The sequence below is a fragment of the Phyllobates terribilis genome, unplaced genomic scaffold, assembly GCF_046119375.1.
Source record: "Phyllobates terribilis strain yellow unplaced genomic scaffold, ASM4611937v1 Scaffold_5__5_contigs__length_657084704, whole genome shotgun sequence".
Classification (NCBI taxonomy): Eukaryota; Metazoa; Chordata; class Amphibia; order Anura; family Dendrobatidae; genus Phyllobates; species Phyllobates terribilis.
Window position 1 is genome coordinate 33,120,960 of NW_027362765.1, and position 144,179 is coordinate 33,265,138.

The following is a 144,179-nucleotide window of genomic DNA, read 5'->3' on the forward strand; positions in this document are numbered from 1 at the left end:
CCTGACAATAGATTAATGGGTACAAACACAAACTAGAAACTAAAGGTTGCTCAGGCACCTTTCTACAGGGGAGGGTGCCCTAAGTACCCGATGCTTCCCAGCTATAGACTGGGGACATTTCTGGAATGCGCGCAGTGCCACTTTAAGATGCAGGGAGCACGCGCACCCTAAGTGCGTTGCCGGCAGACCTACGCGACATGTGCAGGCCCTGGAAGCAGGAAGCAGTTGCAGGGACCGGAACAAAGTGGCAGTGAGCATGTCTGTGACCCTGCTGGGGGAGGAATAAGGATCATGCTGGGACGCTGGTATTACATTGCATATGGAAAAAAGGGAATTTCTGCACCACGGGGTATCAGATAGATTGGTTTTGAAAGCATTACGAGCTGACAACGAATTGGCATAAGTCATTCTATACTATAAGTCATACTAGTTGATCCGTTAAAACATTCTTAACTGATGTTCAGTGTTTACATCACAGATTAAGTTGTACTCATTTGGTGTGAAGTCCCAAAAGGGAGGGGGAACACAAAAAAATCAGCTTCACCATCACAGTGAATAGCAGATACTGTCAGGATTAAAAACAGCGCTATGGATATCAGCTTCATAGTTTATGAATATTTGTCCAGTTGAATCTTCTCTCCATGAAATACCCCTTATAGGGAATCTGTCATCACTTTTGAGCTATGTAACCTATTAATATGGGCATATAGGTTATAGAATGCTGAAAAAGTCCTACCTATATGCCTCATATCAGATGCCTTGTTGTTGAGAAATCCGCTTTTATCACTCTATGTAAATGGCTTATTCCAGGCTATGGGGAGGATGCTGGCTGGAAGATAACTCTGACTCCGTACTTCATTATTATGTGAATCGCCTCCCACAGCGTCACTGTGTGCCTGTGACGTTGGGTTTTCGCCCTGTAATCTCGCGCCTGCGCAGTCCCAGTGATGTCGTTTCTGTTTAGTGTTCCTCCCTTTTTTGGGCATTGGCTTCACATTCCTACTGCACAGGCACCAGAGAATCACTGGTACTTCTGTTCCACCGTTTTCTGGTGCGCAAAAACACCGATATGAGGCATACAGGTAGGACTTTATTCAGCAGTCTATAAACTGTATGTTCATATCAATAGGTTACATAGCTTAAAAGTGGTGACAGATTCCCTTTAAAGGCCTATTCCAGGGAGATAAAAGATTCAACTGGACAAACCTTCATAAACTATAGAGCTGAAATCCATAGCAGTTTCTAATCCTGACAGTATCTGCTATTCACTGTGATGGTGAAGCTGCTCTTTTGTGTTCCCCCTCCATTCTGACATGTTACATCACAGATGTGATGTATGTCCTGCTTCTGGCTTCTAGCAACAGCCAACCCCTTAACATCTCCTTCCATGTAGTCAAAGATTAGGGGGTGTGGACAGCCTCTGACCAGCTACAGTCATTCGTCTCTGCTCTGGTTGTCTCCCCTTCCCCTTCTGGAGGAATTTAACCTCTCTCATAGATGTTTTTATCAATATATTCAGGTCCAACAAACCTTTGATGCACAAAACACAATTTTATGGAGTAAGGTTATTACAATTGTATAATCATAGTCGGCAGGTTTGGTCGGAGACTCCATGTTTTTTTTTCTTAGGGAACGTAGAAGAACAGACACTGGACATACACGGTAATACTGCGGTAGGACGTTTATTGTTTCTTGTACATCACTTGATAACATTTAGATAGGTAGAACCCTCAACCATTAACAAAGTCATTACTACAGGAAAGTATGAGAAAATTATTTATTCTAAAAGAAACGCCAGAGCCAAAAATGAGAGAATCCAGGCACCGTGGCTGGATACTCCGGGCCCCCAGCGTGTTAGTACGAGATGGGGTCTTTGTCCCTGGAGCTTCTCTACTCCATATAATGAGACTCACTGATCTTGTTCTTATAAAGAGCATTTGAGAATAATAGAAACTGCCTAAATATAAGGACCTTATCTGATCTATATGTCCTTGTACAGAGATAGTGCTATCCTTCTGTATAACATATGTGATATGGCTCTAGTCCTTATATTTCTGTACAGGGGTCTCTGTAGAGATAATCATACACAAGCATTACAAATTGAGATAATGGAGATGGAGAGAGGGAGACATTTTATTTTATTTGGAATGGATCAGACTAGAAGTTCCAACAATGAAGGAATGGATCATATACAGTTATATGAAAAAGTTTGGGCACCCCTATTAATCTTAAGCTTATTGTTTTATAAAAATTGGTGTTTTTGCAACAGCTATTTCAGTTTGATATATGTAATAACTGTTGGACACAGTAATGTTTCTGCCTTGAAATAAGGTTTATTGTACTAACAGAAAATGTGCAATCTGCATTCAAACAAAATTTGACAGGTGCATAAGTATGGGCACCTCACCAGAAAAGTGACATTAATATTTAGTAGATCCTCCTTTTGCAAAAATAACAGCCTCTAGTCACGTCCTGTAGCTTTTAATGAGTTCCTGGATCCTGGATGAAGGTATTTTTGACCATTCCTCTTTACAAAACAATTCCAGTTCAGTTAAGTTTGATGGTCGCCGAGCATGGACAGCCCTCTTCAAATGATCCCACAGATGTTCAATGATATTCAGGTCTGGGGACTGGGATGGCCATTCCAGAACATTGTAATTGTTCCTCTGCATGAATGCCTGAGTAGATTTGGAGCGGTGTTTAGGATCATTGTCTTGCTGAAAGATCCATCCCCTGGGTAACTTCAACTTTATCACTGATTCTTGAACATTATTGTCAAGAATCTGCTGATACTGAGTGGAATCCATGCGTCCCTCAACTTTAACAAGATTCCCGGTGCCGGCATTGGCCACACAGCCCCAAAGCATGATGGAACCTCCACCAAATTTTACTGTGGGTAGCAAGTGTTTTTCTTGGAATGCTGTGTTTTTTTGCCGCCATGCATAACGCCTTTTTGTATGACCAAACAACTCAATCTTGGTTTCATCAGTCCACAGGACCTTCTTCTAAAAAGAAATTGACTTCTCCAAATGTGCTTTTGCATACCTCAGCCGACTCTGTTTGTGGCGTGCTTCTTTCGCATCACTCTCCCATACAGCTTCTCCTTGTGCAAAGTGCGTTGTATAGTTGACCGATGCACACTGACACCATCTGCAGCAAGTTGATGCTGCAGCTCTCTGGAGGTGGTCTGAGGATTGTCCTTGACTGATCTCACCATTCTTCTTCTCTGCCTTTCTGATGTTTTTCTTGGCCTGCCACTTCTGGTCTTAACAAGAACTGTCCCTGTGTTCTTCCATTTCCTTACTATGTTCCTCACAGTGGAAATTGACAGGTTAAATCTCTGAGACAGCTTTTTGTATCCTTCCCCTGAACAACTATGTTGAATAATCTTTGTTTTCAGATCATTTGACAGTTGTTTTGAGGAGCCCATGATGCCACTCTTCAGAGGAGATTCAAACAGGAGAACAACTTGCAAGTGGCCACTTTAAGTAGCTTTTCTCATGATTGCATATACCTGGCTATGAAGTTCAAAGCTCAATGAGGTTACAAAACCAAAAAAACTCAGTAAAAAGTAGGTAGGAGTGTTTAAAACAAGAAAATGATAAGGGTGCCCATACTTATGCACCTGTCATATTTTGTTTGAATGCAGATTGCACATTTTCTGTTAGTACAATAAACCTCATTTGAAGGCAGAAACATTACTGTGTCCAACAGTTATTACATATATCAAACTGAAATAGCTGTTGCAAAAACACCAATTTTTATAAAACATTAAGCTTAAGATTAATAGGGGTGCCCAAACTTTTTCATATAACTGTATGTAAATAGTAATTTGTAATGTGAACATATTTATTATTGTAATATAGAAAAGTTAAAGACTTTTGTTCACACACGGAAATTGTGGATTGAAAGGGACTGATGAATGGCAGATCACTGAGATTGGAAGTAAGGAAGAAGATGGAGGAGGAAATGTTGGGTATTTTTTGGGAGGTTTATGGGAGGTGTAGCAATAGTGTTGTCCATATAGCGAATATATAAATATATAACAGAAATATTCAGTGCATATGGAATATTGCATTTATTTGCTGTTTTAGATGACAGATGTATATTAGTAACTGCATATGTTTTAATTCAAATGTAAGTTCTAACTAGCTTTCTCGTTTACTTATTTGTCATTACATTGACTGTAAGGCTATATGCCCACGATGCAGAAATGCTTCGGATTTTTTCCTGAGCGTTTCTGTATCTCCCTGGCAGAAAAAAACGTATGCGGATTGTACATGTGGATTGTACATGTGGATTGTACATGCGGATTGTACATGCGTTTTTCCTGCCAGGGACATGCGGATGTGAAGCGTTCTTCACTTGAATTTCCGCATGCGGGTTGTACATGTGGATTGTACATGCGGATTGTACATGCGGATTGTACATGCGTTTTTCCTGCCAGGGACATGCGGATGTGAAGCGTTCTTCACTTGAATTTCCGCATGCGGGTTGTACATGCGGATTGTACATGCGGATTGTACATGTGTTTTCCTGCCAGGGACATTCGGATGTGAAGCGTTCTTCACATGCATTTCTGCATGCAGGTTGTCAAGCGCTTTCCAAGCGATTTTAGCATCACTTGGAAAGTGCTTGACAACTTGGTCACACTATATAAATTCATGCAACCGGCATGGATTTTATATAGTGTGACCGAAAGAATAGTAAAAAATAAATATTATACTTACCTTCTGATGGCCCCCGGTGTCCTTGTCTTGGCTTGCCGGCAGCTCGCGGTAGATTAAAGGACCTGCCGACGTCAGCGGTCGCGTGGCCCATCACATGACTAAATGACGTCACCGCAGGTTCTTTTAGTCTACCGCGAGCTGCCGGCAAGCTGAGAAAAGGACATCGGGGGCCATCAGAAGGCAAGCATAAGTTTTATTTTTTATTTTATTCTTTTTTTTACAGGTACTATGGTACCCGGGTCCGGAGGAGAGTCTCCTCTTCTCCAAACCCGGGTACCATCCGCACATTGAAACGCATGGATTCCGCATGTACAGATGCAGTGATGCGGATGTCATGTGGTCCAATGCAAGTCAATGGTGGCGAAAACGCTGCGATTCCGCAAAAATAATTGGTAGTGCTGCGGATTTTTCCGCAATGATAATCCACAGCGGAAATGTCCGCAGCATGTGCACAGCACATGCGGATTATCATTGGGGAACATGGCAGACCTTCTACCAAGGGTTTTTTAAGCGTTTCTGCAGCGGAATTGCTGCTGCGGAAACGCTTAAAAAACGCATAGTGGGCACACATCCTTATAGTTTTCTTTTAGTTTGTCAAAAATATATGGTAAACAGACCGGTAGAAGGGTGTCTATACACGAAACAGCCGTCGTCTGACCAGTTTCTCCTAGGTATGAGATTGCCTTTTTCCTTTGTGAGATATTTGATGTTTAGTAAGACTCCATTTGTTGGTAAAATATTTCCCACATTCTGAACATGAAAATGGTTTCTCCCCTGTGTGACTTCTCTGATGTGAAACAAGATATGATTTATCTGAAAAACATTTCCCACATTCTGGACATGAAAAAGGTTTCTCCCCTGTGTGAATTCTCTGATGTGTAACAAAAATTGATTTATCTGCAAAACATTTCCCACATTCTGAACATGAAAATGGCTTCTCCCCTGTGTGAGTTCTCTGATGTTTAGTAAGACGTGATTTATATGCAAAACATTTCCCACATTCTGAACATGAATATGGCTTATTCCCTGTGTGAGTTCTCTGATGTGAAACAAGATATGATTTATCTGCAAAACATTTCTCGCATTCTGAACATGAAAATGGCTTCTCCCCTGTGTGACTTCTCTGATGTCTAACATATTCTGATTTCTTTGCAAAACATTTCTCACATTCTGAACATGCAAATGGCTTCTCCCCTGTGTGAGTTCTCTGATGTGCAACAAGACGTGATTTATATGCAAAACATTTCCCACATTCTGAACATGAATATGGCTTAACCCCTGTGTGAACTCTTTTTTGTCTAACATTCTCTGATTTCTGGTTAAAATATTTCCCACACGCTGAAGAAGAAAATCTTTTCTCCTCTGTGTGAATTTTTGAATGTGTAACAAAAGACGTTTTGAGGGAACAACTTTTTTCATATTCTAAACTTGAGAATTGCTTGTTTGCTGTCAGAGCATTTTCATATTTAACACCTCTTTTGTGACTTTTATTTTTATTAATAGTTTGTGATGACTCCGAAGATAGGACCTGTTTAAACGAATCAGATGGCAGGTCTTTGCTGTGAAAGGATGATGGTATTTCTGGAATAGTGGCATAGACGTCAGTTATATCTTGATGGATATCAATGTCATCTGATTTAAAAATTGAAGATGCCACTTGTCCCTCTGATCTCCTGGTGCAGTCATCTGCTGAGAATACATTTTTACATAAATTATGATGAGCTACATTTTTTTATAATATTTCTAAAATACCCAAAGAAATTACAAGTTATGTAGCAAAATTAATTTCCTAAGCCAAATGTACCCTTCACTCCTGAGCCTTACAGTGTGCCCAAAAACAGTTAGTGTCCATATGTTTAGCATTGCAGTAATGGGAAGAACCTAATTAAACATTTAGGCTATGTGCCCACGATGCAGAAATGCTCAGGATTTTTTCCTGAGCGTTTCTGCATCTCCCTGGCAGAAAAAAACGCATGCGGATTGTACATGCGGATTGTACATGCGTTTTTCTGCCAGGGACATACGGAAATGGGGCGTTATTCACTGACATTTCCGCATGTGGATTGACAAGCGCTTTCCAAGTGATTAGCATCACTTGGAAAGTGCTTGTGACAACTAGGTCACACTATATAAATCCATGCAAACGGCATGGATTTATACAGTGTGACCCGAGAGAGTGGTTAAAAATAAAAAAATAAATGTATACTTACCCTCCGATGGCCCCCGGTGTCCCGCTCACTCCGTTCTCCCTTACCGGCAACGTTGGATTGAAAGACCTGCCGACGTCAGCGTCGCGTGACCCGTCACATGACTCTGACGTCAGAGCAGGTCCTTCAATTTACTGCAAAGTGCCGGGAAGCAAGTAGGAGCGCAGCGGGTACCATCCGCACATTAGAACGCTTGGATTACGAATCTACATATGCAGTGATGCGTAATCCATGCGGTCTAATGCAAGTCAATGGCGGCGAAGACGCAGCACTTCCGCAAAATAATTGGTAGTGCTGCGTTTTTTTCCGCAATGATAATCCGCAGCGGAAATTTCCGCAGCATGTGCACAGCACATGCGGATTATCATTGGGGAACATTGCTGCCCTTCTACCATGCGTTTTTAATGCGTTTCCGCAGCTGCAAAAACGCTGTGGAAACGCATTAAAAACGCATCGTGGGCATACAGCCTTACAGTGTGTATGTCTCCAGAAGCACAAGCTGGCACCACTTATTGGGTACTAAAATGGTATATTTGCAATTTTCATTCTCCAACATCTACTGTGTGCTAGTTTCCTGAGAATGCCTCTGGAGTCAAAATAGTCACTACTCCTAAAGAGGAGTTCACTGAAGGAAATTGAGTCAATTTTATGAGGTTTTCTACTGTTTTTCTGCCATTCTGTCACCTTAGGTGATCTGAAAATGGTGCCCGCAACTATTACAGTAATATCTGCATTCCCAGAACCAAATGGCGTTCCTTTCCTTCTGAGCCCTGCCATGTGCCCAAACAGTATGATGATATCTGATTTAGGAGAAGCTGCAAAATATATTGCGGTGTCCAATTTTTCTATTTTCCCTTGAAGAAAGAAAAAAATTGAGACTATATCAACATTTATTGTGATACACCTAAAGGGTTAAATTTCCTGAATGTGGTTTTTGAAACTATGAGGACTGCAATTTTCTAAAATATAGGCCCTCCCAGTGACTCCAAAAGAGATTTGTTCCCCAAAATATAGGTTTTGTAAATTTCCTTGAACATATGATAACTGGTTGTTTAAGTCTTTGAAAGTCCCCCAAAAAATAATAGGATGTTTAACCCCTTTACCCCCGAAAGCTGTTTGCACGTTAATGATCAGGCCAATTTCTACAATTCTGACCACTGTCACTTTATGAGGTAATAAATCTGGAACGTTTCAACGGATCCCCGATTCTGAGATTGTTTTTTCGTGACATATTGTACTTCATGATAGTGGTAAAATTTCTTCGATATCACTTGCGTTTGTGAAAAAAATCTGAAATTTGGTGAAAATTTTGAAAATTTCTCAATTTTTAAACTTTGAATTTTTATGCCCTTAAATCAGAGAGATATGTCACACAAAATAGTTAATAAATAACATTTCCCACATGTCTACTTTACATCAGCACAAGTTTGGAACCAAATTTTTTTTTTGTTAGGAAGTTATAAGGGTTAAAAGTTGACCAGCGATTTCTCATTTTTCCAACAAAATTTATAAAACCATTTTTTTTTTAGGGACCACATCACATTTGAAGTCACTTTGAGGGGTCTATATGACAGAAAATACCCCAAAATGACACCATTTTAAAAACTGCACCCCTCGAGGTGCTCAAAACCACATTCAATAAGTTTATTAATCCTTCAGGTGCTTCACAGAAATTTTTGGAATGTGGAAGAAAACAATGAACATTTAACTTTTTTTTCACAAAAATGTTACTTTAGACCCAAATTTTTTTATTTTCCCAAAGGTAAAAGAAAAAAATGGACCACAAAATTTGTTGTGCAATTTCTCCTGAGCACGCGGATACCCCCTATGTTTGGGAAAACCACTGTTTTCCTCAAAAGGGAAGGAGCGCCATTTGACTTTTTGAACTTAAAACTTGCTTGAACAATTAGCGTACGCCATGTTGCGTTTGGTGAGCCCGTGATGTGCCTAAACAGTGGAAACCCCCCACAAGTGATCCCATTTTGGAAACTACACCCCTCAAGGAACTTATCTAGATGTGTGGTGAACACCTTGAACCCCCAGGGGCTTCGCAGAAGTTTATAACATTGAGCCATAAAAATACAATTTTCACATTTTTCCCACAAAAATGTTTTTTGGACCCAAATTATGCATTTTCATAAGGGTATCAGGAGAAATTGGACCACAAACTCCTTTGAGAAATCCGGTGGCACCAGCACTGGCTGTTTACACAGAGATAGCTTCAGCTCCTGGAAGGCCGTCTCAGCTTCTGGAGACCACTTAGCCATAGCCGACTTTGTTCCTTTAAGGAGGTCTGTCAAAGGGGTGGCTATCATGGCAAAGTTAGGGATAAACCGGTGGTAATAGCCCACGATGCCCAGGTACTGGAAGCATCAGTCTGGCATTGAGAAGGCAGTCTTTTCCTTTGCGTCTTGGGACATGGGAATTTAGCAATATCCTTTCATGAGGTCGAGATTGGTAATGTACCTGGCAGGCCCCAACCTTTCAATCAGTTCATCTACCCTGGGTATTGGGTAGGTGTCGAACTTCGAGACGTCATTGAGCTTCCTATAGTCATTGCAAAACCGCCATTATCCATCTGGTTTCGGCACTAAGACTATGGGACTGGACCAACCACTCTTGGACTCTTTAATGACTCCCAGACTCTGCATCCGCTTCACCTCTTTCGAGATCACCTCTCGGCGGGCTTCGGGAATCCGATACGGCTTCAAGTTTACTCGGACATGAGGCTCCGTAAGAACCTCATGCTCTATGATCAGAGTACACCCCGGTAGTTTTGAGAACAGGTCTCTGTTCCGATGTAGCAACTCTCGGCACTGTTGCTTTTGGGCATGTGACAGCGACTCTGCCACCTTGACCTCTTCAACGTCGGCTTCTGCCTTCACCACCACACACGGAGCTTCCACGGCCTCCCTATCTCGCCATGGCTTAATCAGGTTGATGTGGTACACTTGGTAGGGCTTCCTTCTCCCTGGTTGGTGGATTTTATAGTTGACATCTCCAACCTTTTCAACTACTTCATAGGGGCCCTGCCACTTGGCCAGGAATACTGCGATACTCGGTGCATACCCGAGCACCCTATGCAAACTCAAATAGCGAGCACTTGCGCTCAACACTAGTCGCAATGTCGTCATCATTTTTTTTTCTTTACTTTTGAAAAAATCCCAACCCCAACACAAGCTTAACACAAACCAAAACACAACACAACACAACCCTATCCCTAACACAACCCTAATCCTAATACTAACCCAACCTTAACCTTAACACAAGCCCAACCCTATCGCAAGGGATCCATTCACTATAAAGAGGTAGCAGAGTTACTCTGGACTTCGTCTGGCCTCTGTTTATTGGCGTCCTTTTTTTCAGAGGTTCACAAAACTGTGGCCGACAGCACTTTTATGCACGCCTAATAATAAGACGGACACAGTGGGATCACAGGCCAGAATGTATTCACGGTGCATCCATCTGCCTCATTACAGGGAATCTTCCACCGGGGGTTCCGTCTGAATCATGTATTTCAGATATTTACACATAAACCCCAGTGTAAGCGCTCAGCGCACAGTGCAGGATAAGTGTGAGCCAAGCCATACTACGATCTTTGGTTGGCAGAATAAACAAATCAGCAGCAGGTGAAGAATTGGTTTTATTTATTTTTTACGCCATTCCTCATGCGATATAAGTGATTAGACAACTTTATTCTTCGGGTTGGTGCGATTACAGCAATACCAGATTTATATCGGGTTTTTATGTTTGGCTGCAGTCACACACTAAAAGACGCTTTTTTTTTTTTTTTTTTTGCAAAGACTACTTTTTGCATCGCCATATTTTGAGAGCTATAATTTTTCCATGTTTTGGCCGACAGAGTCATGGTAGGCCTTGTTTTTTGCGGGACAAGATGACGTTTTCAGCGGTACCATTTTTGTTTACATTTGTATTTTTGATCGCATTTTATTCCACTTTGTGTTCGGTGGTATGATGATAAAGCACCATTTTTTGCTACATTTTTTTTCATTTCACTAAAGGGGTTAACTAGTGGGACAGTTTTATAGGTCAGGTTGTTCCGGATGCGGCGATACCAAACGTGTTCTTTTATTGTTTGTTTTGTGTTTTTTTTTCATAATAGTATTTATTTATGGGTACAATATTATTTTTATTTTTTTGGGATTACTTTTTCTTTCTTTTTTTTATGTTTTTACAATTTTTTTTTTACTTTCTTTCACTTTTTTACTTTGTCCCACTATGGGACTTTCATTTTTTGCAGACTGATCGCTTGTATAGCATAGGGATGCAGGAGCATCCCTATGCTATGCGGGCTGTCGGCACTGCACTGACAGAAGTTAAAATTACCACTGACGAAAAGTACAATGTGTCACGGAAAAAAACCAACAATCTCAAAACACTTGGATCAGGTTAAGCATTTAAACGTTATTACTGCATAAAATGACTCGTGTCAGATTAGAAAAATGGGGCTTGGTTGAATGAGAGGAACTTGTGCAGTAACTATTGTAGACAAAAACTGTGACATCTCTGGGTAATTATAGTATGTGACCTGGTAGCTCTCAGCCATCCAAACTGTCATATTTTCTGTCAGATGAGTTTCTTTAAGAAATATTAGACATTTAGAGAGAACTTTTAAACACAGTGCATTAAACCAGAATTACACTCATTTATGATGGACCATTGGAGCTCCTAGAAGTCCTGACTAAAAAGGTAGAAAAAGTATTAGGGCTCCCCATTTCAGAAGAGATTATACAGTAATTTTCATTCCTTAAGTTTGAACACATCATGAAATTCATGATAAGGAGTCATTAGAGTCATCAACCACGCACAGCTTAGAGAAACACATGGCTCAAGTATAAAGTTTTTTCATGTAGATTATCGTGAACTTCTTTGAAGGTAGATAGATCTTTTCTCACAGAAACTGAAAAGTCAGGATAAAGGGAAACTCTGCTGTTATTGAACATAAATTCACATTTGGCCAAGATTAAAAATGATTAAATTTAATTTACTCTACTAATAAGGGGGAAATTTATTTTCTGGCCTCGTAGATTCGACAATGGATGACTCAAGTACAAGTACTTATATAAATGCTCAAATGGGGTGCAGGAGAATGCAGTGGTCTAGCGGCAGAATAGGGACCTTTAATTGTGACATGACTGGAGAAGACAACCAATAAAGCAGTGTCAGCCAGTGACTGAAAATAATCTGTGACCTCTCTGTATTTAGTGGTTACTCACCTAAGTAGTCGTATGCAGGAATCTCTTCTTTACACCACACGTCACCCCTCACATATGCCCCTGTAGTATTAATATGGGTCAGATCTTTACCCTGAAACAAATATTGTAAAAGTCACAGACAGATGGAGAATTCACATAAATAATCGGCTCTAATCCTGTCATTTCCACTGTTTTCATTACACAAGTATAAAACATATAATACTGGTGGATAAAACAAGACTGAACACAAGACCTTCACAGCCGTCTACACATCATAGCGGAGATCTCATGACATCTTCTCTCCATCTACCTGACGATCCTGAGGAATATTGAGATTTTCTTGTTTACAGTCCTGTGGAAGAAGATGACGGGGACATCTCTCTGGTGTTGTCCTCTTACTGGACAGAACTGGAGGAAACACATACATGGACTGAATTCATTCTTTACATACAGATAATTATAGGCCATGTGTATTTAGTCCTGTCCATTACCTGGTGATGTGAGGGGCTGGGGAACCTCCATCATTATGTCCTTGTAGAGATCTTTGTGTCCTTCTAAATACTCCCACTCCTCCATGGAGAAATAGACTGTGACGTCCTGACACCTTATAGAAACCTGACACATGCAATGGTACAGTCATCCCCTTAATCCCTTCATAGCGTTACTGTATAATGTCCCAGCAGTGTCACCTCTCCAGTCAGCAGCTCAACCATCTTGTAGGTGAGATCTAGGATCTTCTGGTCAATGATGTCCTCATGTATCAGGGTGTGAGGTGGACGCCCCGTGATTGGGTTCAGGGTTCTTCCCCATCTCTCAGACACAGTGGCCCGACAGCGCTCACTAGAGGTCTTCTTCACTAGTGTGTAATCCTGGTTATGGAGAGACACATTAATAAATCTCACTACAGATATTTCCAGAGTCCTCACCTCTCCAGTTCTATAGATCTGTTATTCCCATAGATAAGAATGATGTAATGTGACGTCATCAGAATCTCTCACCTCTCCAGTAAGCCGGAAGAGGATCTCTAGGGTGAGGTGTAATATCCTCTCTGTCATCCTGTCCCTCTCCATCATTGATGAGTAAATCAGAAAAAAGATCTCCACTGAGAGGATCCGATATTGTAGGAATCTGAATGAGGAGAAGATTAGCCGATGTAACATCATCAAGAGTCCCGTGTAATAATACAATTACTGAGGATAATAAGGGGAAACATTTCAGGAGATAGAACGTGTAGATGTTGTATTTTCTCTTGTCTCACATGGACTGGAAAATAAGTTGAATTGCTGAGTAAGACATCTCCTCCATGCTCCCAATCATAGCTATTTTGGCCGTGACTTCGATGACTGATTGGCTGTAGGAATCGCAAGTTTTTTGGGACTGAGCAGGAATTAGAGACTGACATGGGACCCAAGCAGCGGTGGTATTTTTTATTATTTTACAACATTCTGCTTAAGTGAACTCTTAAGGTTCCCTTTCACATTAGACTAAAGTCAGCTGGAACTACAGATGATATCAGGTGAGATAAGAATCATTATCATAAGCATTTCAATTTCAGAAGCTGATCCTTTTGTTCTCCCTGAAGATAAGCCTGCGAACAACTCTCAGAGATCACAGGAAAGCCCAGCGAGTAGAACAGTAGTGTAGTTGGGGGAGTCAGAAGAGAAAGAAAAGGCTGGAACAATTGGCCCAAGCCAATAGGGCGGGAGCCGGCATGACGGGGGTGCGTCACAGGTGGGGACAGGAATAGAGAAGGTGGAGGTGGAAGCAGTTGGGGACAGATTATAAGGCTGAAAAGGGGAGTGGCCTGGCCTTTCTCTTCTCTCTTCTGGACACGACACAAGTCTTACCTGGACCATGTCAGCGGAGCAGATGCTTGAGGCCTTGCGGATTGCGACTGCGGAAGACCCTTCAGGATGGCTGGTGGAGCAAGTAGCCCAAATCGTCAGCAAGGGTCCTGCATCCACGGCGATCCAGGCTAATGGTGAGGTTGTCCCCTCACTGGGCACCGAAGCCCAGTCGTTGGCGAAGGAGTCCTTCCATAGACTCCTGGTACATCCCCCTAACCCCCTTGTACGCCCCTCCATCCAAAACCCTTCCTCAGAGTCCCTAGAATCAGCTGCAGGGCCCCCCTCTAAACTTAAAAAAACGTGCCTGGGGACGCGCTGTTAGGAAACAGTCAGCGCGGCCCAGAGCTGCAGCTAGGAGCAGGCATATGCCTGCGGAGGGGCCGAAGCCATCTTCGCGGCGCGGCGATCCAGGCCAGGCACCCTCTCATGCCCGGCCGTGAATGGAGCAGGGCAGGTGGCGCGGCGGTAGAAGTGGTACTGCAGAATCCTCGGTCACATGACTGCGAGGACCTGCAGTCACGTGACCGAGAGGAGGGGCCCACACCAGATGTAGGCCCCAATGCGGGCCTTTGCAGCGTCGTGAGTGGCGCTGCGCCGGCGATCAACGGCGCGGCTGCTGTGGCAGGGCACCCTCTCATGTACGGCCGTGAATGGAGAAGGCGGGTGGCGCGGCGGTAGAAGCGGCGCTGCAGCATCTTTTGCCACATGACCGTGAGGACCTAAGGTCACGTGACCGAGGGGAGGGCCCTACACCGGAAGTAGGCCCCAACGCGGGCTTTCATAGCGACGGGAGGTGCGCCGCAGTCAGCGACGCGGCAGTTAAGGCCGGGCACCCTCTCATGCCCAGCCGTGAATGCGGCAGCTGCGACGACGGCGCAGGGGAAGGGGCTGCACAGCGGTACCAGTGGTCACGTGACCGCGGGGAGGGGCCTGAACCGGAAGTAGCACCCAATGCGGGCTATTACAGCGGCAGAATCGCGGCAATGGAGACCCTATCATGCCCGGCCGTGAATGGGGCAGCCACGGCGGGCCAGGCGGCGCGGCAGAAGAGACTGCACTGTGACACCGCAGGAAAGGGCCTGCGACACAAGGAGGCCCCAATGTGGGGCAGTACAGCAGTGAGAGCTTCGGAGCGGCGGCCGGTACCATGCCCGGCCCAGAGAGACGAGGAGTCAATGCAGTCATTTTCCCCCATAGCCTCTATTGCACACCGGGCTCCGTAACAGCTGCCCCCATCCCTCCGCCCCCGCAAACCCCAGTCCATTTCCAACAGGTACCCTACTCCCACCACCCCATATATTGGGCACACGACCCAGTGGGTCCACCCGCTAGCCACAGGCTGGCCTTTGCCCCGTCAATATCCCCCCTCCCAGTTACCCTCGCCCTGCCCCCCCTGGGCCCCGCCCTTCAACGTGGGCACCCGGGAGTTGAGTATCCCCCCTCCCCAATTGGCAGAGGTGACAGATGCTGTCATCGCGTCGGAGATGCCAAGACGGACATCGCCATATGTCCAGGAAGGACTACAAGGGACTGGAAGGTCGGCCGGTGAGGCGGGACCGCTCACGCGGTCCGGTGAATTGGCATCCGTGTTGTGTCCGTGTTCATCCACACTAATGTTGCAGGACTTCAGACACAGCCTGAGAACAGAAGAGTTAGATCAGGCAGCAAAGGGAGGGGGTGACATGGAGGGAACAAGCAGGCAGAACATGCTAACTGTACTAAAAAATGTGGTAGCCTCCCTAGAGACGCAAAACCACGGCAGGCGCCAATGTCAGCATGGGTCACATCGGGAAGCGAGGTTAGGATGGGCGAGGGCGTAGCGCTGGAAGTAAGAGATTTGCAGCCGATGGCTGTGGCAGACCAGAACAGAAAAGAAAAGAAAAAAGGTATAGGATTCACCTGGACTATAGGGCGCGGGGCGAGGTTTACGTCTGCTACGAGGGTCCCCTGGGGGCGCACTTTAAAAAGGAGGTAAAAGGAGCAAATTTGGAGGGATGAGTACGTGGAGATATTCTCCTTACTGCCGTTGGATATAATTAAATTAAATAAGAATAAGAACAACGATAATAAAAAAGAGGACGAAAAGAAAAGGAGATGGCGATTAATCCCGCAAACTGGCACAAGCGTTCTACCTCCTAGCAAGTGTCAAAGGCGAGAGGGAACCAGAAAATTGCTCGGCCCTATTTGGCTACATAGACGCCATTGGGGAGGTGTACAGGGTGTAACAAACAATTGGCGAACAATTTTGTCAAAGAAAAGCTGTTCGACCAGCAATAAGATGGGACCAGAAAGAAATAGGTCTCTGGTTGAGGGTAATGGCCCCGGCTAGGTTTGGACACCCCTTTCCAGGCGGGGCCAGGTCATCCGGCCATTACGGAGCTAAGGGAAAAGATAAGGGACAGGGGGGCACACAAGCGGACAGAGGTCAGGAGTATTCTGGCAGTTTAATGAGAGCCAGTGCAAATACGGAGCTGAATGCAAATACAGGCACGCCAGCTCCATCTGTAACAGAACATCACATGGGGCGGACAAGAACTATAAAAAAGGAAGAGGGGGAGCCACTCACAGGAATTTCCAAAGGAGTGACACCAGTGAAGCTAGCAAAAATGCTTCCTTTCCTAAATAGGTTCCCAAACAAGGAAATAGCGCGGCTGCTGGCGGTAGGCTTTGAGGTGGGTTTCAAAATTCCCTCCATCGCGGTCAAGGTCCCCATCACCAATAAAAATCTAAAATCGGCCCATCAGTACCCGGCAGTAGTTTCTGATATGTTAAAAAAGGAGGTGGCCTTGGGCAGAATGGCAGGACCATTCAAGGAGTTACCATTAAAAAATATGGTGGTGTCCCCACTCGAAGTTGTTCCAAAGAAGGAACCCAAAAATTTAGGCTAATCCATCATCTTTCGTACCCGAGAGGTGGTTCAGTGTAAGACGGCATACCCTCCAAACTAAGCTCAGTGGTCTACACCTCCTTTGGCGAAGCGGTCAGGTGGGTCCAAAAGTTAGAAAAGGGTGCGCTAATGGCCAAGACAGACATTGAGGGGGCGTTCAGATTACTACCTGTACACCCGGACAGTGTCTGGCTGCTGGGGTGTTTTTGGGAGGGGGCATACTATATAGATCGCTGCTTGCCCATGGGTTGTTCTATTTCCTGCTCCCTATTCGAAGCTTTCAGCCACTTCCTTGAATGGGTTGTAAAAGACGTGTCTGGGGGGGCACCACTTATACATTATCTCGATGATTTCCTGTGCCTCGGCCGAAAAGACTCGCCACGATTTAAATCCACACTGAACATTATGCAGTGGGTTGCGGATTTATTCGGGGTTCCCTTAGCGTCCGGAAAAACGGAAGGCCCATCCACACAAATGCGCTTCCTGGGTATTGTCATAGACTCCAAAAAGTGGGTACTGCGGTTACCAGAAGATAAAGTGGTAGGAAGAGCTAGACGACTTAAAAAGATGACTTTGAGGGAAACACAATCACTATTAGGCAAACTAAATTTTATCATGCAGGGTGATGCCCATGGGAAACATCTTCTCCCGAAGGTTGGCAGGGGCAACGGCAGTTGTACGGGCCCCACATCACTACATCAGGCTGACAAAAGACCATAGGGAGGACTTTGCTGTTTGGGCCACATTCCTAGCACAATACAACGGATGCTCGTTAGTAATGGAGGAAGCGACGGACAATGTCGATTTAGAACTGTTCACGGACGCGGCAGGTAACACAGGGTTCAGCGCTTACTTCAGAGGCCAATGGTGTGCAGGGGAGTGGCCCAATGAATGGAAGGAGATAGGACTAGTAAAAAACATAGCGCTGCTCTAAATCTTCCCAATCATCATAGCAGTAACATTGTGGGGCCACCAGCTGAGCAACAAAATGATTCATTCCGCAGCGACAACATGGGAGTAGTAATGGCAGTTAATAACCTGTCGGCATCCTCATCACCAGTGGTCAGGGTCTTAAGCCAATTAGTTTTGGAGTGCTTATTGATAAACACCTTTATAACGGCCTCTCACATACCACTACCATATGCACTCTCTCATTTTCAGTGGGATAGTTTTCTGTCCGTGGCCCCGCAAGAGGAGGAGAATGGGCTCGAGTGCCCTCCACACTTATGGAAATTGGCATTCACGCAGCACAACCATTAATTAAGTCATTCCTAGCCCTTAACATGTGGAAAGCATACCAGGCAGCCTGGGGGCTGTGGGAGGACCGTAAGAGGGGAATAAGTCTTGCTTTATCTGAAGACGATCAGGTAGGTTTGCTACTCATATGGTTAAGCGAAGGAGCTCGGGAAGGGTGGTCACCCACCAAGGTAAGTCGGGTAATCGTGGTCATGGGATTTGGTTTCAGGTCCCGGGGAGTTAGAGACTTAATGAAGAACCCATTAGTAAAACAGGCAGTAAGAGGGTTTCGTCGTGGTCGGGCGCAGAAAGATGGTCTGTGCCCGGTGTCATTCAAACTGCTCGAACGGTTGGGTAAAGAACTACTAGAGATCTGCAGCTCAGAGTATGAGCTAACACTCTTCCGTCTAGCTTTCTCCTGGGCCTTTTTCGGAGCTCTATGAATTAGCAAGCTTGTAGCCCCATCCAGAAAAGAAAGTGGGGGAATATTAGCGAAGGATGTGTTAGCAACAAAAGAGGGAGTGGAATTTTGGTTAAGGCATTCTAAGATGGACCAGCTTGGGAAAGGAAAGAAAGTGTGGTTGGGAGCAGTGCAGGGATCAGAAATGTGCCCTGTGAAAACCTTTGAGTGTTTCAAGAAGCTTGGGGGGGATCCGAGTGGCCCCAACTTATGTCACAAAGAAAGCACATTTCTATCGAGATACCAATTCACCAGCATTTTTAGGAAATGCCAAAAGAGAGTGGGGCTGGATCTTCTCAGTTTTGCCCCCACTCCTTCAGGATAGGGGCCGCCACAGAGGCGGCGGCGTGCTGGCTAAGCATGGAGGCCGTCAAACGCATAGGGAGGTGGGAACCAAAACGTTTTTTATCATACGTGCGTCCCCAGGCAACAGTTCACTTGCAATAAATGTGTGTGTGTAGTGTGTTCGTGTCAAATAGCAATATTGTCTTCCGCTTAGGTTTCCCGGGCTTGTACGGATACTGGCCCATTCCCTCATCAACCGGGGGCAACACAAGCAGACGTGAGGCGATTCAGGAACGAACTCGGCATCCCAAGGGACACAGCCACTATCAAGTGACACAGCCATTATACACCGGTTGGGGTCTAGAGGGTTGAAGGGGGAGGCAGGACATTGTAGGTAGTAACAACAAAAGTCGTACGCGTAGGCCGCACCCCCCCATAAATATACTGGAGCCGCGTGAGGGGGGGGTCTCGAGTACTTAAGGTGTCAAGTACTCTTGTGGTTGCGAGTTTAGGGTCCTTGAAGTTGGTTTCTAAATTGGTATGGGAGTGTCCACAGGACATAGATCCCTCGGTTATACATGTGGCTTGGGGGTCTGATGATTGGTGGGACTTCGACAAATGGAGGTCGAGTCCCGGATGTGGCGGTTCGAGACCGCTTGGACCATTCCCCCACTGGGCGGGGGAGAGTCCTTGGTGCTCCTGGGCTGGTGATCGGCGGCTGGGAGCAAATGGAATTGTGTCATTGGGATCACCAGACCACTTTTTAGCTTCAAGGACCATAACGCGTCTTTATGTCTAGGATACACAACGCTTCTTAATCATGCAGTTAATAAAGGCCACTGCGGTCTATTGCACCCAAGCCATGATGTCTGTCGTTTTTTGGGGGGTTAAAAGGGGGAATATGACTGACATACTTCAGATTGACGATACCAATGTCAAGTTGTCAGCATGATCATTTTGCCAACAGTTATCTCATGTGTTGGGCCGTTAGTATTACACTGACCGGCAGGGATAATACACCACAGTAGTACAGTGCATCACCTGAGCAATCAGAGGTTTGCATGTTATCTGATCGCAATAACGAAGGTTGTTAAAAAAAGGTTTTAAGTGAAAAAAAAGATCACAGTTTTAGCAAGAGAAAGAACATTCCCCATTATTGATGAAAACAGAGAAGACATCTTCCATATATTTCAGGTAACTGAAAAAAAAAGCATCTCTTATTTTATTTGAGACAGAAAGAAAAACAGAGAGTGAGACCCTCATATCTATGGCACCTACCTTTAATAGCTCAAATTTATGTCACAAAACAGAGATATGAATTTACTCAGGGTAAAATTAATATTATGTAGCATAGAAGTTCCTTTTACAATATAACCTTTATTAATACTTAATTAAAACGTAAATTTCCAAAAAACAGTATTAAGGAAGGTGGGCTAACGTCTGCTAGCCCCCTACAAACTCCAATATTCAGAGTATGACACAGACCCCAAATTATCAGGGTCCATTAAATATTAATAAAAAAATACATATAACAGAAATCCATAACCTTTCACCATTAGATCAGATAAAAATCAAAGTGCTAAAGTGCATAGTACCACACCATTCCAAGAAGAAAAAAAGACGTGTAGATCTCACCCGTTATGGCTATAAGGGAGTCGAACGTCCAAGGGTACCAGTATGTAGAAATCGACAGGATACACTCCTTGCTATCCTGTCGTGCCCCAAGCAAGGACTCCCACCCTAATAAGGGCAGTACCCAAGTGTGGTTCTGCCCTCAGCTTTCATCCCTCCCGATGCGTTTCTTTCTCCGTGAGGAGAAGTCATCAGGGGAATGTACTGTATTCACTGGGAAAAGCCATGCAGTGGAGCACTATTGACATGAGACCAAGTTGCTCGATATTATTACAATTCAGCAAAAAGTGTCCCAGTGCTTAAATATAGGGGTAATCACCCCTAACTCAATTGGAGTTACCTTATCTTATAGTCATCTGTGTACACTGTGCCGGTAGACATAAATATAATGTACCTCTTTTATGCCGTCCCCAGCGCTTGCTTCTAAAGTCATTTAGCAGGGCGATCACCCAAATGAGGTGACCGCACTCAGCCCATAGCAAAAGCCATGTTATTTCCGGTAGCAATATTCCGGCGTGCAGCAATCACCTCGGCAACCTAAGGTCCTCAATAGGACCTCACTCACTGCTATGGGATCACGTGCATCCAGCGTCCGATGATTACCACGGTAACCCGCGATCATCCTAACCCCGGAAGGTTCTGTACAGGACCTCACTCGTCAGCTTACGATCCCACGCATCTGGCATCTCTTAATAACCTTGGTAACCAGTGTTACCGCTCACTGCTCCGCAGTCTCTCATATTTTTTAAAGGTACTATTCCTTTCAATTATATTACTGCGAGTACATATACATTAGCTCTCTCGGTAGTTAACAAGACAACTCAATAGAGATTTTTTTTGTGCCCATGATTATTTCCATTATATATCTATACAAATATTTCTGCCGTACAACACCCATTATGAAAAATATTCACTACCTCATATATAGAGTGCGGACAGTCCTTAGCTGTCGTTTGATGTATCCCCGCCCACTCTATATATCAACCAAAGGGGGAACTCTCTCAATAGAGCCTTCATTAACCAACTGGTCCTTTAGGCCACCAAACTTAGATTCATACCCTCAATGGCAAGTATAACAGTATAAATAAATGGACTTCAAAGTTTTTATATATATCATTCTTCTCGTCATATACCCTTTAGATACATTTACAGTGTGGAGTATTTAACAGAGTCCCTAATAAGTGGATCAGTGGACTAAAGACCATTTATGTGGTTGCACAGAAGGTCCTGATAGAATTCCTTAACTTTTTATACACAGGTTACATTTTATTTAGCCAGGTTTATGGACCATTCATGCAGCAATTGGACTTACACTGAAGATATTAAAATATTCAAAAACAAGCCTTATTAAATGAAGCATCCAAAATGTAGTTGCTCATTAAGCCCCTTAGGGGCTGTAGTTTGCAAGCGGAAAATCCATCTTGCTTCCTTATGTAACAGGGACTTGTTGATATCACCTCCTCTGCTATCTGGTTTAACACAGTCAATACCCGTAAATTCAATGACCCCTGGGTCCCCTCCATGCATTAAATTTATATGCCTCGCCAGAGGCGTATCCCTGTCATTAGAGATGTCATTCAGGTGCTCGCTATCCTTCTTCTCATCTCCCTAATTGTTTTGCCAATATACTCTTTTTGACAGATACAGGTGGCTTTATATATCACATGTTTGGTCCTACAGGTAATGAAATTCCTAATCTGAAAGGATTCCCCTGCGACGCTACTGGTAAAAGACTTTGTTATTTTCACATTTGGACAGGCTACACACCCACTACATCTAAAGCATCTGGTTGGTCTATCTGGTAGCCACGTCCTGCTTTCAATGGGCATAGTAAAGTGACTTTTCATGACCCTTTCCCCTATGGACTTACTCTTTCTGCATGTGATCTGGGATCTTTTTCCAACAATCGCCTTAAATCACTATCCATTTCTAGAATTCCCCAATATCTCTCTAAGATTTTCTTCACCTGTGTGGCTCCGTTATCAAAGGTTCCTATTATTCTGATTTGTTCATTCCTAACCATTTTTTTCCCCCAGATATAAGTAGGTTTCTCCTATCCTGTCCAAGGGTGAATTGGTAAGCTCTCCTAAGGACCCAATCCGGGTACCCCCTCTCGTGGAACCTATTTCGCAAGTCCTTTGCCAGCTGTATAAACTCTAGCTCTGATGAGCAGTTTCGCCCAATCTCAAGTACTGGCCCTTTGGGATCCCCTTCAGTGGGAATGCATGGTGGCTCTCCCACCGAAGAAGGGAATTCGTGGCCGTGGGCTTACCGTAGATCATTGTGCCAAGAATTATATCTGACTGCTTACTTATCAACACATCCAAAAATGGTAACCGATCCCAGTCCATCTCCCATGTAAACCTGAGGCCTAGAGGATTAACTTTAAGCACTCCAACAAATTCTATAAATGTCTCCCGCGATCCTTTCCAAAATACCAGTCCACCATCGATGTATCTTGTCCACATTTCAATGAGGTTAGTATAGTTAGAATGCTCATCGATGAATACCCTGGTATCCTCCTACCAGCCCAGGAACAGATTTGCATATGTAGGCACACAGGAATTACCCAAGGCCATGCCCCTGAGCTCGTGGAAGATTTTATTATCAAAGAGAAAGACATTATTAGTTAAGGTAAAGTCCAATAGCTCCAGTATAAAGCGATTATGTGATTGAAATTGTACACCTCTGGATTCCAGAAAGTACTCAACTACCTCGATGCCACTGGAATGTGGTATCGAGAAGTACAACGCCTGTACATCTATACTCCAATTTCCTCAATAGGTCCATGGTATCTCGTGAATGAGGGTAGAGCCTCCACAAAGGCCCTCAATAACTTATTGAGGTATATTCCGAGATTCTGATTCAAACTATCGATCCCAGCCATTATCAGTCTCCCCTTAATCTCATCTAAACCTTTATGAACCTTTGGCAACGCATAAAACGTTGCCATTCTTGGGTGCAATGGCATTAAAAATTCTAATTCATTTTTCCCAATTAGCCTATCTTCCTTTGCTTTCATAAGTATTCCATAAGTTTTTTTTAGACATGGTGGGAGTGGGATTGGTAGGCAAAATTATGTACCCCTCTTTGGCCAACAACAATTTGTTACACATATTTTTGTAATCAAGGGCATTCATCGCTACAACGTTACCGTCCTTGTCCGATTTTTTTATTACTACTGTTTCATCATTTTCCATGGCTTTTAATGCCTGTATTTCTCCCCTGGACAAATTCATTCTTAAAGCTTCTGGGTTCACCTCTGTCAATTCCTGATTTACCATATTCACAAAAACATTGATTGCATAAATATCACCCTAGCTTGGAGGCATTTTAACGCTTTTATTTTTAAGGGAAGTAAAAGTTCCAGTGCCATTTGTGCCTGTAGGATCCTCCTCCAATTCCCTAACATCAGAGAGCAGATCAGCCGGTATGTTAAGGTTTATACATACCCTTTTATCTTGTTGTACAAAAAACTAACGCCATCTCAACTTTCTGGCAAATAGACTTACATCTTTAACCCAGTTGAAATGGTCAAAGTTGCTGGTGGGTACATACGACTAACCTTTACTTAGTATACACATTTCTGTAGAGGTAAGAGGTCTCCTAGACAGATGAATCACTTGGGCTTTATTCAGTATTTCACCCCTTCAGTATTTCGGCTCTTGAAGGGGTAATTTCTGTCTAAAAAATTGGTGTTTGCCGAAGAACCACCGAATCTATCACCCCTATATATACCCCTTCCTATTTGTTTACCTCTGTAAAGGCCCCGTCACACTAAGCGATATCGCTAGCGAGATCGCTGCTGTGTCACGGTTTTGGTGACTCACCAGCGACCTCACCAGCGATGTCGCTATGTGTGACACTTTGCAACGATCAGGCCCCTGCTGTGAGGTCGCTGATCGTTGCAAAGTGTCCTGGACCATTTTTTGGTCGTTGGCCTCCCGCTGGCCAGCACACATCGCTGTGTGTGACCAGCGGGACCAACGATCTGGCTGGTAACCATGGTAAACATCGGGTTACTAGGGGCACGCACGCACTTAGTAACCCGCTGTTTACCATAGATACCACTCTGCTACTGTGAGCGGAGGCTCCAGCGCACGGTAGCAGAGTGGTATCCATGGTAAACAGCGGGTTACTAGGGGCACACGCGCACTTAGTAACCCGATGTTTACCATAGTTACCAGCCTGCTCCTGCTTGCAGCAGGCTGGTAACGGGAGCAGGACATCGTGGAACGATTCTTTCCACGATATCGTTGCTCCCCTGATCGCTGGTGAGCCTGCCTGTTTGACAGCTCACCAGCGATGTATTAGCGATGCAGCAACGATCCCTGACAGGTCGTATCGTTGTCGGGATCGCTGCTGCATCGCTTAGTGTGACGGGGCCTTTAGTCTTACTAACCAGCTCGCTATCTGAATGTTCCGTCTCCGTAGACGACAGGTTTGCATGTTATCTGATCGCAATAATGAGAGTTGTTGAAAAAAGTTGAAAAAAGCTTTTAAGTGAAAACATAGATAAGGCATCTACCATATATTTCAGGTAACTGAAAAAAAAAAGAATCTATTATTTTATTTCAGGCAGAAAGAAAGAGAGAGATCCTCATACACCTATAGCACCTGCCAACCATACCAGATCCATGATTTCCAGCCTTGGGAAACTGATCCAGGAGGTCGCTGGTATGTGCCGGGTTCATATGTATTTGCATCAAGAATGGGGACAGATGAGTATTTATTAGCCAATGGAGTGGCTAGGGAAGCGATCTCTCCGTCCATTAAATCATCTTTCAGCCCCCGCCTCACAAGGCCCATCAGCTCCCGCAACCAACCGTGAACTCTTCCTCCATCGGATGATATACACAACACCTAGCCTTCTCTCGACTTCAGAACTCTCAACCGTGCCATGCTGTCCTCAACTTCCAGCAGACTAATGGCACAGTCTCTCTCACCACTCTGCATCCTACGTCACTGTTCCACCTTTCACTAGGTGGGGTTCTCTTTGGCTCACCATCCCGTTTCTCTATTTCCTCAGCCTGTTTTCTTGAGTCTCAAATTCCTGGGCGGGCCCTTTCCTTCCACTTCGTCTTACTGCAGCGGCCACTCCTCGCTGTAGACTGCCACTTCCAGTTCCGACACTCCCTCAGGTAGGCATAACCTCTGGAGGGCTGAACACCTCTTTGCGCCTTTTTGTTCCATCTACATCCACGATGGGTGGGACCTTCTGTCACGATCCTGTTGTCAGATTACGTGGGCCAGGGGCTCCTTCCCTGTCACTAGCGCTAAAATTATACAATAAATGGCTGAGTAACATCAGGCTGTATAAGGATTGGCACATTTGCAAAAGATCTTTTCAAAGCCTCCCGGACCGGTCTAGACCAATTGGAAAAGTCCGTCCCTTTCCTGGTCATATCCGACAGAGGTATGGCCACTACCGAAAAGTTTTTGATGAACTTTCGGTAGCAGTTAGCAAAAGCCAAGAACCTTCGTAAGGTTTTTAGGTCCTCAGGACGATCCCAATCCAGTAGCGCCCAGACTTTTGCCGGATCCATGCGAAAACTGGTGGACAATAAAAAATAACCCAGAAAAGGGATCTCCTGAACCGAAAACATGAATTTCTTTGGTTCGACAAGTAATTTATGGTCTCTGAATATCATGCCTGACATGTACCTATTGTGACTCGAGATCAGGCGAATAAATCAAAATGTCATCAAGGTAGATCACAACAAACCTACCTGCCAGGTGACTAAAACTGTCATTAACAAAGTGTTGAAAGATGTGTCCCTCAGGTGTATTGAAGGCTGTCTTCCACTCATTCCCCTCTTTGATGTGAATGAGATTATAAGCCCCCCTAACATCCAGTTTAGAAAACCATTTGGCTCCCTGTTTGAAGCTGACGTAGCATACACTCGGCCAGGGAGACGTGGTTGGGGTCATTATATATGTGACTCAGCACCAGAAAAAATTCCTCAACCGTCTGTAGCGACTGAGAGTCAGCTGGAAGAGAAAATGCCCAGGCTTGAGGGTCACCCTGAATGAGCAAAATTATGATCCCCACTCATTGCTCCTCAGTTCCAGAGAAGTGAGGATGCAACTTAAAGTAAAGTTTACAGGCCTCCCTGAAAGCAACAAACTTGTCACGCCCACCTAAAGAACCTGTCAGGCAAAGCGACCTTGGGCTCCACCAGGGGTTGTTTTGGAGTTGCAGTACCCAAACCAGGTGTGTTCGGGTGCTGAAAAACAACAGAGCGAAGATATACCATCTCTAGACTGAGCTGCTGCAGTTGCATAGCCAGAGCAGTGATAAGATGAATGATGGATCAAAAAAATTAGTATAGGCCAGTGTTACTGTCATGATTCTGTTGTCAGATTACCTGGGGCCAGCAGTTCCGCTGTCTGTCTCTGGAGGTGAATGACCTCCGCTGTGAGGTTCAGCAGCGGTTACAGGCCGCCAATGTGGGGGTCTCTGCAGGTAGGCCTGTCCAGCCTGAACCCAAGGTTGCCCTCCCGGACAGGTTTTCAGGAGGTAGGGACAATTTTTTTGTGTTTAAGGAGGCATGCAAATTCTACTTCAAACTTCGTCCCTACTCCTCCGGTAATGAGGAGCAACAGGTTGGTATTGTCATCTCTCTACTGCAGGGCGATCCTCAGTCATGGGCATTTTCGTTACCGCAGGACTCAGTTTGTCTCCAGTCTGTGGAGGTTTTTTTTTTGGAGCTCTTGCCCTCATCTATGATGACCGTGAGCGAGTCGCCTTGGCTGAATCTAAGCTATGTTGCCTTCAGCAGGGGATTCGGTCAGTGGAAACATACAGTTCAGAATTCCGTAGATGGGCAACGGATTCCAAATGGAATGATTCAGCCCTTAAAAGTCAATTTTGTGAGGGGCTTACTGAAAGGTTGAAAGATGCCTTGGCTGTATATGATGATATATACGTCTGGATAGGCGCCTTCGGGATAGACGGGTGCAACCTTCTTCTCCGGGGCCTTCTTGTTGGGGTTGTGTACCTTTGCCAAGGGAGCGGTCTGGGGGTGAACCAGTACTGGGGGAGGTGGAGGAACCTATGCAGTTAAGGCGTGTCTCTACATCATACATTTCCTCGGAGATATGCAAGAAAAAAGGAGTATGTTTTTTTGTGGGAAAAAGGGACACTTTGTTGGGACCGGTCCTTCAATTCCTAAACAAAAAGAGACTCGATTAATTCTTGGTAGTCTGGACTTGGATAAACAAGGGGTGCATTTGTGGCCAAACTGCAGTTCCCGCTTTGTCCTGACAGCAAAGGTGGTGCTAGAGAGCAAAACCGAAAAAATTTCTGTGTTTGTTGACAGTGCAGCCGGGGTCAGCATGGTTGATGCTGAGTTTGTGAAAACTCATGGTCTCACTTGCTGTGCTTTAGCTGAACTTATTCCCATCTTTGCCATTGACTCTGCGCCACTTGCACAGAAAGCATTTACTCAGATTGTACATAATGTAAAACTGAGGGTGGGGTCAGTTCATTGTGAAATCATCTCTTGCTATGTTTTGGAGAATCTCCCTACTTTGATTGTTTTAGGTATCCCCTGGCTTGTTAAACATAATCCGTTGGTGGATTGGCAAGCCGGGAAGATTACTGAATGGGGAGATTACTGCCATGATAACTGTCTGAATGTTTCTATTGCTGCTGTCTCTACGGGGATACTGCCTGCTTTTCTGTCTGGTTTTTAGGACGTTTTTTCTGAAAAGGGGTGTCAGGATTTGCCTCCTCATCGTGCTTATGACTGTCCTATTAACCTGACCCCCGGAGCAAAACTACCAAAGTCCAAGCTATATAATTTTTCTGGCCCTGACAGACAAGCCATGAAGGTTTTCATTGCGGAAAGTCTGGAGAAGGGACATATCAGACCCTTATCTTCACCCGTGGCGGCAGGGTTCTTCTTTGTGAAGAAAAAAGATGGCAGTCTATGTCCCTGTTTAGATTTCCGGGAATTAAATCAAATTACCATCTGTGATCCATACCCTCTTCCTCTGATTCCTAGTTTGTTCAGCCAGGTTGTGAGAGCTAAGGTATTCTCCAAGTCGGATTTAAGGGGAGCCTACAATCTAGTTAGAATTAGAGAGGGGGACGAATGGAAGACAGCGTTCAATACCCCGGAAGGTCAATTCGAGAGTCTGGTTATGCCTTAAGGGGGTAGTTATTTCGGCTCTTCTTCCTGAACTGAAGGGTGAGGTGCTGGAGGCTCAGGGGGACGCCCCTGCCTCCTGCCCTTCAGGAAAGTTATTTGTACCACCTGATCTGCACCGTAAAGTAATCAAGGAACATCATAACTCTGTGCTTGCTGGGCATCCAGGTGGTAAGGCAACCGTGGACCTCCTCTCTCGTCGTTTTTGGTGGCCGGGGTTGCATCGGGATGTAATTGAACATGTAGCTGCTTGTAGTATTTGCGCGCGTTCTAAGGTTTCAAACACCCGTCCGTCTGGTACTCTTCTTCCGCTACCTATCCCTAGCACACACTTGTCCATGGATTTTATTACTGACCTACCGGTTTCTGCAGGCAAAACGGTGGTTTTGGTAGTAGTAGAGTACAGTAAAATATACTGTGTGCAGAATTATTAGGCAAGTTGTATTTTAGAAGATTATTTTTATTATTGATCAATAACTATGTTCTCAATCAACCGAAAAGACTCATAAATATCCAAGCTTAATATTTTTGGAAGTTGGGGTGGGGTTTTTTAGATTTGGCTATCTTAGGAGGATATCTGTTTGTGCAGGTAACTATTACTGTGCAGAATTATTAGGCAACTTAATAAAAACCAAATATAATCCCATCTCACTTGTTTATTTTCACCAGGTAAACCAATATCAGTGCACAAAATTTTAGAAATAAACATTTCTGACATGCAAAAACAAAAAAAGTTAGTCATCAATATAGCCACCTTTCTTTATGATGACACTCAACAGCCTTCCATCCATAGATTCTATCAGTTGCTTGATCTGTTTTCGATCAACATTGTGTGCAGCAGTCACCACAGCCTCCCAGACACTGTTCCGAGAGGTGTACTGTTTTCCCTCCCTGTAGATCTCACATTTTATGATGGACCACAGGTTCTCTATGGGGTTCAGATCAGGTGAACAAGGGTGCCATGTCATTATTTTTTCTTGTTTTAGACCTTTACTGGCCAGCCACGCTGTGGAGTAGTTGGATGCATGTGATGGAGCATTGTCCTGCATGAAAATCATGTTATTCTTGAACGATACAGACTTCTTCCTGTACCACTGCTTGAAGAAGTTGTATTCCAGAAACTGGCAGTAGGTCTGGGAGTTGAGCTTCACTCCATCATCAACCCAAAAAGGTCCCACAAGTTCATCTTTGATGATACCAGCCCATACCAGTACCCCACCTCCACCTTGCTGGCATCTGAGTCGGAGTGGAGCGCTCTGCCCTTTATTGATCCAGCCTCTAGCCCATCCATCTGGCCCATCAAGAGTCACGCTCATTTCAACAGTCCATAAAACCTTTGAAAAATCAGTCTTAAGATATTTCTTGACCCATTCTTAACATTTTATCTTATGTTTCTTGTTCAAAGGTGGTCGTTTTTCTACCTTCCTTACCTTGGCCATGTCCCTGAGTATCACACACCTTGTGCTTTTTGATACTCCAGTAACGTTGCAGCTCTGAAATAAGGCAAAACTGGTGGCGAATGGCATCTAGGCAGCTTTATGCTTGATTTTCCTCAATTCATGGGCAGTTATTTTGCGCATTTTTTGGCCAACACGCTTCTTGTGACCCTGTTGGCTATTTGCCATGAAACGCTTGATTGTTCGGTGATCATGCTTCAAAAGTTTGGAAATTTCAAGACTGCTGCATCCCTCTGCAAGACATCTCACAATTTTGGACTTTTCAGAGCCCGTCAAATCTCTCTTCTGACCCATTTTCCAAAGGAAAGGAAGTTGCCTAATAATTAAGCACACCTTATATAGGGTGTTAATGTCATTAGTCAACACCCCTCCTCATTACAGAGATGCACATCACCAGATTTACTTAATTGGTAGTTGGCTCTCAAGCCTATGCAGCTTGGAGTAGGACAACATGTATAAAAAGTATCAAAGTGATCAAAATACGCATTTGCCTAATTATTCTGCACACAGTGTAGTTCACTTCGTCGCTTTACCTGCACTTCCCAATGCTAAGACACTTTCTCAGGTGTTCATAAATGAGATTGTGAAGCTTCACGAGGTTCCCTCCGATGTGGTGTCTGATTGGGGGACCCAGTTTGTTTCCAAGTTCTGGAAGGCATTCTGTTCTTGACTGGGGGTGCAGCTGTCCTTTTCCTCTGCCTTCCACCCTCAGTCAAATGGTCAGACCGAGCGGGTCAATCAGAACTTGGAGACATACCTCAGGTGTTTCGTCTCCGAAAATCAGGAGGATTAGGCATCCTACTTACCGCGGGCAGAATTTGCCATCAATAATCATCATCAAGAATCCATTGGCAGGTCACCGTTTTTCGGTGCATATGGTTATCATCCACAGTTTAGTACTTTCATTGGGGGAGGAGCTTCAGGAGTTCCTAAAGAGGAATGGTTTGCTTTGTCGCTCCCTCAGTGTGGCAGGGTGTTCTGGGTAATTTGAAGACCATGGGTGACAGGTATAAACGTATAGCTGACAGAAAACGCTTGCCAGGTCCGGACATGAATGTGAATGACTTTGTGTGGTTGTCTACCAAGAATATAAGATTGAAAGATCCTTCTTGAAAGTTGGGACCTAGGTTTATTGGTCCCTACAAATTTACCGCCGTCATTAACCCAGAGGCGTTTCGTCTTGAACTTCCTCGGGCCCTTAAGGTTCACAATGTGTCCCACAGGTCCTTACTCAAAAGGTACGTAGAACCTCTTGAGCCCTCACCTCTACCACCGCCCCCAGTAATGGTTGATGGTAATTTGGAGTTCAAAATTTCGAGGATAGTAGATTCTTGTCTCCAATGTCGTTCTCAGCAATACTTAGTGCACTGGAAAGGCTATGGTCCGGAGGAGAGGACGTGGGTTTCAGCATCAGAGGTGAACGCTCCCAGATTGGTTCGCTCTTTTCACATCTCTTTTCCTGAGAAACCCAGTCCTGAGTGTCCGTAGGCCACTCGTAGAGGGGGGGTACTGTCACGGGTGTGTCAGAGGTGACAGACAGTCGCCCTGCAATGGTTTGCAGGAGGTCTCCCCTTTGGCAATGCAGACAGCTGCCTAGATAGGAGGCTGTGTTTAGGACCCAGCGACTACCTCCCTTTAGTCTGGGTGTATATATACCTGGTGTGTCTAGGTGGGTGTCGCCGGTTATACTCATTTCTACTTGGAACTTGGCTGAAGCAGGATCACGTCCTCTCTGAAATCTTGAGGCCGTGTGCCCTGTTGGAGTTCTTCTAAAGCTGAGTTGTTGTTCCCCTGTGTTGTCTTCCCCATTAGTATTTAGAGTGCTAACGGAGGTTGACTAGTGCTATTCTCCTTCCTCCCCCAGCTATAGCCTTATGCCAGGGATAGTAGGGCGAGGCACGTGATCGGCGACAGCTGCGGAGGCTGTATAGGGACGTTAGGGGGAGACAGGGTGACGCTAGTCCAGATTAGGAGGTCACCTCTTCCCCCTTTCCCCTCTGTGTTGCACTCACACCTGGCGTGACTCTCTGTTGCACTCACACCTGGTGTGACACAAGTCCCCTTACTGTCTTTCTCCACCTGGCGGCAGCGTTATAACTGGTAACTTGTGGCACATTAGGAGAGAGGCAGCGGGACCCGGCAGCAACATCACTCAACGTCACTCCAGCCAAGGCAGGGACCCCCATTGCCTGGAATGGCTCCATATGTTGCTGCACCACTCCGCTCACCCTAAAGGCCCACTGACCCCAGCAGTGGCGCTTCAGGGCACTGCATCAGCCGAGGCAGGGAACCCCCGCGGCCTGTATCGGTCTGGAATTCTTGACGTTTTCTTTCTTCAGGTACACCGACTGCAGGTTCCCCGTCAAAGACAGGAAACCAACTGTTGCGGGAGAGACGTGCCACCCTTTTTATCTGTAAGTTTCCTGCCCTTGAAGGGCGGATCCCCTCTCTCTGTGGTGCTGTCATGGGGGAAGGAAAAAAACTCTTGTTAAAAAGTGTGTGGATCTTATAGTTCGGAGTCAGTTTCCTGTGATGGAGAAGAACGCTGATACCGCATCCTCCCCGATCACAGAGAGAGCTACTGTCTCTCCTCCTGCTGTGCACTAATCTATATGATCGGTGCAAAGCAGGAGAGGAAGCTTACCGACGGGAATGGAGGCTGCAAGAGTTGAGCAGCTGAAGGACCTTCCGCACAAGTAATTCCAGGACCTTTCAGGTCATGTGACTGATCACATGACTTGAAAGGTGCATGACCTAATCAAGTGGAAGGTCCTGCAAATGCTCAGCTGCATACAGGTCCCGATCAGGAACTGCAGGATGTGGTAATTTATAGTGTGTGTGTATATTGCTATATGTGCATGCAGCAGAACTATGTATGTAGCAGAGCTGTGTGTGTGCCGTTGTGTGCATGGAGCAGAGCTGTGTGTGTGCCGTTGTGTGCATGGAGCAGAGCTGTGTGTGTGTGCCGTTGTGTGCATGGAGCAGAGCTGTGTGTCGTTATGTGCATGTAGCAGAGCTGTTTGACGTTATGTGCATGTAGCAGAGCTGTTTGTATGTGTGTATATGTGCATGTAGCAGAGCTGTTTGTGTGTGTATGACACTGCAGAGAGACACTAACAATAGATTTAATACCTTCCTATTCTACCCTAGTACATTAAAATTAGGGAAAATGACTCCTCCACTTTACCCCACCAGGGAAGTTTTAATTAATAGGGGAAAAAAAGTTTTTTCCTATTTTCTGTTATCTAAACCTGGGGTGCGTCTTATGGTAATACGGTACATCCTTTTTGGACATCAAAGTTTTTTTTTTCCTGTAATCGGTGCAAAACATGTCGGATACTATCGTCTAAAAAGAAAAAAGACAATGGAAATGAACAATTAATTATTAATGACTGTATTACATGCCGAACTAAAGGAATCATTTACTGCATTGAGTGCCCATGTCACAAAAAATATATTGGTCACACAAAGAGAACGCTGACAAAAAGAATAAGTGATCATGCACACAATATATTAAAAAAATTTCCAGGACACAGTCTTTCTAAGCATTATGCAACTAAACATGGGGGCTCTTTATATGGCACAACAATGTAGGGAATACAGACAGTTCAAAAGGACTGGCATGGAGGTGATTTTATTAAGAAAATGTCATAGGTGGAAAGCGAATGGATCTTTCAATTGAACATCTTAAAACCTAGTGGGTTGAATAATGAAACAGAAATGTTGGAATTCCGCTAAATAGGAGTAAGATCAAAGCTTGGTAATATAACTAATGACGCAATTTACTAACTATAAAAGACTGCTCTGCTCACTAAGGATCATCCCTGAGGAAGAAAGCAGTTTCTTGCTTTCGAAACACATCGGCATTGATCCTATAGTTTTCACTTATCATTGTGACGTCACAAACAAGGCTGCGAGAGTTCACCAAGCATCCGGGAATCATCCCAGAATCCAGACGCAGATCCTTGCTTGACCTGACCTCAGACGCGTGCCGCTGGCCGGGGCGCCATCTGAATCACAGTCAGGGAGACGCACCGCATCTATTATAGCAACAAGCCAACACCTAGCGGGAAAATTGACCGCTAGATCCATAGTACATGGAAACCAGGGAGAGGAGAAAGGAGACACACTCCTCTCGGGGTCCTAACATATTAGACACATTCTGCCTATATACTAAAGAAAGACATCTTGCACTGATGCATATATAAAGCCAAAAATACGGGGATGGATTATACCTCTCTTCTGCGTAGTACTACCTGCCAATGTGACCTGGTAATATAGTTAGGGAATGAAAACTCTTTCGTATGAGTAATATATGAAAGTCATTTATCCATTAAATATTGAATCTATAAAATGACTCCTGACATGATTGCTAAGTGGCGATACAGAACTACACCGCAATTTTATTCCTCTAATCCTTATGTGCCACTAACTTCCAGCGCTAATTAGCTATATTTTACCCTTAGTCTTATTTTGCAGCAACATGTGGAAGTTGCCATTCCAATAAGCAGCGGAGGATTGTTTAGCATAAAAACGATTATAATAACGATTATTAAAACCGAGCGCAGTGCTACTTTTCTCTGTTACCATCTTTTCAGTTGGCCATTAAAGGTGTCAACTACTGAGGACTCTCAATTATGATTAGGTTTTATTATATCTGAGGCAAAAAAAGATGTGGCGGCCTCTGTTCCCATCAACACATCCCAATATATCCCCATGACAGCCGGGGCCAAACACTGGAGTCCTAGAACGATGTCAACAAAAATATAAAAGAAAAAAAAATCATAAGCTAAAATACAACTAAATTGTCTAAAAAGATAAGACGTTCTACTTGTGGAATAATCTGTCCCCAGAATGTCTCCATTACAATGTACAGCTCCTACCGCAGAGAACAGCCCCTCATAAATCTATAGCACCGGCCCGGATCCACATCTCCAGACTGGGGAACTGATCCAGGAGGTCGGTGCTGTGTCCCAGGGTCATCTGTGTCTGCACCAGGAATGGGGGAAGTGAGGGTTTATATATTAGGAGGTGTGTGGTGTCATATTGTGGGGGGCAACTTGTAGAATCATAATGTGTGTGGGGGGGATGGCGGTACTGGGGGAACATTATACTGTGTGTGATGGGATAGCGGTACTGTGGGAACATTATACTGTGTGTGGGAAGATGGCGGTACTGTGGGAACATTATACTGTGTGTGGGGGATGGTGGTACTGTGGGAACATTATACTGTGTGGGGGAGATGGCGGTACTGTGGGAACATTATACTATGTGTGATGGGATAGCGGTACTGTGGGAACATTATACTGTGTGTGGGAAGATGGCGGTACTGTGGGAACATTATACTGTGTGTAGGGGGGTGGCGGTACTGTGGGAACATTATACTGTGTGTGGGGGGGATGGTGGTACAGTGGGGACATTATACGGTGTGTTGGGGGCTGGTGGTACTGTGGGAACATTATACTGTGTGGGGTGATGGCGGTACTGTGGGAACATTATACTGTGGGTGGGGGGTGGCGGTACTGTGGGAACATTATACTGTGTGTGTGGGCTGGCGGTACTGTGGGAACATTATACTGTGTGGGAGGGATGGCGGTACTGTGGGAACATTATACTGTGGGTGGGGGGTGGCGGTACTGTGGGAACATTATACTGTGTGTGTGGGCTGGCGGTACTGTGGGAACATTATACTGTGTGGGGTGATGGCGGGACTGTGGGAACATTATTCTATGTGTGAGGGTCAAGAAAGGGGCACTGTACTATGAGAGCAATTTGGGTTTCCTTACTTCATGTTTTCCATAGTTGGGTCCAGGGGCAGACATACCGCTGGTGCAGCTGCTCAGGGGCCCAATCAGCTGCTGAACTGCTAAAATTCATCACAGATCCAGAGGCAGCATCAACTCTATGTGGAGAGGAAGGGGGCCATATATGAGTAATTTGCAGACAGAGGTGGGTGGGTCTCTTTGCTGCACTCAACAAAAGACGCTGGAGTGGGCCCCTTCCTCTTCTCTTGCTGATGCTGTTGCTAGATCTGTGATGCTGGAGATACTAACAAGACTGTAGAAAAAAGTAACTCAAACTGAACCTCACAGTCACATAATGTGTGTGACCTCTCTCCTCATCTGCACAGGCCGAAGGGTGGAGTAAGGGTCTGTGTGCCATGGATACAAGTCTTTACAGCATGCAGTCTCCTTGATCTGCATCAGGTGGGTGAGAGGAGGGTTGCTAGGGAGGGAGGGATAATAGTGCTTAGTGGCTCAGTGTGTGCATTGTCCATAGCCAATATAAGGAGTCTGGCAAGGACCCCTTATACAGTTACAGACCCTGCACAACTGACACTGGGGTCTCTTCCCCTGTCAGCAAATCACAGACTCTGCTTAATGAGCACATGTATGGTGGGCTGTCAGGGGATGAATGAAAAGTGTGTCCTGTAAGGGCAGCACGGTGGCTCAGTGGTTAGCACTGTTGCTTTGCAGCGCTGGGTCCTGGGTTCAAATCCCACCAAGGACAACATTTACAAGGAGTTTGTATGTTCTCCCTGTGTTTGCGTGGGTTTCCTCCAGGTTCTCTGGGCGTGTTAAGCCACGTGCATTTGGTCAGTATTTGTTCCACTCTTGCTTTTGGCTTACAATCAGAGGAAAATTATAATAGAAACACGTCACCACTTCTGTATTTATCACCCACTCCTGGTTTTGGTTTACAAATACTGATGGAAAATACTGACCAAATACTGAATGTGTGAATGTGGCCTTAAGCAGGGTGTTAACTTCGGGATAAACACATGGTGGCGGTCACAAAAAACAGATCTTATATTGCGACCATTACATAAATAAAAGGTATAACTGTTACAGGTATCAATGGGTAAACAGAAAAAAAAATAGTGATGCGAATCCTTGTGTATATTATACAAATTCTCTTCTTCATGTGTGTAATTTTTAAATGGGTATGTGCATATTTTATTATATTGTGCTTAACCACTTTACAGCCTGTGGCGTATTAGTACGCACCAGGCAGTCGCCCCCTGTTCAGCACGGGCTCCGGCGGTGAGCCCACAATGAACCGGGCACATATCAGCTGACATGTGCCCGCAACAGCCGCGGGTGGAATCGCGATCCACCCGTGGCTGTTAACATGTTAAATGCCGCTGTCAATCTCTGACAGCGGCATTTAATATCACCGCGCCGGAAGCGCATCACTTACCCCACCCATCGGTGACCCCGTCACGTGATCGCGGGTCACCGATCGGTGGGCATGACAACCCTGGGTCTGCAGCATACCCCAGTAGTTGTCATTTGCTGATCGCTATGAGGTCGGCAGTTATAGCACAGGAGCATTTCTGGTACATAGAGGTGATCTGCTCATCACCTCTATGTAGCAGAGGCGATCAGACAAGTGCTGCTTCTAGTCTCCTATGGAGACTATAGAAGCAAGCAAAAAGTGAAAAAAAAATGTTTTTAAAAATATTAAAAAAAAATAAAATATAAAAGTTTAAATCACCCCCCTTTCGCCCCATTCAAAATAAGAAAAAACAAAAAAAACACATACACATATTTGGTATCGCCATGTTCAGAATCGCCCGATCTATCAATATAAAAAAATAATTAATCCGATCGGTAAACAGCGTAACGAGAAAAAAATTCTAAACGCCAGAATTACGTTTTTGGTCGCCGCAACATTGCAATAAAATGCAATAACGGGCGATCAAAACATCGCATCTACCCCAAAATGATATAAATAAAAACGTCAGCTCAGCGCGCAAAAAACAAGCCCTCACCTGGCCCCAGATCCCGAAAAATGGAGACGCTACAGGTCTCGGAAAATGCTGCCATTTGTTTTCCTTTTTTTTTTTTAAGCAAAATTTAGAATTTTTTTTCACCACTTAAATAAAAAAGAACCTATACATGTTTGGTATCTACGAACTCGTAATGACCTGAAGAATAAGAATGGCAGGTCAGTTTTAGCATTCAGTGAACGTGGTAAAAAAAAAAAATAAAAAAAAAATCATCATCTGTGGTATTGAACTTTTTTTGCAATTTCACCGCACTTGGAATTTTTTTCCCGTTTTCCCGTACACGATATGGTAAAACGAGTAATGTTGTTCAAAAGTACAACTCGTCCCGCAAAAAATAAGCCCTCACACGGCCATATTGACCAAAAAATAAAAACACTATGGCTCTGGGAACAAGGGGAGCAAAAAACGAAAATGCAAAAAGGAAAATCCCAGGGTTGCGAAGGGGTGAATAAGAATATACATGTAAATGTGCATGTATTTATGTGGGTGGGGCTTGATGGAGGGCCCAGACACAAGTCCTGCACAGGGGCCCTCCACTGTCAGTATCCGCCCCTGCTTGAGTCGTATGTATCAGAGGAAAAGGAACAAAAAGTTATGATTCTTAGAAAGTGGCAACAAAAGTCTCAGCACTGAGGGGGTTAATGCCCCCCTGCGCCCAGTTATGGGGAATCTCCACATACCTCCACCTGCAGAGCCGCCACCACCTATATGGCTGTTCTGTGCGCACAGGACCTGTGATGAGGTCACAGGAGGGGAGGAGTCAGGGGTCACATGATCAGGGGCCTCAGTGGATGCAGGACTCTGCTGTGCTGGTTGTCATGGTGCTGGATGAGGTGAAGATTACAGGTGCTTCTCACAAAATTAGAATATCAACAACAAGTTAATTTATTTCAGTTCTATAATACAAAAAGTGAAACTCCTATATTATATAGAGTCATTACAAACAGAGTGATCTATTTCAAGTGTTTATTTCTGTTAATGTTGATGAAAACAAAAACTGCACCTCCTAAACGACAAAAACACATTTTTATAGTTTGGCATAAAGTTTATTATCCCTTAATATCTGGAGCACCTGCTTAACATGCCCCCGGTGTGTCTCAAAATCAGGTGAGTAAACCAAAATATCATCCAGATAGACCACCACAAACCTCCCCACCAAATGATAGAAAATATAATTTAGGAAACGCTGGAATACCGCAGGTGCATTAGTCAAACCGAAAGGTATAACCAGACTCTCGAAATGACCTTCCGGGGTATTGAATGCTGTTTTCTATTCGTCCTTTCTCTGATTCTAACCAGATTGTAGGCTCCACTTAAATCCAACTTGGAGAACACCTTAGCTCCCACAACCTGGCAGAACAAATCTGGATTCAGAGGAAGAGGGTATGGATCTCCGATGGTAATTTTGATTTAATTCCCGGAAATTTTAACAGGGACGTAGGACGCCATCTTTTTTCCTCACGAAGAACCCTGCCGCCACGGGCAAAGATGAGGGCCTGATATGTCCCTTCTCCAGACTTTCCGCAATGAAATCCTTCATGGTTTGTCTCTCAGGGCTAGAAAGATTATTCAGTCTGGACTTTGGTAGTTTAGCTCTGGGGGTCAGGTTAATAGGACAGTCATATGCACAATGAGGAGGCAAATCCTGACACCCCCTCTCAGAAAAAATGTTCTCAAAGCCAGACAGAAAAGCAGGTAATATTTCCGTAGAGACTGTAGCAAGTGAAATATCTAAACAGTTCTCATGGAAGTAATCTCCCTATTCAATGATCTCCCTGGCTTGCCAATCCACCAACGGATTATGTTTCACCAACCAGGGAAGACCCAAAACAATTGGGGTAGGAAGACTGTCCAGGACATATCAAGGGATTATCTCACAATGAATCGACCCCACCCTCAGTTTTACATTATGATCAATCTGAGTTAGTGCTTTCTGTGCAAGTGGTGCTGAGTCAATGGCGAAGATGGAAATAGGATTAGCTAAAGTACAGCAAGCAAGACCATGAGTTTTCACAAAATTAGCATCAACCATGCTGACTCTGGCTCCACCGTCAACAAACACAGAAATTTTCTTGGTTTTGCTCTCTAGCCCCCCCCCCCCTCTCTGCTGTCAGGACAAACCGGGAACTGCAGGTTGGCGATAAATGCACCCCTTGCTTATCCAATTCCAGACTACCAAGGGTTAATTGAGTTTCCTTTTGCTTAGGAATCAAAGGACAGGCCCCAATAAAATGTCCCTTTTTCACACAAAAAAAACATAAGCCTTTTTTTTTGCGAATCTCCAGGGAAATGTATGATGCAGAGGCACCCCATAACTGCATGGGTTCTTCCACATCCCTCAGTACTGGTTCACAGGGGTTACTTCAGGTTGTACGCTTGTCGGAAGAGGTAGGTCTTCAGGATCTTTTTGAAGGTTTCCGTGGTAGGCAAGAGTCTGATATGTTGAGGTAGAGCGTTCCAAAGTAGGGGGATGCGTAGGAGAAATCTTGTATGCGATTGTGGGAAGAGGAGATAAGAGGGGAGTAGACAAGGACATCTTGTGAGGATCGGAGGTTGCGTGCAGGTAAATACCGGGAGACTAGGTCACAGATGTATGAAGGAGACAGGTTGTGGATGGTTTTGTATGCCATGGTTAGGGCTTTGAACTGGAGTCTCTGGGTAATGGGGAGCCAGTGAAGTGATTGACAGAGAGGAGAGGCCGGGGAATAGTAGGGGGACAGGTGGATTAGTTGGGCAGCAGAGTTTAGGATAGATTGGAGGGATGTGAGAGTGTTAGAAGGTAGGCCACAAAGCAGGATGTTGCAGTAGCCGAGGCGGGAGATGATGAGTGCATGGACTAGAGTTTTTCCAGACCCTTGGTAACATAGTAACGTAGGTTGAATAAAGACCTGGGTCCATCAAATTCAACCTTCCTCCCCCCAATTGTACTCCCTACACTAACACTACACTAACTTACTAATAACTGGGACTAGGCCTTACAAATGTAATATTATTATTATTACCATTGTTATTATTGCTGCACTATTAGAATTAAAAATTTACCCGTTTATAATCTAATTTTTTTAGTTAGTTTTATCTTTGGTATTACTCTTGTGATTCTAATAATGATTACTAAAATCCTAATGCCTAAATCTGTTGATCCAGAAGAAGGCAAAAACCCCAGGACACCTTTAGCCAATTTGTGTCACAGGGGAAAAATTCCTTCTTGAGCCCGAGAAAAGGCGATCAATCCTAGAACCCTGGATCAAACCTAATTAAATTACTAGATATGTAATTACTATTACCGTACTAAATGTACTAGTACAATTGTAACATTTTGTCTAATTTAACTGTAACCCACAATGTTGTGTACCAAGAAAATCATCCAGCCCTATTTTGAAAGCTGTTATAGTGTCTGCCGTCACTATTTCTTGTGGTGGGGCATTCCACAGTCCGACTGCTCTGACTGTAAAGAACCCTTTCCTGTTTAGGTGCCGGAATCGCCTTTCTTCCACCTGTAACGAGTGCCCCTGGTCCTTAGTATGGTCTTTGGAAGGAATAAGTCATGTGCTAGTGCTTTGGACTGACCATACCTATATTTATGCATGTAAATGAGATCCCCTCTGAGGCGTTGTTTTTCTGAGCTAAACAAGCTCAACTTTTTCAACCTCTCAAGATCACAAAGAGCGCTTGCCACTCGCAACGCGTTGAAAGATGCCTGCATTCTCTTTTTTGTTAGCACACAATTTTAATCTTTGCTTCATGTACCTTGGAAAATAAAATGCACTTTTTTGGACTTTATCTGTGAGCTGGATTTTTCTGCTTTCTCGCTTAGTTACTATGTTCAGGGGAATTCCCAGTAGATAGTTGAAAATACGTGACAAGGATAAGTGGAGCTGCCATCTTGTGGGTAGTCTGGAATGTCCTGAACAAAAGAGGAGGCGCTGGAAGGGAATTCAGCAGCATCTGCTTGTGAGAACACCCCATTGACACCAGAGAAATGGCATATTGGAGCTGAGCTTACTCACGACCGGAACCTGTCCAAGTTTGAGTAGATTCCTGTCAGAAACACTGTCCAGAGACGATAAAGGACGGTACCTACAGTGAAGAAGTGTTTTACATCACTGAGAAATTAAGCTACAAGCATCAATGGTACCGCTCACCTGTTGAAGGGACCCCACAGTGAGTAACTGTTCACTCATAACATAACATTTTGGCGACAAAATATTCAAGGCTAAGATATAGCCTGTAGTTAGCTCCATTTTGTCCACGATCTCTTTACCTCTCATCATCTCTCCTTCCCGGCCATCACGGAGACATGGCTGACACCCTCTGACACTGCCTTCCCTGCTGCGCTGTGTTATGGCGGCTTCCACTTCACCCACACTCCTCGCCCTGGTAACAGAAATGGTGGAGGAGTGGGTCTTCTCTCTAACAACTGCACTGTTAGCCCTACTCCTTCTCTTCCCTCCCTTATTCTCCCTTCTTTTGAAGTCTACTCTGTCCGCATTTACTCTCCCTCCAACCTCTAAATGGCTGTCATATACAGACCTCCGGGCCCGATCACTGCCTTTATTGACCAATTCTCCTCCTAGCTTCTTTACTTTCTCTCTGCTGACATTCCCACAATAATCATGGACGATTTCAACATCCCCACTGGCACTCGCCAGTCAGCAGCATCCAAACTCTTGTCGCTTACTTCATCCTTTGGACTTACTCAGTGGTCCTCCTCTGCCACCCACACAGACGGACACACACTAGACCTTATCTTCACCCGACTCTGCTCCCTATGTAACCTCACAACCTCCCCCCTACCCCTATCTGACCACCATCTACTCACATTCTCATCCCTGTCCTCCTCACCTGTCACCCATGTCTGGCAACTAGCACACCCCCACAGAAACCTTGCACATCTAGACACTCACACACTCTCTGACTCTGTTCTACCTCTGACATCCATATCCTCACTCCATGACACAGACAGCGCCACCGCTTTCTACAATGCCACTCTCACATCAGCCATTGACTCGGTCGCCCCTTGTGTGCATGACAGAACGCGACGAGTCAACAGGCAACCCTGGCACAACAACCTCACTAAACAGCTTCGACAAGCGTTCAGGGTTGCGGAGCGGCGTTGGAAGAAAACACATACTCAAGATGACGTCACTGCATTGAAACAAGCAACACTCACATTCAAATCAGCACTCACCTCTGCTAAATAGGCCTACTTCATAACCCTCATATCCTCCCCATCCTACAACCCCAAACAGCTATTCAACACTTTTAACTCTGTCCTCCGCCCTCCACTGCCCCATCCCACTCCCATCATCTCTGCTGAGGAGTTTGCCACACACTTCAAAAACAAGATTGACCAAACACGGCAAGTCTTTACTGTTCGACCACCACAACCCCTTTGTCTTCCACACCATTTCCCTACCCCCATAACCTCCCTTCCCAACATCACGGAAAGAGACCTTACTCGTCTCCTCTCCAAATCACACGTCACCACATGTGCTCTCAGCCCCATCTCACCTCCTCCCCAACCTCACCCCCACACTCATCTTATCCCTAACCCATCTCTTCAACCTATCACTATCTTCTGGTAATTTCCCCGCTGCCTTCAAACATGCCACAATCACGCCCATCCTCAAAAAAAAAAACCATCTCTCGACCCAACCGCCTTGTTCAGCTATCGCCCCATATCGCTGCTCCCATTTGCCTCCAAACTCCTTGAGCAACACGTTCACGCTGAACTTTCCTCCCACTTTTCATCTAACTCACAGCAAAACCTTCCAAATGCAAGCACAACACCTCACATCAACTCCAGGCCTTTTATCTGCTTAATTGAGAATGACATAACGAAGGGACCACCCCACAACAGAGCTACTGCAACCCCTCAACCTACTGTCTCCTCCCCCATTCGTGTACAATGTAAGCCCGCAAGGGCACGGCCCTCTTCCCGCTGTACCGTTCTATCATTGTTAGTTTGTTTACTGTAAGTGATATCTGTATTTGGTATGTGACCCCTTATGTACAGCGCCATGGAATCAATGGCACTATATAAATGAATAATAATAATAATAGTTAGTTGCATTAACTGCTTCACACAATGTTTGTTGCTAATACCAGTGTCCAGAACTTTCGGATTCACTGCCGCAGTTTATGCTGGTTTAATAACTAAGAAAATCCCAATCCACTTTGAGGTGCCGACACGGCACACAACAGACTCCGGACCATACTGAAACTCCATTTTGTTACAGGAGAGAGCTTCTGCACAGCATTTTAGTACTGGACAATTATTCAACTGCGTACTACTATATTTACGGCTAAACTGCCGTCAGTATAGTTTGTTTTGGGTATTTTCAATACAGTTGAGGCTAGACTGTTCCTCTGTAAACACTACGGGAAGGGAAAGGGAAATTTGGTTGGGGGAACAGACAAAATATTTGTAAGATTGTAAAACCTCAGTGTTGTACCGCAGGCTAGCCTGTACGTTACATGCATATAATTAAACCAATTGTTAGGGTGTAAAACGGTAATAGGCGGCCACTTTAGACAGGTACGCCAGCAGGCAAATCTTTAGAAAAAAAAAATAGTAAATACAGATTGCTTAGGTGCCATGCTGTATAGCACAGAGGTTCCATCTATTGACTAATGTTTTGTATAATATTTAAATGTTTTGTATTGTCTGGATGAAAATATACGCTTAAATAAGTAAAATAGTTCTTTTGGAATCAAACTGTGTAAGAGTTGGTTTTCTCGCCCGTGGCTCTGCCATGTCCTGAAAAACACTCCCGGTACGCGACTTACAACTCATCCTAAAATCTTGTTTGCTTTTGCGGCTTCTGCTTGACATTGAGTACTGCTGCTCAGCTTACTTGTAACCACAATACCCAAGTCCTTCTCCTGTTCTGTAGTCCCGAGTATACTCCCATTTAATGTATACGCAGCAATAGGATTACTCCGTCCTAGGTGCATTACTCTACATTTATCTACCTTAAACCTCACCTGCCAAGTGTTTGCCCATTCAGTCATCTTATACAGATCGTTCTGCAATATCGTAATGTCAAGATCAGATTTTAATATCCTACATAGTTTGGTGTAGTCAGCAAAGACTGACACTTTACTCTCAATCCCATCCACAAGGTCATTATAAAAGAGGTTAAAAACAATAAGGCCTAGCACAGATCCCTGAGGCACCCCACTGCTGACTATATCCCATTTAGAGAACGTACCATTTATGATGACTCTTTGTTTCCTATCATTTAGCCAATTCCTTACCCATCTGCATATAGTTCCCCCAAGTCCTTGCTTCTGTAGCTTCTGTATAAGGCTATTATGTGGTACAGTATCAAATGCCTTTGCAAAGTCCAGATAAATCACATCAGCCGCATTACCAACATCCAGATTTGCACTTACCTCCTCATAGAAACCAAACATGTTAGTTAGACTCGACCTATTTTTCATGAATCCTGATTATCATTTGTTATATTATTCTCTGCGATATAACTCTTCAGATCATGTCTTATGATGCCCTCAAAAACTTTGCACGCTACTGATGTCAGACTTACTGGACGGTAGTTCCCTGGATCCACCTTCTTACCTTTCTTAAATATCGGTACCACATCGGCCATCCTCCAATCCTGTGGCAATAGCCTTTACAAGAGAGTCTAAGAATATCAGATACAGCGGTCTGTCAATTACGGAGCTCAATTCCCTCAGTATCCGTGGATGAATGCCATCTGGGCCCAGGGATTTGTCAATGTTTAATTTGCTTAGACGCAGGCGTACTTCTTTTTGTGTTAAACTAGCTTTAACAGGTGGTGAACTTTGATTTTTGCCCTGTTGAAAGATCCCTGGAACAGACAGTTTGTTACTGAACATGGATGAAAAGTGCCATCTCAGCCTTTTCTTTGTCCTCTATAGTTATCTTGTTATTATCATCTTTTAAGGGGCCGATACCATCAGTATTTTTCTTTTTGGCATTGATGCATTTATAAAAATGTTGGGATTTTTTTTAATGTCGCTGGCGATTTGTTGCTCTGTCGATAACTTTGCTAGCTTGATTTATTTTTTACATTTCATATTTAGGTCTTTATACTCCTGCAATGCTATTTCTGTATTCTCGGCCTTCAAGATTTTGAATGCTCTTTGTTTTTGTCTTATTAAACTTTTTACTGTCTTATTTATCCATAATGGTTTCTTTTTATTCCTGGACATTTTATTACCAGAGGGTATACATTTTTTACAGGATTCTAATGATATTTCCTTAAACATGCCCCATTTATGTTCGGTGTCCCCAGTTACCATGACATGGTCCCAGTCTACACGATTAAGCTTTTCCCTTAATTTGCTGAAATCCGCTTTCCTAAAGTTACAGGTTTTTGAATTTCCTTTTTGAAATGTTTTATTGAATATTACATTGAAACATCATATTATGGTCACTGCGTCCCAAAAGCTCCCAGACCTGTAGATCTGAAATTGTATCTGTTCTATTTGACAGAACCAGATCCAGCAGATTCAGGGCCGGTTTTAGGTTTTCGTGGGCCCTGGACGAAAGAGTCTCAGTGGGCCCCTTTAACACATACCACGATTCATGATGCAAAGATAAGGTAGAGGAATATAGATATAGTACAATGCCAAAGATTTCACTTACTTCTTAAATTAAATGAGTGATATCTATTGTAAATTCTACAATATCTCAGAAACCGGCGAATCATCGTAGCGCACAGTACAGACCGGATAGTATAGCCCTCCATACAGTATTATGGGCGCCACAAAGTCCTCCATACAGTCTTATGTGCCCCATATAATGCTCCATACAGAATAATGGACCCCATATAATGCTCCACATAGAATGGACCCCATATAATGCTCCACACAGAATAATGGACCCCATATAATGCTCCACACAGAATAATGGACCCCATATAATGCTCCATACAGAATAATGGACCCCATATAATGCTCCATACAGAATAATGGATCCCATATAATGTTCCATACAGAATAATGGACCTCACATAATGCTCCATACAGGATACTGGCCCCATATAATTCTCCATGCAGGCTGGCCCACATATAATGCTCCATACAGGATACTGGCCCACATATAATGCTCCATACAGGATACTGGCCCCCAAATAATTCTCCATGCAGAATGGGCCCCATGTAATTCTCCATGCAGGCTGGACCTCATATAATGCTCCATACAAAATACTGGCCCACATATAATGCTCCATACAGGATACTGGCCCACATATAATGCTCCATACAGGATACTGGCCCCATAAAATGCTCCATATAGAATAACGGCCCCCATATAATGCTCAATACAGACTACCGGCCACCATGTAATGCTCCATGCAGGCTGGGCCCCATGTAATGCTCCATACAGGATACTGGCCCACATATAATGCTCCATACAGGATACTGGCCCACATATAATGCTCCATACAGGATACTGGCCCCCAAATAATTCTCCATGCAGAATGGGCCCCATGTAATTCTCCATGCAGGCTGGACCTCATATAATGCTCCATACAAAATACTGCCCCACATATAATGCTCCATACAGGATACTGGCCCACATATAATGCTCCATACAGGATACTGGCCCCATAAAATGCTCCATATAGAATAACGGCCCCCATATAATGCTCAATACAGACTACCGGCCACCATGTAATGCTCCATGCAGGCTGGGCCCCATGTAATGCTCCATGTCTCCATACATTAAAAAAAAATCAAATACCCACCTCTCCTCGCTGCTCTGGACTCCTCAGCATTGCCACCTTCCCGCTCTCTGCGCTGTGACTGCTCAGCAGAGGGCGCCCTGGAAAGACATCATCACGCCCTCTGAGACGTCAGAGTCAGGAGACGCAGAAGATACAGGACCTGCGGGGGAACAGGGAGAGGTAAGTATTCTGCCGGGGCCCTGAGCAAGTTGGGTGGGCAGTCGCGGGTGCTGGCATTGGACTCCTCTGCTCACTGGCCCCATAGGGCGTTGGGATGCCTGATGGCGAATGGGCCCCCCCAACTGCTCAGGGCCCCGGCACTTGCCCAGTTGTGCCGGGTGCTGACGCCAGACCTGAGCAGATTACCTCCCCTGGTTGGTTCATCTACCAGCTGAGAGAGGTAATTGTCCTGAACTGTGAATAAGAACTTTCAGCTTATAGCACAACTGGAAGATTCTCTGTCCCATTGTATATCTGGATAGTTAAAATCCCCCATTATAAGGACCCTATTATTATTTGCTGCATTTTTAATTTGTTGTAGCATTTCATCCTCTACCACTTCAGCTATATTAGGAGGCTTGTAACAAACTCCAATTAAAAGCTTTCCATTATTGCCATCCCCATGTACATTTACCGAAACTGACTCTACATTGTCGCTGCTTCTCCCAATGTCGTCATTGAGCACAGGTTTCAAGTTGAATCTCATGAAGATACACACCCCTCCACCTTTGTCTTTCCTGTCCTTTCTAAATGTAGTATATCCCTCCATGTTTGTCACTCAGTCATGGCTTTCATCCAGCCAGGTTTCCATAATACCCACCACATCGTATTCTGCGACCAACTTAAGAGTATCCAGTTCATTCATTTTATTTGTGAGACTTCTTACATTTGCTAGCAGACATTTAATACTATTAGCACATTTGTTACTCCTACTCAGCTCCCTACTTTCTTTGCATATCTCAGCCCCCCCGATCCTCATTAACCCCTTCTGTCTCACTCTGTCTACTCCTATCTATCCCCTTATTAGCATGACTACCCTCCCTCCCCCCAGATCCTAGTGTAAAAGCTCCATGATTAAGGAACGTACGGATCAGGGAAACATTTTTGAGTTGGAGTCAGTAGTAAGTGGAATGGGCTTGGATATGTGGTTTGAAGGAGAGATCAGAGTCCAGGGTTACCCTGAGTCAGCGAGCTTGCGGGACTGGGGAGAGTGAGCAGCCATTTACTTTAAAGGACAAGTTCGTTGGGGGGGGTTGAGTGAGATGGGGGAAAGATGATGAATTTGGTTTTGTCCATGTTAAGTTTTAGAAATCTAGCAGAGAGGAAGGATGAAATAGAGAACAGACATTGTTTGATTCTGGTTAGTAATGAGGTGATATCGGGTCCAGAGAGGTAGATCTGTGTCTCATCAGCATAGAGGTGTTAGTGAAAGATGTGAGACTCTATGAGCTGTCCAAGGCCGAAGTTGTAAATGGAGAAGAGCAGGGGCCCTAGAACTGAACCTTGGGGGTCACCGACAGATAGGGAGCGAGATGAGGAGGTGGTGTTTGAGTGGGAGATGCTGAATGTCTGGTTTGTTAGGTATGAAGAGATCCAAAATAGGGCCAAGTCTGTGATGCCAAGAGATGACAGAATCTGTAGTAAGAGGGAATGGTCCACTGTGTCAAAAGCAGAGGACAGGTCCAGGAGGAGGAGGACAGAGTAGTGTCGCTTGTCTTTCGTGGTTAGTAAGTCATTGGTGACTTTAGTCAGGGTAGTTTCAGTGGAGTTATGCGGTCAGAAGCCAGATTGGAAAAAGTCGAAGAGGAAGCAGGAGGACAGTTCAAGATGGACGTGTTGTTCCAGTAGTTTTGAGGCATAGGGGAGAAGTGAAATGGCACGACAGCTAGACACAGTGGATGGGTCAAGAGAGGGCTTTTTGAGGATGGGTGTGATCGAGGCATGTTCGAAACAAGAGGGGAAAACACCAGTTGATAGTGACAGGTAGAAGAGATCGGTTAGGCATGGGATGAAGATTGTGGTGACGGGTTTGGGATGAGGTGGGACAGGATCGGGTCGTGTACACAGGTGGTGAGATGTGATCAAGAGTAGAGAGGAAAGTTGATCTTCTGTAATGGTGGAGAAACTGGTTCTGGAGAAGGAGGGCTGAGTACTTCTGAGGAGGGTCTGTGGGGACTGTAGGTCAAAGGTTTCTCTGATGTTTTTGATCTTCTGCTTGAAGAATGAGGCAAAGTCTTCAGCTGAGATGAGTGGAGAGGGAGGATGTGCTGGGGGACGGAGAAGAGAATTGAAAGTGTTGAATAGCTGTTTAGGGTTGTGAGATAGGGAAGATATGAGATGAGAAGTATGTTTGTGACTCGCCCAGGGGGATGGGGACGATGATAAGGCAGCTCGATGGTATAGCTCCCCACAGGTGGAGCTAGGCCTCAGGGCAGCGTACGGAGAGAGGGGATGCAGGACAGGCGAGACCCAGCCGGGTCAGAGCAAGAACGGGGACGGACACGGTAGACACTTCAGTACATTTTACTGGTGGTAGTTCAGGCACATCACGGAGCACTGTAGGGTGAAGGGTGCATATCAGGATCCTCCCCAATGAGCGAGTGTAGGGCCTCCTGGTTCTTGCCTCTGCGTAGTAAGTTTCTGACCTGCCTGAAGCTAGGCCTAACTTTATCTCTGTCCTGCACCGACTGACATTTTGGTAGGGCCTTCTCTTGGAATGCACGCTCCCAGCTTACGGGGCCTATGTGTCTCCTGGCTCTGTTACGTATAAGCTCTCTGGTGAACCTGGGACCTGTAGTTCTCCAGGGATTCCGGTTATGCCTTACTGGGTCATAGAGATCCTGGTAAGCTCGGACCCGGTGTCCGGTATATGTTTCGGGGTGAGCTGGGTAAGCTCCTCTGCCCCCACTGCTACTCACTTTCCACTCGCCTTCGGCCACGCTCGGGCCCTCACTAGGCTACTCACACTAGCGGCAGCTTTCCGCGCTTCACCGATCTTATGGCGCCGGCACACCTTGAGCTCTAACTGAGCTACAACTGAGTCTGGACTAGGCTCCACTGCAGGCTGACCTCTCTGTAGACTCCAGACTAGACTGAGCTCGACTCTGTATTCAGGTCTGTACTTGCTGACCTTTCCAGAGGAACTGAATTCACTCTCTGCCTGGCTCCACCTTCCCTCTTTACTTTATATCCCTAACGGGCTCCCTCTAGTGGTCTGAGGGGGAAGGTGAAGGTGTGTGTGTGCTGTGGGGGCCTCTTGTGGAGGAATCCGTTAATGCACCCCTCTAGGATCTGTGGTACCAAGCGCAGCTGGGCGCCACATTTGTTTTTCTGAAGTGAGTGTGGACTTGAAAGTAGTGAGGGACTGTTTGAATGCGATGAAGTGCTCGTTGGAGTGGGATCTTTTCCATCTCCGCTTAGCAACTCTGGAAGCCTGCCTCAGGGAGAGTAGATGCACACAGAGTGCACCTCAAAATAAGGGAGAGTAATGGAGGGTGGCATTAGAATTGGGGTAAAGGAACAGTTATCTGACAGGAGAAAACCAACTCCTCCATCATACTTGCTGCTGGGGCAGGGGGTGTGAGAAATATAGAATCCACCATAACAAAGTGCAGCTGAAGAGGCTGTGTCAGAGGGGTGAGCCAAGTTTCGGTGATGCCGAGGAAGGCAAGTTTGTTAGTAATGAAAAGATCATGGATGTAGGAAAGTTTCTTGCAGACAGATCGAGCATTCCTTAGAGCTCCTGTTAGAGGGACCGGGGAAGCAAGGGCTGGGCAGATGGCTATAAGGTTAGAGAGGTTGCGGAAATGTGTGATAGATTGTGGATGAGGGGTAGAAGTGACTGTGGGGATGTGGTGAGGAAGTCCAGAATTTGGGGAGAAATCGCCAGCAGTGAGGAGGAGCAGAGAAAGTGTTAGTAGGTGAGAGCAGGAGCAGGGCATAAGGTGTCTGTCTGTGTTTGGAGACAAAGGATTGTATGTTGAGGAACAGTTCTGAAAAGGAAGTGAGATGGATGGGGAGGATGTAGTGAGAGATGACCAGTTCCTTAATAGTTGTAGGAATAAGGGGGGGGTTAGTAGGAAGTGAAGGACTAGGAGTGTGAGAGTGAAAAACTGAAACATTGTTTACAGTGGCTAGGTATCCAGTTACCTTTAGTTCCCTTCTGGTTAAATTCTGGTATAATTCATAGCTGTACAGTTAAATGTTGCACTTGTATGGTGCACCAGACTGACGTCTTGCAGATGTATTGTTGACAATATATTTACTAACAAATGCATTCAGGTGTGAAGCAGAGGGGAGTGGTCTGTGCTTATCTTTATCAGATAACTAAAACTGAGCCAGATTCAGGATATTCAAAGACGGAGTAAACAAGGAGGTCATAAAGAAAAGTTGGAAGGTTGGGGTAGAGCACTGATTAGCCGAAAAATATACCAAGTGAATGCAAGCAGCAGAGGTAGAGAACATCGCAGGATGGGAAAGCTGAGTGACGTACCAAGTGGTCAAAATTACTGTTATTGTGAACAGTTAAGCAAGTTGAAGATGAAATGATCTCTAAAAGGCCTAAAGTTAAAGATGACACATTTCCTTTGTAATTTAGGCTAAAATATATATTTTTTAATCTTTTACATTTTTAAAAAATTACAAAAAAGAAAAATGTGCTGATGCAAAAGTTTGAGCACTCTTGGAGATTTGTGTGCTCAGATAACTTTGATCATGGTTTCAGATCTTAGACTGTTAGGGTTATGGTTTGTTCACCATCACCGTTCGGAAAAGCCAGGTTCACCAATTCAATTCTAAATTTTTCGGACTATAAGAGATACCCCAGGTTTATACAGCAGAAAATAGGATACTATTTAAATTTTCCCTGGTGTAAAGTGGAGGAGTGAATATCACTAATTGTAATGCACTAAATCTATTGTCAGTGTTTCTTGGCATCAAGTGTTATATTTACATATAGCATCACAGCAGGGACATGAACACTCAACATGGCACATAAATACACACAACTCTGCTACATCTACACAAATTACATACAGTGGGTACGGAAAGTATTCAGACCCCTTTAAATTTTTCACTCTTTGTTTCATTGCAGCCATTCTAAAAAGATCATTTTTTTCTCATTAAAGTACACTCTGCACCCCATCTTGACTGAAAAAAAAAACAGAAATGTAGAAATTTTTGCAAATTTATTAAAAAAGAAAAACTGAAATATCACATGGTCATAAGTATTCAGACCCTTTGCTCAGACACTCATATTTAAGTCACATGCTGTCCATTTCCTTGTGATCCTCCTTGAGATGGTTCGACTCCTTCATTGGAGTCCAGCTGTGTTTAATTAAACTGATAGGACTTGATTAGGAAAGGCACACACCTGTCTATATAAGACCTCACAGCTCACAGTGCATGTCAGACCAAATGAGAATCATGAGCTCAAAGGAACTGCCCAAGGAGCTCAGAGACAGAATTGTGGCAAGGCACAGATATGGCCAAGGTTACAAAGGAATTTCTGCATTACTCAAGGTTCCTAAGAGCACAGTGGCCTCCATAATCCTTAAATGGAACAAGTTTGGAACCACCATAAGTCTTCCCAGACCTGGCCGTCCAGCCAAACTAAGCAATCGGGAGAAGAGCCTTGGTGAAAGAGGTAAAGAAGAACCCCATGATCACTGTGGCTGAGCTCCAGAGATGCAGTAAGGAGATGGGAGGAAGTTCCATAAAGACAACTATCACTGCATCCCTCCACCAGTCAGGCCTTCATGGCAGAGTGGCCCGACGGAAGCCTCTCCTCAGTGCAAGACATAGGAAAGCCCGCATAGAGTTTGCGCAAAAACACATGAAGGACTCCCAGGCTATGAGAAATAAGATTCTCTGGTCTGATGAGACGAAGATAGAACTTTTTGGTGATAATTCTAAGCGGTATGTGTGGAGAAAACCAGGGACTGCTCGTCACCTGCCCAATACAATCCCAACAGTGAAACATGGTGGTGGCAGCATCATGCTATGGGGACAGGACAACTGATTGCAATTGAAGGAAACATGAATGCGGCCAAGTACAGAGATATCCTGGATGAAAACCTCTTCCAGAGTGCTCTGGACCTCAGACTTGGCTGATGGTTCACCTTCCAACAAGACAATGACCCTGCACACAGCTAAAATAACAAAGGAGTGGCTTCAGAACAACTCTGTGACCATTCTTGACTGGCCCAGCCAGAGCCCTGACCTAAACCCATTTCAGCATCTCTGGAGATACCTGAAAATGGCCGTCCACCAACGTTCACCATCCAACCTGACTGAACTGGAGAGGATCTGCAAGGAAGAATGGCAGAGGATCCCCAAATCCAGGTGTGAAAAACTTGTTGCATCATTCCCAAGAAGATTGATGGCTGTACTAGCTCAAAAGGGTGCTTCTACTCAATAGCGAGCAAAGGGTCTGATTACTTATGACCATGTGATATTTCAGTTTTTCTTTAATAAATTTGCAAAAATGTCTACATTTCTGGGTTTTTTTTCAGTCAAGATGGGATGCAGAGTGTACTTTAATGAGAAAAAAAAATGAACTTTTTAGAATTTACCAAATGGCTGCAATGAAACAAAGAGTGAAAAATTGAAATACTTTCCGTATGCACTGTACGCACAGCTCTGCTACATTAGCACATTTACATACACACACAGTTTCATTTATTTTTATTATGCATTGTTTATATAGCGCCATCATGTTCCACAGTGCTTTACCGAAATTATCATCACTATCCCGATTGGGGCTCACAATCTAAATTTCCTATCGGTATGTCTTTGGAGTGTGGAAGGAAACCGGAGAACCCAAAAAGGAAACCCATGCAAATACGGGCAGAACATACAAATTCCTTGCAGATGTTTTCCTTGGTGGGATTTGAACCCTGGACCCCAGAGCTGCAATGCTAACCACTGAGCGACCATACTGACCATGCTGTAGCTCTGTTACATATGCACATTTACATACACACAGCTCTACTATATATGCACATTTATATACATACCCAAATCTGCTACATATACAGTACAGACCAAAAGTTTGGACACACCTTCTCATTTAAAGATTTTTCTGTATTTTCATGACTTTGAAAATTGTACATTCACACTGAAGGCATCAAAACTATGAATTAACACATGTGGAATTATATACTTAACAAAAAAGTTTGAAACAACTGAAAATATGTCTTATATTCTAGGTTCTTCAAAGTAGCCACCTTTTGCTTTGATGACTGCTTTGCACACTCTTGGCATTTTCTTGATGAGCTTCAAGAGGTAGTTACCGGAAATGGTCTTCCAACAATCTTGAAGGAGTTCCCAGAGATGCTTAGCACTTGTTGGCCCTTTTGCCTTCACTCTGCGGTCCAGCTCACCCCAAACCATCTCGATTGGGTTCAGGTCTGGTGACTGTGGAGGCCAGGTCATCTGGCGTAGCACCCCATCACTCTCTTTCTTGGTCAAATAGCCCTTACACAGCCTGGAGGTGTGTTTGGGGTCATTGTCCTGTTGAAAAATAAATGATGGTCCAACTTAACGCAAACCGGATGGAATAGCATGCTGCTGCAAGATGCTGTGGTAGCCATGCTGGTTCAGTATGCCTTCAATTTTGAATAAATCCCCAACAGTGTCACCAGCAAAGCACCTCCACACCATCACACCTCCTCCTCCATGCCTCACGGTGGAACCAGGCACGTAGAGTCCATCCGTTCACCTTTTCTGCGTCGCACAAAGGCACGGTGGTTGGAACCAAAGATCTCAAATTTGGACTCATCAGACCAAAGCACAGATTTCCACTGGTCTAATGTCCATTCCTTGTGTTCTTTAGCCCAAACAAGTCTCTTCTGCTTGTTGCCTGTCTTTAGCAGTTGTTTCCTAGCAGCTATTTCACCATGAAGGCCTGCTGCACAAAGTCTCCTCTTAACAGTTGTTGCAGAGATGTGTCTGCTGCTTGAACTCTGTGTGGCATTGACCTGGTCTCTAATCTGAGCTGCTGTTAACCTGCGATTTCTGAGGCTGGTGACTCACATAAACTTATCCTCAGAAGCAGAGGTGACTCTTGGTCTTCCTTTCCTGGGGCGGTCCTCATGTAAGCCAGTTTCTTTGTAGCGTTTGATCATTTTTGCAACTGCACTTGGGGACACATTCAAAGTTTGCCCAATTTTTCAGACTGACTGACCTTCATTTCTTAAAGTAATGATGGCCACTTGTTTTTCTTTACTTAGCAGCTTTTTTCTTGCCATAATACAAATTCTAACAGTCTATTCAGTTGGACTATCAGCTGTGTATCCACCTGACTTCTGCACAACACAACTGATGGTCCCAACCCCATTTATAAGGCAAGAAATCCCACTTATTAAACCTGACAGGGCACACCTGTGAAGTGAAAACCATTTCCGGTGACTACCTCTTGAAGTTCATCAAGAGAATGCCAAGAGTGTGCAAAGCAGTCATCAAAGTAAAAGGTGGCTACTTTGAAGAACCTAGAATATAAGACATATTTTCAGTTGTTTCACACTTTTTTGCTAAGTATATAATTCCACATGTGTTAATTCATAGTTTTGATGCCTTTTGGTCTGTACTGTACATACACTGTATATACATTAGACAATTCAGGTCATGTGAAAGGTCCTGGAGCTAGACAGGTGGAAGGTTCTTCAGCAGCTCACTCAGGACGTGCAGTCTCTGTGCAGTTCCCTGTATCTTCCTCTCCTGTTCTGCACTGATCACATAGATCAGTGTGGGGCAGGAGGAGAAAGCAGTTCTCACAGTGATCGGAAAGGACAAGGTCTCAGCATTCTGCTCCGTCACAGGAAGTTGTCTCCAGACTATTGGAGGCACTCGCTTATTAGTACAATTTTTTGGTGTTAAAAGTGTTTTATAGTCAAAAAATATAGTAAAGTTCTAAAGTGATTTCCCTTTCTCGCTCAATTATACGACTGTCTTTTTTGTACAATTTGTCAATAATATATATAGTTTCTCCTTGTGAGTTATTTTTGATGTTTAACAAAATATGTTTTCTAGGAATTCATTTTCACATTCTAGGAATGATAATGGCTTCTCCCCGTGTGAGATTTTTGATTTTCAAGAAGGTGCCATTTTCGGTTAAAACATTTCCCACATTTTGAACATAAAAAAAAGAGGATTGGGTACTTGCTGTAAAACCCCTTTCTAAGAGCCTTTGTTGGGGAAGAAAGGAGGTCATGGCGTGTATGCTGCTGCCACTAGGCAAAAAAATTAGCTCCTCTTCAGCAGGGTACACCCACCAACTGGCACAAAGCTAATCAGTTAATGAGAAAGCGGTAGGAGAAGCAATAAGAAAGAAGAACAAATCCCAACATATATACAACAGGGGAGGGAACTGTGTCCCCAATGAAGGCTCCGAGAAAGGGATTTACGGTAAGCACCCAAAATCCTCTTTTCTATAATGCTTCATTGGGGACACAGGTAACCATGAGACGTCCTAAAGCATTCCCAAGGGTGGGAAAAGTGAACGGAAGGACGCCCAAAAGAGGTCTAAGTTTGGGTGCCTGTTGCTAACAGAACCTTCCTACCTAGGCTCGCATCAGCAGAGGCATTGGTATGCACGCTATAGAACTTCGAGAAGGTGTGTACAGAGAACTATGTAGCAGTCTTACAGAACGGTGAGGCTGAGGCCTGATTGATGTACAGCCCAGGAAGCCCCCAGTGCATGTGTGGAATAAGGCATGACTACAGGCAGGGGAAGCCTATCCTGTGCCTGATAAGTTTCCAGGATGGCAGAACGGATCCACCAAGAGATTGTAGCTTTGGAGGTCAGAAGAACTCCGCAGTGACCCTTGGGCAAACAAAGAGTCAGTGTACCTGAAAGATGTTGTTCTGGAAAGATAGAGACGTAGAGCTCTTAAGACATCCAACTTCTGAAGAGACTGTTCCAGAGGATGAGTTAGAGAAGAACAGAAGGCTGGGAGAATGATGCCCTTGTTAAGGTGAGAGCGAGAATCCACCTTCAGAAAAAAAGAAGGAACAGGATGGAGCATCACCTAAAACTTGGTGAAAAATAAGAAAGGGTGAATGGCAGGAAAGGGTCGCCAGCCCCGAGAAGAGCCTGATAGAGGTGATCGCTACTAGAAAGACAACTTTCCCGGAGAGCCAGTACAAAGAGACCTATCGAAGAGATTCAAAGTGGAAAGCATTAAGAACTAGGTTGACTTCCCAGAGGTCCACGGGAGGATGACAGGGAAAAATGGAATGAGCAACTCCTTGTAAGAAAATCCTGACTTGAGAACAGTAAGCTAGATCCCTCTAAAATAGAACTGAAATGGCAGAGACTTGGCCCTTAAAGGGAACCTATCACCAGAAATAACACTATTAATCTGCAGATATGCAGTTAATCTGCAGGCTAACAGTATTATTATGCTTGCCCCTCCACTTGTACGCAGCCAAATGCAGCGGGGAGAAAATTTACTTTATTAGCCCCGCCAGCATTTGGTTTTCTTCATGGGAGCGGGGGTGCCGCAAGTTCAGTCATTGCTCTGAGAATAGAGTAACCACTGTAACAGTGCCCCTTGGTCCTGACTGACAGCCGGCCACAATGCAGAGCAAGTGTCAGTCAGGACCGATGACTCTGTATTCTCAGAGTGATGACTGAACCCATGGCGCCACCGTCCCCATGATGGAAACCGAATGCTGACGGGGAGAATAAAGTTAATTGGCATTTGGCTGCGTGGAGGCGCCAGGGAGCATAAATAACGCTGTTCCCTATAAGATAGCTGAGAGAGAGTCCAAACTCAAGACCTGGCTGGAGAAAGGCCAGAAAAGAGGGTATCAAGAAGGACATAGGACCACCTGGTTGGCCTCGCACCAGCGAAAAAAGGATTTCCAAGAGTGATGATAGACTCTGGAAAATGAGGGCTTTATTGCTTTGATCATGGTTTTGATCTGCGTCTTTCAAGACTGCGTCATCAACAGATAATCCGTTGAGCGACTGGGAAAGGAGGTTTGGATGATCCAGAAGTTTCCAAAGGGAAGTTTGTGATGACATAGGTCCAGAACAGCGTGATACGCAGAAGTAGTCAGTCAGTAGCCACAAGGATCCCTGGCACTCCTTCCACCTTGATCTTCTTGAGGAGCTTGGGGATTAGTGGCAGAGGTGGAAAAAGGTGTGGAAAATGAAACTGCGACCACAGAAGGACCAGGGTATTGAAGCCGATCGCGAGGGGGTTGCGAGACCTGGACATGAACTGAGAAACCTTGATGTTCATCCTGTATGCCATTAGGTCGATAACAGGAATGCCCCACCATTGACAGATCTGCCTGAAGAGAGGCTCTGACGACTCGGGAAGTCGACTGCCCAGTTTTCCACTCCGGGAATGAGAACTGCTGAGATCGCAGGCACCCTTCTTTCGGCCAAGGCCAGAATTCGAGAGATTTCTGACATGACAAATCTGCTTTGGGTTCCGCCCTGGAGACTGATGTATGCAGTGGCATTGTCAGACTGGATGCGCACAGGTCCGTATGCTAAAAGGACCTGCCAGTGCCGGAGAGTGAGATAGACAGTCTTGAGTTCCAAAATGTTGATGGAGAGTGAGGATTCACAAGTTTTGCAATGGCCTTGGACCGTGAAGTGTTGAAAGTCTGTTCCCCAACCGAGCAGGTTGGTGTCGATTGTCACGATCTACCAGTGTCGCAGGAGGAAGGATCACCCATGGCGGACGAGGGAAGAGGGGCGCCACCAGGCCAGCGACTGTCTTACTTGCGGGGGAAGGAGAACGGGACGGTCCAGTGATGAAATCTCCTTGTCCCAACGTGACATTAGTGCCAGCTGAAGGGGGCAAGTGTGAAACTGTATGAAGAGACCAGCTCCATAGCAGCTACCATCTTTCCCAGAACACTCATACAGATCTGAAATGGACAGGGCAATGGACATCAAAGAGAACTAATCCCACAAAGGAGGGAGGGACTGTTTCTTCGGGATGAAGAATTTTGGTGTGTGCGGTATTGAAGAGCATGAATAGGAAAACTAGATACTGGACCGGGATCAGACGACTTTGCTGTGTTGATGGCCCAGAGCAGGTGAGAGAGCATGTCGAGAGTCAGATAAAGACTCTAGCAGCAGTCTGCTTTAATCAGCAAATCGTCCAGGTAAGGGATGACTAAAAATCCTTTGGGGTGAAGAAGAGGCATGACAGCGGGCAAATGACTTTCGTGAAGACTCAGAGCAGACGCTATGGCGAAGGGGAGCCCTATACATTGAAAGTGAGAATCCTGAACTGCAAAGTGGAGGAGCCTTTGGTGATATGCGCAGATTGGGATGTGAAGGTAAGTGTCTTGGATGTCCACTGAACAGACGAATTCCGGGTGCTTCATGGAGGCAATTACTGAGCGAAGTGATTCTATCCAGAAGCGGCGGAGCTGCATTTGGTTGTCTGGGAGTTTGAGGTCTACTATAGGATAGACAGAACCATAAAAAGGTTTGAGTAGAAACTCGAGAAGCGTTCCTAGGTGGGAACTGCAATGATGACGTCTAACTGGAGGAAAGAGGAAATTGCCTGAAAAAAAAAAAAAAAAAAAGATACCAGCAAAGGATCCCTTGGGGGCTGGGACTTGAAGAAACGATAGTGGGGGACAGAAGAGAACTCTATTTTGTAACCGATGGAGATGACTTCTCTGACCCAGGTGTCGTCAACTACAGAAAGCCATGCGTCCCTGAATATTCAAGGTTGCCGTCTTCTGAATAGGAGAGGGAGCCCAGGTGGGTGCGCCCATCATGCAAAGGAAAATCTGTTTGACCTGGATCGGGAGGGCTTGCTTTGATGGCTGCTAGCTTTAAGGAGGATCTCATAACACTGTGCCGGGGAGCGGTCCCGGAGGTTAGAAGTCCCAGAGGAAGAAAACTGGTGAAAGGAGCGAAACTGCAGGGTGTATTTCTTAGCTGGTAGACGCTTTGGTCGCTGTTGGGGAAGGGAAGTACTCTTCACTTCGGTAGCGTCTGAGATGATTTGGTCCAGTCTGGTTCCGAACAGCCGTAGAAAAGCAGATGCTTGTGAGGGATTTTCTGGAGACCATTTCTGTATTCCAGGTCTTGAGCCATAGGACTCTGCGAATGGCCATGAAGTTGCTGGAAGCTAAAGACGAGCAGCCCGCAGTGTCAAGAGAGGCTGTGAGAAGGTATTTACTCGCATAAACAATTTGATCGGTGAGATCAGCCAGTTCTTCGGAAGGGGCCCTGGAAAGGATGCCTTGATGAAGGATCTTAGCCTATGTGGAGACTAACTTGGAGAATCAGGTGGGCAGATGCCCCCGCTGCTTCGAATGCAGACTTTGCTAGTGATGTTTCTGTCTAAAGGGTCTTTAAGAGAGGCGCCGTCTGAAAGAGGAAGGACCGTATAAGAGGACATCCAAGAAATGGAAGATCCACTCTGGGATACTCAGCCCAGGGTTTGAGTAGCTCAGGAGGGAAGGGATAAAAGATATCCACTTGTCTCTTCTCTAAAAGCGCTTTTCTGGGTGTTCCCCAACTCCTGGGAAAAAATGTTGTCAAACTCCTTATGGCATGAGAAAACAAAGGGGGACATTTCACTTTGTTGAAAGGGAATGTTGGTTCTGTGGGAAGGGGGTCCCGAACCTTGATGTTGAGGGTCTGATTCCTGGCAAGAATCAGACTGTCCATTATGTCCCGCAACTTGGATGTTTGTTTGGAATCAAGGTCTGAGTCTGATTCAGAGTGGAATTCATATCACGGAGTTGCATGGGGCCCAGGGAAGGATAAGCAGGAGATGAAGGCCATCCTGAAAGATGTGGAGGATGAGGGGGACCCAGAGGAGGTGGAATGAGATCACTTCCTCGACCTCACGTGCGATTTGCCATGACGGAGAGAATATGGGATGGACTCCAATTCGTCCCGGGGAATGTTTGGAGTACCAGGCTTTCCTACTGTATTTGGCAGATGCTCAACGACCGAATCCAGGGTCTGGGAAACCCTGGTTAGACCGGAAACAGACTTGGATATTGCGGCATCCCACTCGTGGGGAGGTGGTGCACTCTCTTCCTGGGCAGAGGGGGGCTCCTGGGATGTCTACATCGTGGCACGGCTGCAGAGTACCGATTGCTGACCTGAGGGCAATTTTTTTCTTACAGGAGGAACAGGCAAAGAGAAGAATAATAGGGGGGAATGGGCAAGAGCAAGTCTGCCTGGGGATAATCATAGGGTGTACCAGGGGAAACCTGCTGAGGAGTGCTGAGCCTTTAAGCCCAAAAACAGAGCCTACTCGTTCCTAGGAGTGCTGTGATGAGGAGTGAGGCCCCGAGGCTATCCTGGAGAGGCCAAAGGTGTGGAGCGATAGGCCCGCAGGTATGAAGTGGTGGGCATCAGGAAGGAAATGGTGCCAAGCAGGGGAGAAGAGGTGGAATTTGGGAATAAAGCATGCGGGGAATTGTGTCCAGACAAGCACCTCCGATGAAGGAAAGTGAGGATTAGCTGCCAAGCGGGAGGCATGGCTGGAGAAAGTGCGCACTGAGGAAAAGGAAGGAGGGTGTGGCTTTGAAAAGTAGGCCCTGGGGAAGCTGGGGCCTTGATTTTAGCATTTGGCTGGGAGAGAAAAACAAAGACCGTGGGAGGCTGTTAGCGCCACAGAAAGGAAGCGAGTCCTGCCAAATGAGAGTGCTATGGAATGGATCGATACCCAGAGGCAGGGAGATAGATTAGGCCAGAAGCCCCCCTATTGCTCTTTTTTTTTTTTACTTCTTTTGTTGCGAAGACCTGGAGAAGGAGAGGTACCTGTCCTATCGAAATCCCGACTCATTATTCACAGTAGATCGTGGGTCTGTTAGGGGACTGGAGATGGTCAGTCTTCCCCCTGGCATACAGTCTCGCTATAATGGACGACTGAGCTGGGGTTAGGTGGCAAAGGACCGTCCTTATGGCCGCTCTGAGACACTCTTAATGCGTTAGGGGTGTGTGGCCATGCCGAGCAGATACGAAAGGGTACAATGTGGATCAGACCACACAGTTCTCTCGGTCTCCAGGTGGGAAAGAAATCAGAGTGAGCTATTACACGCTATTGCCAGTAGTCACAAGCTGAGGCTGAAAGAAAAAGGGAGAAAATTAATAACACACAAGTGCCTAAGGTAGAAATGGGTCTGAAAGCAGACCCGTGTCTACCTCCTACTGACACTAAGCTAAAACTGATTAGCTTTTTGCTAGTTGGTGAGTGTACCCTGCTAAGGAGAAGATATTTTTTTCCCCTAGTGTCAGACTCCTAGTGGCAGCACCATACATCCCATAGTCTCTTGTTTCCCCAATAAAGCCATAGAGAAAAGGCTTCTACCTAGTATGATTTCTCTAATGTAAAACAAGATGCGATTTCAGGTTAAAATATTTCCAACATTCTGAACAGAAAAAAGACTTCTACCCTGTGTGAGTTCCCAGATGTCTATCAAAATGTGATTTCCTTGCAAAACATTTCCCACATTCTGAACATGAAAATGGTTTCTCCCCTGTGTGAGTTCCCCGATGTCTATTAAAATTTGATTTCCTTGCAAAACATTTTCCACATTCTGAACATAAATAAGGTTTCTCCCCAGTGTGAGTTCTTTGATGAATAACAAGCGATGATTTCCGTACAAAACATTTTCCACATTCTGAACATAAAAAAGGCTTTCCCCCTTCGTGAGTTCTCCGGTGTGTAACAAGAACTGATTTATCGCCAAAACACTTTCCACATTCTGAACATGAATATGGCTTCTCCCCTGTGTGAGTTCTCTTGTGACTAACAAGAACCCATTTCCGGTTGAAACATTTTCCACATTCTGAACATGAATATGGCTTCTCCCCAGTGTGAATTCTGTCATGCCTAACAAGTTCTGCTTTCCGGTTAAAACGTCTCCCACATTTGGAACAAGAAAATCTCTTCTCTTCTGTGTGAATTTTTTGATGTTTAACAAAAGATGTTTTGAGGACAAAACTATTTCCATTTTCTGAATGTGTAATTGGCTTCTTTGCTTTAAGAACAGTTTGTTTTTGAATGCTTCTTTTCTGACTTTTATTTTTATTAGTCTGTAATGAATCAGAAGATAGGACCTGTTCCAAAGGATCAAATGACAGATCTTTGCTCTGAAGGGATGATGGTATATCTGGAGTAATAACATTCACTTCAACTGTATCCTGTGTGATCTCAAGATCATCTGATTTAAAAATTGAAGCTGTCAGTTGTCCCTCTGATCTCCTTGTACAGTCATCTGCCAAAAATAAAACCAATTATTATTTTTGAATAAAATATTCTTGAAATTTATATTTTTGAACATTTCTACTCAAAATGTAAATAGAAATGGGAAGTTATGTAGTACAATAGAATTATTCACTAAGACAATGACAGTTCACAGTCTAATAGAAAACCTCATCACATGAACCTGTAGTGTGTGATGTTCAACTGTTTGTTCATTATGCCTCCAAAATATTGGAATAAAAAGCCTTCAAAAAATGTTATATAGGCAAAAATTATACCAATAAAAACTTTTACTCATCCAAATAATGAACAAGCCCCCACTCAGGTGTCAAAATAGTCAATACTCCTATAGATGAATTCACTGATGGATGTAATTTATAAAATGGAGTCACTTTATGGGGTTTTCTTCTGCTCTGGTTTTCTGCCATTCTGTAACATCAGGGCTTCTGCAAATGGTGCCACATCTCCTCTGGGACCTGCTTTTGCTATGTCTGCTTCTGTCACCAGTCGCCGCCATCAATCATTCTGCAGGCGGCGCTGGTGTTGGAGAAAACATTGAAACTAGAAGCTCTGGGCGGCACAGGCTCTGTCCAGCCATTAAGAATAGGGTGGCTGGGAACTGTAGTACCATCCAGGCTGGCAGTATGGGTGTGTGTGCTGTCCAGCTGGAGTAATCAACTCCCTGCTTCAGCTAACTGGAAAGCTCCACACCCTACTAAAGCTCAAAGCATATTGCCGGAAGCTGCCAGATACAGCCTTGTTCTCCTCTGGTTCAGTCCTGTGTGCTCAGCTCCCGGCTTGTGTATTTGATCCTGGCCCATTTACTGACTACTCTTGTGTCTCCTGATTTTGTATTTTTTCTGCCCTCCTGGTTTTATCTAAAAATCTAGGCCCCTCAAAAGAAATTTCAAAAGTGATGTTACCCAAAAAATAGGTTTTGTAAATTTAGTTGAACATATAAAAACTTGTTGCTAAACTTGTAAGCCTTCTATCATTCGAACAAAAATAAAAGAATGTTGAAAAAATAAAATAAACAGAGATGTTGGAAAAATGCTGCCAACCTTAAGCAGAAATACGGTAAATGCTATTTATTAACTATTTTGTCTGCTATCATTATCTGATTAAGGAGCATACAAAATTTAAAGTTTGAAAATGACAAATCTTTCTAAATTATTTGGCGATTTTCAGGTATTTTCAAAAATGAACTCAAAATATATCAACCTAAAATTATGAAAAACAAAGTACAATGTGTCACAGAAAAAATATTTCAGAATCCCTGGAATCAGAAGAAGCATCCAAAGTTATCACCATATAAAGTGACATGTCAGATTTGAAAAATGGGGCCTGGTTAGGAACAAAAAACTGGCAGTGGGAAGTGGATAAATCAGAGGATTTTGGGCACTAACTACCGAAGTCAAAAACTGTGACTATAGACAATAACACATCTACTGAAATCATCAAACTCAACAGTCTTCATCAGTAGAAGATCAGTAACTAGTGGTGAAACCTCTCTGGAGTAATTAGAATATGTGGCTCTTGGAAAATCTAAACTATCGTAGGGGCCAATATTTTCTGCCAACAGAACTTGTTCAAAAATAGTAGACATTTAAAGAGAACTTTTTAAAATAGTGCAGAGCTGAGGTGTCTTAAATTTACATCTTGGGCATTTGACAAAGGTAATGAGATTTTTTTTTTTTTTTTTTTAAAAAAGGACTACCAAGGAGCTACAGTCTCAAATAAGTGAGGCAGGCTGATACCCCCACAATCACATCACACAAAATGAACCCGTAAAAAAGAGGACATAGAATAAAATAAACATGTTAAAACCCCAACAAGAATATATGTATAAGAGGAGAGCTCTAACACTAAACCGGAGTTGCACTAATTTACGATGAACCTTTGGAGCTACTATGAGTCCTGCCAGAAGAGTAGAAATAGTATTAGTGCTCCCCATTTCAGAAGCGATTGTGCAGTTATCCAAATTCCTTAGGATCGAAAACAAAATGGAAATAATGACATGGAGTATTGCCATGAAACCAGGGCTCGAGCCATGCCAACACATCTTCTGCAGACGTGAATAAATGTATATTATAGCCATGAGCAACGCACAGCTCAGAGATATATCATGACACAGGTGTGATGTTTATGTAATTTATCACAATTCTCTTTGAAGTTAGTTAGTTTAAAAGAAATTGAAAAATCAGGATAAAGGGAAACTCTGTTTTTATTGTACAAAAATTCACACTTGGCCCTCACTGCACATTTAATGTTGTGGATCATAAAAGTGAAGTTTGGTCAGAAAGACTGGACCTGGTCTTGTAGGACCATATGAGCACATTCAACAGCACTGAAGAGAGAAGGTAGATTCATCCAATAAATCAAAATTGGAAGGTAACAGCATCATCACCCTCCACTTTCTCTTACAGGCCCATCATAATTTTTCTTCAAGTGATTTCCTAACTTGTCAGCACATTCTACGAACGCTGTCATTTGGCTTAGTAGTTTACAGATCTGGGCAGATAAGGGTCAGCATCTTCTAATTTCAGGAGGAAGGTGGATCGTCCAGGTTGTAATCTCTATAGAAGAAGGGGTCTTAATGCCCAAAGTAATTTGAACAGTTGTGTGTGGAGGAGAATGTTGTGGTCTAGAGGCAAAATGGTGTTCACATGGTTGTGATATGGCCGGACGACATCACTGATAAAGCAGTGAAAGCTGATGGTTGAGAAGAATCTGTGACTTTTCTGCATTTAGAAGTTACATCTCATGTAGATAGTCGTATGTAGAAATCTCACCTTTATACCGCTCATCACCCCTCACATATGTCTCTGTAGTATTAATATGGGTCAGATCTTTACCCTGAAACAAATATTGTAAGAGTTACAGACGAATGGAGAAGTCACATCTATGATCAGTTCTAATCCTGCCATCTCCATCGTTCTCATTACACAAGTATATATATATAATAATACTGGTGAATAAAACAAGACTGAGCACAAGACTTTCACAGCCGTCTACACATCATAGGAGAGATCCCATGACACCTTCTCTCCATCTACCTGATGATCCTGAGAAACATTGGAATTTTCTTGTTTACACGTCTGAGGAAGAAGACGACGGGGACATCTCTCTGGTGTTGTCCTCTTACTGGAGAGAACTGGAGGAAACACATACAGGGACAGAATTCATTCTTTACATACAGATAATTATAGGCAGTGTGCATTTAGTCCTGTCTATTACCTGGTGATGTGAGGGGCTGGAGAACCTCCATCATTACGTCCTTGTACTGATCTTTGTGTCCTTCTAAATACTCCCACTCCTCCACGGAGAAATAGACGGTGACATCCTGACACCTTATTGGAACCTGACACATACAATGATACCGTCATTCCCCTGAACCCTTCATAGCATTACTGTATAATGTCCCATGATTCCCAGCAGTGTCACCTCTCCAGTCAGCAGCTCAATCATCTTGTAGGTGAGTTCTAGGATCATCTGCTCATTGACGCCCTCATGTATCAGGGGGTGAGGAGGAGGCCCTGTAATTGGGCTCAGGGTTGTTCCCCATCCCTTAGACACAGGGGCCTGACAGCGCTCACTAGAGGTCTTCTTCACTACTGTGTAATCCTAGTTATGGAGAGACACATTAATAAATCTCACTACAGACATTTCCAGAGTCCTCACCTCTCCAGTTCTGTCCATCTGTTATTCCCATAGATAAGAATGACGTAATGTGACGTCATCAGAATCTCTCACCTCTCCAGTAAGCCGGAAAAGAATCTCTAAGGTAAGATGTAATATCCTCTCGGCCATCTTGACACTGTCCCTATCCATCCTTGATGGGTCAATCAGGAAAATTCTCTTACATAGAAGATCTCAACTGAGAAGTTCCAATATTGTAGGAATCTGAATGGTGAGAAGATGAGGCCGATGTAACATCATAAAGAATCCCGTGTAATAATACAATTGTTGGAGGTAATAAAGGGAAACATATCAGGAGATTGAACGTGTAGATGTTGTATTCTCTCTTGTCTCGCATGGACTGGAAAATAAGTTGAATTGCAGACTAAGGCCGGAATCACACTAGCATATAGCATCCGATGCGATATGCTAATGACATTTGGCTCAAACTCTGCTGCGAGTTTGAGCTGAGTGTCAGTGCACTTTGCTCCGATCCTCTCGCATGAGTGAATCGCAGCACAGGTATAGAGGAGACGAAGAAAGTAATTTCTCCATCTCCTCCATTGCCAGCGTCCGTGGGAATCGCAATGCATTTCGAGTGACATCCAAGTGCAGTGCGATGTTTCACATGCACCCATAGATTTGTATGGGTATATGCAATCCGATTTTCGCAGCCAATCGCACCATGCTGCGATTGTTTTTGCATGCCAAATCGTCATGAGAAAATTATCTCAGATGTGAGCTGCCCCATCTACTATATAATTGTCTTATCCCGTCTGTCTGTCTGTCTATCTGTCTGTCTGTCCTGGGAATTCCGGGTCGCTGATTGGTCCGGCCGCGGCCAATCAGCGATGCGGCATTTCTGAAAAACATGGCGGCCATTAGTGGCTCATGTGCGGCACGGAGGTCAGCAGCGATGCAGCCGGGAGATGCAGCCGGCTATTTGCAGCATAAGTCCCCCAACCTACATGCGGCTATCGTCGGGAGATCAGCGGCTACGGCCGCTTATCTCCTGAGGACAAGTGTGATGCCCCTCCCCTCCCCTCCTCTCTCCTCCCGTCCCTCCCCCCGCTCGATCAGTACCCTGGCACCCGGCGTCACACTTACCCCTCCCCTCCCCTCTCCTCCCGTCCCTCCCCCAGCTCGATCAGGACCCCGGCGTCATAGTTACCCCTCCCCGTGCCTCCGCAGCAGCTCCTGTGTCTTCCGCTGATGCTCTGTGACGTCTCAGATCAGAGGGCGCGGTGACGTCTTTACACCGCGCTCTCTCCTGATCGGTCACAGCGCACTGCGTCAACATGCGGGCTACGCTGGAGTCCAGAGAAGCAGCTGAGATGAGAGGTGAGTATTGGATTTTTTTTTTTATATGGGGCCATAGGGGACCTGCATGGGGCACTATGGGGGGATGGATATACAGGGGATATGACTTCCTGCATGGGGCATTATATGGGGGGGGAGAGGTGACATCCTACATGGGGCATTATATGGGGGAGAGGTGACGTCCTGCATGGGGCATTATATGGGGGGAGAGGTGACTTCCTGCATGGGGCATTATATGGAGGGGAGAGGTGACTTCCTGCATGGAGCATTATATGGGGGAGAGGTGACATCCTACATGGGGCATTAAATGGGGGAGAGGTGACATCCTGCATGGGGCATTATATATGGGGATGTGACTTCCTGCATGGGGCATTATATGCGGGGGATGTGACATCCTGCATTGGGTATTATATGCGGGGGATGTGACATCCTGCATTGGGTATTATATACATACACATTAGACTAAAGTTGGCTGGAACTGCAGATGATGTCAGGTGAGATAAGGATCTAGCATTAGAATTTCAAACACTGAAATTTGCTGTTCCTGGAAATAAGCCTCCTCTAGAGGAGTCTGCCAACAACTCTCTCATAGAGACCACAGGAAAGCCAAGCCGAGTAGAAAGGTTGTGTGTATGAGGGAGTCAGGAGAGACAGCAGTCAGGATCGTTTGACCAACAGTTATCTCATGTGTATGGGGCCATTAGTATTACACTGACAGGCAGGGATAATACACAGCACTACAGTAGTGCAGTGCATCACCGCAGCAATCAGAGGCTTGTATGTTGTATGATCACACTAATGAGGGTTGTGGAGAAAGTCTAAAAGCGCTTTTAAGTGAAAAATAAAGATCACAGTTCTAGCAAGAGAGAAAGAACATTCTCCATTATTGATGAAGTCAGAGAGAAGACATCTTCCATATATTTCAGATAGCTTCCATTATTTTATTTCAGGCAGAAAGAGAGAGAGAGATAGAGCCCCTCACACATGTATAGCACCTGCTGACCGTCCCAGATCCATAATTTCCAGCCGTCGGAAACTGATCCAGGAGGTCGCTGGTATGTGCCGGGTTCATCAGCATCGGCACCAAGAATCGGGATAAATGACTATTTATTAGCCAGTGGAGTGGGTGATACCATATTGTGAGGGGAAACTTGAATCATAAAGTGTGTGGGGAGGATGGCTGTACTGTGGGAACATTATACTGTGTGTGGGAGATGGCAGTACTGTGGGAACATTATACTGTGTGTGGGGGGGATGGCGGTACAGTGGGAACATTATACTGTGTGTGGGAGATGGCAGTACTGTGGGAACATTATACTGTGTGTGGGGGATGGCAGTACTGTGGGAACATTATACTGTGTGTGGGGGGATGGCGGTACTGGGGTAACATTATACTGTGTGTGTGAGATGGCAGTACTGTGGGAACATTATACTGTGTGTGGGAGATGGCAGTACTGTGGGAACATTATACTGTGTGTGGGGGGATGGCAGTACTGTGGGAACATTATACTGCATGTGGGAGATGGCAGTACTGTGGGAACATTATACTGTGTGTGGGGGGGATGGCGGTACAGTGGGAACATTATACTGTGTGTGGGAGATGGCAGTACTGTGGGAACATTATACTGTGTGTGGGAGATGGCAGTACTGTGGGAACATTATACTGTGTGTGGGGGGATGGCAGTACTGTGGGAACATTATACTGCATGTGGGAGATGGCAGTACTGTGGGAACATTATACTGTGTGTGGGGGGGATGGCGGTACAGTGGGAACATTATACTGTGTGTGGGAGATGGCAGTACTGTGGGAACATTATACTGTGTGTGGGGGATGGCAGTACTGTGGGAACATTATACTGTGTGTGGGGGGATGGCGGTACTGGGGTAACATTATACGGTGTGTGGGAGATGGCAGTACTGTGGGAACATTATACTGTGTGTGGGAGATGGCAGTACTGTGGGAACATTATACTGTGTGTGGGGGGATGGCAGTACTGTGGGAACATTATACTGCATGTGGGAGATGGCAGTACTGTGGGAACATTATACTGTGTGTGGGGGGATGGCAGTACTGTGGGAACATTATACTGTGTGTGGGGGATGGCAGAACTGTGGGAACATTATACTGTGTGTGGGGGAATGGCGGTACTGTGGGAACATTATACTGTGTGTGGGGGAATGGCGGTACTGTGGGAACATTATACTGTGTGTGGGGGGATGGCGGTACAGTGGGAACATTATACTGTGTGTGGGAGAATGGCGGTACTGTGGGAACATTATACTGTGTGTGGGGGAATGGCGGTACTGTGGGAACATTATACTGTGTGTGGGGGGATGGCGGTACAGTGGGAACATTATACTGTGTGTGGGAGATGGCAGTACTGTGGGAACATTATACTGTGTGTGGGGGGATGGCAGTACTGTGGGAACATTATACTGTGTGTGGGGGATGGCAGAACTGTGGGAACATTATACTGTGTGTGGGGGAATGGCGGTACTGTGGGAACATTATACTGTGTGTGGGGGAATGGCGGTACTGTGGGAACATTATACTGTGTGTGGGGGGATGGCGGTACTGTGGGAACATTATACTGTGTGTGAGGAGATGGCGGTACTGTGGGAACATTATACTGTGTGTGGGGGGATGGCGGTACTGTGGGAACATTATACTGTGTGTGGGGGGATGGCGGGACTGTGGGAGCATTATACTGTGTGTGGGGGATGGCGGTACTGTGGGAACATTATACTGTGTGTGGGGGGATGGCGGGACTGTGGGAGCATTATACTGTGTGTGGGGGATGGCGGTACTGTGGGAACATTATACTGTGTGTGGGAGATGGCGGTACTGTGGGAACATAATACTGTGTGTGAGGAGATGGCTGTACTGTGGGAACATTATACTGTGTGTGGGGGGATAGCTGTACTGTGGGCACATTATACCCTGCTAGGACAAGAAAGGGTCAATGTACTATGAAATTAATACAGATTTCCATGTTTCTCATCTTTCATACTTTAGTCGCATGTATCCATCAGTGGAAAGGGTACAAAACAGTATGATTATAAGATAGTGGCAAAAGAAAAGCACTAAAACAGTCTCAGCACTGAGGGGGTTAATGCAGCCTGCGGCCAGTAATAGGGAATCTCCACATACCTCCACCTGCAGAGCCGCCACCACATATATGGCTGTTCTGTGCGCACAGGACCTGTGATGAGGTCACAGGAGGGGAGGAGTCAGGGGTCACATGATCAGGGGCCTCAGTGGATGCAGGACTCTGCTGTGCTGGTTGTCATGGTGCTGGATGAGGTGAAGGTTATGTGTGGGGTCAGGAGGGGTTTACAGTGTGGATGTAGCAGAGCCGTGTGTGTACGAGGTGTACGGAGCGGAACAGCGTGTTTACGAGGTGTGCGGAGCGGAGCCGCGTGTGTACAAGGTGTACGGAGCCGAGACGCGTGTGTACAAAGTGTACGGAGCCGAGACGCGTGTGTACGGGGCGTACGGAGCGGAGCCGCGCGTGTGTACGGGGCGTACGGAGCGGAGCCGCACGTGTGTACGAGGCGTACGGAGCCGCACGTGTGTACGAGGCGTACGGAGCGGAGGCGCGTGTGTACGAGGCGTACGGAGCGGAGCCGCGTGTGTACGAGGCGTACGGAGCGGAGCCGCGTGTGTACGAGGCGTACGGAGCAGAGCCGCGCGTGTATGAGGCGTACGGAGCAGAGCCGCGTGTGTACGAGGTGTACGGAGCGGAGCCGCGTGTGTACGAGGCGTACGGAGCCGCACGTGTGTACGAGGCGTACGGAGCAGAGCCGCGTGTGTACGAGGCGTACGGAGCAGAGCCGCGCGTGTACAAGGCGTACGGAGCAGAGCCGCGCGTGTACGAGGCGTACGGAGCAGAGCCGCGCGTGTACGAGGCGTACGGAGCTGCGCGTGTACGAGGCTTATGGAGCCGTGCCTCGTACGAAGCGGAGCCGCGTGTGAACAGCGCATACGGAGTGGAGCAGTGTCGCCACGTGTGTACGGAGCGGAGCTGCGTGTGTACAGCGCGTATGGAGCGGAGCCTTGTGTACAGAGCCGAGCAGTGTGTGTACAGAGCGGAGCAGAGTGTGTTCGGGGAGGACCCATGTGTGTACAGTGGCGGAGTCGTGTCCAGTCAACAGTCCTTGGCACTTGACTCTGTTCACCAAATGTCTCATACGTCAGCATCACGGGTCTCCTCACTTCTCAAGTCGACATCATTCAGGTGGGCTGTTCCTCAGATCCACGGGTTCTTCGGTCACAGGAGTTTCTTCCGCCACACTCATTTCCCGTGCTTCCTCAGATGCTCTTGGAGCTGCCTCTGTAAGTTCCCGGAATCGCCTGGTTCCGCACGGTCTGGTAATTCCGCTCCTGAGTGTCGATCGGTCTCTCCAGTGACGGGTGTTCGATCATCAGATCTGAATTGGACTTCATCTGTACTCCTTAGTACAAACTCTGAAGCCTCCGGACTTAGTTCACTCTCCTGAGGATGGTACATCCCTCTCCTTGCCGGTCTGAGAAATACAATGGTGTGCTCTTCTTCATCGGAACTTTCAAGGTCACTATCCACCACCGGAGCTTCAATCTGTTGTGGTCTCTTAGTCAATCTCGGTCGATGTCAGTCTGCTTCTGGGAAGTTTTGTTGTGGTGGGAGATAATCACAGGGTAGTAATAAATTTCGAAGGACTATTCTGGTTTTCTTGTCCCCTCTTTCCAATTGGATTTCATACACTCGACTGTCATCAGCTTTCCTCTTTACGACCACATACACCTTGTCTTCCCAGTAAGAACAAAGTTTTCCTTGACCACCTTTCTCACGTACGTTCTTGACTAGCACCCGCCTTCCCCGTGCCAATTCTGCTCCATAACATTTTCGATCACAGTACTCCTTACTCTTGCTCTGTCTTTGCGTAATCACTTTGGACGCCATGTTGTATTCCTCTGCCATCCGTTCCTTCCATTTCCGAACGTACTCCAGATACGTTCTGTAAGTCTCTAACACCGGAGTATCGAACATGATGTCGATTGGCAGTTTTGGCGATCGTCCATACAATAGGAAGAAGGGTGAGTAACCCGTTGCATCGCTCTTTGTTCAGTTATAGGCATGTACCACTTTTGACAGAGAACTCTTCCAGTCTTTCTTCTCATCAGCTGTTAAAGTGCGCAACATCGACAATAATGTCTGGTTAAAACGTTCCACTTGTCCATTACCCTCTGGGTGATAGGGCGTTGTGTGGGATCTCTGAATTCTACAGTACTTTCCTAGCTTGGCGAAGAGCTGGTTCTCAAATTCTCTTCCTTGGTCGTGGTGTAACCTCGTAGAGAACCCAAACCTCAAAGCAAAATCATTGAAGATCTTCTCTGCCGCTGTTCGACCAGCTTCATTGGTGGTGGCATATGCTTGGGCAAATCGAGTAAAATGGTCCATCACCACCAATATGTATTCGTAACCAACCTTGCATGTCTCGAGATGTAGAAAGTCTATTGAGACCATCTCAAACGGATACATAGATGTTGCCCATAGGTGCCCGGGGTGATGTGTTGGAACGTTTATCTTTCAGACACCCACACTCCCTGGTCAAGTATCTCTCAATATCTCTCTGCATGTACGGCCAGAAGAAACGTTCACGGATCAAGTTGGTTGTCCTTTTCACTCCAAGGTGTCCCATGTTTTCATGGAGTTCTTTGAAGACCAACCTACGGAATACTCTGGGTAGTACCAACTGCCGGTTTTGTCCTCCTTTACGATACAGGATACCGTCTTCACTGAGGTAGAGATTTGTCCATTCTTTAACTAAAACAGATACTGCTGGTGACTCATTATCTCTTTCCCGTGTACTTGGAAACCGATTTTGGTCCACAAAGTAGTATTTTACCAATTATCTGATCTTCCCTTTGTGCTCTACGGATTTTTCCTTTTGGTAGTTGTTGAATGGACAGGGGGTGATCTTGTTGTTCTCTCGCTTTTATGGTGGTTTCCACCGTCAACGGACACCACAATGGTATGTCTTCCTCTTGATAAGCTTGCACTGCTTGGGTAGTGCTCTCAATTGCTTCCATACTGACTTCCTCCGAGCATTCTTGCATGAACTCCTCAGGCTCTAGTGACATTCTTGACAATCTGTCAGTATCTGCATTGCATTTTCCAGGCCTGTACTTGATGCTGAAATTTAAGTCAGCTAGTTCAGTGACCCATCTCTGACCTGTTGCATTCAGTTTGGCTGTAGTGAGGACATAGGTCAAAGGGTTGTTGTCAGTATATACCTCAAACTCTTTGCAGTAATAGAGATAATCTCTAAATCATTCACAGATAGCCCATTTCAATGCCAGGAACTCCAATTTTCCGGAATGTAGATGGTAATTCTCCTCGGCGTCTGTCAACGTTCTAGAACTGTAACCGATTATTCTCAATTTTCCATCTTGATCTTGATTCTGATACAGGGCAGCTCCCAGTCCAAATTGACAAGCGTCACAATAGAGAACAAATGGTAAGTTGAAATCAGGATATCCCACGATGAGTTGTTTTACCAGGTAGTCTACTAGTTCTTCCAGTACCTCCTGATGGTCTGCTGTCCAGAGAATGGGCTGTTGGGACAAAACGGCGTTGTTTCTTTTAAGCCTGGTCCTACCCGCGTTCTTCTTTTTCTCCGTGGGTGTTGTTGACTCGGTCGTCCCCCCCAAGAGGAGGTATAGCGGGGCGGCAATCCTGGAGAATTTCCGAACGTAAGTACGATAGTAGGAGAAGAATCCTAAGATCTGCCTCAACTCCCCGACAGTAGAGGGCCGCTTGTCTTTTAAGGTCAGTACCGGAGCGATTTCTGCTGGGTCCATGGTATATCCTTCTCCGGACACAATTTTTCCTAGAAATTGGACTTATCTTTTGAACAGTTCACACTTCTTTGGGGTCAACTTTAACTCTGTGTTGTTGTTACCGCTGTAATACGGTCCTCACGTGTTCAACATGCTCCCGGAAGTTTTTGCTGTGTACCACATTGTCATCCAAGTACGGCTGACAGATATCGTCCCTCAATCCTTTCAAACAGGTCTCCATGCTCCTCTGAAATTCTGTGGAAGCTGAACTGAGCCAGTAGTAAGAGCACCCACCTCTCGTCAACACGCCCACTTCCAGTTTTTTATTTTTTATTTTTACAGGTGCCCCACCCCTTTTTGGCACCTGTCCCGCCTCCACTTCCGGTCTAACCCCTCCCCTCTCCTCCCCATTCTCCGCCCCTATGTATGTCAATACCTGTTACGTCAGTTCCGTCCCTGCCCCCGGAAGCCAACCCTTACCGCCCCTATGTGTGTCAATATCTGTTACGTCAGTTCCGTCCCCGCCCCGGAAGCAGCCCATGTTCAGCCTCTGTTACATCCCCCATGACCGCCCACATGCCCTTCACCCAAGGTTGTAGGTTAATGTGTAAGCGCCGTATGTAAGAAAAACATGTCAAGACATGTTTTTGTGAGAAAAGGCAGCCCCAGGATCCCTAGGGTTAGCATTCTGTAGCGTTCATAATAATGACGTAATAAAAGTGTTTAAAAAAAAATATACATTTATTGTAGATTCACTTAGAGGTATACACAAATCAAGAAATGGAAAAAGGTGTAAATAGATTTCAAAATACAACATTATACAAGCAAATCTATAGGTTACAATACATTTCAATGCTAATATTTACAAAGTTAACCATGCGCTCGGCGACAGCGTCTCTGTAAGGTAATAAGTAATGTGTAAGCTAGGCACATTCCCCATTAACTTTGTGTAAACCGAATTGCTAGAAGGCGATCATGCCTTTCACCCCCATATAGGTTAAAGTGTAACCACCTTATGTAAGAAAAAACATGTCAATACATGTTTTTTTGTGAGAAAAAGCAGTCCCTGGGTTAATGTTAACTGGCACAGCAAAATAGATTGAATGATTTATTGAACAAGAAATACTAAGATATAAACATTTTTAGTACACATTACAAAAAGGAAATATCGTTATAAAACCATATTAGTTCTATAGCAGAAATAGAGCAAGATCATGTTTCGCAGGGCGGTTTGCAAACCTGATTATAATCGCATAATGGCGTACGTAAAATCGTGATAGAGTTAGAAAGATTTTGTACAAATGCATCTACTAGACGATCATTATGTTTTAAATCATTTGTAAAGTTTTTCAGTAATCGCTTCAATGTAATTCTCGCAGCGACATGATACAACACGTAAATACAAAACTGTCCGCAAAAACTTGATATAGAGTCTTGCAGCTGGCGGTTCTGATAGCAATAAGTCGTGGTGTTTCTTCTTAAAAATTGTATATTTGTATTCGGAAATACGGCGGCGTCGGGTTGTAACCCGTAACTGTCAAAAAATAAGGATTTGTTCCTGCATAGAATAATGAGTAGCCAATGCGTACCGGGCTCTTCCGAAGAATCTGTGTTGACGATATAGGCTCTAGGTCTATACCTGATAATATGGCGTGGTAAGAGGTCGCAGGGAAATACCCCGCCAAACATACTCCGAGTAACGGGATTTCGGCTCAAAATGCATGACAGTTGCATAGTATTCATTATAGATGAAATCCACTGTGGAGTCACAAAAGTTTAATTAAAGTAGTATAGGACTTCTCGACGTTGGTTAATCTCCAGTACAGCCGTGTTGACAGCATAAACGATCATATTCACCGTGTGTGGTGTGGCATCCGCAAAATGAATTTAGGCCCGTAGGTTACCCGTTTTATTGAGCGAAAAGTGAGCGCTCGGTTCCTGATCCGGCGACAAATCAAACGCGAAGAAAGTGTAGCCGCTCATAAAATCATCACGGTCTATGCTTAATCCTGCGTCGGCTTTTTGTTTTCCGGAGATGTGAACGAGAGCCATATATTCCCTCACAGCATGTTCAGCGTCAAAATTAGGGTGAAACGGCTTGGCGGGGATCTGCTGTCCGTCCAAATACAGAGCAGCGTGGTTGATCCTATAATGGTGAAAGCAAAGTGGGTTTTTCTGGTAACTGCCGCTGAAGGCCTCGTTGTCCACAAAGCAAAGAATCACCGTTTTTGGTATCTGGCCCAGAAAAAGATTTTCAATGATTACTATTTCTCGTTCCTCCAGGGATGCTATAGACTTTCAAACAGGCTCTGTCTAGAGCGTATTTAGCGGGGCTTGATAGAAGAGCTTGGCTGTGACCGATCCTGACGGCTGGAGAGACTTGTACTCTCTTTACGTAGAGGGCTGCGTTCACGATCTGAACCTTAAACTGTTCCTGTTCGGGAGTCATAAGGCAAAGCGAGTCCTTATTTCTTGATAACTTGATCTTAAGATCTAGACCATTCAAAATGAGTTTAGGTTGATTAAAAATGTCACCCAAGATCGGGCCCACGAGTTCCACAGGCCTTGAGAGACGGGTTGCGTGGGCTCTGCATGCGAACCCATGATTTTGATTTTCGCCGTTGAGTACAGTGGTCTGGTGATGGCCTGCAGTGTCTTTATAGAATAACCCCGCTGTAAATTGCGATCTCAACGCTTGCGTACTGTAGTTTAAAAGCGTTTCAATGTAGGCCCGGTAACTATAAATGTTATCAGATTGTGAAATCAAACGGTCCCCCAGAGTAATGTCCACCTGATTGAAAACTGTGGCTATGGGGTAATTAATAAGTCCCACACGCGTGCTGGCAGCGAGAACCGTACCGTCCTGTTTCAGGATGCAGCACTGGACGTTCAAGAGTGTATTATTTAAATCGTAATAATATTCGCCGCTTCCCGATACGAAAAATTCCAGGGGTGCGTTATCGGCTAGAGCGGCGATGGGTTGCACCTCGACAAAAACAGATTTTTCTACGCTAGTCTGCGTGGGAGGCACGGTAAAGATATCCAGTTCGCTTTAAGCGCACTCTATCGACGCATCGTGAATAAACGCCATGGCCCGTTATTAGAAGATGTCACTCGTGAGGCGTCTTGCGGACTTCTGACGCGAACTCGATTTACGTTGAGCGGTGTTATTCATGAGGCGCGGCGGGAATCACGGTGAGCGGGGTCTTTTCGCTCGTGGTAAAGAGTTTCTTTCTCTTTTTCTTTTACGCGATTTTGTGGTTACGTAGATTAGTCCGTCACCCTCTTGATTGTTTTTAGAGGTGCGATTCAATCTGTCCACTACGGCCGTAGACATACCCGTGATAGCGTCTTTAGCAATGTTTCTTACGGCTGTTTTTACATGCCGTTTGACTAGTTCTAGGCCTTTTCTAAAAAGCGGTACTGCTCTTCTAAAAAGACTTCTAAACAGACCACCGAGACCGGCGCCGTACATGTATTCATCACCGCGGAACCCCTCTAAGCCATGCCCTGCTTGAGCTACATAGTACCGTGCGTACAAGGCGGGATCCCCGTAAACTGTTTGAGACATAATTTTTACCGTGGTGTAGTCTTGCGAGGCCTAAAATGTAATCGCACTATACACTTTCCGTATCTGAATTTAACCGGCGTACCCTGGTCCGACATGACAGTAACAGTTACGGAGTCAAAGTGTTGCTTGCACAGCGGTATGTAATCTGGCCGCGAGTAGCGCACTGTGACAATATCATTATCATCGCCGCTAACTTCTACGGTCCGTAACAGTTGAACGTAGCTGTTGCCCACAAGCTGATGTTGAATTATATCAGTGTATACAAAAAGCGAATAAAAACCCGCCTTTGAATCGGGGTAAAAGCGGCGATTCCATGGCATTAAAGCTGCGGGTGAATCATCGACGGTCTGTAGTCCGAAAATAAATTTTAGCTTAGTACCCAGAGCAAACTGTATAGGGGATGGGTCGGGTAGGATTACCTCTCGACGTAGATAATCATAACGTATCCTATAGGCAGGCGTGGATAAATTCAGCGATTCTATTCGCGCATTGGCTGTACCGACCAGCTTTTGAATGTTCGGGTAAAATCCTGATTTTACATGATAAACCTCTAACGGTTCGTTGTGTTTAGCAGCGTAGAAGTTCCCTTCAAAAGCGTCGAATGTGTTCCACGTATGGGGGTACTGTATTTCCGTTAACGCCACTTCCTAAGCTCCTGAAAGATGAACGGCCTTTGCTAGCTTGGTGGTGTAACTCGAAATAGTATTTTCGGGGTAGATTTTGGATGATGAATTGCTAGGTAGTGTAGCGTAAAACGAATCGTCTTCCATGCTTTATACGATCGTTAATTGATTTTCTTCTATCCAACTATTGAATTTATCGGGATATCCGAGCCACTTCACAAAATAATGAGTTGCACCGCGACGCCTGCGTTTTTTCAACACTTTTTCAACTTTGTAGATCCTATTAGCGTCTTGCGGCACCTTTTGTAGTTCGTCTTCATAAAAAAACCCTTTTACGTTTTCACCGCTCAAATCGTTTAATGCGTAGAGAGGTTTTCTGAATCGTGTATTTACGGACGAGACCACAAAAATTTCACGCGTGTAGGTTTGCTTGTAGCCTTTTGAAAAGATATGCTTATGCCGTACAATCCGGACGTTATCCCCCGGTTTTAATAGAGGCTTAAATCTTTTCGCTGTAGAGATGTCTTGATAAGCGCTGCGCCATACGGTCATGGAGTTAGCTTTCGTGACAGAGGCAGGACTGCATCTTATAGTGCGATGATAAGCGTAATTGTAAGAGTGCACTAAATCAGGTAATACGTCTATATATCGCAATGTGTTATGAGCCGTTAAATAGCGCCACATATGAGCTTTCAACGTGCGATTAAATCTTTCCACGACCACAGCTTTCACCGTATTATTCATAAAGAACTGATGTACGTTATACTCTTTACAAAGCGTAGCGATGGGCTTATTCATAAATTCTTTCCCGCGATCCGTTTGTAGTTTTTGCGGGATACGTCGTTCGCTTTTAAAAATCATCTCAAAAGCTTTTGCAAGCTCCTTGCCGGTCTTGGTCCACAGGCCGATGACCCAGACGTATTTGGATAGAACATCTATGACCATTAAAATATATTTTAAACCGTCGTTATCGTTAGCGTAGTCATTCATGCAGACGAGATCCGCCTGCCAGAGACTATCCACATCGCTAACTATGATCCGATTTCTGATAAACCGTCTTCTTACGGATTTGTGTAGAGAATACGCTTCTTGATCGTTAAGCCACTCTGCGACAGTCTTTCTACGCACGCCATATTTCTTAACGGCATTATAGAGACGCTGTATCCCACCGTAGGAACCGGGGCTCTTTGCTGTATAATAATGCTTGTGTAACAGAGTTTCGACGTTAGGCATTTTGAAAACAAAATGGTGTCGGATTTAGATTCAATCCTTAATTAACTAGCTATTATAGTTATACAGGGTAAAACTGGTATGGATTGATTTTCCCATTCTAGGTAACATTTTTAGTATGACGCAGCAAAAAAAAAACAACTATTCCCAGGCTATGAAGTAACATTAGCTAGCCATATCAATCAATACAATAATGTTAATGATTATTGGTTTCTGACAAGATAATTAAGGGCATTTCTTAATTAACAAGCTAATATAGTTATACATGGTAAAACTGGTATGGATTGATTTTTCCCAACCTAGGGAACATTTTTTTAGTATACCGCAGCAAAAAAACTGCTCACGTGACGTAGTCAACCGTGTATATATATCCGTGCGAATTGTTCATTCAGATTATCAGAACACTCAGTCTGAAGAGGTGACAAGATATTGAATACCGTCAATGTAAGTAATTATCTTTTAGCATATCATGGGGCTGTATAATGTTTATTTAATACCGAATGCCTGATTGTCACCATTATTATGTCTTGTATATTAATTTTTAATTGTAACTGTTGTAAGTATTTTATAGTTTATGCGCTTATTTTGTCGCTATATATTGTATGACGTTATGCGCTTGTTACAGATGAACTGTAATTTTAACGATCACGGCGCCGGCGAGGAGCAACTCACGGACAGCCAACTAAGTAAGTAAAGTTTTAGAGAGAATGTGTGAAAATGAAGTTATAGGATGGGGGATACCTACCACGCTTTTATTTTATTTTAAAAGCTAGATTCCTAGATGCCGATATGGAAGAGGAATGCCACGCAGCGACAGTGTCTGATGGCTGAAGCGCAACGTGAAATGGTCTCTGGGGGCCGTCATGTTAATTTCGATCTAGCGGAAGATCCTCAATACCCAGACTCACAGGAGCTACTGACCGAATCGCAGCAATTGGACGCTGAAGTAATGGCGGAGTGGTCCCAGGATAACTCCAGGACCTTGGATATACACAGCCTACCTATGTATGGTAAGTCCGGTAACAAAAAGCTCTTTGTACTCTACATTATCTTGTGAAGTTTTTATGTAATTCGACGTCTATTTATTTCAGAGAGTTTCATAGATTGTACAGTCTCTGACGATGACCGTCCGTCCGCCAACACCAGCGACGATGAAGCTTGTACGCAACAACCTGTATATTCAGTCACAGGCCGGGATATCTGGAGCCCTACGTACCCGCCAACATCTACGGAAGGTATTGTCAACTACAAATGTTGCCGTGCTCTACAATAGAACGGCCAGCTGTGTGGTAAATCACCGGTTATTTATTTCAGAGACCATCATCGATTTAACTGGATCAGACGATGAACCAGAAGACAAAGAAAATGCTTCATCACTCGGTACCGGTACAAGAACCGAAGAAAATTATACACACCTGTCAACGTCTTATTCACCCCCCACCCAATCGTTCTGGAGACATATCAACCTGACGTGTAAGTTTTTTAAACCGTACTAATCCGTTACAACAATGTTTACTCTCATTTTCCTATTTTGCTAAGATGCGCCATAGATTAATTACGAGCTCTCCATTTTCTTACGCAGACGCGCCTAGAAAGACAGCACGTAGACAAGCCTTCAGAACTATTTTTGATAAAAAAGAATTTGAACGTAGGCCGCCGCTGGAACATCTGTGGAAGCAACCCACTCAACTTAAAGAAGTAAACCCTCCGCACCCCTCAGAGCAAAAAGCCACAAGTAACTCATTTCATCCAAGCCCTAAAACCAGATCTGTCAACAAAAGCGGCAATCTAAATGCAGGAACCTCGACATCCCATGATTCTGAAACAATCTCTGCAGGACCCTCAGGTAGGTCAATGAGTATTGAACCAAATGTATTACGGGTTTGTGACACTATAGCTACACCACAGAAGCCTAAAGTTCAGAAACGGCCGCGTAACACCACAATACTGTCAATAAAACCTAAATATCAGAAAACTCGAGACAGTATATCATCGTACAAACAATGGCCCCTAGATGTAAAAAGAGTATTTAACAACCTATACAGTCATACCATGACGCTTATCAACGCACACAATCATTTAGCTGACCTGTTGGATCGTTGTACAGAACTGTCCGCACAGCGTCCGGATAGAGCCAGCATTTCAGAAATAATGGCTTTAGAACCGCTGTACACAGAGGCTGTTGAAGCCGTTAAAAACCTACCGAGGGCTCGTGTAATGCACGCGCCCAGACTGACTGGCGTGTGCGTGTTTATGTAGTGATTCCACTGTGCAATGAACCGGAGAGTGCCTGGAGGGGCGTAACTAAGTATCTGCCCGATCCGACCAAGGTCGCACGACGGCATACGACGCCAGTGCACCAGGGAGGAACAGAGCAGAGGAACCAGGGTCTACTTCAGGTCAGACTCCGGACACGGCTGTTGACCCACACCGGGGAATACAGGAACAGGCAGACTAGAGCGCAGGCTGGGTAGGGTCCAGTACAGACTGGGAGACAAATTCGAAACCGCAGACGCGGCGGACAGGGCAGAGCAAAGCGAAAACCGCAGACGCGGCGGACAGAGCTGAGCAAAGCGAAAAACCGCAGACGCGGCAGACAGAGCTGAGCAAAGCGAAAACCGCAGACGCGGCGGACAGAGCTGAGCAAAGCGAAAACCGCAGACGCGGCGGACAGAGCTGAGCAAAGCGAAAACCGCAGACGCGGCGGACAGAGCTGAGCAAAGCGAAAACCGCAGACGCGGCGGACAGAGCTGAGCAAAGCGAAAACCACAGACGCGGCGGACAGAGCTGAGCAAAGCGAAAAACCGCAGACGCGGCAGACAGAGCTGAGCAAAGCGAAAACCGCAGACGCGGCGGACAGAGCTGAGCAAAGCGAAAACTGCAGACGCGGCGGACAGAGCTGAGCAAAGCGAAAACCGCAGACGCGGCGGACAGAGCTGAGCAAAGCGAAAACCGCAGACGCGGCGGACAGAGCTGAGCAAAGCGAAAACCGCAGACGCGGCGGACAGAGCTGAGCAAAGCGAAAACCGCAGACGCGGCGGACAGAGCTGAGCAAAGCGAAAACCGCAGACGCGGTGGACAGAGCTGAGCAAAGCGAAAACCGCAGACGCGGTGGGGACAGGGCTGAGCAAAGCGAAAACCGCAGACGCGGTGAAGACAGGGCTCTGTAGACACGGAACAGACTAGAAGGGAAAGGCAGGACCAGATACCCACAGGGTACTTGCAGAGAAGTAGCGAGTGGACCACAAACTCACAAACGGAAGTACAGTGACAACGAGCAGGAGTTAGGTACGAGTTCAGACTCTGCAGAAAAAGGGAAAGTACGGACATAGAGAAAAACAAAACAGGCTAGGAGAGTATTCAGACAAGAACAGACACAGCAGCAAGATACAGGAGCGGGTTCACACAGGCCTGGAAATACAGCCTCCAGGATAGGCAGAAGACAACAGGCTAGAAGATAATACAGACAGGACACAGTTCAGACACGGGAACTGATACCGAAGGCAGGAAACATAAACGGGACCTGGCATATCAGTGACCAAAGGCCAACTGACAGAACACAATGCTCAGGCAGGGATTCATTGGAGCAGCTGGGTTAAATACCAGATGGCAGACAGCAATAGGCTGAGGACGCACAAGGGGTGTGCCTGCAGCAGGTACAAAAAGCAGGAAGTGATCGGGCGCCGCCCTTAAGCAGCAGACACAGAGGCAAACAGACAGCATGGAGGGAAGCAAACTGGACTGGAGATTAAGTGCGTGCTCTTGCACAGTGGGAGATGGACCACTATGCAAGGACGCCGCCAGGTATGTTACAGCTCGTACATTATGACTAGGCATGACGGGTCGCGGTATGAAACGGAGACCCCTGCGTAAAGGTTTTTTCAATAAACCACACGTCATAAAACGTTGTATTAAAAAAGCAAGAAACGCTACACGCGCGTTAAAGAGGCGAAAAAAACTAAATAATAGGGTAAAGCGCACTGCTATTGACTCACCACACGTTACGCAAGGACGACCCCCACAGAACACTACAACACTTCAGCTTTCGCCGACAGTCGTCACTGAGACGGCAGAATGCGAATCCTCGATAGATTCTCAATTCCTAGACACACCGCAGAATTCCGCGTCGGATACACCTACAGTCTCCGGCGTTGAAATCTCGAACGATGATCGACAAGATGCAGCGCCACAGTTTTCACCTCCTCATACACCGGCCATAAGCGAACATTCATGCTTTTTGGAACACTTATTTCATGTTCGTAGGGAGATGAGTAACCTCAATGCCTATCAGTATATCGATCATTTTAGATTTGTGAATTTAGACCGCATACGCTCCTTTGAAGAAAGTTTGGAGATCATACACGGTTCTATTCAAACGTTACTGGATAGGATCGTGAGGGATATCGAGCCGGGCGACTTTATACAATTAAGATTAGAAGGGGACGGAAGACTAAATCCAGTCTACGGTTTTAAACAATGTAGAGAACAATTTGACGCGACTGCTTTCCTAAATGCCGTGGGCAACGCGTTGCAAAGCAACGCCGAGTGCATAGCCGGCGACTGCTTGAAATTGATAGTAAGCGTCGTTAGGAATAGACGGGGAGGTATAAAACGCAGACGACTGATCTATAGTTTATACACGAATTATTCATCTGAAACGTCAAATGTTGTTTGATTTTAACAATTACGGCTCTAATCAGTGTTTGGCCGCGTCTCTCTACGCCTTACTGGCTGAAGACGACCCGCCTGACGATGATTTAATGAAACGTGCGGTGGAGCTGCACAGAAATTTGAAACTACCCGACGATTAACTAGTGAGCTTTAGAGACATTAGAGCATTTGAGACGTATTTGAACGTTACCATTAAAGTTCTATACTTTAGTCAGGGAGACTGGCGCTATTTTCACACGGATAAAGAACCCACAGACAGAATATTATATATTCTACATCATGATAATCATTATTACGGTATAAAAAATATAAAAGGATTCATAGGAGCTAAATTCTTTTGTGAAAAGTGCAGTTCTGCATTTCATCACAAAAATAATCACTCTTGTCAATACTTTTGCTCCGCGTGTCAGAGGTCGGATTGCTCTGATACAGCTGCAGAGCATCTGCAATGCCCACGCTGCCGTGTATTTTGTCGTTCAGCAAGCTGCTTAGAACGCCACAGAAGTCTCGCTGAGACTGACTGGTCATTTTGTAAACTTAAATTTTTCTGCGAGCGATGCTATCGCTATGTGCCCCAAATCGTAGATGATGAACACCGATGCGTCGGTGTACGATGCTCCGTTTGCGGTGTTCCGGTGAGCAGATTTGATAATCATCTATGTTACATGCAGCGCTATACACCGAAGAAATCTACGGAACAATACATCTTTTACGATTTTGAATGTACGCAAGAGACGGGAACGCACCATCCCAATTATGTTTTTGCCACAGATTTGCACGGGATATCTAGCTGGGAGTTTGTGGGTAAAACATGTACTACTGACTTTGTACATTTTTTTACAAAGGGTGGGTATGTAGGTTACACTTTTATAGCTCACAATGCTGCTCGATACGATTCCTACTTTATCGTTAAAGAGCTGATTCGTGAGAAGCTGCGCGTCAACATGATAGCACAAGGCGGTCGTCTTTTGTGCGTATCATTACCCGATTTAGACATGAGATTCATCGACTCTTAAATTTCATTCCCATGAAGCTCAGTAAGTTGCCGCAAGCTATGGGATTTTCAGGCGCTAAGGGTCACTTTCCACATTTTTTTAACACTGATGAAAATCAGTCCTATGTAGGGCCTATGCCAGATGCTAACTATTATGGCGTAGAGTACATGACGCATAGTGAGAAAAAGGAATTCACAACATGGTACGAATCGGTGAAAAACAATACGTTTGATTTGCAAGCAGAGCTCAAAGCATACTGTCAACAGGACGTAGAGGTCTTGAGACGCGCCTGCGTAGTGTATCGTGAGCGCGTCATAGAAATGACAGCCAAAAAACAAATACAGTTCTGTAAGCGCAAAAATAAATTTACTGAAAATCTCATCAGTATAGATCCGTTTCAGCTCACGACACTAGCATCTGTTTGTCTGGCCATGTACCGCTTTAAATTTCTCCCCGAAGACAAAATAGCCATTTTGCCTGGGGATAATTATCACAAAAAGCACAAACGTTACTCGTCCCCGGCTATTCAATGGTTAATGTACGTAGCGCATACAGAGAACCTAGATCTGCAACACGCTTTGAAAGGTGGTGAGTAAAGAGTAGGAAACTTTTTTCTAGATGGCTATGCGAGAGTCAGCGGTTGCCCAACGACTTTTGAATTTCAGGGGTGTTTTTACCACGGGTGTCCCGTTTGCTATAACGATAATGACACGAACAAACTCACAAAGACCACTTACGGGCAATTGTATCGAATGTTTGAGGTGAAGAAACGTTTCTTGCTTCAACAGGGGTGCGACGTCCGCGTATTGTGGGAGCACGAGTGGCGAGAGATGGTTGAAAAAAGCTCTGACCTACAAGCGTTTCTGCGCCACATGCAGTTCCCTGAGCCTTTAGAGTCTCGTGACGCTCTGTACGGTGGTCGTACTAACGCTATCAAACTCTATCACAAACTAGAACCCGGTGAAACTATAGAGTACTACAATTTCACCAGTTTATACCCGTACGGCAATAAAACAAAAGTGTACCCCGTAGGACATCCTAAAATAATCTAGGACCACTTTGGTTATATCAAGCAGTACTTTGGCATCGCCAAAGTGAAAGTCTACCCGCCCAGGTATTTGTTTTTCCCTGTGCTCCCTGTTAAAATGAACAAAAAAATTGATCTTCTCCCTCTGTCACACATGCGCGTTGCATTCAGAAGCGGATCCCTGTGCTCATTCAGAGGAAGAGAGGGCTCTGACGGGTACGTGGTGCACGATAGAGGTAGAAATGGCTTTGGAGAAGGGTTACAGACTCGCACACATTTACTAGGTGTGGCATTTTGAGGAGACGACGACCGATCTATTTGCGCAATACATCGATTTACATCTTAGACACAAACAGGAAGCCTCGGGGTATTCCTCGTGGTGCACGGACGAAACCAAGAAAAAAGACTATGTAGCCGCCTATCTTGAAAAAGAAGGTATAAAGTTAGACCCCAATCATATAGAACCAAATTCAGCTAAAAGACAAATCGCCAAACTATTCTTAAACTCTTTATGGGGAAAGTTTGTGCAGCATTCTAATTTACCTACCACCAGCGTCGTGAACAACGCCGATGAACTCTTTGAGTGTGCCTTTCACCCGTACTATGAGATTTCTGAGTTAAACTTTATCAGCGACGGTACGGCGACTGTCAATTGGAAATGCACAAAAGAACACCGCACTGTCAACAAAAACACCAACATTTTCATTGCATGCTTCACTACAGCTTATGCGCGCTTAGAATTGTACACCCTTCTAGACAAACTGCAGGAGCGCTGTCTTTACCACGACACAGACTCCGTCATTTTTGTAAGTCGTGACGGCGAGTGGCAGCCTCCCTTAGGTGATTACCTGGGTGAACTCACCAGCGAAATACCCCAGGGGAGTCGCATCACAGAATTTGTATCCGCCGGTCCGAAAACTTACGGCTACAAATTAAACACGGGTGACACGATCTTGAAAGTGAAAGGTATCACGCTTAATATCGCTAACGCTGGCGTTATCAATTTCGACAGTCTAAAAGATTTAGTGTTAGCTTACAAGAACTCTGCAGATCCTGGAAATGAAAAGACGATCGTTGTAGAGCAGAATGGTATTGTGCGGATCAAAAAGTACTGGGATATTGTAACGCGACCCCTACGCAAAACTCAACGCTGCGTCTATACCAAGAGGCAGTTGTTTGATGACTTTACTTCTTTACCCTACGGGTATTAACGATGAATTCCCTTTTCTTCAAACAACTGACGTACCTTTATCTCCGCTACAGGTGCAGAATACGCTACAGACTACCGTACCATCAAACGATCGACGCTTAGCTATAGAGTCGTGAAGTCTAAAGAGAAACGTGCTCGACGAATTTACTCTGTGGCGCTACAGGTCTTAAACATACAACATCATGGATCCCCAGTTACAACACCCATTCTCATGCATTCTAGCGGGCCCCTCTAACTCAGGAAAATCCTATTTTGTCAAACAGGTTTTAGCTCACGCGACAACACATTTATCTCACAAACCCGATAATATTGTTTGGTTTTATTCTTGTTGGCAAAAAATGTACGATGAACTGAGTCATTCCTTCCCCAGTATTCGTTTTATTGAAGGTTTGACGCAGACGTGTGTAGATGACGAACTATTCCCGCCTGACATGATCAACTTGGCGGTGGTGGACGATCTCATGGATGCTGCTAGCTGTAATTCAGAACTGGAAAAAGCATTTACTAAATACGTTCATCATAGAAGCTTGAGCCTGTTCTATTTGGTTCAAAATGTTTTTTGTCAGGGGAAAAAGAGTAGAACCATCAACTTGAATACCAAGTACATGGTCCTATTTAATAACCCCCGCGATAAAATACAAATTGTAACGCTAGCCAGACAGATGTATCCGAGGAACTCGCGTTTCATCTTAGAAGCTTACGGATTCTTGCTCGTAGATTTGAGAGGTGATACGCCCGAGGAATATCGCTTAAGAACTGGTTTGTTTCCACCAGCTTTACCAGCAGCGTACGTTCAAAAAGGTAAAACTCGTTCTAAAAAGTGAATTTTTTACTCTGCTGTGATTATTCATACCCATAACCTTCATTCTGTCAACATGTCTGAGAGAGTGAGGTGTAACTGGGCTCTCTTAAAAAAGCTGGTGAAAGCAAACGCGTCGGAGAGAAAGCTGATTCTGAAGACCGCCGACAGAGATTTAATCGCTGCCATCACAGAAATAGCTCTCAATATTCTGAAAGGGCGGCTTCCTCTCAAAAAGCGCCAAAGAAAAATATTACAAAAATGGCGTAGAGCTATAAGAAATCTGAGTCACAAAAAAGTGTCCATTCGGAGAAAACAGTATCTATTGAATCAGTCTGGAGGCTTCATAGGGCCGCTTCTAGCTATTTCTTTACCGCTAATAACGAGTTTAATAACCGGTAGATGATGGAACGTGCTGAGAAAATGTACTTGGTTCCGGCGCATGAGATTAATAGACTAAAAAACGTCGGTCCGCCGGTGCCTACCGTGCGTCAGACGACACTCCAAAGGTTAGACGACGAAATCGGCGACATTCTACGCCGCACTGATTTGCCTGACGACGTAAAGATTAAAAGATACACCAAAATACTACAGAGAAGTTTGCTGCATGCTAAGCGCAAAGGTTCTGAACTTACACATTTAAACCTTGTGATCCCTCCTGTCAGTGAACAAGCACCATCACCAGCGGGTGAAATAGAGATACGCCCCTCTGCCCCTCAGTTTGTAGATCACCTCAACCCCCGTTTCTGAAAAAATGCAGATATACTACTCAACAGTTTCTTGCAATACAAAGACATTGCTACATGGACTGAGAAAGGTGAATTTGTCTACAAAGGGACCGTCATTCCCGGCACCCATATGTTGGACCTTGTACGGAGCACTCTGCAAAGTCACGGACTAACCAAAAAGAACACTCCACAAGGATGGGACATTTTTATGAGGGCTATGGCCGAGTTAAACATACCTTCGACCGTGATCGGTCACCATACGACCAGAGACGCTCTGAACTAATTAAAAATGATGTTGAGTGCGCCGTCAAATCCCTTCAAAACACCATCACAAGTACTCGCTACCTCAACGCCAGCCGCTAAAGGACGTTTGCTGTCGAAACAGAGAATTGCGCCGCTGTCGCCGAGCGCATGGTTAACTTTGTAAATATTAGTATTGAAATGTATTGTAACCTATAGATTTGCTTGTATAATGTTGTATTTTGAAATCTATTTACACCTTTTTCCATTTCTTGATTTGTGTATACCTCTAAGTGAATCTACAATAAATGTATATTTTTTTAAACACTTTTATTATGTCATTATTATGAACACTACAGAATGCTAACCCTAGGGATCCTGGGGCTGCCTTTTCTCACAAAAACATGTCTTGACATGTTTTTCTTACATACGGCGCTTACACATTAACCTACAACCTTGGGTGAAGGGCATGTGGGCGGTCATGGGGGACGTAACAGAGGCTGAACATGGGCTGCTTCCGGGGCGGGAACGGAACTGACGTAACAGATATTGACACACATAGGGGCGTTAAGGGTTTGCTTCCGGGGGCGGGGACGGAACTAACGTAACAGGTATTGACATACATAGGGGCGGAGAATGGGGAGGAGAGGGGAGGGGTTTAGACCGGAAGTGGAGGCGGGACATGTGCCAAAAAGGGGCGGGGCATCTGTGAAAACCTGGAAGTGGGCGTGTTGACGAGAGGTGGGTGCTCTTACTACTACTTGAGCCCAAACAGTATGCGGATCCACTTATATAACCCCGATGGTGTGATGAATGCTGTCAAGGGTCTACTGAACTCTTCAACAAACCCTTGATGGTATGCTTTACCCTGATCGAGGACAGAGAACCAGGTACTTCCTGATATGCTGGATAGCCTATCTTGACTCTTTGGTATCAGGTGCCGATCAGGTACTGACTTTCGATTTAGTTCCCGGTAATCACAGCAGAGTCTCAACATACAATCCTTCTTTCTAACACAAACAATAGGAGAGGAATAAGACGACTTCGACTTTTGGACCCAACCTCTGTTGATTAGATCTTGTAAATACTCTTTCACTTCACGGTGTAATGGATCCGGCACAGACATGTAACTTCTTGCTACTGGGGTCGTGTCTTTCAAATTGATTTTCAATTGCAACAACGGGATACAGCCTATATCAGAGTCATCTTTAGAGAATGCATGACACTCTTCTCTCAGCATCTGTTTTGCTATCGCTATATCTTCAGCACACAAGTGTTCCAGGGTTACTGGGAGATTTCAGGACCCTGAGGCGAGTCGTGCAATTTCCTCCCATGGGCAACTCCTGTTCCTTGGTGGGGAGACTGAATGCACAGTAGACCCCTGGGCAGGTTTCACACTGGCTGGATGTACAATTTTAACAGTTTCAATGTGACCTAACACAGTCTTTGGATCCAGTCTAATTTCATATTTCGTAGTATTCATCACCAGTATGGTCACTTGAGCAAACCCACCAGTAGGAATCGTAAGCACAGTCTCACCTTGAACTAGGCCTTCTGGAAGTTCTGAGGAGTCTTTTGGCACGAACAGTCTTTTCTAGACTTTTTTCCCAGTTCTACCCGGGCTCCACACCTCACCCCCACCATTTGGTTTGCAGGGATGATGGCTGGGCGCCAGCTTACCTTGACTTCTTTTAGGTCCATTGTATTCTGTGCTTTCTTTACTCTATGAATCACATTTTCCGCCACGACATTGGGTATGGCAAGTGATGTGGCAATTGCCTCCACAACCAGCATCCCTGACTTGTGTTTCGCGATGACCACATGGATTACATTATAACCCAGGATAGGATCCTCTGCCACGTTCTCATCACTGGTCACGAGAAAAGGTACCAAAAGCTCAATGGTGTTGCTCTTCTTCGTGGCCCTCAGTTGGAAAGTCACTTCCAGACTATGAAAGGGAATTCGGTCTGGTTGACAGCTTTGCCGTGGAGTTACACAGTTACACTGGTCCTAAGAGTTCTTTTAGCGACCGAAGGCAGGTATGTGGCAGGTAGCGCCTTCTCTATTCTTCATTTAAAAGGCTCGCTTGGGCTCCTGTTTCCCACAGTGCTTTTACGAGGAGTCCATCTAGCTGGCACTGTATAAAGCACCTCTCACCAGTTAGGCTGATGAGGCCATCTTTACTGATTGAGGAATCCTCCTCCCAGGAGTACATCGTTTGACCTCCGCACTGGGCATTAAGTCTCTCTTGCAGCTGTTGTAAATGGGAACACACTTGGGGATAGTACTGATGCAGCCGTTTTACCTCATGTGCCGTTCTGGGGTTTGGTGAGATTTGGATTGGCTTCTGGGGCCTCCTCCGTGTCGCGGTTACCAGTCACCTCGCACTGGCAACCTCCGGTCTTTTAACCCAAACCCCTTAGCATAATATCCTTCCTCACCACATCTTAGACAGTGGACACACACCGTACTCTGATTTGATAAATGGCACACTTCACAAGCCGGGTATCTTCTGTTTTGGAACCCACTCCTGGGTCTGAGGGATACAGGTTCTGGCCTGGAACGAATCAACTTTTTCACCTCAATCAACTCGGCTCGCAGTTCTCCTATTACTTCCTCCCAGTCAGCGCTGGTGGTCCTCTCTTTTGTTGGTGATTTAAGGTTCCCTCTCGGAGATGGCACTGGTGGGTCTCCATGATGATCTTCGGACTGGCCACTGGGGGTCTCCAACTTCAGCTGACTCATTTTGGTGATTTTAGGAGCAGAGCCTTTCTTTAACTTCTGTTCGCTCTCTGACTCCAAAATAGCGGCTTCATTCATTTTTTTCAATTAGGACTTCGTCCAGAATGCCAGGATCTTCTTGGTAATGTTTCAGCTGCAACTTGATGTCTTTACTAATTAACCCCGTTCCCATGTGATCTCAAGAACTTCTTCTGGACTAGTCCAGCATCAAACTTCTCCTCTGCTTCTACATCTCTGGATGCAAACAACAGTCTATTCTTCAGTTCATTTGCTCTGAACAAGAAACTTTGGGGTGATTCATTTTTTTCTGTGAGAGGTTAATGAGTCGGTGGAACAATTCTGAAGTACTCTCTTCTTTATAGTGCCCTTTTATAATCATCTTCAGCTGTTGCGAGGTCAGTTGACTCTTCATTTCTAGCAAACTACGGAGGTTCAGTCCTGGGCTGATCGCTTTCATCGCCCCCTCAATGATCTCATCTGGCTGGAAGCCTTTCTGTAAGCCTGCATCGATCTGGTGCAACAAGTTCATATAAGACAGTCTTTCTTTCTGTTCACACTCTCCAATCTATCCCAGGATTTTGAATTCTTTCCTTATGGTGATTTGTGGTGTTAGAGAAGACTGTCTCCCTGATTTATCTAACCCGAGCAGGTTAAAGGTCCTGTCTGAGTCTGTCACCCGTTTAGAGGTTTTGGTCAATTCCTGCAGCGCTGTTGTTAGGGCTTTGAGTTGTTCTTTCAATTCCTGTAGTTCAGTCTGTGGACGGAGATTCCCACTTTTGGAAACTGGTGCCGCCCCTCCATCCTCCAACTTCAACCTGGTTAAAAAACTGTGTTAGCTCCTGGAGGAACGTCCCCATGATGTCTTCAGCTTCTTTCTCCCCCAGCTCATCCATTTTTGCATTAATGGCAGCTAACAGTTGTCTGCGGTTGTGTGCTTTAGAAATCTGCTCTTCTGACATCTTTATATGTTCTGCTACTGTTCTCAATTCTTCACAGGTTAACTGAAGAAGCAGCTCACTAATTCTGTCCATTTTAATTTCCACATCCATTGCTGCTAGTGAGTTTTCTTTAGGGCTGGTCCCCTTTAACTGGTGTAGCAGAGTTGAATTGAGGAGCTGTGCTGCTGTGTTTTTCCAGACACTTTTCCTCTTCTCCCTCTACACGCTAATTCCCGATCAGGATTCCCCGTACGGGCCACCAATGTTACACGCATGCCGCTAGGTTCAGATGGGGCGAGATGGGTTTCACGAATCTTTGGAATCCTGGGGGAACCGTTACTCAAGACGATCATAGGCTGCAGCTTCTCTCAGGCACATGATAGATTCATTTGCTGACCAGACACATCTGACAAGAGTCTATTTCAACAGTTTAACAGTGGAATTTAATCTGAAGCACAGTCAGTGCAATTCAGGGATATTACAGCAACGATCTTCATTACAGTACAGTCTGGGTTTCTTGAGCAACCGGCTCCAGTAACAATACAGTAGTTTCTTCACAAGGCACAGTATTACAGTCTCTTCAGTAGCATAATTCAGCATAGATTAGATCTCTTACCAGCACACTTCTATGCATACACAACCACAGGCTTTTCCTTCACAAGGACACAATAGTACACAGCATTCTTTATTCTGCATGGGGATGGAGGGGGGTTTGATGAGGGAGATGATCCCTGTGACACAATTCCTTCCAGTCCTTATCTTCCTGCCTGATAATACTCTGCACTGTTAGTTCAGGGAGTTTATCTGACCTGTGTTTAGTTTCTCTCCTGATCTGAATCCTGTTCAGTTGCCTTCTGTCAGATCCAGATAACACACTACCTTTCTCTTTGGTTTCAGCCAGACTACAATAACAAGTTCCCCACAATCTCCCTGGGGCTCTGCTAAAACACTCCCTGTCTCCTGTGACTGTGTTAACCCCTCTAGTTGCTGGATGCTTTTGAAGCAACAGAACTACTTCTGCATGCCACACATTACTACAGGACTGTATGAGAAAGTGAATTATTCTACAAGAAACGCTAGAGACAAAAATGAGAGAATCTGGGCATCATGGCCAGATACTCCGAGCCTGGCCTCCAGCGTGTTAGTATTAGACAGGGTCTTGGTCCCTGGAGCTCTCTACTCATATTGAGCATAGCATAATGAGCATAGCATAAGCATCTAAGCATAAATAGACTCACTGATCTTGTTCATATAAAAAGCGTTTGGTAATAATAGAAACTGCCTAAATATGAGGACCTTGTCTGATCGATATGTCCTTGTACAGAGAACTATGTAGATAGCCCTATTCTTCTGTATAACATATGTGTTGTTAATGTAGCCCTAATATTTCTGTGCAGGGGTCTCGGTATAGATAAGGGATGTTAAACTCAAATAAACACAGCCAAAATTAAAAGCTTGAATAAAGTTGAGGGCCAACCTTCGTATTTATTAAAATCATGGCTACAATTGAGGAAGTATTTCTTTATCATCAAATATAATTATGAACATTTTCATATTGTCACGGGTGTGGCAGAAGGGGCAGTCGCCCTGCAGTGGTCTCCACGTTTGGTAATGCAGACAGCTGCCTAGATAGGAGGCTGTGTTTAGGACCCAGCGACTACCTCTTTTTAGTCTGGGTGTATATATACCTGGTGTGTCTGGGTGGACGTTGCCAGTTATACTCATTTCTACTTGGAACTTGGCTGAAGCAGCACCTCGCGCTCTCTGGAGTCTTGAGGCCGTGTGCCCTGTTGGAGTTCTTCTAAAGCTAAGTTTGTTATTCCGCTGTGTTGTCTTCCCCTTTTGTCTTTAGAGTGCTAGTGGAGGTAGACTAGTGCTCATCTCCTTCCACCCCCAGCTATAGCTTTATGCCAGGGATAGTAGGGCGAGGCACGTGATCGGCGACAGCTGCAGAGGCTGTATAGGGACGTTAGGGGGAGTCAGGGTGACACTAGTCCAGATCGGGAGGTCACCTCTTCCCCCTTCAATAGTGTCTGGGCTCCATTTCCCCTCTGTGTTGCACTCACACCTGGCGTGACACATATGGAAACAAGATTAAAGGGGCTGTCCCACGAAACAAATTACATTTTAATTAATAGATTTTAGAATAAAATATTGGAAAGCATATGGCCCAATTGCCTAATTTATATATGTATTAACAAAGGATAAAAAACTTAAATAATACAGATAAAGTATGATGCAAACAAAAGTGCCCCCAAACAAAGTATGATATGACCGTGAATTCTTCCACAGTACCCTCGACATGCACGGTATGATGACCCTACTATACTCCCTCAATCAGCCCAACAAAGAATGGTGACCCTATCACATTATGATTCTCCAACTATAATCCTACACAGCCCTTCATACAGTATAATGATCACAAAAAGTGCTCCATACAGTATAATGGGCCCCACATAGTGCTCCATACAGTATAATGGACCCCACATAGTGCTCCATACAGTATAATGGGTCCCACACAGTGCTTCATACAGTATAATGGCCTCACATAAAAAAAATGTCACCTCTGCCCGTTCCCCAGCGGCGCCGGTCTCTTCATGGTGTATTCAGATCCTCTGCACACCTCCGTACTCACGTTAGACGGAGGGAGGTTGGGAATGATAGGAGAGGGAGCGTCAGCCTCGTCCATAATAGCTTTCAACTGTTTCAGCATCTATGATGCCAATATAGCTGAAAGTGCGATGCCAAGCGGACACCCATCCGGCCCAGAGTTGCGGCCGAAATAAACTCGGGGAACCTGCCCAGCGTTGTGGGCCAAATATACTCAGCCTACGGGCCAGAGTTTTACATATAGGCCAAGGCCCCACTATCAGTATTCGGTCACTATTTTTTCTCAGGAGTGGGAGCCAAAACCAGGTGAAGAACAATCAAGAAAAGGTATAATAGAAACAAGTCACCAATTCTGCATTTATCACCCACTCCTGGTTTTGTCTCCCACTCCTGAGAAATAATATTGACCGAATACTGACCAAATACTGATAGTGGGGCCATGGCCATATGGTATAGATAATCTTACCTCAGCATTACAAAATAAGATAAGGGAGATGGAGAGAGGGAGACATTTTATTCTAATTGGAATGGATCACGCCTGGCGTTCCAACAAAGAAGAAATGAATCATATATGTAAATAGAAATTTTCAATATGAACATGTTTAATTATTGTGAAATAGAAAAGCTAAAGATATTTGTTCACAGACTGAAATGGTGGTTTGAAAAAGGCTGATGAATGGCAGATAGCTGAGATCAGGAGTTAGAAAGAAGAGGGAGGAAGAATGCTGGGTATTATTTGGGGGGTTTAAAAGGAATGTGTAGCAATACTCTTGTCCATATAGTGAATATATAAATATATAACAGAAATATTCAATGCACATGGAATATTGCATTTATTATGTTTTTTAGATAAGATGTATATTAGTAACTGCATATGTTTTAATTCTAATTTAAGTTCTAACTTGCTTTCTCGTTTACTTGTCATTACTTTGACTTTGTTATGTGTTTTCTTGTACAGTTGGTCAAAAATATATGATTTCTTCCTGTGTGAATTTTCTTATGTGGTTAACAAAATATGATTTCTGTGTAAAACATTTCTGACCTAGGTATGAGAATGGCTCCTCTTTTTGTGAGATCTACTGGGGACAGTGCCAATAATGTCTGTAAAGCACTGTGGAATTCATGGCACTAGATAAGTGAATAAAATAAATAAATATTTGATGTTTAGTGAGACTCATTTGTTGGTAAAATATTTCCCATATTGTGAACATGGAAATTGTTTCTACCCTGTGTGAGTTCTCTGATGTCTAACAAAATTTGATTTCTTTGCAAAACATTTCCCACATTCTGAACATGAATATGGCTTCTCCCCTGTGTGACTTCGCTGATGTGTAACAAGAATTGATTTATATGCAAAACATTTCCCACATTCTGAACATGAAAATGGTTTCTCCCCTGTGTGACTTCTCTGATGTGAAACAAGATATGCTTTATCTGCAAAACATTTCCCACATTCTGAACATGAAAATGGTTTCTCCCCTGTGTGACTTCTCTGATGTGAAACAAGATATGCTTTTTCTGCAAAACATTTCCCACATTCTGAACATGAAAATGGCTTCTCTCCTGTGTGAGTTTTCTGATGTGTAACTAAATGTGATTTAAATGTAAAACATTTCTCACATTCTGAACATGAATATGGCTTATTCCCTGTGTGACTTTTCTGGTGTGAAACAAGATATGATTTATCTGCAAAACATTTCTCACATTCTGAACATGAAAAAGGCTTCTTCCCGGTGTGACTTCTCTGATGTCTAACCAGATTTGATTTATCTGCAAAACATTTCTCACATTCTGAACATGAAAATGGCTTCTCCCCTGTGTGAGTTCTCTGATGTATAACAAATTGTGATTTGTGTGCAAAACATTTTCCACATTCTGAACATGAATATGGCTTCTCCCCCGCATGAACTCTTTTTTGTCCAACATGTTCTAATTTCTGGTTAAAATATTTCCCATACTCTGAAGAAAATCTTTTCTCCTCTATGTGAATTTTTGGATGTGTAACAAAAGACGTTTGGAGGGAAAAACTTTTTTCATATTCTAAACTTGAGAATTGCTTGTTTGCTGTCAGAGCACTTTCGTATTTAACACCTGTTTGGTTAATTTGATCTTTCTTAATAGTCTGTGATGAATCAAAAAATGGGAACTGTTTAAAAGGCTCAAATGATAGATCTTTGCTGTGAAAGGATGACGGTATATCTGGAATAGTGGCGTAGACGTCAGTAATATCTTGATTGATATCAAGGACATCTGATTTAAATATTGAAGATGCCAATTTTCCCTCTGATCTCTTGGTGCAGTCACCTGCAAAGAATAAAGATTATTTTTTAAATAACATTATGATTAATTATATTTTTATAACATTTCTAAAATTCCCAAAGAAATTGCAAGTTATGTAGCAAAATTGAATTACTGACTAAGACAAACACAGTTAAAATTCTAACAGTAGACTTTGAAAAGCAACATGGCTTCCATAAACCAATTCAACTTTCCCAAAGCCAAATGTCCTCCTCGCTCCTGAGCCTTACAGTATGCCCAAAGACTGTTAGTGTCCACATGTTTAGCATTGCCATAACGGGAAGAACCCACTTAAACATTTACAGTGTGCATGTCTCGTGGAGCAGAAGCTGGCACCACTTATTGGGTACTAAAATGGCATATTTACAATTTTCATTCTCCACCATTTACTGCTTACTAGTTTCCAGAGAATTCCTGTGGAGTCAAAATATTCATTACTCCTAAAGGTGAATTCACTGAGGGAAATCGAGTCAATTTTATGCTGTTTTCGACTGTTTTTCTGCCGTTCTCGCACCTTATGTGATCTGCAAATCGTGCCCCCAACTATTCCAGCAGAATCATCCACGTTCCCAAAGACAAATGGCACGCCTTTCCTTCAGAGCCCTGCCATGTGCCCAAACAGTATGACTTTGTCCTCTTTAGAAGCTGCAAAATATATTGTGTGGTCCATTTTTCTATTTCCCCTTGTAAAATAGAAAAAATTGGGGCCACAAACATTTGAGATACGCCTAAAGGGTTAAATTACCTGAATGTGGTTTTTGATACTATGAGCAGTGAATTTTCTAAAATAAAGGTCCTCCAAATAACTATAAAAATGATTTGGTCCCAAAAATAGGTTTTGTACCTTGAACATATGAAAATTTGTTATTTAAAGTGAACCTGTCACGTCCTAGTTGCTATCTACATTGCCCCCATTGCTTTGTTAGTGATGCAATGTGCATCACTAACAAGCTTTTTCCATTAAAATCAGTGTTAGTATAATGATTTTATAACTTAATATACACTTTGTCCTACCTGCTGTATTCAGTCATAGGGGTGTGATTCTCTCATCCAGTCACTGCTGGTGCCGCCTATGTATTTAAATATTGCTCCCGGCAAGGTTGCATCTAGAGAGGAGGTGATTTTTTGTGCTCCTCACTTGTCACTCCGATCTAGACGCTTCACTGTTGAGGAGACTAGATCGGCGTTGCTGGAGTGAGGGCCTCAAAAAATCCCCTCCGATGTAGAGAGTTCAGTACTGACACCACTAGATGGCGCTGATTCCAGGATCCTCACACTCACTACTGTCTAGTCGCCTCTTCTATCTTTTTATTGTTTTTCTTATGCTTTTTATGCAATTGCTCATTTTTTTTTTAAACTTAAATTGTTTTATGAAACAATTTTATAAACAATTACACATTGCATTTGGTAGTAGAAAACATCCAGAGACATCACATCAACATAGATTTACATCGATGAGGACATATTAAAATAAACTGGTTGGATGGGTTATCGCATGCATATCAATATTTCTTTTGCCCTGTGAATGTCGCATCTTTTGGAATTATATAAAAAGAAGAAAAAGGGTATTTACCTAATTAGGATACAATCCAAACTTTGAACTCTCAACCACAACTTATCAAACTTGTGCTGTCTTTATCCTTTCCATGCTCAGATTGACTCTCATCGTAATGTATATGGATCTAGATGCTTGCCCCTATAAGCAACATTTGTCACTTATAACTCGTGGTTTTCTATTTATTCTCACATCCCTTACATATTTACTTTCCAGCTCAAACCCTTTGCCTAAGTAGAGACTGTAAGACACAAATAATTCCAATAGTCCCATATTTTGGAAAATTTTAATGGACGACCTCTGTTTTGGTATACTATCTTTTCAAATGGAATGATTGAGTTAACCAGTGCGATCCAGGATCGCAATGTTGGCTGTCTATTGCCCATCCATCTTAGTGCCAACAATTTTCTGGCCAAAAATAAGGTTTCTCTCAAAAAAATCTTAATATAGAGATCCCAGGCATCATCCTCCATTACCCCAAAAAGGCAAATCAGTGGATCACATGGAATCGGGATGGATACTAAAGAGGATAGTAAAGAGGTTACTTCATGCCAGAAGGACCTAATAATGGAGCCGTGTCCCAGATTAAATGAACAAAGTCGGCATCTATGGTATGACATCGTAAACATTCTGAATTAGAGGATCGCCCCATTTGATATAGTCTGAGGGGTGTGAGATATGACTGATAATAATAAGCTGATTCAGCTATATATTATTCAACGGAGGGAGAGACAAAGGACGGGGACGCCAAAACTTCATCCCATTTCTCCTCCCCCATATTCGGAATTAGAAGTCTCCACTTATTTTTTGCTGGTAAAGGGTTATGATCTAAGCCTGTTGATAGCAAGTATGTATACAAGCTAGATAAAAGACCTTGTGGACCTTGAGATTTAAGTATTCCTATTAAGGGAAATAAAGAAATAGTTTGATTTATTTCAAAGTTTTGTAAGTGAGATCTGAGCTCATTTCTAAGTTGGAGGTACCTGAAGAATTGAGATCTTGGAACCTTGAATTTATTTTGCACCTGTTCAAATGAAATCAGTATAGATCTTTCATAAATATCTCTTAACAAATAGACCCCACTAGCTATCTAAAAGGGGGCAGATGGATGTTCCATTAATGTCGCAAAATACGGATTCCCCCATATAGGCATTTCAGCTATAACATGTGTAAAGTCGATTCTTTTCTTTGCCTGTTTCCATACCGTTCTCGCCAATCTATGTAGGGGTAACAACTTAATGGAAGTCAATTTATTCAATTCTAGAAAACCCAATAAACAAACTGTGCCTAAAACGTGTGCCAAGTGGTTCTCAGAATTCGGTAACTGGGAGTTAGGCATCCAACTACGGATCGCTTTTAGCTGACCTGCTAAATAGTATAGATTGAAGTCAGGCAGAGCTGCTCCTCCCATATCTTTAGGCCTCTGAAGGGTAGATAACCTGAGTTTAGGTCTGGAGTTCCCCCAAATAAATGTGGACATCAAAGAGTTAAGAGATGTGAAGAATTTTTTAGGGACCGATACTGCACTATGTTGTAATATATAATTAAATTTAGGGAGTAAGATCATCTTAATTAAGTTAATCCTTCCTGACACTGATAGCGGTAATCTCCCCCACAAGGAAAATTTACATTTAGCGTATTCTAATAAAGGAAGAGTATTACTCGAGAGGTCCTCTCTATCATTTCTAACAATCATAATTCCCAAGTATTTGAAACATGACACTACAGGTAAAGGAGATAACGTTTCCAAATCAGTATTCGGAGTGGGCAACAAAGACATAAGAGAAGATTTATCCCAATTTTTAAAGAGGTCCGCATATTCACAAAATTTATCAATAGTAGATATAACAGATGGAAGAGTATCTTTAACCTTGTCCATAAAAATTATCATGTCATCTGCATATAAACCAATTTTATCAGTTCTGTCTGCAATTGTAATTCCACTGATATCCTGAGATGATTGTATTCTTATAGCCAATGCTTCAATTGCCAGAGCGAATAGAGCTGGAGACAAAGAGCATCCCTGGCGGGTTCCCCTTTCCTATGAAAGAGATGTGGAGGATAAATTATTTATCACTATTTTAGCTTTGGGGGCCGCGTACAATATTTGAATCCAGGCCCGAAATTTAGGGCCAAAACCAAATTTCTCTAGACAAGCAAATAAAAACGGCCACTCCAGGGAGTCAAAAGTCTTGGCCGCATCCAATGAAGCCAAGGCCCAAACATTTCCCGGTATCAGAGAGCTATATTGAGTTATTGATTGTACCCTTCTAATGTTAATAGAAGTATTTTTCCTGGCATAAAGCCTGTTTGGTCCGGGTGGACAACTGATAGTAAGTCTCAAAGCTAGAATTTTTGTAAGAATTTTGTAATCCACATTTAATAGTGAAATATGGCGATATGATCCACACTCCAGAGGATCTTTCCCTTCCTTTTTAAGAACAATAATATTGGCATCATAAAAGGATTCAGGCAAGGAATCACTTTGCATCGCCGCTGAGAAAGTCTCTAAAAGGTGCTGCATCAAGCCCTCTTGGTAGCTAAGGTAGAGTTCTAGTGGTAGGCCATCAGGGCCAGACGTTTTACCCAAAGCCATATCTGCCAGGGCTGCATTTATTTCCTCTATAGTGATATCTGCATCCAAAAGGGATTGTTGTGTGACACTCAATTTGGGAAAATCAAGGTCTGCCAAATAAGAGAGACATTCTAATTTATTATGGGCACTTTGGGATTTATATAACGATTTATAAAAATTATGAAAGCCACTTAGAATATCTTCTGCCGCAGTGACTATCTGGCCCCCTAATGTTCTAATCCTGAGAATAGCACTAGAGTCATTATGTTTGCGGACCATAAAGGCCAACAACTTACTTGATTGGTTCCCTAATTCAAAATATGATTGTCTAGTGAAAAATAGTTTACGTTTAGATTTAGTGTCAACGTTTCGTGTATACAATCTATGTGAGTGTAGCCAGTTTACTCAATTCTCATTAGACAGGTCTGAAACATAAGACTGTTCAGCTTCTTTTAACCTATGTTCAAACTCGGTATCAACCTGTGCAGTCGTTCTCTTGATGTAAGAAAAAGTGGAGGAGAGGCATCCTCTAAGGTATGCCTTCAATGTATCCCAAAAAATCTTAGTGTTCCTTGGCAACGGATGTACTTCTACGAAACAGTCTATTTGATCCGGTATTCTATCATCAGGACCAATTAATTTTAACCAAAAGTTATTAAGTTTCCACGTGGGTCTGTCTCGTACCTGGTCAAATTTAAGTGTTAGTATCACCGGACTATGGTCTGAAATCCCTCTTACCCCATGTTCAATACTATGTACCCACATTGCAGTATTACTAGAACTGAAAATATAATCTAACCGTGATAACATAGATTTGGTTGTGGAGTGACATGTGTATTCTTTAGTTCCGGGGTGATGTAATCTCCACAAATCCATCCAACCAATACTCTCCATATAAGTTGAAAACAAATTAGAAGATGGTATTATTGTCGTTCTGGTGTTGTCACCAATTCTCAATCTATCTAAATTTTTGTCCATAATCAAGTTGAAACCCCCCCCATACATAAGATCTGAGCATCTGGGTGGTTTAGTGCAAAGCTTACTGCCTTTTGGACAATAATTAGATTAGCAGGAGGTGGGTTATATAGACATAGTATTACGTACTCTCTGGAATCAATTATAGCATTTATAAAAACAAATCTTCCCTCTGAATCTCTGTGTGTCTCCCTAACCTCCCAGCTAATGGCCTTATGGATTAAAAGCGAAGCTCCTCTTGAATAGCTTGTATGGTAAGAGTGTATCGACCATTGCACCCAGGGTTTATTTAGCCACCTAGCTGAATCTCTAGTGAGGTGTGTTTCGACTAAAGCCAGGATATGTGGCTGGTAATTTTTGATTTGCGAGAATACTTTAACCCTCTTCTTAGGGGATTTAAGACCTCTTATATTCCATGTCATACATTTCAGTTGTGACGCCATTTATCTAATATAATAAAGATGAAAACAGATCTGAGGGGTAGAAGCAAAAGGCCATTGCACTATTACTGCTCATAATCATTATTTCCCTTTTGACGTATCTAATCATTTCCACCCAATTTATATATTTATGGGGCTCACCAGGTTGATCTATCGCCTCTATAAGACTCAACAGATCATATTGCATAGAGACAAAGCAAAAAGAACTGAGCACTTTGACAGCATTCAACTTGTAAACCACAACTCTAAACACAACCAAAACAAGAAGTAAACTTAAACATTTCTTAAGACGCTTCCTTTCGGGGAATACCATCACTGATCCCAGTGTGAGGTATTATGTTGTCTTTGACGATGCAAAGTCTGAACTCAAGCATATGAAAAAGGTGTATCAAATTACATCAAACCCAATATTCAATATAGGAACGGCGGCACAAAGGGTGTCAGTCACCCTTTTCCAGGCTCTGGGTGCAACTGGAGCCACTCCAACGCTTCCTCAGGGGTAGCAAAGAAAGTAGTAGAGTTTCCAGAAACAATTCGGAGATGAGCAGGATAAGCCATTGCATAGATAATCTCTTTGTCTTTAAGTTTCTTCTTAACATCCATAAACTGTGCTCTCTGTTTTTGTAGTTCCACAGAAAAATCAGGGAAGATAGAAATTGTAGAATTGTTGTATTTAAGAGCCTTTTTGTCTTGCCAATCTCAGGGTGGTATCTCTGTCCTTAGAATTCAACAGTCTAGCAAGAAAGGGTCTAGGAGGGGCCTCAGGAGGTGTGTGTGTGTGTGGGGGGGGGTTTGCTGGAACTCTGTGGGCCCTTTCCACAGCAAAGACCAGGGAGTATTCATCTCCTAGGGTAGATTTAAGCCAATTTTCCAAATAGATTTCAGGATGCTGACCCTCTGTTCATTCTGGTGGGCCAATAATTTGTATATTATTTCTTCGCATTCGATTTTGTAGTTCATCATCTTTTTGGCGCCAGGCGTTTATGGAGCCAGCCACTTTGGTCAACTTGTTAACAATAGGCAGCAGTTTATCTTCCAGCTCTGATACCCTTGTCTTAGCCTCAGTGACACGTTTCTTCATGGTTTGCATGTCTTGGCGGAGTAGACCCACATCTGAATGAACCTCCTCTATCCTCCCGGTCAGACAGTTCTTGCAAGTGGATATAGCTTCTAAGAGTTAATCAGCAACTTGCTTCAAGGTCATTTCTTCATGTCTCTCCCCCTCCTCCTCATCAGGTACATGCCTCTTACGTTGATCTGATATTTTATTTGACAAGGATGTTGGCCCCTTCCTCAATCGAGAATTTTCCTGGAGGTCCCCTCTGGCAAAGTCTTTCAATTTATCTCCTATACTCGAGTTTTTCCCCTCGGCTCATTTTGTAACGTTATAAGCAGAGTATATTGCATTATGTTTACTCCAGTAGTATATTATGCAGACTTATTATGTAGAAGTCAGAGTCTGGACAATGCTACCACCTGGTGTCTTTGCTGCAGCGGTGTCTCAGTAATATCTTTTATAAGTTATATGCCGGTTTCAGTATAAAAGATGTATTATTTTCAATAATAAAGGTTGGAGGAGATAGTGGCTTCTGGTTGCATTCTTTATTGTTTGGTCACTCTGTGTCCCGTATACGAATGCCAGCGCCTAAATATAGGCTGAGTGTCTCATGCCCCAGGGCTTATGCTTCCCCTTGCAGAGTTAGAATGCGGCTGCTGTGTTTCCCTCTTTTAAATATTCCAGTGGCCCCTAGATAGGTCGCGGGACCGGGTTGTCCGGTACACTCACCGCTGCACCTCTCCAGAAGCCGTCGCTCCTCAGGCCTTTCAGAGGGAGACCGACTGCCAGCATATATTTTCAATGGCGCCTGTAAGCTGCGCCACGTGCAGAGCTCTCAAGATGGCCGCCGCTCCACAAAGAGTTTACTCTGCCGGGGTCTGCAGAGCGCGCCGGACTGGAGCCCTCACCATAGCAGCTCATCAGAAGCCCAGCCGCTCCCCGCTTCTCCGGAGCTGTGCTGCAGGGCACAGAAATGAAGATCAGGGTCCGGTGAGTGCAGGATTATAAGCCGGATAGCGGGAGCTCAGATCTCCTGCGTCCTCTCAGCTCCACAGCATCGCCACCACCCAATTGCTCATGTTTTTAATGGCGCAAACATCACAAGTCAAAAATTATTTTTTTACACTGTTATATAATTTATGTATTTTTACATTGTTATATATTTTATGGATTTGGGCAAAATTCTTTTTTTTCTTGATTAATGAAACTTACATTTTTATTGTCGCTTTATGTAATATAATAATTCCCCTTTTCGCTGATTGTTCAGTTTTCTCAAAATGTGACTCTTCCCATTTGTCCACAGTCCTGTCCGCAGCACTGACATTGTGAAGAGTGGGAGGAGCTCCGCTGGTAGAGGCATAAAAGAGCGCCCCCGACAGTCACCATAATGTACAACACAGAAGTGACAAATTATTACAGGTATGTCTAAGGTCACTGGGGAACACTGCTGCTATAATTTACGCCACTTTTGTGATGTTAATTCTGATGATTCTGTCGGCTGCGCTCCGTCACTGGCCGAGACTTGTGGACATACAGGAAAATTTGAATTCTATCAAAACTGAACAATCAGAGCTGTGTGTATTTTTTTATATTACAGAAAGAGATAATAAAAAAATAAAAAAAACTAACTTTATTAATTTAAATAAAAATTCACAAAGTGGCCCAGCTCTCTCCCTTTCACCCTTCATTAAAGGGGATGTCCGGGACTTTATGAAAAACAAAAAATGTGCCTAACCACTAACAGGCATGTAATTGCTACTTACCTGCCTGTTGTACCCGGCGGCATTCTTCCCTGGCACAGAGCAGTCACAGACCGTTCCGGTCGGGGATTCAGCTGCCTCTGGTGACGGGGCAGAGCGTGATGTCTGACTTATTCTGATTGACAGCCTTCTCCCCCAGTTAGACAGTGGGAATCCAGCTGTCAATCAGGATGACGTCATCAGTCCCGCCCTGTCAACATAGTGGAGCAGAAAAGAAGCCTCCGCTCTGCTGACGTGATGTCAGCAGAGGCAGCTGAACGACAGGAATGGATATCCCCTTTAATGACGGGTGAGAGGGAGAAAGCTCAGTCACTTTGTGAATTTTTTTTTTAATTAATAAAGGTTATTTTTTATTATCGCTTCCTGTAATATAAAAAATTACGCATAGCTCTGATTGTTCAGTTTTGATAGAATCCAAATTTTCCTGTATGACCACAAGTCTCAGCCAGTGACGGAGCAGCCGACAGAATCATCAGAATGTACAGCACAAAAGAAGTGGTATAAATTATAACAGCAGTGTTCTCCAGTGACCTTAGATATTCCTGTAATAAGTTGTCACTTCTGTGTTGTACATTATGGTGACTGTTGGGGGCGCTCTTTTACGCCTCTCCCCGCGGAGCTCCGCCCACTCTTCACAATGTCGGTGCTGCAGACAGGACTGTGGACAAATGGGAAGAGTCACATTCTGGCAAAACTGAACAATCAGCGATAAGGGAAATTTTTTATATTACATAAAGCGAGAATAAAAATGTAAGTTTCATTAATCAGGAAAAAAAAGAATTTTGCCCAAATCCGTAAAATATATAACAGTGTAAAAATACATAAATTATATAACAGCGTAAAAAAAATCATTTTTGACTTGTGATGTTTGCTCCATTAAAAACATGAGAAATTGCATAAAAAAGCGTAAGAAAAACAATAAAAAGCCAGAAGAGGCGACTAGACAGCAGTGAGTGTGAGGATCCTAGAATCAACTCCGATTTTAGTGGGGATTTTTTGAGGACCTCACTCCAGCAACTACGATCTAGTCTCCTCAGCAGTGGAGCGTCTAGATCGGAGGCTAAAGTGAGGAGTACAAAAAATCACCTCCGAGCAATAATTAAATACATAGGCGGCCCCAGCAGTGACTGAATGCGGCGCTGCCCATGACTGAATGAGAGAATCACACCCCTATGACTGAATACGAGCAGGTAGGACAAAGTGTATATAAAGTTATAACATCATTATACTACTACTGATTTTTATGAAAAAAGCTTGTTAGAACAAAGCAATGGGGGCAGTGTAGATAGCAACTAGGACGTGACAGGTTTCCTTTAAGCCTAAGTCCTAAGAATATTTGAAAAATGCTTTGAAGTAATGTAGAAATACAACAAGTGCTATTAAATATTTTGTGTGGTATTACTATTTGGTTTAATGGCATACAAAATCAGTGTTTGAAATTTCTACTTCTTTTAAATATTTAGTAAATTTCAGATTTTTCCATAATAAACGCAAAACAAACAAACCTAAAATTACCACTAATGAAAAGTACAATGTGTCACAGAAAAAAAAAAAACAACAATTTCAGAATCGCTTGTATCAGGTTATGTATTTCATAGTTATTACTATGTAAAGTGACCCGTCAGATGTGAAATATGGGGCCTGGTTAGGAACAAAAAAATGGCTTCAGCAGAAAGCGATTAAATGAGAGGATCTTGTGCAATAACTACTGTAGAGAAAAACTGTGACATCTCTGGGTAATTATAGTATGTGACCTGGTAGCTCTCGGCAATCCAAACTGTCGTAGGGGACAATATTTTCTGTCAGTTCAGCTTAAGAAATATTAGACATTTAGAGAGAACTTTTCAACATAGTGCATTAAACCGGATTTACACTCATTTATGATGGGCCATTGGAGGTTCTATAAGTCCTGACTAGAAAGGTAGAAAAAGTATTAGTGCTCCCTGTATCAGGAGAGATTGTGCAGCAATTTTCATTCCATAAGTTCTAACCCACATGAAATTCATGACATGGAGTCATTAGAGCCATAAACCACACACAGAGATACACATGGCATAGGTGTAACATTTTTTCATGTAGTTTATAGTAAATTTCTCTGAAGTTAGTTGGTTCTTTTCTAACAGAAATTTAAAAGTCAGGATAAAGAGAAACTCTGCTGTTATTGTACAGAAATTCACATTTGGCCAATATTAAAAATTATTAAACTTAATTTATTCTACTGATCAGGGGGAAAAAAAATTTCTGGCCTTGTAGATTCAACATAGAAATGACTCCACTGCAAGTTGTTATATAAATACTCAAACTAATGGGGACAGTTTTGGGTGGAGGACCATGCAGTTGTTTAGCGGCAGAATAGAGACCTTTAATTGTGATAGGACTGGACAAGAGCACTGATAAAGCCTAAAATATATAATAAATTGGGTACAGTAGTTCAATGCAGTTTGTGGGGAATATTTTTCATAAGAATTTGGGGATGTTATGAAATGTCTGTCCTATTCCTCATCTTAGGGTCTAGACTTTTAGCTGAGATGAATTTGTGCTGCAGTTTATGTACATGATAAGTAGTGAAGCTTCTCCTCTACAGATGAGGGAAAAAAACAAAAACACACAGGGAAGGAATGCCTGCACTCATCTCAGAACTGCTGGAGTGAACAGGAAAGCAGGATTAAGAACAAAAAAGAACAGGTTGCTATTAAAACTGATAATGCTTCAAACATGATATGTACAATTAAACTGATGAATGAGAATAATGAAAGTGAACAGCAGCTAGAAGAACATTTCAGATTCAGTATGTTGGAGATGGAAGGCCACAGTCCTGTTCCCATAACAGAGGAACAAACAGATATTTCTACAGAAGAACAGCAAAATGATTCTTTACAATTAGATGATCTTGTTGTAGCTGCTTCACACCTCTCTCCTATTCATCACAAGCACTGTGTTGTGCACACGCTGCAGCTGGCAATAAGAGGTAGTCTGCAACTCTGATTAGCAAAGTGAGGAAATTGGCTATTGCTGTCAGAACCCCTAAAATTGATACAATCTTGAAGAGACGTGCTGGAAAAGGGGCAATTGTGGAATTACAACATCTTTCAGTCGCTCTCAAAGAAACAGAAGAGTTCAATCGTTCATCAAAACTGACTGTGCACGAGGCAATTCCTTTATACCCTGAAATTGTTAGAGATGTTGCCCATGTGGTTACGGCTTTGCCTCCAACCCAAGTTAGTGTAGAGAGGTTGTTCTCTAACCTTAAAATGATTAGGTCAGATTTGAAGTCATCTATGAAGGAGGATATGATGGAGGCGATACTATTTCTCAGAACAAATTCATAGACTGCACAAATGTTATTCAGTACATTTTTGTTGAACACTTTTTTTTTCTAAAGTTGTATTCTAATAAATATATTTTATGTTCTATCTAAATAGCTTAATTATTGTATCATAATAATGATTAAAAACCTGATGTTACCATTTTACTACAGTAAATTTATCGCTTAAACATGAGCCATGTATGAGGGAGTCGGAGTCAGTGTCATGGAAATTGAGGAGTCGGAGTTGGAGGTTTGGCTTACCGACTCAACAGCCCTGGATAAAGCAGTGTCAGTCAGTGACTGAGAAGAATCTGTGACCTCTGTACATTTTGTGGTTACTCACCTGGGTAGTCGTATGTAAGCATCTCCTCCTTACACCACTCATCACCCCTCACATATGTCTCTGTAGTAATAATATGGGTCAGATCTTTACCCTGGAATAAATATTGTAAAAGTCACAGACAGACCGAGAAGTCACATCTGCTTTCAGCTCTAATCCTGCCATCTCCACTGTTCTCATTACACAAGTATAAAACAAATAATACTGATGGATAAAAAATACTGAATACAAGACCTTCACAGCCATCTACACATCATAGGGGAGATCTCATGACACCTTCTCTCCATCTACCTGTTGATCCTGAGAAACATTGGGATTTTCTTGTTTACAGTCCTGTGTAAGAAGAGGACGGGGACATCTCTCTGGTGTTGTCCTCTTACTGGATAGATCTGGAGGAAACATACGAGGACTTAATTCTTTACATACAGATAATTATAGGCAGTGTGTGTTTAGTTCTATTACCTGGTGATGTGAGGGGCTGGGGAACCTCCATTATGATGTCCTTGTACAGATCTTTGTGTCCTTCTAAATACTCCCACTCATCCATGGAGAAATAGACAGTGACATCTTGACACCTTATAGGAACCTGTCACATACAATGATACCGTCACCCCCCCAGATCCCTTCATAGTGTATAATGTCCCAGCATTCCCAGCAGGGTCACCTCTCCAGTCAGAAGCTCAATCATCTTGTAGGTGAGTTCTAGGATCTCCTGGTCATTGATGTCCTCATATATCAGGGGGTGAAGTGGAGGTCCCATGATTGGGCTTAGGATTCTTCCCCATCCTTCAGACATAGGGGCCTGACAGTGCTCACTAGAGGTCTTCTTCACTACTGTGTAATCCTGGTTATGGAGAGACACATTAATAAATCTCACTACAGACATTTCCAGCGTCCTCACCTCTCCAGTTCTGTCCATCTGTTATTCCCATAGATAAGAATGATGTAATGTGACGTCATCAGAATCTCTCACCTCTCCAGTAAGCCGGAAAAGGATCTCTAGGGTGAGGTGTAATATCTTATTGGTCATCCTGTCCCTATCTATATCCATCTTTGATGGTTAAATCAGGAAAATTCTTTTACATAGAAGATCTCCACTGAGAGGATCCGATATTGTAGGTACCTGAATGGGAAGTAGATGAGCCAATGAAAAATCATATATAATTTTCTTTTGTACACTGGAAAATGTACATGCAAATGTGAAGGAGGTTTTGGTAGTAGCAGTCTGATTAGAATCAACCATCAGAGATATCACACATGAAACACGATAAACAGGTTGTACAAAAATGGTACAATGTAATATAACCGGAGGAGGATGAATATTCACTCACCCCTACGGAGACCTGGCCAGAAAGTCCAATATCTGGAAAAATATGTTTAGCAAAGTCCAGACAATATCTCATCCAAGGACAAACTCTGGAGTACGTCAAGTAAGGCAGCTGGTGTGTGTGCAAGGTGCGATGAAGCAATCAGGGAGCCCAGGCCAGTTGCATTCTTGGAAATTAAAGCAGGGCACTGAAGCTGCGAACAGCGTGTGATGTCACACAATCAGAAGAGTACGGGAGCCGATTGGGTCCACACTTCCTTATGCAGTTCGGAAAACATGGTTTCCTTCGTCAGAGGAGTCTGCGGTGACGCTGTTCTATCTGGCTATGAGTACCTGCTGCTACCCCTTAGTGCTTAACCTTAATTTGCCAGAAAATTATAATATATAGGTAATAGAACAGAAGCTCTCCACAGCTAATGCATATATGTGTATAACATTGAGGTATTAAAAACACATGCTTTATTAACCCTCAACTGGTGAGGTGGGTTTTTTTTCACGCAACTGGTGATGTGGGGTTTCCTATACCCCAGTGTTTAGAAATCTCTTATTTTTACAGAAAATGCAAAGATCACATTTGTTTTAATCGTTTTCTTATTGGCGATTGATTACACATGAGTATAACAAATTTTTGACACCCACAAATGGATGGAAGCTAGTGAGACACGTATCCTCATACCAGCATTTTTCAATGAATTGCAGCCGAACAAAAATTCCCTGGGGTGTGGCAAACCCCACCTCACCAGTTGAGGGTTAAATCAATGAAAAAATGAAACAATTAAAAAAATAATAAAAAATTGTTTTACCAATTGCTCTTCCCTGTATGATTTCTACTGGTTTGTGGAACAGTGTTTTTATGCGTATAAAACGTCCTCTTTTTTTTCTGGAAGTTGCCTGCATTTGCATGCTTTGCTCAAACAGTCAACGTGGATTGTATTCTGCATTTATGGGATATCCTTAGCACCAAGATATAGGTTTTTTATCAGTTATTCATCAGAACATGTAATTATATACAATGTGCAAATGTTGTATTCTCAGATTGCATAAACTGGAATATCATAAACATCACCCACTTGCCGCACTCGTTACTCTGATGCGACTGTAAAGTAAGACTGCTCATCACATTCACTCATCCATTCAACTACCGCAATAGGCTGACAATGAGCTAAGTGTACCCCACAGCCAGCTGACACATCTACACTTCTGGCACCCAACACTCACCATTTTGATAGCCACCGAGACACCTGCTCTGGGTGACAGACTAATACTCATGCACAGCTAACTGATGGGTACTCTTCTTGCACTTTGGCATAAACTGGGTAAAAAAGAACAATCTATACTTTTCCTCTTTGAGGTTGTGGGTACATTTAGTGCAGCAAGGAGCAAACTTATTAAACTTTACATTTGATATATAAAAAATAAAATTAAATGCTTAAAAAATGCCAAAAATATGTAATGATAAAAAGATTTACACACAAGACAAAAATAGAATTAGTCTTACTGGTAATTCGGTTTCTAGGAACCCTCCATGACAGCACCTTAGGAGGATACTCCCCTTACCCTAATAGGGACAGGAAACACATGAAGAAGTTAAATAGCCCCTCTACAGTACATTTCTGTAGCCAGTTTTTTTTTTTCTTTTTTTTTTTTTTTTACAAAGGACCACATCTGTAGGACTGCTTCAAATTTTTATTTACAAGAAAGAATAATACAACAGAAATTAGGGTGGGATTACCCATGCTGAAATGGAGGGTTCCTAGAAACCGAATAACCGGTAAGACTAATTCTATTTTCTCTAGTCACCCTCCACGACAACACCTTAGGAGGAAAGCCAAAGAATCCCTCCTAGAGGGGAACAATGGCCTGGAGCACTTTCCTTCCAAAGGACAAATCAGCATTGGACATTAAATCAAGTCTATAATGTTTCAGGAATGTATGAATTGAGGCAGGGGGGTGCATAGGAATCATGGGGCCCCATAGCAGAAGGTGCAATTGGGCCCCCCACCCCACCAAAAAAATTGTCAATAATTGTCGGGGTCACAGAAGAGCAGATCTCACAACTTTCCATCCTTTACATAGTAATTTTCCTCCTGCTGAAGTCCTAGATTCCTCTTTCATTGCTCATAAAGTATGATGACAACAAAAGTGTCCCCACACAGTATGATACCCCCATGGTGAATTCCTCCACATGCGTAGTATAATGACCCTACTGTACCCCACCTCAACTCCCAGGGCAAAGTATGCTGCCTCGAACACACTATGATCTCCCAACTGTGAGACCTAGAGCTAGAGAGGAAGGTAGGTAATAAGGGAGGGTGTTATACATAATAAAAGATAAAACTATATAACTAAGGATGGAGCTATACATAATAAGCGAGTACACTATATACTAAGGGAGTATGCTATACATAATAAGTGAGTACACTATGTACTAAGGGACTGTGCTACACATAATAAGGCTACATTCCTGCACCTGTGTGCAGTGCCCTGTTTTACAGACGCATTGAGCATGTCCTATTCTAATCCTCAAAATCGGATCAGAAAATGACATTCTCTGACGCTCACAGATCTCATTCTCAGATTCGTGATTTTCATGGATGTGTGAATGGATCTATAAAACTCGACGAGTCTGTGGACCATCCGATAAAAAAAATCTGGCAGCTTAAAGGCATTTCACACAAATGTGAGAATGCAGCCTAAGGGATTTTACAGACAACATTATCAATCCAAGTCACACAGTGCAGATACAGAATAATATTTACCTCCGGGCACTTACCGCTGACGTCTCATCTGATCAGAGCCGGTTTCTGCTGCTTCTTCTCCATCTGGTCGGATCTTCATGTCGACATCTCCCAGCCACGTCTCATCTTGTCACGATGATCCTCCAGCCTAGAAAATAACAAGGTCACATATATTGTATATATACATGTGTCTCCCCACACTGTGGCCCTGAATACAGATATGTACCCCCCCCCCTTCATTAATATACTATTAGCCACTTAGTAATCAAAATATAAAGTGATAAGCAGCACTGTGCCCCCCATTAACTATAATCGCCACTGACCAATAATATAAATTATTCAGTCTCTGTGACTCTCCCCAATTAACTGTAAGGCTATGTGCACATGGAAAATATACAAGCACCCCTATCATTGCTCTGTCCCAGCACCCCCATTATTGCTCTGTCCTAGCAGCCCCATCATTGCTCTCTCCCAGCACCCCCATCATTGCTCTCTCCCAGCACCCCCATTCTTGTGCTCTCCCAGCACCTCCATCATTGATCTCTCCCAGTACCCCCATCTTTGCTCTGCCCCAGCACCTCCCGTCATTGCTCTCTCCCAGCACCCCCATCGTTGCTCTCTCCCAGCACCTCCCATCATTGCTCTCTCCCAGCACCCATCATTGCTCTCTCCCAGCACCCCTGTCATTGCTCTCTCCCAGCACCCCCGTCATTGCTCTCTCCCAGCACCCCCGTCATTGCTCTCTCCCAGCACCTCCCATCATTGCTCTCTCCCAGCACCCCCATCATTGCTCTCTCCCAGCACCTCCCATCATGGCTCTCTCCCAGCACCTCCCATCATTGCTCTCTCCCAGCACCCCCCATCATTGCTCTCTCCCAGCACCCCCCATCACTGCTCTCTCCCAGCACCCCCCATCATTGATCTCACCCAGCACCCCCATCATTGTGCTCTCCCAGCACCTCCATCATTGATCTCTCCCAGTACCCCCATCTTTGCTCTGCCCCAGCACCTCCCGTCATTGCTCTCTCCCAGCACCCCCATCATTACTCTCTCCCAGCACCTCCCATCATTGTTCTCTCCCAGCACCTCCCATCATTGCTCTCTCCCAGCATCCCCGTCATTGCTCTCTCCCAGCACCCGTCATTGCTCTCTCCCAGCACCCCTGTCATTGCTTTCTCCCAGCACCCCTGTCATTGCTTTCTTCCAGCACCTGTCATTGCTCTCTCCCAGCACCCCTGTCATTGCTCTCTCCCAGCACCCCTGTCATTGCTCTCTCCCAGCACCCCTGTCATTGCTCTCTCCCAACATCCCCAACATTGCTCTCTCCCAGCAACCCCCGTCATTGCTCTCCCAGCACCCCCATCATTTCTCTCTCCCAGCACCTCCATCATTTCTCACTCCCAGCAACCTGTCATTGCTCTCCCCATCCCTATCATTGTTCTCCCCATCATTGCTCTCCCCAGCCCCCCCATCACTGCTCTCCCCAGCCCCATCATTGCTCTCCCCAGTCCCATCATTGCTTTCCCCAGCCCTATTATTGCTCTCTCCAGCCCCATCAGTCCCATTATTGCCTTCCCCAGCCCCATCACTGCTTTCCCCAGCCCTATTATTGCTCTCCCCAGCCCCATCATAGCTCTCCCTAGCTCCATTATTGCTCTCTTCAGCCCCATCACTCCCATTATTGCTTTCCCCAGCCCCACCATTGCTCTCCCCAGCCTTGCTCTCCCCAGCCCCATCATTGCTCTTCCCAGCCCCATCATTGCTCTCCCCAGCCCATCATTGCTCTCCCCAGCCCCATAATTGCTCTCCCCAGCCCCATCATTGCTCTCCCCAGCCCCATCAGCCCCATTATTGCTCTCCCCAGCTCCACCGTTGCTCTCCCCGGCCTCATCAGCCCCATTATTGCTCCACCGTTGCTCTCCCCGGCCTCATCAGCCCCATTATTGCTCTCCTCAGCCCCATTATTGCTCTCCCCAGCCCCACCATCCCCAACATTGCTCTCCCCCACCTCCCCTCCCCAGCGTTTCAGTAAAAAAAACAAAAAACACTTACCTCTGTGCTCGCTCCCCCGCAGGCCGCAGCATCCTTGTTGTCAAGTTGTCAACTTCCTCCCTCACAAAGGCCCGCGCTGCATGATGACATCATCAAGCAGCGCATGCCTGTGTGAGGGAGGAAGCGGCGGGCAGGAAGCAGAGGGCGGATCTCTGCAGCTTCGCTGCCATTCTCTCCTGTCAGCAGCGGAGCTGCAGAGATCGCTCCCTGCCCTCCACGAGCAGGGAGAAGCTGCACGCGCGGACCCCCCGGCGCAGCTGCGGTATGTCCGCCCCTGTACTGCTATGGGGCCCCCCCCGGCTCACGGGCCCCATAGCAGTCGCGTGGCCTGATGCACTTACCCCCTCAGCCCATAAGACCGACACTGCTCTAGTGGAATGTGCCTTAAATTTTTCTGGAGGAACCATTTTTTGGTTTTCTTAAGTTGCAACAATTGCCTTCTTGATCCAGTTCGCAATTGTGTTTTTGCCGCTTTTTTCCCCTTGTTTTGTATCTTTGGAAATATTGAAGTACTGATCTCTGTACGTCCAGAGTATAGAATTCTTTTTCTTTATTATTGGATGGATTCTGGCAGAAAGAGGGTAATATAATATCCTATGGCATGTGAAACTTGGAGGTTACTTTAGGTAAAAAGGCTGGATAAAGGCGAAATATAAGTCTGTCATCTAAAGTTCTCAGGTAGGGCTCTCTAATTGAGAGGGCTTGTAGCTCACTCACTCTCCTAGCAGTTTTAATGGCCACTAGGAAGGCCGATTTCCAGGATAGCTTATCTATTTATATTTTTTCTATAGGCTCAAAAGGAGGTAATGCGAGACCTTTGAGAACTACATTCAGATCCCAGGCTTGGACCAAGTTAAGGATCAGTGGTTGAAGGCGAGAGGCTGAGACCATAAACCTTTTCACCCAGTGGTGGTCTGCTAGGTTTTCATCGAAGTATGAACTAAGGTTCGCTACCTGGACCTTCAAAGTACTGGGTTTCAAGTCTTTTTCTAGTCCACTCTACAAGAAATAGAGGATTTGTGCTATATTTGGATGCCAAGGATCTGGTGGATTAGAGCCATACCATGATGTGAAGACCTTCCAAATTTTTCTATAGATGGAGTTGGACACTGGTTTCCTGCTCCGTTGAAGTGTTTTTATCACTTTATTGGAGAGGCCTTTTGATTTTAGGATACTGGACTCAGAAGCCAGACCGCCAGTTGTAAAGCCTGAGGATTTAGGTGAAATATTGGTCCTTGATATAGAAGGTTGTTGGTCGGTGAAAGAATTAGGGGACCATCAATTTTTAGGTTCGGTTCAGGGCACCGAACTAGCTTCTTCAGGGCTAGTGTGGTGCTATGAGTATTGTTTTCATTTTGTCCCTCATGATTTTCTGTAAGGTTTTTGGTAAGAGAGGGATAGGGGGAAAGGCGTACGCCAATTTGAAGTCCCATTGGCATGAGAACGCATCCACTGCCAAGCCCGAGTTGTTGGGGTTTAGAGAAAAAAAGTTTTCCACTTTTGCGTTTTGATGAGTGGCGAATAGGTCTACCTCTGGTAGACACCATCTTTTTGTTAGAAGTTGGAACATTTGTGTAAGCTCCATTCTCCTGGATGTACTGCTTTCCTGCTGAGAAAGTCTGCTTGGATATTGCAGGCTCCCTTTAGATGGAATGTTGATAGGGAGAGTACCTGTTGTTCCGCCCAGGCAAAGATTCCGGTTGAAATTGCTTTCAGACTGTTGTACCTCGTGCTCCCCTGGTGTCGTAGATGAGCCACCGTGGTTTTGTTGTCCAAGTATACCTTTATGTGGGTATCTTATTAGATCCACTGCTGCTTTTAGCGTTTCTTCTACTGCCTTTAACTCTCTGAAGTTGGACGAGCGACTGCTAATGTTTTGAGGCCATGTTCCCGGGAACGTGGTGTGGGAGATTACTGCACTCCATCCTATTTTGCTTGCATCTGTTGTGATTGACGATATTGGAGTCTGATCCCAGGCTACCCCTCTGCGTGGATTTTTTGGGTTGAGCCACCAGGAGAGAGAGGCTCTTACTTATCCTGATAAACAAATAGTCTTGTTTAGGGATCCTGGAGTACAGTCCCAACACTTTAGAATGTGGGATTGCAGAGTTCTTGTGTGGGCCTGAGCCTAAGCTACCGCCGGGATGCAGGAGGTCATTGAACCCAATGCCGACATGGCCAATCGTAAGGATATCTTCCTTTGATCCCATAGGGTTGTTATTTTGGATCTTATGAGCTCCTGTTTGTCCTCTGGTAATAGAGACATCTGTTGCTGAGTCCAATTGTATTCCCAGAAAGACTGATAAATTTCAAAAAGTCCAATCTGATTCCTTCCCCAAAAACAATCACCCTAGGGATTTAAGAAAACCCAGGACTTCTTGTATTTGTTTTTCGAGGAAAACCTTTGATTGATCTATCAGTAAAAGATCGTTGAGGTAAGGTACTACAGTATACATATGTTGAGTCTGATGGATGCTATTATCTCCACCATTACTTTGGTGAAAATTCTGGGAGGAGAAGAGATGCCGAAAGGGAGGACTTTGAACTGATAATGTAGAATTCGACGTCCCTGGGTCACTGCAAACCTTAGATACCTTTGATGCATTGGATGGATAGGAATATGATAGTAGGCGTCTTGAAGGTCTATGGTTGCCATCACGAAGTTCTTGCCTACTGATGGAATGGTCATCTTTAAGGATTCCATCTTGAACCTTTTGTATATTGTTATGTGCATGTTCAGGGGTTTTAGATTTATTATCATCCTGTGTGTTCCGTTTGTTTGGTTTTTTTTTTATAAGGAACACCCGGAAATAGTGTCCTGTTCCCCATTGTTTTTGGAACCGCGGACACCGCCCCTGCAAAGAGAAGGTTCTGGATACTTGATGACAAGGCGCTTCACAACTCCTGAGATGGCAGGGTGGTTACCTTCAGGACTTGGGGAGGCCTGGAGGAGAACTCTATTTTCACTCCATTCTGGACGGATTGTAACACCCACTGATTTTCTGTAATCTTTTGCCACTGGGAGAGGAATCCGGAAATTGCCCCCCCCCTACTGACATAATGTCACTGGAAGAGAAAGATGTTCCTGCCTCTACCCCCTTAGGGTAGCTCCAGCGTCCGGTCTTCCCTTTTCCCCTATATGAAGAGGTTTGATCATTTGGGGGATGAAAGGAACGTTTTTTGGTTATTTTCGGTTCTGGTAGGGATCTTTTCTTATCTGTTGCTTTCTCCAACAATTCGTCCAGAGCCAACCCAAACATATATTCCCCTTTGAAGGAGATGGAGCAGAGTTTGATCTTAGAAGTGATGTGTCCACTCCATAACTTCAGCCATAGCGCACGTCTTGCTGAGTTTACTAACATTCTAGCCGCCATTCTCACAGGCTCAGCAGAAGAATCAGCCAGGAATCCCGTAGCACTTTGTAAAAGAGTTATGGATTCTAGAATCGGCTCTCTTGAGGTACCTGCACTGAGGTGTTCTTCCAGCTGCTGTAGCCACTTGAACACAGACCTGGCTATGCAGGTTGATACCACATTTGTGTTTAATAACGCCGCTGAGGTTTCCCAAGATTTCTTCAACAGACTATCTGTTTTAAGATCCATGGGATCTCGCAACTGGGAAGAATCCTCAAATGGCATGGTAGTCTTTTTTGCTACTTGAATATCCACCTTGGGCAACTCCGGCCAGCATTATGATATCCTTTCTTCTAGAGGGAATCTCTCCTTCAGCTCCGTAGGTGTTAGTCGCTTCTCCGGGAGTTCCCACTCGTCAACTATTAACTTATGTATGTTTTCATTGAGTGGGAATACTAATTTCTTTTGTGTTCTAAGATTACCGAACATTTCATCTTGAAAGGTGTTCTGAGTAGTTCTTCTTCCTCTACATTCATGGTAGTTCTTACTGCCGCAAGAAGCTCTTCCATGTTTTCTGACGAGAATAAGTATTTTTTACCGCCTTGGGACTAGTCAGCCCCTAAGACCGATTCGCCCTCTTCCTCCCATTGGTTAGAAAAGGATTCCTGATCTTCCTGGGATTCTTAGTCCGATTTATCCTCTAGGAATAACTTCCTCTTTTTGGTTTTTGAAGGGGCTACAGAGAAAGATTAAGAAAAGGAGGGCATTGATGACTTGACCTCCTGTCGGACCATTCCCTTCAATTCCTCTATCAGGGAGGATTATTCCTGTCTGATCAATGCATTTTTGGCACGTGTTTTTGTGAGAAGAAGGCAATTTCTTGAGACAAACGGCACACTTATGGGTCCAAAGAGAAAGAGACCCCCAAAGCCAGAACTTACTAGGTTTGGGATAGTGCCAGGTTCTGTAGCAGCAGAGCATTCAGTATGATCACCCTCCGTCATACCAAAATCCTACCTTGTGGAGTCCTCCATCTGGCTCCTTTATAGGAAGCGAGATCCCAGCGCAGCATCCTGATAGGATGCACCTCCCTCTCCAGGTCTCAGGAATGCCTCATCGCCGGCGTTCCCAGATGTTATGTATTACCGATCAGCTGACTGTTACGGGTGCGGGTGGTGGAACCTCTGTGCTTTGGTGCAAGGAGGGACCAGAGGGGCGTGACTAAGTGCCTACTCAGCCTGACCCAGGTCAGACAGCGGCTTAGTCAACTCCGTGAACCCGGGAGAGACCGGGCAGGTGAACCAGGTGCCACTCAGGCGACTCCCACGGGTCAGATGACAGGAACTGACCGGAACAGCGGATGAGCCAGGGAGGCAGGATGGCGAGTGGTCCGGGTAGATAAGCAGGCAGGTACGGCTGATAGCCAGACAGGCGCTCTGGGTAGGCAATCAGGCGGGCACGACAGGTTACTTGGCAGGTGCTCCGGGTAGGCAAGCTGGCGGGCACGACAGGTTACTTGGCAGGTGCTCCGGGTAGGCAAGCTGGCGGGCACGACAGGTTACTTGGCAGGTGCTCCGGGTTGGCAGGCTGGCGGGCACGGCAGGTTACTTGGCAGTTGCTCCGGGTAGGCAAGCTGGCGGGCTTGACAGGTTACTTGGCAGGTGCTCCGGTTAGGCAAGCTGGCGGGCACAACAGGTTACTTGGCAGGTGCTCTGGTTAGGCAAGCTGGCGGGCACAACAGGTTACTTGGCAGGTGCTCCGGTTAGGCAAGCTGGCGGGCACAACAGGTTACTTGGCAGGTGCTCCGGGTTGGCAGGCTGGTGGGCACGGAAGGTAACTGGCAGGTGCTCCAGGTAGACAGGCTGGTGGGCACGGCAGGTAACTGGCAGGTGCTCCAGGTAGGCAGGCTGGCGGACACGGCGGAGAACTGGCAGACTGGTGGGCTGGACTCTTAGACAGACTGGCGGCTGGACTGACAGGCAAAGGGACCTGAGGGCTGAAGCAAGTGTTAGAACAGGAAAAAAAAACTTTGCACAGGCACCTCCATTTTGAAGGAGGTGCCTTTTAAAGGGGAAGTCCTCCGGCCATTGGCCGGGGACTCTTTAGGACGGTGCGCGCGGCCCCTTTAAGAGGAAGGGAGCGCGCGCGCCCTAAGCACAGCGCCCGAGTAGCTGACGCGGTGCGTGCCACAGCAGCAGCAGGAAGACGCCGGACAGGGACCGTGGCGGTGAGGGGAACGGCGTCTCTGCCCGGCAGGAGGCAGAGACGCCGATAATACACTGATTCCATAGCGCCACCAAAAACTGCGCCTCAGCAATGTGCACGCAGAGCTCGCCAGCGCCATAATTCATTTCTCTATGCGCTCCAGCGGTGCGTTACACTGTGGAACGCAACCGAAAGTGACATCATTAATTTGCGTCACGCGTCGGACACCACTTCCGGTTACCACCCCCACGGCCCAGCGCGTGGAGGAGAGGGAAGGAGGAAGCCGAGGAGCTCCGAAAAGCCCCCCGGCCTATGCCGCCCTGTTTACCCGAAGGCTAAGGAAGGGCGGAACAGGTCCTGAATCCCAGGGAAACAGGAGCAGCATAACGAAGGGGAAGGCAGCAGCGATCGTCCTCAGCTGCCCTGTATAAGGTAAATAGACTTCAGTGTCTGCCACCGGCCACAGAGCACCATAGGATGACCTCCTCATGCCCTATGGGGACAGGAAAAAAACACTGGAGACAGGAAGTAGGGGAGGGGGCTATTTAAGCTCTTCGTGTGTTTCCTGTCCCTATTAGGGTATGGAGAGTATCCTCCTAAGGTGCTGTCGTGGAAAGTGACTAGAGAAAACAGTACAAAAATAAATGAGTTAAATATAGAAATGTCTTATGGATTTAACCTTCTGGTGGAGGAGATCACAGTAGAAATTAGGACAGATCTACAATTCAAGTGATCTCTCCTGGATCTGACAATGAGTTTTTCTGGAGGCGATATTGTAAAGGGTCTCCGGTGAGACACTGTGGATCATGGTTTCAGGGATACTGTTCTATCTTGGTTCTTCTCAGTCCTAACTTCCTGACCGCTCCTTCACCGTATCTTTTGCTGGCTCATCTTCCCCTTACTCTCGGGATTCCTCAGGGTTCAGTAATAGGTTACCTCCTCTTCTCATTTAACCACCCCCCGCTGTCTTGGGATTATATTTGATGCAGAAGTATCCTTCACTCCCTACATCCAATCACTCACTCGCTCGCTTATGTCAGCTACACCTCAAAAACATCTCCAGAATCTGACCTTTTCTCACCTTTAACTCTGAAAAAATTTCTTACTGTTGCACTTATTCATTCTCGTCTGGACTATTGCACCTCTCTACTAATCGGTCTCCCTTTTAATAAACTCTCCCTTCTCCAACCCATTCTGAATGCAACAGCCAGGATCATATTCCAGGCCAACCACTACAGCGATGCCTCCACACTGGTTGCCCATCCACTATAGAAAACAATATAAACTTCTCTCTCTCACCCATAAAGAGCTCCACAGTTCTCATCCTGCGCCCCCATCCAGGTATGTGCTTCCCCCATCCTGCGCCCCCATCCTGTTATGTGCTACCCTCATCCTGCGCCCTCAACCTGATATGTGCTGCCCCCATCCTGAGCTCCCATCAGGGTATGTGCTGCCCTCATCCTGCGCCCCCATCAGGGTATGTGCTGCCCCCAACATGCGCCCCCATCAGGGTATGTGCTGCCCCCATCCTGCGCCCCCATCCTGGTAAGTGCTGCCCCCATCCTGCGCCCCTATATTGGTATGTCTTGCCCCCATCCTGGAATGTGCTGCCCCCATTCTGCGCTCCAATCCTGGTATGTGCTTCCCTCATCCTAGTATGTACTAGCCCCATCCTGCGCCCCCATACTGGTATGTGCTGCCCCCATCCTGGTATGTGCTTCCCCCATCCTGCGCCCCCCATCCTGGTATGCGCTTCCACCACCCTGTGCCCACCATCCTGGTATGTGCTTCCCCCATCCTGTGCCCACCATCCTGGTATGTGCTTCCCCATCCTGTGCCACCCATCCTGGTATGTTCTTCCCCCATCCTGGTATGTGCTTCACTCATCCTAGTATGTGATACCCGAATCCTGCGCCCCCATCCTGGTATGTGCTGCCCCCATCCTGCGCCCCCATCCTGGTATGTGCTTCCCCCATCCTGTGCCCACCATCCTGGTATGTGCTTCACCCATCCTGTGCCCACCATCCTGGTATGTGCTTCCTCATCCTGCGCCCCCCATCCTGGTATGTGCTTCCCCCATCCTGTGCCCCCCATCCTGGTATGTACTTCCCTCATCCTAGTATGTGTTACCCCAATCCTGCGCCCTCATCCTGCTATGTGCTTCCCCCATCCTGAGCCCCTCATCCTGCTATGTGCTTCCCCATCCTGCGTCCTCCATCCTGGTAAGTGCTTCCTCCATCCTGCGCCCCCCATCCTGGTAAGTGCTTCCCCCATCCTGTGCCCCTATCCTGGTATGTGCTACCCCCATCCTGTGCCCCCATCCTGATATGTGCTGCTCCCATCCTGGTATGTGCTGCCCTCATCCTGCACCCCCATCAGGGTATGTGCTGCCCCCATCCTGCGCCCCCATCCTGGTATGTGCTTCCCCCATCCTGGTATGTGCTTCCCCCATCCAGCGCCCCTATACTAGTAGGTGCTGCCCCCATCCTGGTATGTGCTGCCCCATTCTGCACTCCCATCCTGGTATGTGCTTCACCCATCCTGCGCCACCATCCTGGTATGTGCTTCCCCCATCCTGCGCCCCTATCCTAGTGTGTGCTACCCCGATCCTGCGCCCCCCATCCTGGTATGTGCTACCCCCATCATGCGCCCCCAATCCTGGTATGTGCTTCCCCCATCCTGTGCCTCCCATCCTGCGCCCCCCCATCCTGCACCCCCCATCATAGTATGTGCTTCCCCCATCCTGCGCCCCTATCCTGGTATGTGCTTCCCCCATCCTGCGCCCCCCATCCTGGTATGTGTTTCCCCCATCCTGCGCCCCTATCCTGGTATGTGCTATCCCCATCCTGCGCCCCCATCCTGATATTTGCTACCCCCATCCTGCACCCCTATACTGGTATGTGCTGCCCCCATCCTGGTATGTGCTGCCCCCATTCTGCGCTCCCATCCTGGTATGTGCTTCCCTCATCCTAGTATGTGCTACCCCCATCCTGCGCCCCCATCCTGGTATGTGCTTCCCCCATCCTGGTATGTGCTTCCCCCATCCTGTGCCCACCATCCTGGTATGTGCTTCCCCATCCAGCGCCCCCCATCATGGTATGTGCTTCCCCCATCCTGCGCTCCCCAATCTGGTATGTGCTTCCCCCATCCTGCGCTCCCCCATCCTGGTATGTGCTTCCCTCATCCTAATATGTGCTGCCCCCATCCTGGTATGTGCTTCCCCATCCTATCCCCACCATCCTGGTATGTGCTTCCCCATCCTGCGCCCCCATACTGGCATGTGCTTCCCCCATCCTGCGCCCCCCCATCCTGGTATGTGCTTCCCTCATCCTAGTATGTGCTACCCCCATCCTGGTATGTGCTTCCCCCATTCTGCGCTCCCCATCCTGGTTTCTGCTTCCCCCATCCTGGTAAGTACTTCCCTTATCCTGCGTTCCCCATCCTGGTATGTGCTACCCCCATCCTGCGCCCCCATTCCGGTATGTGCTGCCCCCATCTTGCACCCCATTCCGGCATGTGCTACCCCCATACTGTAACCCCATTTCGGTATGTGCAGCCCCCACCCTGCAAACACATTCCGGTATGTGCTGCCCCCATCCTGCGCCTCCATCCTGGTATGGGCTGCCCCCATCCTGCGCCCCCCATCCTGGTAAGTGCTGCCCCCATCCTGCGCCCCTATACTGGCATGTGCTGCCGTCATCCTGCGCCCCTATACTGGTATGTGCTGCCCCCATCCTGCGCCCCTATACTGGTATGTGCTGTCCCCATCCCATCCTCCGCCAGCATCATAGTATGTGCTTCCCCCATCCTGGTATGTGCTACCCCCATCCTGGTATGAGCTTCCCCCATCCTGCACCCCTATACTGGTATGTGCTGCCCCCATCCTGCGCCCCTATACTGGTATGTGCAGCCCCCATCCTGGTATGTGCTGCCCCCATCCTGCGCCCCCCATCCTGGTATGCGCTTCCCCCATCCTGCGCCCCCTATCTTGGTATGTGCTTCCCCCATCATGCACCTCCCATCCTGGTATGTGCTTCCCCCATCCTGCGCCCCCATACTAGTATAAGCTACCCCCATCCTGCGCCCCCATCCTGGTATGTGTTGCCCCCATCCTGGTATGTGCTTCCCCCATCCTGCGCCCCCAACCTGGTATGTGCTGCCCCCATCCTGGCATGTGCTTCCCACATCCTGCGCCCCCATACTGGTATGTGCTTCCCCCATCCTGCGCCCCCCATCCTGGTATGTGCTTCCCCCATCCTGCGCCCATCCTGGAATGTGCTTGCCCCATCCTGCGCCCATCCTGGAATGTGCTTGCCCCATCCTGCGCCCACCATACTGGTATGTGCTGACCTCATCCTGCGCCCCCATCCTGGTATGTGCTGCCCTCATCCTGCGCCCCCCATCCTAGTATGTGCTTCCCCCATCCTGCGCCCCCATCCTGGTATGTGCTTCCACCATCCTGCGCCCACCATCCTGGTATGTGCTGTCCCCATTCTGCGCCCCTATACTGGTATGTGCAGCGCCAATCCTGCTCCCCCCATCCTGGTATGTGCTTCCACCATCCTGCGCCCACCATCCTGGTATGTGCTATCCCCATTCTGCGTCCCTATACTGGTATGTGCAGCCCCAATCCTGCGCCCCCTATCCCGGTATGTGCTGCCGACATCCTGTGCCCCCCATCCTGGTATGTGCTGCCCTCATCCTGCGCCCCCATCCTGGTATGTGCTGCCCCCATCCTGCGCCCCTATACTGCTATGTGCTACCCCCATCCTGTGCCCCTATACTGGTACGTGCTGCCCCCATTCTGCGCCCCCATCCTAGTATGTGCTTCCCCCATCCTGCACCCCCTATCTTGTTATGTGCTGCCCCCATCCTGCGCCCCCTATACTCGTATGTGCTGCCCCCATCCTGCGCCCCCCATCCTGGTAAGTGCTTCCCCCATCCTGGTATGTGCTTCCCCCATCCTGCGCCCCCCATCCTGGTATGTGTTTCCCCCATCCTGCGCCCCTATCCTGGTATGTGCTTCCCCCATCCTGCGCCCCCCATCCTGGTACGTGTTTCCCCCATCCTGCGCCCCTATCCTGGTATGTGCTTCCCCCATCGTGCGCCCCCCATCCTGGTACGTGTTTCCCCCATCCTGCGCCCCTATCCTGGTATGTGCTACCCCCATCCTGTACCCCTATCCTGGTATGTGCTGACCCCATTCTGCGCTCCCATCCTGGCATGTGCTTCCCCCATCCTGCGCCCCTATACTAGTATGTGCTGCCCCCATACTGGTATGTGCTGCCCAATTCTGCACTCCCATCCTGGTATGTGCTTCCCCCATCCTGCGCCACCATCCTGGTATGTGCTTCCCGCATCCTGCGCCCCCATCGTAGTATGTGCTACCCCAATCCTGCGCCCCCATCCTGGTATGTGCTGCCCCCATCCTGCGCCCCCCATCCTGACATGTGCTGCCCCCATCCTGCACCCCCCATCCTGGTATGTGCTGCCCCCATCCTGAGCCCCCATCCTGGTATGTACTGCCAACATCCTGCGTCCCCCATCCTGGTATGTGCTGCACCCATCCTGGCTCCAATCCTAGTATGTGCTACCCCCATCCTGTGCCCCCATCCTGTGCCCCCATCCTGGTATGTGCTTCCCCCATCCTGCGCCCCCCATCCTGGTATGTGCTTCCCCCATCCTGTGCCCACCATCGTGGTATGTGCTGCCCCCATTCTGTGCTCCCATCCTGGTATGTGCTTCCCTCATCCTAGTATGTGCTACCCCCATCCTGCGCCCCCATCCAGGTATGTGCTTCCCCCATGCTGCGCACCCCATCCTGGTATGTGCTTCCCCCATCCTGGTATGTGCTTCACCTATCCTGCACCCCCCATACTGGTATGTGCTTCCCCCATCCCGCGCACCCCATACTGGTATGTGCTGCCCCCATCCTGCGCCCCTATACTGGTATGTGCTGCCCTCATGTTGCGCCCCCGATCGTAGTATGTGCTGCCCTCATCCTGCGCCCCCCATCCTAGTATGTGCTGCCTCCATCCTGCGCCCCCATCCTGGTATGTGCTGCCCCCATCCTGTGCCCCCCATCCTGGTATGTGCTGCCCCCAACCTGCGCCCATCCTGGTATGTGCTTCCCCCATCCTGGTATGTGCTTCCCCCATCCTGCACCCCCATCCTGGTATGTGCTTCCCCCATCCTGTGCCCCCAATCCTGGTATGTGCTTCCCCCGTCCTGCACCCCCCATCCTGGTATGTGCTACCCCCATCCTGGTAAATGCTTCCCCCATCCTGCGCCCCCCATCCTAGTATGTGCTGCCCCCATCCTGGTATGTCCTTTCCCAATCCTGCACCCCCCATCCTGGTATGTGCTTCCCGCATCCTGCAGCCCCCATCCTAGTATGTTCTTCCCCCATCCTGCACCCCCCATCCTTGTATGTGCTTCTCCCATCCTGCACCCCCCATCCTGGTATGTGCTGCTCCCATCCTGCGCCCCCCATTCTGGTATGTGCTTCCCCCATCCTGCGCGCCAAATCCTGGTATGTGCTTCCCCCATCCTGGTATGTGCTTCCCCCATCCTGCCCCCCCCATCCTGGTATTTGCTTCCCCAATCCTGCGCCCCTTAACCTGATATGTGCTTCCCCCATCCTGGTATGTGCTTTCCCCATCCTGCGCCCCCACATCCTGGTATGTGATTCCCCCATCCTGCGCCCCCCATCCTGGTATGTGCTTACCCCATCCTGCGCCCCTTAACCTGATATGTGCTTCCCCCATCCTGGTATGTGCGGCCCTCATCCTGCGCCCCCATCCTGGTATGTGCTGTCCCCCATCCTGGTATGCGCTGCCCTCATCTTGTGCCCCCATCCTGGAATGTGCTTCCCGCATCCTGGTATGTGCTGCCTCCATCTGGCACCCCTATACTGGTATGTGCTGCCCCCATCCTGGTATGTGCTGCCCCATTCTGCGCTCCCATCATGGTATGTTCTTCCCCCATCCTGCTCCCCTATACTGGTATGTGCTGCCCCCATTCTGCGCGCCCATCCTGGTATGTGCTTCCGACATCCTGCGCCCCCTATCCCGGTATGTGCTGCCCCCTCCATCCTGGTATGTGCTTCCCTCATCCTGGAATGTGCAGCCTCCATCTGGCACCCCTATACTGGTATGTGCTGCCCCCATCCTGGTATGTGCTGCCCCATTCAGCGCTCCCATCATGGTATGTTCTTCCCCCATCCTGCTCCCCTATACTGGTATGTGCTTCCCCCATCCTGTGCCCCCTATCCTGGTATATGCTTCCCCTATCCTGCGCCCCCATACTAGTATGTGCTACCCCCATCCTGCACCCCCATCCTGGTAGGTGCTAACCCCATCCTGCGCCCCCATCCTGGTAGGTGCTTCCCCCATCCTGGCAGGTGCTTCCCCCATCCTGGTATGTGCTTCCCCCTTCCTGCGCCCCCATCCTGGTATGTGCTTCCCCCATCCTGCGCCCCCCATTCTAGTATGTGCTGCCCTCATGCTGCGCCCCCCATCCTGGTATGTGCTGCCATCATCCTGCGCCCCCCGTCCTAGTATGTGCCTCCCCCATCCTGCGACCCCATCCTGGTATGTGCTTCCCCCATGCTGCGCCCACCATCCTGGTATGTGCTGCCCCCATCCTGCGCCCCTATACTGGTTTGTGCTGCCCCCATCCTGTGCCCCCATCCTGCGCCTTCATCCTGGTATGTGCTTCCCCCATCCTGCGCCCCCCATCCTGGTATGTGCTTCCCCTATCCTTCACCCCCCATACTGGTATGTGCTTCCCCCATCCTGCACCCCCCATACTGGTATTTGCTTCTCCCAACCTGCGCCCCCATCATAGTATGTGCTTCCTCCATCCTGCGCCCCCATCCTGGTATGTGCTGCCCCCATCCTGCGCCCCCATCCTGGTATGGGCTGCCCCCATCCAACGCCCCAATCCAGGTATGTGCTTCCCCCATCCTGCACGCCCCATCCTGGTATGTGCTTCCCCCATCCTGCGCCCCCATCCTGGTATGTGCTTCCCCCATTCTGCGCTCCCCATCCTGGTTTCTGCTTCCCCCATCCTGCGCCCTCCCATCCTGGTAAGTAATTCCCTTATCCTGCGCTCCCCATCCTGGTATGTGCTTCCCCCCTCCAGGTATGTGCTTCCCCCATCCTGGGCCCCCCATCCTGGTATGTGCTTCCCCCATCCAGCGCCCCTATCCTGGTATGTGCTACCCCCATCCTGCGCCCACATTCCGGTATGTGCTGCCCCCATCCTGCACCCCCATTCCGGTATGTGCTACCCCCATCCTGCAACCCCATTTCGGTATGTGCAGCCCCCACCCTGCAACCACATTCCGGTATGTGCTGCCCCCATCCTGCGCCCCCATCCTGGTATGGGCTGCCCCCATCCAACATCCCCATCCTGGTATGTGCTTCCCCCATCCTGCGCCCCCCATCCTGGTAAGTGCTGCCCCCATCCTGCGCCCCTATACTGGTATGTGCTGCCACCATCCTGCGCCCCTATACTGGTATGTGCTGCCACCATCTTGCGCCCCTATACTAGTATGTGCTGTCCCCATCCCATCCTGCGCCCGCATCATAGTATGTGCTTCCCGCATCCTGGTATGTGCTACCCCCATCCTGCGCCCCCATTTCGGTATGTGCTGCCCCCATCCTGGTATGAGCTTCCCCCATCCTCCACCCCCTATACTGGTATGTGCAGCCCCCATCCTGCGCCCCTATACTGGTATGTGCAGCCCCCATCCTGGTATGTGCTTCCCCCATCCTGCGCACGCCATCCTGGTATGCGCTTCCCCCATCCTGCGCCCCCCATCCTGGTATGTGCTTCCCCCATCATGCACCTCCCATCCTGGTATGTGCTTCCCCCATCCTGCGCCCCCATACTAGTATATGCTACCTCCATCCTGCGCCCCCATCCTGGTATGTGCTGCCCCCATCCTGGTATGTGCTTCCCCCATCCTGCGCCCTCAACCTGGTATGTGCTGCCCCCATCCTGGCATGTGCTTCCCCCATCCTGCGCCCCCATACTGGTATGTGCTTCCCCCATCCTGCGCCCCCATCCTGGTATGTGCTTCCCCCATCTTGCGCCCATCCTGGAATGTGCTTGCCCCATCCTGCGCCCACCATACTGGTATGTGCGGACCTCATCCTGCGCCCCCATCCTGGTATGTGCTGCCCTCATCCTGCGCCCCCCCATCCTAGTATGTGCTTCCCCCATCCTGGTATGTGCTTCCACCATCCTGCGCCCACCATCCTGGTATGTGCTGTCCCCATTCTGCGCCCCTATACTGGTATGTGCAGCCCCAATCCTGCTACCCCCATCCTGGTATGAGCAGCCCAATCCTGCTCCCCCCATCCTGGTATGTGCTTCCACCATCCTGCGCCCACCATCCTGGTATGTGCTGTCCCCATTCTGCGCCCCTATACTGTTATGTGCAGACCCAATCCTGCGCCCCCTATCCCGGTATGTGCTGCCGACATCCTGTGCCCCCCATCCTGGTATGTGCTGCCCTCATCCTGCGCCCCCATCCTGGTATGTTCTGCCCCCATCCTGCGCCCCTATACTGGTACGTGCTACCCCCATCCTGCGCCCCTATACTGGTACGTGCTGCCCCCATTCTGCGCCCCCATCCTAGTATGTGCTGCCCCCATCCTGCGCCCCCTATACTCGTATCTGCTGCCCCCATCCTGCGCCCCCCATCCTGGTATGTGCTTCCCCCATCCTGCGCCCAAATCCTGGTATGTGCTTCCCTCATCCTGCGCCCCCCATCCTGGTATGTGCTTCCCCCATCCTGTGCCCCCATCCTGGTATGTGCTTCCCCTATCCTACATCCCCCATACTGGTATGTGCTTCCCCCATCCTGCGCACCCCATACTGGTATGTGCTTCTCCCATCCTGCGCCCCCATCATAGTATGTGCTTCCCCCATCATGCGCAACCATCCTGGTATGTGCTACCCCCATCCGGCGCCCCCATTCCAGTATGTGCTGCACCCATCCTGGTATGTGCTTCCCCCATCCTGAGCCCCCTATCCTGGAATGCGCTGCCCCCATCCTGCGCCCCCTATCCTTGTATGTGCTGCCCCCATCCTGCGCCCCCCATCCTGGTATGTGCTGCCCCCATCCTGCGCCCCTATACTGGTATGTGCTGCCCTCATCCTGCGCCCCCGATCCTAGTATGTGCTGCCTCCATCCTGCACTCCCATCCTGGTATGTGCTGCCTCCATCCTGTACCAACCTCCTGGTATGTGCTGCCCCCATCCTGCGCCCCCCATCCTGGTATGTGCTGCCCCCATCCTGCGCCCCCCATCCTGGTATGTGCTGCCCCCATCCTGCACCCCCCAGCCTGGTATGTGCTTCCCCCATCCTGCGCCCCCCATCCTGTTATGTGCTGCCCCCAACCTGCGCCCATCCTGGTATGTGCTTCCCCCATCCTGAACCCCCCATCCTGGTATGTGATTCCCCCATCCTGCACCACCCATCCTGGTATGTGCTTCCCCCATCCAGTGCCCCCAATCCTGGTATGTGCTTGCCCCGTCCTGGAATGTGCTTCCCCCATCCTGCGCCCCCCATCCTGGTAAGTGCTTCCCCCATCCTCCGCCCCCCATCCCAGTATGTGCTGCCCCCATTCTGCACCCCCCATCCTGGTATGTGCTTCCCCCATCCTGCACCCCCCATCCTGGTATGTGCTTTCCCCATCCAGCACCCCCCATCCTGGTATGTGCTGCTCCCATCCTGCACCCCCCATTCTGGTATGTGCTTCCCCCATCCTGCGCGCCACATCCTGGTATGTGCTTCCCCCATCCCGTGCCCCCAATCCTGGTATGTGCTTTCCCGATCCTGGTATGTGCTTCCCCCATCCTGCGCCCCCCCATCCTGCGCCCCTTAACCTGATATGTGATTCCCCCATCCTGGTATGTGCTGCCCCCATCCTGGTATGTGCTTTCCCCATCCTGAGCCCCCCATCCTGGTATGTGCTTCCCCCATCCTGCGCCCCCCATCCTGGTATGTGCTTCCCCCATCCTGCGCCCCTTAACCTGATATGTGCTTCCCCCATCCTGGTATGTGCGGCCCTCATCCTGCGCCCCCATCCTGGCATGTGCTGCCCCCATCCTTGTATGTGCTTCCGTCATCCTGGAATGTGCTGCCTCCATCCGGCACCCCTATACTGGTATGTGCTGCCCCATTCTGCGCTCCCATCCTGGTATGTTCTTCCCCCATCCTGCGCCCCTATACTGGTATGTGCTGCCCCCATCCTGGTATGTGCTGCCCCCATTCTGCGCCACCATTCTGGTATGTGCTTCCGACATCCTGCGCCCCCTATCCCGGTATGTGCTGCCCCCATCCTGGTATGTGCTTCCCCCATCTTGCGCCCCCATCCTGGTATGTGCTGCCCTCATCCTGCGCCCCCATGAGGGTATGTGCTGCCCCCATCCTGGTATGTGCTTCCCGCATCCTGCACCCCTATACTAGTATGTGCTGCCCCCATCCTGGTATGTGCTGCCCCATTCTGCACTCCCATCCTGGTATGTGCTTCACCCATCCTGCGCCACCATCATGGTATGTGCTTCCCCCATCCTGGTATGTGCTTCCCCCATCCTAGTGTGTGCTACCCTGATCCTGCGCCCCCCATCCTGCTATGTGCTACCCCTATCATGCGCCCCCCATCCTGGTAGGTGCTTCCCCCATCCTGCGCCCCCCATCCTGGTTTGTGCTTCCCCCATCCTGCGCCCCCCATCCTGGTATGTGCTTCCCACATCTGGCTTCCCCCATCCTGCGCCCCCCATCCTGGTATGTGTTTCCCCCATCCTGTGCCGATATCCTGGTATGTGCTTCCCCCATCATGCGCCCCCCATCCTGGTATGTGTTTCCCCCATCCTGCGCCCCTATCCTGGTATGTGCTATCCCCATCCTGCGCCCCGAAAATTATATGTGCTACCCTCATCCTGCACGCCTATACTGGTATGTGCTGCCCCCATCCTAGTAAGTGCTGCCCCCATTCTGCGCTTCCATCCTGGTATGTGCATCCCCCATCCTGCGCCCCGAAAATTATATGTGCTACCCTCATCCTGCACGCCTATACTGGTATGTGCTGCCCCCATCCTAGTAAGTGCTGCCCCCATTCTGCGCTTCCATCCTGGTAGGTGCATCCCCCATCCTGCGCCCCCCATACTGGTATGTGCTTCCCCCATCCTGGAATGTGCTTCCCCCATCCTGCGCCCCATCCAGGTATGTGCTGCCCTCATCCTGCACCCCTATACTAGTATGTGCTGCCCCCATACTGGTATGTGCTGCCCAATTCTGCACTCCCATCTTGGTATGTGCTTCCCCAACCTGCGCCACCATCCTGGTATGTGCTTCCCCCATCCTGGTATGTGCTTCCCCCAACCTGCGCCCCCTTCCTAGTATGTGCTACCCCGATCCTGCGCCCCCATCCTGGTATGTGCTACTCCCGTCCTGCGCCCCCATACTGATATGTGCTGCCCCCATCCTGCGCCCCCATCATGGTATGTGCTGCCCCCCATCCTGCGCCCCCCATCCTGGTATGTGCTTCCCCCATCCTGCGCCCCCATCCTAGTATGTGCTACCCCGATCCTGCGCCCCCATCATGGTATGTGCTGCCCCCATCCTGTGCCCCCCATCCTGGTAGGTGCTGCCCCCATCTGCGCCCCCATCCTGGTATGTGCTGCCACCATCCTGCGCCCCCATCCTGGTATGTGCTGCCCCCATCCTGCGCTCCCATCCTGGTATGTGCTTCCCTCATCCTAGTATGTGCTACCCCCATCCTGCGCCCCCATCCTGGTATGTGCTGTCCTCATCCTGTGCCCCCCATCCTGGTATGTGCTTCCCCCATCCTGCACCCCCCATCCTGGTATGTGCTTCCCCCATCCTGCACCCCCCATCCTGGTATGTGCTTCCCCCATCCTGCACCCCCCATCCTGGTATGTGCTTCCCCCATCCTGCACCCCCCATCCTGGTATGTGCTTCCCCCATCCTGCACCCCCATCCTGGTATGTGCTTCCCCCATCCTGTGCCCCCAATCCTGGTATGTGCTTCCCCCATCCTGCGCCCCCCATCCTGGTATGTGCTACCCCCATCCTGGTATGTCCTTCCCCAATCCTGCACCTCGCATCCTGGTATGTGCTTTCCGCATCCTGCAGCCCCCATCCTGGTATGTGCTTCCCCCATCCTGCACCCCCCATCCTTGTATGTGCTTCTCCCATCCTGCACCCCCCATCCTGGTATGTGCTGCTCCCATCCTGCGCCCCCCATTCTGGTATGTGCTTCCCCCATCCTGCGCGCCAAATCCTGGTATGTGCTTCCCCCATCCTGTCCCACAATCCTGGTATGTGCTTCCCCCATCCTGCCCCCCACATCCTGGTATTTGCTTCCCCAATCCTGCGCCCCTTAACCTGATATGTGCTTCCCCCATCCTGGTATGTGCTGCCCCCATCCTGGTATGTGCTTTCCCCATCCTGGTATGTGCTTCCCCCATCCTGTGCCCCCCATCCTGGTATGTGCTTCCCCCATCCTGGTATGTGCTTCCCGCATCCTGCACCCCAATACTAGTATGTGCTGCCCCCATCCTGGTATGTGCTGCCCCATTCTGCACTCCCATCCTGGTATGTGCTTCACCCATCCTGCGCCACCATCCTGGTATGTGCTTCCCCCATCCTGGTATGTGCTTCCCCCATCCTGGTATGTGCTTCCCCCATCCTAGTGTGTGCTACCCTGATCCTGCGCTCCCCATCCTGCTATGTGCTACCCCCATCATGCGCCCCCCATCCTGGTATGTGCTTCCCCCATCCTGGTATGTGCTTCCCCATCCTGCGCCCCCCATCCTGGTTTGTGCTTCCCCCATCCTGCGCCCCCCATCCTGGTATGTGCTTCCCACATCAGGCTTCCCCCATCCTGTGCCCCCCATCCTGGTATGTGTTTCCCCCATCCTGCGCCCCTATCCTGGTATGTGCTTCCCCCATCATGCGCCCCCCATCCTGGTATGTGTTTCCCCCATCCTGCGCCCCTATCCTGGTATGTGCTATCCCCATCCTGCGCCCCAAAAATGATATGTGCTACCCTCATCCTGCACGCCTATACTGGTATGTGCTGCCCCCATCCTAGTAAGTGCTGCCCCCATTCTGCGCTTCCATCCTGGTATGTGCATCCCCCATCCTGCGCCCCCCATACTGGTATGTGCTTCCCCCATCCTGGAATGTGCTTCCCCCATCCTGCGCTCCATCCAGGTATGCGCTGCCCTCATCCTGCACCCCTATACTAGTATGTGCTGCCCCCATACTGGTATGTGCTGCCCAATTCTGCACTCCCATCCTGGTATGTGCTTCCCCATCCTGCGCCACCATCCTGGTATGTGCTTCCCCCATCCTGGTATGTGCTTCCCCCATCCTGCGCCCCCATCCTAGTATGTGCTACCCCAATCCTGCGCCCCCATCCTGGTATGTGCTACTCCCGTCCTGCGCCCCCATACTGATATGTGCTGCCCCATCCTGCGCCCCCATCATGTTATGTGCTGCCCCCATCCTGCGCCCCCCATCCTGGTATGTGCTTCCCCCATCCTGTGCCCCCATCCTAGTATGTGCTACCCCGATCCTGCGCCCCCATCCTGGTATGTGCTACTCCCGTCCTGCGCCCCCATACTGATATGTGCTGCCCCCATCCTGCGCCCCCATCATGGTATGTGCTGTCCCCATCCTGGTAGGTGCTGCCCCCATCTACGCCCCCATCCTGGTATGTGCTGCCCCCATCCTGGTATGTGCTGTCCCCATCCTGGTAGGTGCTGCCCCCATCTACGCCCCCATCCTGGTATGTGCTGCCCCCATCCTGGTATGTGCTGCCCCCATTCTGCGCTCCCATCCTGGTATGTGCTTCCCTCATCCTAGTATGTGCTACCGCCATCCTGCGCCCCCATCCTGGTATGTGCTGTCCCCATCCTGTGCCCCCCATCCTGGCATGTGCTTCCCCCATCCTGCACCCCCCATCCTGGTATGTGCTTCCCCCATCCTGCACCCCCATCCTGGTATGTGCTTCCCCCATCCTGTGCCCCCAATCCTGGTATGTGCTTCCCCTGTTCTGGTATGTGCTTCCCCCATCCTGCGCCCCCCATCCTGGTATGTGCTACCCCCATCCTGGTAAATGCTTCTCCCCATCCTGCACCCCCCATCCTAGTATGTGCTGCCCCCATCCTGGTATGTCCTTCCCCAATCCTGCACCCCCCATCCTGGTATGTGCTTCCCGCATCCTGCAGCCCCCATCCTGGTATGTTCTTCCCCCATCCTGCACCCCCCATCCTTGTATGTGCTTCTCCCATCCTGCACCCCCCATCCTGGTATGTGCTGCTCCCATCCTGCGCCCCCCATTCTGGTATGTGCTTCCCTCATCCTGCGCGCCAAATCCTGGTATGTGCTTCCCCCATTCTGTCCCCCAATCCTGGTATGTGCTTCCCCCATCCTGGTATGTGCTTCTCCCATCCTGCCCCCCCCCATCCTGGTATTTGCTTCCCCCATCCTGCGCCCCTTAACCTGATATGTGCTTCCCCCATCCTGGTATGTGCTGCCCCCATCCTGGTATGTGCTTCCCCCATCCTGCCCCCCCCCCATCCTGGTATTTGCTTCCCAAATCCTTCGCCCCTTAACCTGATATGTGCTTCCCCCATCCTGGTATGTGTTGCCCCCATCCTGGTATGTGCTTTCCCCATCCTGGTATGTGCTTCCCCCATCCTGCGCCCCCACATCCTGGTATGTGATTCCCCCATCCTGCGCCCCCCATCCTGGTATGTGCTTCCCCCATCCTGGTATGTGCGGCCCTCATCCTGCGCCCCCATCCTGGTATGTGCTGCCCCCATCCTGGTATGTGCTGCCGTCATCTTGTGCCCCCATCCTGGAATGTGCTTCCCGCATCCTGGAATGTGCTGCCTCCATCTGGCACCCCCATCCTGGTATGTGCTGCCCCCATCCTGGTATGTGCTGCCCCATTCTGCGCTCCCATCATGGTATGTTCTTCCCCCATCCTGCTCCCCTATACTGGTATGTGCTGCACCCATTCTGCGCCCCCATCCTGGTATGTGCTTCCGACATCCTGCGCCCCCTATCCCGGTATGTGCTGCCCCCCCATCCTGGTATGTGCTTCCCTCATCCTGCGCCCCCAACCTGGTATGTGCTTCCCCCATCCTGTGCCCCCTATCCTGGTATATGCTTCCCCCATCCTGCGCCCCCATACTAGTATGTGCTACCCCCATCCTGCGCCCCCATCCTGGTAGGTGCTACCCCCATCCTGCGCACCCACCCTGGTAGGTGCTTCCCCCATCCTGGTATGTGCTGCCCCCTTCCTCGCCCCCATCGTAGTATGTGCTTCCCCCATCCTGCGCCCCCCATTCTGGTATGTGCTGCCCTCATGCTGCGCCCCCCATCCTGGTATGTGCTGCCCTCATCCTGCGCCCCCCATCCTAGTATGTGCTTTCCCCATCCTGCGACCCCATCCTGGTATGTGCTTCCCCCATGCTGCGCCCACCATCCTGGTATGTGCTGCCCCCATCCTGCGCCCCTATACTGGTTTGTGCTGCTCCCATCCTGTGCCCCCCCATCCTGCGCCTTCATCCTGGTATGTGCTTCCCCTATCCTTCACCCCCCATACTGGTATGTGTTTCCCCCATCCTGCACCCCCCATACTGGTATTTGCTTCTCCCAACCTGCGCCCCCATCATAGTATGTGCTTCCTCCATCCTGCGCCCCCATCCTGGTATGTGCTGCCCCCATCCTGTGCCCCTATACTGGTATGTGCTGCCCCCATCCTGAGCCCCTATACTGGTATGTGCTGCCCCCATCCTGAGCCCCTATACTGGTATGTGCTGCACCCATCCTGGTATGTGCTTCCCCCATCCTGCGCCCCCTATCCTGGTATGTGTTGCCCCCATCCTGCGCCCCCTATCCTGGTATGTGCTGCCCCCATCCTGCGCCCCCCATCCTGGTATGTGCTGCCCCCATCCTGCGCCCCTATACTGGTATGTGCTGCCCTCATCTTGTGTCCCCGATCCTAGTATGTGCTGCCCTCATCCTGCGCCCCCCATCCTAGTATGTGCTGCCTCCATCCTGCGCCCCCATGCTGGTATGCGCTGCCCCCATCCTGCGACCCCCATCCTGGTATGCGCTGCCCCCATCCTGCGACCCCCATCCTGGAATGTTCTGCCCCCATTCTGCACCCCCCATCCAGGTATGTGCTGCCCCCATTCTGCGCCCCCCCAGCCTGGTATGTGCTTCCCCCATCCTGCGTCCCCCATCCTGGTATGTGCTTCCCCCATCCTGCGCACCTCATCCTGGTATGTGCTGCCCCCATCCTGCACCCCCATCCTGGTATGTGCTTTGCCCATCCTGCACCCCCCTTCCTGGTATGTGCTTCCCCCATCCTGCACCCCCATCCTGGTATGTGCTTCCCCCATCCTGCACCCCCCATCCTGGTATGTGCTGCCCCCATCCTGCGCCCCCCATCCTGATATGTGCTTCCCCCATCCTGCGTGCCCCATCCTGGCATGTGCTTCCCCCATCCTGTGCCCCCAATCCTGGTATGTGCTTCCCCCATCCTGCGCTCCCCACCCTGGTATGTGCTTCCCCCATCCTGCGCCCCCAATCCTGGTATGTGCTTCCCCCATCCTGGTATGTGCAGCCCTCATCCTGCGCCCCCATCCAGGTATGTGCTGCCCCCATCCTGGTATGTCCTGCCCTCATCTTGTGCCCCCCATCAGGGTATGTGCTTCCCCCATCCTGGTATGTGCTGCCCCCATCCTGCGCCCCCCATCCTGATATGTGCTTCCCCCATCCTGCGTGCCCCATCCTGGCATGTGCTTCCCCCATCCTGTGCCCCCAATCCTGGTATGTGCTTCCCCCATCCTGCGCTCCCCACCCTGGTATGTGCTTCCCCCATCCTGCGCCCCCAATCCTGGTATGTGCTTCCCCCATCCTGGTATGTGCAGCCCTCATCCTGCGCCCCCATCCGGGTATGTGCTGCCCCATTCTGCGCTCCCATCCTGGTATGTTCTTCCCCCATCCTGCACCCCCAACCTGGTATGTGCTTCCCCCATCCTGCGCCCCCCAACCTGGTATGTGCTTCCCCCATCCTGTGCCCCCCATCCTGGTATATGCTTCCCCCATACTAGCATGTGCTACCCCCATCCTGCGCCCCCATCCTGGTATGTGCTGCCCCCAACCTGTGCCCCCATCCTGGTATGTGCTACCCCCATCCTGGTATGTGCTTCCCCCATCCTGCGCCCCCATTCTGGTATGTGCTTCCCCCATCCTGGTATGTACTGCCCTCATCCTGCGCCCCCCATCCTGGTATGTGCTTCCCCATCCTGCACCCACCATCCTGTTATGTGCTGCCCCCATGCTGTGCCCCCATCCTGGTATGTGCTGCCCCCATCCTGCGCCCCCCCATCCTAGTATGTGCTGCCCTCATCCTGCGCCACCCATCCTGGTATGTGGTGCCCTCATCCTGCGGCCCCCATCCTGGTATGTGCTGCCCCCATCCTGTGCCCCTATACTGGTATGTGCTGCCCCCATCCTGGTATGTGCTGCCCCCATTCTGCGCGCCCATCCTGGTATGAGCTTCCCCCATCCTGCGCCCCCTATCCTGGTATGTGCTTCCCCCATCCTGCGCCCCCTATCCTGGTATGTGCTGCCCCCATACTACGCCCCCCATCCTGGTATGTGCTTCCCTCATCCTGGTATGTGCTTCCCCCATCCTGGTATGTGCTTCCCCCATCCTGCACCCCCCATTCTGGTATGTGCTTCCCCCATCCTGCACCCCCCATCCAGGTATGTGCTTCCCCTATCCTGCGCCCCCCATACTGGTATGTGCTTCCCTCATCCTGCGCCCCCATACTGGTATGTGCTTCTCCCATCCTGCGCCCTCATCATAGTATGTGCTACCCCCATCCTGCGCCCCCATTCCAGTATGTGCTGCCCCCATCCTGCGCCCCCATTCTGGTATGTGCTTCCCCCATCCTGGTATGTGCTGCCCCCATCCTGCGCCCCTATACTGGTATGTGCTGCCCCCATCCTGAGCCCCTATACTGGTATGTGCTGCCCCCATCCTGGTATGTGCTGCCCCCCCATCCTGGTATGTGCTGCCCCCTATCCTGGTATGTGCTGCCCCCATCCTGCACCCCCTATCCTGGTATGTGCTGCCCCCATCCTGCACCCCATATCTTGGTATGTGCTGCCCCCATCCTGCGCCCCCCATACTGGTATGTGCTGCCCCCATTCTGCGCCTCCATCCTGGTATGTGCTGCCCCCATCCTGCGCCCCCTATCTTGGTATGAGCTGCCCCCATTCTGCGCCCCCATCCTGCACCCCTATACTGGTATGTGCTTCCCCCATCCTGAGCCCCCCATCCTGGTATGTGCTTCCCCCATCCTGGTATGTGCTTCCCCCATCCTGCGCCCCCCATCCTGGTATGTGCAGCCTCCATCAAATAAATAAAAAAACATTCCTACTAGGAGTCTGTTAGACTTTAGTCTGTGTCCATCACCTTTAGTGTGGCCATTGCTGAAGTGTGAGAAATATGAATAATCCTGAATTGAACCTGAAGGGAACTGAAGGTAACTGGATACTAAGTCACAGTAAACAATAATTTGTCTTTGTTTTCACTCTCACTCCCTTAATCCTTCACCTTTTCCAACCACCCCTAATCCCTACACCTAGTAAGGAACTCTTCATCTCTCCCTCCATTCTCCCCACCCATCTCACCTCCTCCTCAGAGCTATTGTTAAAGATAAGATTCTAAAATCTACTAAAAAACATTATATGAACCTCTGATGTATACTAAATATCTATACTTATATTTTGTTATATGTTATGAATCTTGTTTTGCATATATCTGTTATATTGGATATCATTTAGTCATATATACCCTCTAATATATATTATGAAAACCTTGATATATATATCAAATATCTGTATTCGTGTGTCACTATATATATATATATATATATATATATATATATATATATATATATATATATATATATATATATATATATATATATATATATATATATATATATATATATACCCTGAAAGGATTAGTTGGAGCTGGTTATAGAAGTGAACTTTCAAATTGTTTACAAGAAGGAGACAAAGGATTCAACATGACACCTCCCAAGAGAATATCCTGAGGAATGAGGAGAATATCTGGGAGGAAACATTTAACCCCATAGGACAAGATAATGAGACTTATCTATACCATGGGCCAGAGACTACTGTGATTGCTCAATTGCCTCAGGGCAACACCCTATTGGGACCTTCCTCCATACTGAACATATATATGTTATGCTGGAATAATAAACACATCTTTCCTGCGCCATCTCTCTTCAAGAGAAGTTGAGTATCTGACTCTGTCTGTCCGATATCAAAGCTTCACGTATACACTTGAATAAGTTAATTTGGCAAGGGATAAGCAAACGGTTGGGGTCCTTTGAACCTCACTTCCACACTATTCCTCAACACACAATCCTTTGTCTCCAAACACAGACAGCCACCTCATGCCCTTTCCTGCTCCCACCTACTAACGCTTTCTCTGCTCCTCCTCACTGCCGGCAACATCTCTCCACATCCCGGCCCTTCTCACCACATCCCTACAATCACTTCCACTTCCTACCCACGATCTATCCCAATCTCTCGTAACCCTTCTAACCTTATACCCATCCGCCCAGCCTCCGCTTCCCCAGTCCCTCTAACAGGAGCTCTATGGAACGCTTGCTCCATCTGCAACAAACTTTTCTACATTCAAGAGCTCTTCATCACTAACAAGCTTTCCTTCCTTGGCATCACTGAAACTTGGCTCACTCCCTCTGACACAGCCTCTCCTGCTGCACTTTCGTACGGTGGATTCCACCTCTTCCATACCCCCCGCCCCACCGGCAAGCATGGTAGAGGAATAGGTTTCCTCCTCTCAGATAACTGCTCCTTCACCCATATTCCTCTGCCGCCCTCCATTACTCTCCCCTCTTTTGAAGTGCACTGCGTGAGCATCTACTCCCCCTCCAACTGGCTGTCATTTACCGCCCCCCAGGATCAACCACCACTTTTTTTGACCACTTCACCACTTGGCTACTTCATTTCCTCTCCGTTGACATTACCACTA

At 46.5% G+C, this 144,179-nt stretch overlaps 1 protein-coding gene and 1 pseudogene across 1 annotated transcript; one reads left to right on the top strand and one right to left on the bottom strand.

The window, feature by feature from the left end:
* Positions 1 to 4,890: 4,890 nt before the first annotated feature.
* On the bottom strand, positions 4,891 to 112,407 carry LOC141271408 (uncharacterized; annotated as a pseudogene).
* Positions 72,153 to 83,582, top strand: LOC141271853 (uncharacterized). Its single transcript, XM_073682048.1, has 6 exons — positions 72,153 to 73,065; positions 81,700 to 81,760; positions 81,844 to 82,084; positions 82,166 to 82,309; positions 82,389 to 82,547; positions 82,657 to 83,582. Exons 3-6 carry the CDS (start codon positions 81,856 to 81,858, stop codon positions 83,331 to 83,333), a joined length of 1,209 nt encoding a protein of 402 aa, XP_073538149.1. The 5' UTR covers positions 72,153 to 73,065; positions 81,700 to 81,760; positions 81,844 to 81,855; the 3' UTR covers positions 83,334 to 83,582.
* Positions 112,408 to 144,179: the final 31,772 nt, after the last annotated feature.

Excerpts from the sequence above, each read along its gene's own strand:
- LOC141271853 (XM_073682048.1), top strand. The coding sequence starts at position 81,856 with ATGCCGATATGGAAGAGGAATGCCACGCAGCGACAGTGTCTGATGGCT. Across the intron at positions 82,085-82,165 it reads ACACAGCCTACCTATGTATG|AGAGTTTCATAGATTGTACA; the intron begins GTAAGTCCGGTA and ends TATTTATTTCAG. Across the intron at positions 82,310-82,388 it reads CCCGCCAACATCTACGGAAG|AGACCATCATCGATTTAACT; the intron begins GTATTGTCAACT and ends TATTTATTTCAG.